The 144179-nt window shown below is 41.8% G+C and overlaps 4 protein-coding genes across 8 annotated transcripts; 2 read left to right on the forward strand and 2 right to left on the reverse strand.

Annotated features, from left to right (window-relative positions):
* The first annotated feature begins 213 nt into the window (after positions 1–213).
* On the forward strand, positions 214–31035 carry LOC139387276 (protein crumbs homolog 1-like). The gene is given in 8 exon segments (XM_071133391.1): positions 214–325; positions 2736–3758; positions 5097–5650; positions 18551–18716; positions 25513–26434; positions 26651–26692; positions 26885–27007; positions 30602–31035. Coding segments are annotated over 8 exon segments (3231 nt in total). The 3' UTR covers positions 30891–31035.
* A 9587-nt stretch (positions 31036–40622) lies between these two features.
* On the reverse strand, positions 40623–47342 carry LOC139386642 (profilin-2-like). Of its 3 annotated transcripts, XM_071132393.1 has the most exons (4): positions 46990–47292; positions 44546–44738; positions 42682–42737; positions 40623–42413 (listed from the first exon to the last, which is right to left on the reverse strand). In XM_071132393.1, exons 1-4 carry the CDS (start codon positions 47116–47118, stop codon positions 42408–42410), a joined length of 384 nt encoding a protein of 127 aa, XP_070988494.1. In that variant the 5' UTR covers positions 47119–47292; the 3' UTR covers positions 40623–42407. The 3 variants fall into 3 exon arrangements, with proteins under 3 accessions (XP_070988494.1, XP_070988492.1, XP_070988493.1); XM_071132391.1 differs by lacking the exon at positions 42682–42737 and having other exon boundaries at positions 46990–47342; XM_071132392.1 differs by having other exon boundaries at positions 42402–42737; positions 46990–47289.
* Positions 47343–62358: 15016 nt separating this feature from the next.
* Positions 62359–103029, forward strand: LOC139387361 (TSC22 domain family protein 2-like). 2 transcript variants are annotated; one of them, XM_071133493.1, is made up of 4 exons: positions 62359–65201; positions 90703–90768; positions 101676–101727; positions 102017–103029. In XM_071133493.1, the coding sequence occupies exons 1-4, from the start codon at positions 63376–63378 to the stop codon at positions 102440–102442; spliced, it is 2370 nt and encodes a 789-aa protein (XP_070989594.1). In that variant the 5' UTR covers positions 62359–63375; the 3' UTR covers positions 102443–103029. The 2 variants fall into 2 exon arrangements, with proteins under 2 accessions (XP_070989594.1, XP_070989595.1); XM_071133494.1 differs by lacking the exon at positions 90703–90768 and having other exon boundaries at positions 62718–65201.
* Positions 103030–107427: 4398 nt separating this feature from the next.
* On the reverse strand, positions 107428–114517 carry LOC139387197 (UAP56-interacting factor-like). 2 transcript variants are annotated; one of them, XM_071133263.1, is made up of 9 exons: positions 114303–114517; positions 113659–113796; positions 113313–113485; positions 112892–113106; positions 110952–111024; positions 110781–110845; positions 110142–110219; positions 109808–109940; positions 107428–109328 (listed from the first exon to the last, which is right to left on the reverse strand). In XM_071133263.1, the coding sequence occupies exons 1-9, from the start codon at positions 114373–114375 to the stop codon at positions 109227–109229; spliced, it is 1050 nt and encodes a 349-aa protein (XP_070989364.1). In that variant the 5' UTR covers positions 114376–114517; the 3' UTR covers positions 107428–109226. The 2 variants fall into 2 exon arrangements, with proteins under 2 accessions (XP_070989364.1, XP_070989365.1); XM_071133264.1 differs by having other exon boundaries at positions 107534–109325; positions 114303–114513.
* Positions 114518–144179: the final 29662 nt, after the last annotated feature.

The raw sequence follows: 144179 nt of genomic DNA on the forward strand, positions 1-144179 counted from the left end.
TGTTCACCATTGCTCAAATTAGTCCTGTAAACTCCTCCCTGGACAACACTCGATTTGTAAGACATTTTAAGTGCATTAACTTAATCCAGAATAGGCTATATGGCTTGTAGTGATCCCAGCATTAGACTGGACTGGGCAGCCATTTGTGTATGGGGGAAACACAAGGGAAGAAGCTGATTTCTGTTGTTATGGTTTCCAAACCACTTCTATGAAATGCAATGGAGTCATATGTCGATATTTCGATTTTCTTCTGATTAGGAGGACTTGGCAAGGACCATGTTGAGAATCAACGTGTGTGTTTGGATTTTGTGGTTGTGCTACACAGGTAATTTTGCTCTCTTGTTCATGCCCACTGGACACAGACGTCAGTTCTGATTTACATCTAGCTTTGATTTACATTTGGTTGAGTTGTCAACTAACGTGAATTCAAGGTTAAAAGTTGGGTGAAAAAAAGAAAAATCCCCTTACCTTGATGACTTTTAAAAAATCCAATCAGTTTTCCACATTTGATTCAGCATATTTTTTTAATGATATGGAAACAATGTTGACTCAATTAGTTGTTGCCCAGTGGATGTTGTTTGTTGTTTGTTCTGTGAGGTCCCATGCTATATAGTGTGCACTGAATGTTACAATGAGCATATACAATTGTGTCATCATGCTAATGTTTACATTTACAGTTGAAGTGGGAAGTTTACATACACTTAGGTTGGAGTCATTAAAACTCGTTTTTCAACCACTCCACAGATGTCTTGTTAACAAACTATAGTTTTGGCAAATAATATTTTTAGGACATCTACTTTGTGCATGACACAAGTCATTTTTTCTAACAATTGTTGACAGACAGATTTTTTCACTTATAATGCACTGTATCACAATTCCAGTGGGTCAGAAGTTTACATACACTAAGTTGACTGTGACTTTAAACAGCTTGGAAAATTCCAAAAAAATGATGTCATGGCTTTAGAAGCTTCTGATAGGCTAATTGACATCATTTGAGACAATTGGAGGTGTACATGTGGATGTATTTCAAGGCCTACCTTCAAACTCAGTGCCTCTTTGCTTGACATCATGGGAAAATCAAAAGAAAACAGCCAAGACCTCAGAAAAACAATTGTAGACCTCCACAAGTCTGGTTCATCTTTGGGAGCAATTTCCAAATGCCTGAAGGTACCAGGTTCATCTCTACAAACAATAGTACGCAAGTATAAACACCATGGGACCACACAGCCATCATACTGCTCAGGAAGGAGACGCGTTCTGTCTCTATGAGATGAACGTACTTTGGTGTGAAAAGTGCAAATCAATCCCAGAACAACAGAAAATGACGTTGTGAAGATGCTGGAGGAAACGGGTACAAAAGTATCTATATCCACAGTGAAACAAGTCCTATATCGACATAACCTGAAAGGCCACTTGGCAAGGAAGAAGCCACTGCTCCAAAACCGCCATAAAAAAGCCAGACTACGGTTTGCAACTGCACATGGGGACAAAGATCATACTTTTGGAGGAATGTTCTCTGGTCTGATGAAACAAAAATGGAACTGTTTGGCCATAATGACCATTGTTATGTTTGGAGGAAAAAGGGGGAGGCTTGCAAGCCGAAGAACACCATCCCAACCGTGGCGGCATCATGTTGTGCGGGTGCTTTGCTGCAGGAGGGACTGGTGTACTTCACAAAATTAGAAGGCATGAGGAAGTAAAAGGGGAAAGAAAAGTATGTAAAAGTCTTCCTTCATGAGGAAGTAAAAGTATGTGTATATATTGAAGCAACATCGCAAAACATCAGGAAGTTAAAGCTTGGTCGCAAATGGGTCTTAAGGACAACAAAGTCAAGGTATTGGAGTGGCCATCACAAAGCCCTGACCTCAATCCTATAGAACATTTGTGGGTAGAACTGAAAAAGCGTGTGCGAGCAAGGAGGCCTACAAACCTGACTCAGTTACACCAGCTCTGTCAGTAGGAATGGGCCAAAATTCACAAAATGTATTGTGGGAAGCTTGTGGAAGGCTACCCGAAATGTTTGATCCAAGTTAAAAAATTTAAAGGCAAAGCTACCAAATACTAATTGAGCGTATGTAAACTTCTGACCCACAGGGAATGTGATGAAAGAAATAAAATATGACATAAATCATTCTCTCTACTATTATTCTGACATTTCACATTCTTAAGACGGTGAATTTTTACAAGGATGTATTTGGCTATTTTTACAATGTATTTGGCTAAGGTGTGTGTGTGTAAACTTCCGACTTCAACTGTACCTTTTTAACCTAATGATGTATTTTCTATCATGTTGAAACTAAATGTAACAAAATAAATTACAAGTATCTATTTCCAGAATTAAAGTTATATTTATTGTTTGATATCGAACAAGTAATGAACGTGTGCAAGTACGTGAACATGTTTTACCAACCAATAGTGTCATACTTCCCTAGATAAAGTAATTAACTAGTTAAGTGTGAATATTGATATAATATATGGATATATTATGAATGAATATGGATATATTGGACAATAATGATGGATGAAGATTTGTTTAAAACAAACTAGTAATCACTGGCATGTCATGGGCCAAACCTTTGGATTAATGTTTCTTAGTATGGCCAAATTCACATGCAAAAAAATATATAGAATTTGTCCATTTCCAATATAATATGAATGACATATCAATTCCAAATAGATGCAAAATGAATTGCCAACTGGTTATGTTATCTGATTATGTTTACCTATCTACACAGGTGGTCTCTGTGAGGAGGACACTTATGCATGTGAACTGCAACCGTGTCAGAATGGTGGCGTCTGCGAAAGCCAACATGGTGGCTACAGGTGCCTCTGCTCTCAACAGAGCCAAGATGGCTTACTGTACGGAGGCGAGAATTGCACAGTTGCCCTCCTGGGCTGTGACGGCAACCGCTGCAAGAATGGTGGCATCTGCTCTCCCTTCTTCCTGAACTACCGCCACACCTACACCTGCGCCTGCCGCGCAGGCTTCACCGGCTCCACGTGTCAGACGTCAACCATCTTCTCCTTCGAGTCCAGCGGCTACATGTATGTGGAGACCCAGATATCGGACCCTGAAGTCCCTCTCAACGTCACCTTTAGCTTCAAGACGGACCGGCCTGTCGGCACCCTCCTCCAGCGCCGGGTCGACGACCTGCTGCTCACCATCGAGCTGGTAGACAGCCGCTTACGCCTCAGAATGCTAAGAGCTCGAGGGACAAGAACCCCAGTATTTCTGGAGCTACCGCCAAGTGTGGCGGACAGTCAGTGGCACACGGTGGAGGCTTGGCTGGGCTGTGAGGAGGAGGGGAGCAGTGTGAGGCTGCTTTACTCCCCCTGCTCTGAGGTGGGCTGCACCAGGGAGTTCCCCGCCACCGAGACACCCCTGCTGGAGCAAGGCTCCGGCCTACGAGAGCCCAGCTCGGTTCGCCACAGCCTCTCTCTAGGAGGGGTGGGACTGGGCTGGGGCTTCGGTGGGGTGGTAGGGGAAAGGGATGCTGAGGCTGCAGACGCGCCTGATCCACCTGGTCCAGCTGCTTACTTCCTGGGCTGTTTCCGGGACGTGTTTGTGGAGTCACGGCTGGTAGTGCCCGCTGTCGCCAACTCACCGGCTCAGGTCAACGTCACAGCCGGGTGCAACGACAGGGACAAGTGTGACGACAGCCCGTGTCAGAACCGGGGGCATTGCATAAACCAGGGATGGAGGAGCTATGTGTGCGAGTGCTACAGACCGTACGAGGGGACAACGGACTGCACTGAGGGTAAGGCCTGAGGGATGTGGTGTTGCGCTTGCATGTCTGAAAACACTGTAAATGTAGCAGCAAAACACTTGAAAAGTGCAACATATGAAAACAATGGGCATAACGAAGCAGTAAAATGATACAATATGAGATCTATTCCATTTCAATGCAATAATCTCACATATCCTATTAGAGCCAATGTGCTTATCATGGAGCTCTGATAAATGTAGCTTACGACAAAACGTTCAAACTCAGAAAGTAGTGATCATTTTGGACTTCACTAAAGACTCTGGTATGAGTTTCATAAACTAATCACCTGAGGTAAACAGTTCAGCCTCAATAGAATCACTCCAAAATCTAAATGGCTGACATCCTCCTGTGGCACATAAGAGGTGGATAAAAGTAGCCTGTGGTAGACTGCAAAGGAGCTTAGAGAACTAGCTAAAATAGCATGTAGAATACACACACACACACAACCATGTAAACACACACTTACACACACGTACACCTGACTCTTGGATTAAGGAAATGTTTAGGGATTAAGGACCGCCTTCACCTGACGTAAAACAGGGTTTCCCAAGGACTCTCGCAACAATCCTCTAACGCAGGGGTGTCAAACTCATTCCATGGAAGGCCTAGGTTTTTATTTTTTATTTTCAATTAAGACATAGACAACCAGGTGAGGGGAGTTCCTTACTAATTACTGAATTTATTTCATCAATCAAGTACAAGGGAGGAGCGAAAACCCGCAGACACTCGGCCCTCCGTGGAATGAGTTTGTCACGTGCTCTAACATGATAGGTGGAAATAACTGTTCTGCGTACCGGTCCGCTTCACCTAGAATCAGGGATGGGCGACTGCTCGGGACCGGATTGCCCCAGCTAACACAACTGACTCTAATAATCAACTAATCATGGTCTTAAGTTTAGAATGCAATTGGTTTAATCAGGTGTGTTGGTTAGGTAAAAAGTGATACCAATCTGGCCCTTGAGGACTGGAATTGCCCATCCCTGTGACTTGAAGGAGTGATATAAACATCTCAGGGTGATACCAAGTCAAAGTTTGGGGCAATTTAATTTAAATTCATGATTTGAAAACTTTGAATTCACTTCTTGATTTGACTCAGTTGAAATGGAATTGGCACCAACTCTTTTACCCAGGCCAGTAAACAAAACCAAAAAAAGGCACTAGCACACAGTAGTTCACCCGGAGATCGAAAGGTAGTGGAAATCATGCTATTGTATTTTGACACTCTCTCTCTCTCTCTGTTAGTTCTTCATCTATCCATTTAGTAATTGGTAGGATGGTGTATGGAACTTTATTAATTGTTAAACTCTCTCTCTTTCTGTACCAACACAGAGTATAACCCGGCCAGGTTCGGCAACGAGGATGCGGCGAGCTATGCCGTCTTCTCCTTGGATGACCCCCCGGGTTCAGGCACCATCACCATATCCATGTTTGTGCGCACGCGGCGCTCGAACGGCCTCCTCCTGGTCCTGGCCAACAGCACCAGCCAGTACCTCCACCTGTGGCTGGACGATGGCCGGGTAAAATTTCAGGTGAACAACTTAGAGAGCCTGTCGGGTCGAGTCGTGGTCAGCGACGGCCACTTTCACTTGGTGACGGTGCAGCTGGAGGGTGACTTTGTGACCCTGTTCCAGTCAGCCCATAGCCAGGGAACCATCCCCGTCCGGCCCGTGGTGGCTCAGCCAGGGGACCTGGTCTACGTCGGGGGCCTGGCCGACCAAAGAGCCTCGGCCTCCTTTGGGGGTTACCTGAAAGGCTGTGTCCAGGACTTGAGGATTAACAGTAAACGGTTGCAGTTTTTCCCCATACCAACCCCAGTGGCCTCGTACGGCCTGGTGGAGCTGGTCAATGTCACACAGGGATGTACCAGTGACAACGCCTGTAGCGTGAGTAGCTGAATATACAGTATACTATACACATACAGGTATTTTGCCACAACATAGTTGCGCCATGAAAATACGCGTTTTTAAACCCAGAGTTCCAAGTGGCCAATATTTCCGGGGATGCCCGCAAAGCAGACCAAACAGAACAGACTGGGATTTGGGAAGCCAAAGGGAGCGTGAAAAATAACTTCCTTAGTGTGAAGGCCACATCTAGTCATACAGCTAAATGTCCCTATGCTTTTTTTGTGGGAGGGGGTTGTATCAATGTCAATCAAACAAGAGATAGCGGTCACATGATTTGCACAGAAACAAAACATGAGCATGAAGAGGGGATTGACAAGCAGTTCAAGATACAACAATTGAGAGATAATATTACATGAGGGGTACCTAACAAATGTCTTTGATTTAACCTGCCCACTAGAGTTGTAGCCGTGCCATGCAGTTTAGCTGTGGATTTCTCTAGAATAAGTATGTCCAAAATGTACATTTTCCAGGAAGATTTCAAATAAGTATTTGGGTCAACAACAAAAACATGTATTGCCTTTTTGGCAGCAGTTAGGGCACACATTAACACTTTCAATTTCATCTAATCCAATAGAATGTCAAATATTTCCTAGTAGAAACAAACCAGGCGACATAGGTACATTTACCTTTATCAAGGTGCGAAGAAGGTATTTATCGTACTGTATGTCCAGAGGTCAGAGACCACTGGGCATTCCCGAAGCGTATGTACATAGCTCCGGACTGAACTAAGAGTGCAACCGTTGCAGAGATTATTGCCAGAGAGTTTAATCTGTTAAACTAATCCAATCATTTAGTTAGAATTTTTGCACCCGTTATTGAAATGGTTGTTTCAGTTTAAATGGCTTCGGTAGACTGTTCCTAACCCGAGCAATCATTATGAATGCAGGTTACAGGTGAATACAAATTTCAACTGTTGGATAACCTAATTCTGGCTGTGTTCCAATATGAACTACATATTGCTTTACAATCTAGCATAATGTGACATGCAGGTAGGGTTGCAAAATTCTTTAAAATCTCCCAGGTTTTCCAGAAATCCCGATTGGAAGATTGGAAATCCTTCAACCTAGAATTTTTGAAAGATTGGGAAAGTTACCGGAATTTTGCAACCCTACTTGCAGGGCTGATGTGGCCTGTTACTTTGAGTTTCAGGCCACTGTATTAGGGTAAAGCTAGGCTTCAAAATTAGGTCTTATGAGATATATAATAATAATGATAATATTCACCTGGGAACTCACTTGGTGAAGGCCAAAGGATTGAAAATGAACAAATTCAACAACCATGACTGTCACTATCAAATACAGTCATGGGTGGTACTACAATTCACTCAAGGTGTGGCTTAGTGGGGGCGTTAGATTTTTTTTTCACGCTGATACAACTCAAACCCTACAGGATCACAGTGGGCATGTTTACATGCTCAGTAATCATTTGGTATTAAACTGATTATGGAAGTAGGCAGATTATGCAATAGTCATTTAAACAGCTTACTCTGCTTAACTTAATTGGTGTAAAGGCAAAATCGAAGTAAGCATACACTGATTAAAACATCTAGTTTTCCAAGCAATTTTTTAAAATTATTAGGACAGGTGGGGAACTCCAGTATAGTTGGTGGCGTTAATGCACAATAAGATTGGATGCCAGCTGCCCATAAACTCCACAAAATGAAGGGGCGAGGGCGACAATGGTAGCTAGCTAGCCGTACACCAGTAGACAGTGTCCTTTGTCCCCACCTGTCGGGCACTGTTTTCCAGCAGTTCTGTTTACGATGGCGAGGGAAGGTGTTCATCAGGCAGGAGTGAAGAACACTGTGTACTAACTTAGCCAGCTAGTCCAGTACACAGAAGGTGGGTGCGAGTTAGTTAGCTAACTAACATGCTAGCTAGCTAGCTAGCTAGCTAGCAAGCACACAGTATAGCAAGCTAGCTAGTTAGCTACCACACTGTCGCCTCAGCGTCCCACCTGCTGTGCTAGCGGGAGGCAGGGGCGGCCGGTAGTGTCCTTTGCCCCCCCGGCTGTCGGGCACTGTTTTCCCTCAGTTCTGTTAATGATGGTGAGAGCAGGTGTTCGGCAGGTGGGAGCGAAGGACGCTGTCTACCGCTTTCGCTCCTACTAGTTAGCAAGGGGGACTCCAGAGACGAGAGCAAAATAACTTAGATAATACTTTTATTTCCCTTTTGACCTACAGTACCAGTCAAAAGTTTGGACACACTTACTCATTCAAGGGTTTTTCTTTATTTGACTATTTTCTACTATGTAGAAGACATCAAAACTATGAAATAACACATATGGAATCATGTTGTCACCAAAAACGTGTTAAACAAATAGATTTTTTATTTTAAATGTGATTCTTCAAAGTAGCCACCCCTTTGCCTTGATTTGTTTAACACTGTTTTGGTTACTACATGATTCCATATGTGTTATTTCATAGTTTTGATGTGTTCACTATTATTCTACAGTGTAGAAAATAGGAAAAATAAAGAAAAACACTTGAATGAGAAGTTGTCCAAACTTTCGACTGGTACTGTACATTCAAAAGTGTCACAAGCATGAAGACATTGTGCGTATACCCACATGCAGGAACGCCCCGAATTGCGGGCTGCGGTTGCACACTATTCATTTGATCTGTGCTTGTGCTAGCACTAGCCGAGCGAGCCTACCTCTTTAGCTTGAGTGAAGTGAGTTCAAAACAACTGAATGTATGTGTCTTAGAAGTAGTTTTCACATACAAACTTTACATGTTTGAACTTAGAATCAAATATGCTTCCCAAAAATAACATGGTCGCTGTGGTAGAACGTTTATTTTGATTGCCAATTTTCTGCATTGAATAGAGTGCCATCAGGTAGCCTGATTTCATGTGTCCATGTAACAGGATTATAAGGGAAATCGTTCTTCTTGCAAAGCACGTAAACATTTTAATCAAACTATTATATTAATCTAACTATTCACAATAATCACATTATTGTGTGCATGTAACAATACTCAGTAGCTACTATTGGTTTGAGTAATGACTAAAAAAAATCACTTTATGTAACTGTACTCAGATATATTTAGTGAAACAGGTTTCTTAAATGGTTTTGAGTAATGACAGGGCCGATAACTACTACACGTGTGTCTCAGGTCTCAACCGCTCTCTTTGAGCTCTAGGCTAAAGTCAACACAGAGGAAGACAGAATGCTTCTGAATTTTTGCTTTGAGTGTAGTTAACTGTTTTGCATTTACTGATTTATATTTGAGTTAAGGCTAATTGATACAATTGAGGTAATCCCTTTCCTACATTTAAAGTGAAGTTAGTCATTTCTATATTGGATAAACAGTTCTCGATCATGTAAGATTTTTACTTCACTCACCAAGAAAGTGTATTTGTTACATCTCAATGACTAATGTTAATATATTGAGTCTGAACACCAAAGGCCTTTCAAGAGATTATGGTAACAGTTGCGCATGATGACAGGTAGCCTGGGAGGGGGAGCGGGAGTAGGCGTGACAATTACATCCCGTTTGACCGCTTCAATTTACTTCCAATCATTCCTAAAGGAGCTCAACATTGTTGACACGTGGCGACTAAAAAAAAATCTGCAAAGATTACACCTTCTCTGCAAAGCACAATACCTGCTCTCGCATGGATTACATCTTTATTTACATACATTTTTTTCAAATAGAATTACAGAATTTCTAGACCTAAACTCTGAAACAATGAATAATCCTCATAGCCTTTGGGGAGTCACTAAATGTTTCAGGTGCTTGTACTTCATTTTCCAATTTCAATAGACACTGTTATTCTGAAATTGCTTGTTTGGAGAAAGAAATAGCACATCTAGAACCACTACAAAAATCACAATTCCAAATAGACAGAACTAAACAACTAGCCTCTCTAAAACCAGAATATGAAACATTCCCAAATGCTAAATGTGAATTCTTATACTTACAAACTAGACAATCAAATAATGAAAATGCAGATAGACCTAGCAGGCTCTTGGAGCTAAAACAATCTGAATGTCTAGCCTCTATCGACGCCATCAAAGACTCTAATACTCTTCACCCTCCCAAATTAATCAGGTGTTAATCTCTACACATCCAAATCTTCTTAAGATCCTGATTTACTAACCTCATCTGAACTACTTGAGATTTCCATCTCGTTACAACAAGCGGAAGAAGATGAATGTCCCATTTCAATCCATGAACTGAAATTGGCCACCTTAACTATGCAGAAAAATAATAAACCCCAGGCCTGGAGGTATACCTCTAAAACTCCTGTTAGCACTTTGGTATTTAAATAGCCCATTATTTTTAAATTCAATAAACTACTCTTTACAAATGGGTTCTTTCCACTGGGACCAAAAAACAGCTCTAATTTCCCTATGTCTTAAGAAGGATAAGGACCCTATTGAATGCTCAAGCTATAGGTAGGCCTATTGCACTTTTGAACAGCGATTTTAAAATCTATTCTAAGGTGCTGACAAAGAGATTGGAGAAGCTGGTGCATGGTTTGATCCATTTTGATCACATTTTTTGAGAGGCAGACTCGTCTGAGATAATATCCAATGTCACTTTCATGTTATCGACTCAGCTCCTGTGCATAATCTTCCTGTGCAGTGCTGTTCCTCGGTGCTGTCCCTTGACTGCTTAGAATGGACATACTTATGGGTTGTGTTAAAGTGTTTTGGGTTGGGATCCTCTATCATTCACAGGACTCTCTACAACGAGCCTTTTGCTCGAGTTCTCACCGGTTGATCCACTTCTCCGCAGTTTAGGGTGCAAAGAGGCTCAAGACCAGGTTGTCCATTATCCCCAATTTTATTTGCCTTGTCTCTTGAGCCTCTTGCCCAGGCTGTGCGAAAAAGTCCAGAGACCTATTATTATTAAAGGTACTGTCCAGCATATTTCCTTGTATGCAGATGATCTAGTTTTCTTATCAGATATTTCTAACTCCATGTCATTCTCTTAAAATGGCAATCAGCAGTTGAAACAACAGAGCGCCCCTGTTTCTGTAAAAAGCTGAGGGATGGGGCTAAGAAATGTAAGCACTCTCATATTCATAGACGGAGCTATGGATGCAAAGACTGGCCATCCCTGTTATCAAAATTATAGTTTTAACCATGTTTTTATAGTGTTTGTTTACATTTACGTTGCTTACAAACATTGGAGTAAAATATATTTTTGGTTCTGATGGGCTTTGACAGTTGAACTAAGCTCATGAGGCAATTATGAATTATATTCTTCAAGAATCAATGGGTGGGTGCACATTGTTAATTCACAAGTCCAAAAATGGCTGGAGCAATTGCAGATTGCACCTTTAAATTATTTGAACCTTTTGGTTTCTTTTCAGGATATAATATAAATTGGTCCATTTTATAGCCCCTAAATCCTGCAGCTGAGGAGTATTCTCTCCCCACAACACACACTCTCCAATTAAATCCAATAGGTTTCACCTATCTGGGGATCAAATTCTAGCCCACTTTCCAACTAATGGTACAAGACAATTACTCAGCTACTATTGGGAAAATTAAAGAGGACTTGGCCCACTTGTCTCCCTTACATATTACACTTCAGGGTAAAATTTCAGTGATTAAGATGAACATTCTTCCTTGCTTTAATTTTGTATTTTCTATGCTTCCCAATTCACCCCTCTTCAATATTTCAAAGAATTGTATATATTGTGCAGGAATTTCATCTGGAAAGACAAACGACCCAGAATACCCTGCAGCGCCCCAAACCGTTTGGTGGACTGGCTCTACCTAACTTTAAAGAATTACTTTTCTTTCCACTTGAGATTTCTGAAAATCTGTCTAGATCCCACTAATCAAGCCACATTGGGACCCAATGAAGAGGCTTTAATAAAACCTATTAGACTACAAGTATTCTCTGGCTGTAAACAAAAATCTACATGTCTCAGAATGGGTCCAATAATTGCTAATGCAGATAAAGTGTGGCGACAGGCCAATGCCCATCTTATGATCTCATTCCATGTTCACAGTCCTTTTCACTTATGAAACAATAACATAATCTTATCAGGCTTAAAACCATTTGATTTTCCTCAATGCTCTAGTAGAAATATTTTAACCCTCAGTGACATCTTTAACAATTCAGGTCTTCAAACTTTTTAAGACCTCAAAGAATCATATCATCTTCTCCGAAGGCTTTTAGAGCCGAGCAGAGCCTGGGATTCTCTGATTCTGGTTAAGACTTTTGAATATTCCCAAATCTATTGGCCTGGTCTCCACTCTCTACTCCAAATGTAACTCTACCGAAAAGAGTGCAACTGCGGTCACTTCCATCTGGAACAGAGAACTTCTAGGTTGTTCTGAGAACATTTGAACTGAAAGGTGATATGGAACAATGATTTCTCATCAGAATAATTATCTCACCAGTTAATTCATTTAAAATGTATTCACAAATATTATATACCATATCGCCGCTTCCAGATTGATCCGTTTAAAAACATATATACACTGCTCAAAAAATAAAGGGAACACTTAAACAACACAATGTAACTCCAAGTCAATCACACTTCTGTGAAATCAAACTGTCCACTTAGGAAGCAACACTGATTGACAATAAATGTCACATGCTGTTGTGCAAATGGAATAGACAACAGGTGGAAATGATAGGCAATTAGCAAGACACCCCCAATAAAGGAGTGGTTCTGCAGGTGGTAACCACAGACCACTTCTCAGTTCCTATGCTTCCTGGCTGATGTTTTGGTCACTATTGAATGCTGGCGGTGCTTTCACTCTAGTGGTAGCATGAGACGGAGTCTACAACCCACACAAGTGGCTGAGGTAGTGCAGCTCATCCAGGATGGCACATCAATGCGAGCTGTTGCAAGAAGGTTTGCTGTGTCTGTTAGCGTAGTGTCCAGAGCATGGAGACGCTACCAGGAGACAGGCCAGTACATCAGGAGACGTGGAGGAGGCCGTAGGAGGGCAACAACCCAGCAGCAGGACAGCTACCTCCGCCTTTGTGCAAGGAGGAGCAGGATGAGCACTGCCAGAGCCCTGCAAAATGACCTCCAACAGGCCACAAATGTGCATGTGTCTGCTCAAACGGTCAGAAACAGACTCCATGAGGGTGGTATGAGGGCCCGACGTCCACAGGTGGGGGTTGTGCTTACAGGACGTTTGGCATTTGCCAGAGAACACCAAGATTGGCAAATTCGCCACTGGCGCCCTGTGCTCTTCACAGATGAAAGCAGGTTCACACTGAGCACGTGACAGACGTGACAGAGTCTGGAGACGCCGTGGAGAACGTTCTGCTGCCTGCAACATCCTCCAGCATGACCGGTTTGGCGGTGGGTCAGTCATGGTGTGGGGTGGCATTTCTTTGGGGGGCCGCACAGCCCTCCATGTGCTCGCCAGAGGTAGCCTGACTGCCATTAGGTACCGAGATGAGATCCTCAGACCCCTTGTGAGACCATATGCTGGTGCGGTTGGCCCTGGGTTCCTCCTAATGCAAGACAATGCTAGACCTCATGTGGCTGGAGTGTGTCAGCAGTTCCTGCAAGAGGAAGGCATTGATGCTATGGACTGGCCCGCCCGTTCCCCAGACCTGAATCCAATTGAGCACATCTGGGACATCATGTCTCGCTCCATCCACCAACGCCACGTTGCACCACAGACTGTCCAGGAGTTGGCGGATGCTTTAGTCTAGGTCTGGGAGGAGATCCCTCAGGAGACCATCCGCCACCTCATCAGGAGCATGCCCAGGCGTTGTAGGGAGGTCATACAGGCACGTGGAGGCCACACACACTACTGAGCCTCATTTTGACTTGTTTTAAGGACATTACATTAAAGTTGGATCAGCCTGTAGTGTGGTTTTCCACTTTAATTTTGAGTGTCACTCCAAATCCAGACCTCCATGGGTTGATAAATTTGATTTCCATTGATAATTTTTGTGTGATTTTTTTGTCAGCACATTCAACTATGTAAAGAAAAAAGTATTTCATAAGAATATTTCATTCATTCAAATCGAGGATGTGTTATTTTAGTGTTCCCTTTATTTTTTGGAGCAGTGTATATATAATTTATCTTTGTTTAGCATAAGATTGATTGATTAATCACTCAATGTACATGCAAAAAAAAAAAATCTACCTGCAGTAGAGCATGCTGGGAAAAATACTTTAAAAAGAGAGTTGGTGTAACTTCTCATTTAGTTTTGAGTCAGTACCACAAACATTTTAAGTAATAATGTATTTTCATTGATTTGGGTTCAACTTACTAGAAGTATTTGTATAAAAAATGCCTTGGAGTTTACAGTGGCATAATACAAATATTCATTGACATTTTGGAGAGTTGCAATTTAATAAGAAAAAAATATTACACGGGTTTGAGTGAGAGGTCTAAGTGGTGTTTCCTAGTGGTCACACACCTCTCCAAACTGTGCACAGTTCAGGCTAATAATTTCAATGCACTTTTATGACCTAAGGAAAGAGCCTCAACTATAAGGTGCATTTTTTGCCATCTAGGAACTGAAGCAAGCACCCTTGTAGTTTTTTGTTTGGAACACAGCCCTGCCACTGGGCACTAAAGTCAATTCAACATCTATTCCACGTTGGTTTAACGTCATGTCATTGAAATGACTTGGAAACAATGTTGATTCAACCAGTGTGTGCCCAGTGTGATGCGTCACCACTATCACACAATTACTGTTGTTGTTTACGCAATCCAAAAATGTTCCATTATTAAATGTTCCAACATGACTAGCTAAGTTATAAAATACAATCTTACAGTTTTTGTCTTTCAAAAGGCACCTCAGACAGACAGATTGTAATGTTGGTGTGCATAGAAAGGAGTCATGAGTGCATTCAAGTGCGTGTTCCGTGACAAATTTTCTTCACAACATGACAAACAGGCTCATTGTGTTCAGGACAACCCAGGGTATAACGCATGTTATCCTTGCAACTGTGTATCAAACATGGTGATCATAAATGTTGATAACGACAATGACATGAGTTTTCAAATATTGGAAATGTGAAGTGCACATTTGGACTCATGGGTGTGTGGATTGCTTGTATGACATCAAAGTGGTATTCATTATAATCCTCAACCTCTCATCTTTCAGAACACATTTCCCTCACTCAGACAACAAATGTGCAAATGTAGCGGGAGGGATAGGGGGCATATTCTTGTGGCGCACGATGCTGAAGTTTATAGCGGCTGTCAGTCAAAACCCATACAGCGCTGTGAAGCAGAGCCCTGACTTCATGTATAGCATGTTACTGTAAAGCTACTACGTTTCAAGTCAGGCGCTTATCAATGACCAAATCTGACACTTTAAACCCGTATGTATACAGGATGACTGGCTGAGAGTGGAAAGGGCTACACAATCAAAACAAATGTACCAACTTTTCCGAAAATGGATATAGCGCATTTCGTAATGAAACTCTTCATTTGTTACATCCTCGCAGCTCTTTTTTGGTGTGGTGCCATGTCTGCAGCATGTTTGCCAGGTTTTCTTGTTAGAGGGCGTGTCCCTCATTGTCACTTCCTATTATCCTGAATCAAGGGGTGTCGGGTGATACCACCTCCATCCAGCATGTAGGGGAAATGGATTTCCCCATCTCAAAATATGCTAGAATGTACTATTTAAAATGGATGTAATTAAAACAAATCGTGTTAATGATAATGCATAACTAAAATCATATTTATGGTAAAAATGTTAAAAGATTAGATCCTTGGATGAATTGTGTGTGTATCTTCACAGCCTACCCGCCTCATATTTTTGGAACTGTCCGAAAGGCTTTCGTTAAACCCTTCATTTGAGTTGCTCCTGGTCTGCTATTTGTATCTGTATTTATTATGGATCCCTATTAGCAGCAGCTACTCTTCCTGAGGTCCGGCAAAATTAAGGAAGTTATACAACTTTAAAAACATTACAATACATTCATTCATTACAGAATTCACATCACACTAAGTGTGTGCCCTCAGGCCCATACTCCACTACCACATACCTACAACACAAAATCCATGTGTGTGTGTGTATGCATGTGTCTGTGCCTATGTTTGTGTTGCTTCACAGTCCCTGCTGTTCCATAAGGTGTATTTTTATCATTTTTTTAGAATCTGATTCTACTGTTTGTGGAATAGAGCTCCATGTAGTTATGGCTCTATGTAGTACTGTGTGCCTCCCGTAGTCTGGTCTGGACTTGGGGACTGCAAAGAGACCTCTGGTGGCATGTCTTATGGGGTATGCAATGATGTCAGAGCTGTGTGCTAGTTGTTTAAACAGACAGCTTGGTGATGAAGTCAATATCTCCTCTACTTTGAGCCAGGAGAGATTGACATGCATATTATTAATGATTGATCTCTGTGGCTGGCCTTGTTCTGAGCCAATTGAACATAAGTCCCTCTTTGTGGCACCTGACCACACGACTGAACAGTAATTCCAGGTGCAACAAAACTAGAGCCTGTAGGACCTGCCTTGTTGATAGTGCTGTTAAGAAGGTAGAGCAGTGCTTTATTATGGACAGACTTCTCTCCATCTTAGCTACTGTTATATCAATATGTTTTGACCATGACGGTTTACAATCCAGGGTTACTCAAAGCAGTTTAGTCACCTCAACTTGCTCAATTTCCACATTATTTATTACAAGATTTAGTTGAGGTTTAGGGTTTAGTGAATTATTTGTCCCAAATACAATGCTTTTAGTTTTTGAAATATTTAGGACTAACTTATTCCTTGCCATCCACTCTGAAACTAACTGCAGCTCTTTGTTAAGTGTTGCAGTCATTTCAGTTGCTGTAGTAGCTGACATGTATAGTGTTGAGTCATCCGCATACATACACACCGGCTTTACTCAAAGGCAGTGTCGTTAGTGAAGATTGAAAAGAGTAAGGGGCCTAGACAGCTGCCCTGGGGAATTCCTGATTGTACCTGGATTATGTTGGAGGCTTCCATTAAAGAACACCCTCTGTGTTCTGTTAGACAGGTAACTCTTTATCTACAATATAGCAGGGGTGTAAAGCCAAAACACAAGTTTTTCCAGCAGCGGACCATGATTGATAATGTCAAAAGTCTAACAAAACAGCCCCCCAATCTTTTTATCATCAATTTCTCTGAGCCAATCATCAGTCATTTGTGTAAGTGCTGTGCTTGTTGAATGTCCCTCCTTATAAGTGTGATGAAAGTCTGTTGTTAATTTGTTTAATGTAAAATAGCTTTGTATCTGGTCAAACATAGTTTTTTGGTAACAAAAGGGTTGGTAACAGGATGATTGGTCGGCTATTTGAGCCAGTAAAGGGGGCTTTACTATTCTCAGGTAGCGGAATGACTTTTGCTATGTAAACCTCAGTTAAGCTTAAGATCAGTTCACTTGTATTTATTTACAGACATTATACTGTATGTATTCTATTTTATGCACATTATGGTTTTGATTATCTTACTTTGTAAATGCACTATATACAAAAAAGTATGTGGACACCCCTTCAAATTAGTGAATTCAGCTATTTCAGCACACCCATTGCTGATAAGTGTATAAAATTGAGCACACCATCATGCAATCTCCATAAACAAACATTGGCAGTAGAATAACCTTACTGAAGAAATCAGTGACTTTCAACATGGCACAATCATAGCATGCCACCTTTCCAACAAGTCAGTTTGTCAAATGTCTAAACTGCTATAGCTGCACCGGTCAACTGTAAATGCTGTTATTGTGAAGTGGAAACGTCTAGTAGCAGCAAAGGCTCAGCCGCAAAGTGGTAGGCCACACAAGCTCACAGAATGGGACCACCGAGTGCTGAAGCGCACAGCTCGTAAAAATTGTCTGTCCTTGGTTGCAACACTCACTGCTGAGTTCCAAACTGCCTCTGGAAGCAACATCAGCACAATAACTCTTTGTGGGGCGCTTCATGAAAAATGGGTTTCCATGGCCGATCAGCCTAAGATCCCGATGCGCAATGCCAAGAGTAGTCTGGAGTGGAGTAAAGCTTGCCTTCATTGGTCTCTGGAGCAGTGGAAACGTTCTCCGGAGTGATGAATCACTCTTCACCATCTGGCAGTCCGACAGATGAATCTGGGTTTGGCGGATGCCAGGAGAACACTACCTGCCCAAATGCATAGTGCCAACTGTAAAGTTTGGTGGAGGAGGAATAATGGCCTGGGGCCGTTTTTCATGGTTCAGTCTAGGCCCCTTAGTTCCAGTGAAGGGAAATCTTAATGCTACAGCATACAATGACATTCTAGATTATTCTAGAATGTCACTTTCCAACTTTGTGGCAAGTTTTGGGAAGGCCCTTTCCTGTTTTAGCATGACAATGCCCCCTGCTCAAAGCGAGGTCCATACAGAAATGGTTTGTTGAGATCGGTGTGGAAGAACTTGACTGGCCAGCACAGAGCCCTGACCTCAGCCCCATCGAACACCTGAATGGGATGAATTGAAATGCCGACTTCACTAATACTCTTGTGGCTGAATGGAAGCAAGTCACCGCAGCACTTTTCCAACAACTAGTGGAAAGCCTTTCCAGAAGAGTGAAGGCTGTTATAGAAGCAAAGGGGGGGACCAACTCCATATTAATGCACACAATTTTGTAATAAGATTTGTTCAACGAGCAGGTGTCTACATACTTTTGGTCATGTAGAGTAATTTAAGGGTTAGGAAAATAAACCCTCTAATATTTCTACCATACTCAGTTCAGTCTTTCGTTGCCTGCTTGGTCTGTCCCTTTTCTCTCATTTCTGAGCATGAGCTTAGCTTGCTAATGACATCGCTTATAAGTGTGATTTAAGGATGTCTATTGGAGAAGCAGATCCTGGAACTCTTCATTCATATTCTCTTTGACAACATATTTGCCCCATGACACAGCACAGTTGCCCCATGACCCAACACAGTTGCCCCGCCATGACAAAGTCAACTGCTTGACAGAGTTATTGTTTGTCTCCTACAGAAAAACCCGTGTCTGAACAGCGGAGCGTGCTACTCCATGTGGGACGACTTCATCTGCAATTGTCCTCCCAACACTGGAGGGCGTTGCTGTGAGGAGGTCAAGTGGTGTGAGCGGTCTCCGTGCCCCTCGACTGCAGCCTGCCAGTCCCTCTCCCAGGGCTTTGAGTGTGAGTTGTTAGTTCGAGAATCCCTTCCTGAACAGATTATAAAGAGATTATCAATCAAATTCCATTCTGCAGAATTCACTATTACTTACAGCAATGTTTCCAAAACTTCTCCTTGAATACCTCCAGAGAGTTCAAACTAATTGACCTAATCCAGTATCATCACACGTGATTCAATTACCGGTAGCTCACTAATCATCAACCCCTTTATTAGCTGAATGCGGTCTGCTTGATTAGTTGAATTAGGTCTGCTTAATTAGTTGGATCAAGTGTGCTGTACATGAATAGATCAAATACGTGAAACTGTCTGGGGGTTCTCAAAGACGGGTTAGGAAATACAGACATAAAGCAATTGCTTCTCTGTATTTGGCATATTGTATATAGAGTAGGCTATTATGTCGGCCTATTCATACTGTCAGTGTGTATCCATTGAATGGACTGTTGGCTATTCTGCCTTTATAGACTTATTTGATGGAGTGATTGTGAGACCCAAACATTTTTGCAAATGCGTTTTTCCAACACTGACAAAATACATCTAGCTCTGGCTCTGTTTCTCTGTTTCTTTTTGTCTACATAATCACTACAACACAAGCAAATGGAGGATACGTCTAGGTTTAAGGAGAATAACTATGTAGTGCATGGATCAACTAGATTCAGCCGGGGGCCGATTTTCTTCTTGAGCAGATGGTCAGGGGGACAAATTGACTGCAGAGGCCCAAACAGATATAATACTTGACTCAAACAGTTGAGTTCAGGTCCATCCTGTTTCCATTCATCATCCTTGAGATGTTTCCACAGCTTGATTGGAGTCCACCTGTGGTAAATTCAATTCATTGAACATGATCTGGAAAAGCACACACCTGTCTAAATAAGGTCCCACAGTTGACAGTGCATGTTAGAGCAAAAACCAAGCCATGAGGTTGTAGATTTGTCCGTAGAGCTCCGAGACAGGATTGTGTCGAGACACAGATCTGGGGAAGGGTATCAAAACATTTCTTCAGCATTGAAGGTCCCCGAGAACACAGTTTGGCCAAACTGGCCGCCAGGCCAAACTGAGCAATCGGGGGAGAAGGACCTTGGTCAGGGAGGTGACCAATAACCCGATGGTCACTCTGACAAAGCTCCAGAGTTCCTCTGTGGAGATTGGAGAACTTTCCAGAAGGACAACCATCTCTTCAGAACTCCACCAATCAGTCCTTTATGGTAGAGTGGCCAGACGGAAGCCACTCCTCAGTAAAAGGCACATGTTAGCCCGCTTGTAGTTTGCCAAAAGGCACCAAAAGGAATCTGACCATGAGAAACAAGATTATCTGGTCTGATTAAACCAAGATTGAACTCTTTGGCCTGAATGCCAAGCGTCTTGTCTGGAGAAAACATGGCACCATCCCTATGGTGAAACATGGTGGTGGCAGAATCATGCTGTGGGGATGTTTTTCAGCGGCAGGGAATGGGAGACTAGTCAGGATCGAGGGAAAGATGAACGAAGCAAACTACAGAGATCCTCGATGAAAACCTGCTCCAGAGCACTTAGGACCTCAGACTGGGGTGAAGATTCACCTTCCAACAGGACAACAACCTTAAGCACACAGCAAAGACAATGCATGTATGGCTTCAGGTGTTCTTGAGTGTCCAGAGCCCGGACTTAAACCCAATCTCTGGAGAGACCTGAAAATAGCTGTGCAGTGACGCCCCCCTCATCCAACCTGAAAGAACTTGAGAGGATCTGCAGAGAAGAATGGGAGAAACTCTCCAAATACAGATGTGCCAAGCTTGTAGCGTCATACCCAAGAAGACTGGAGGCTGTAGTCGCTGCCAAAGGTGCTTCTACAAAGTACTGAGTGAAGGGTCTGAATACTTATGTAAATGTGATATTTCAGTTTTGTGATTATGGTGTATTGTGCATAGATTAATTTTATTTTAGAAAAAGGCTGTAACGTAACAAAATGAGGAAAAAGTCAAGGGCTCTGAATACTTTCCGAAGGCAGCGTATATGGTTCCTTACCCTGAAAGTAGTCTATGGACCAGGAGAGACTGTAATCCATGGCTCTGATTTCTTTAAACAGACACTAACAACTTCAGACAACTTTAGCTAAGACTAACCAAAAAAATCAGTTGGAGAGATGCAACAACCATTCAATGTTCAAAATGTCATAGTCCTAACTGAAAGGTGATTTGGCCCAGTTGTTGAACATTGCACTTGCACCCATCTCTCTCGTAGATTTTTGGTTAGCAGTGGCTAAAATTAGCTGAATAGAATGTTAATAGAATCCATTATAATGAATTCAAACCATGGTTTACAGTCTTTCCTGGCAGATACATCTACTGACTAAGGTCTAAAATAGAGAACTTATCCTTTAATTCCCAATTAAACAACCTGTCTCAATCTGGAAGTACTGCAACCTTTGCACCTGGTACAACCACTTAGTAAATCCAGACCATATGGATGGATAACGCTGATAACGTGTCATGTAAGGTTCCCCCCATCCAGTAGAGCTTACTGATGTGTACTGTAACATACAGTGTATATAGGTGCAATCTGTAATTTGATTTCCAGTCAACAGCCCACTTGTTGTGTCTTAACAAATTGTTTGCAATTTCAACCTGTTCTATTTTCAAATCCTAGTGCCAAGAGTGGTAATTTACCTGTCATATGAGCTTGCTTGCACAGAGGTTGGGGGGGTAGCAATATTTGAGTTGTGTCCTTAAAAACGTGTGCCAATTTCAGTATGTGCTGGTGAGGATATTTAAGACCAACCAAAAGCTGATTTTAGCAGTTGGCTATGGCATGGATTTTGACAGCGGAAGCGCAGCCTATCCAGCCGTGACGCACAGTGCCCATATGCACAGGGAACAAGAGAGATGTGCCTTTAATTGTTTAATTTGATTAAAAACCAAGCATAGCCTCTCAATGAAGGCATTTGATTTTGTCCTGCCCAAAGCATTCACCAAAGCTTTATTAAAATATCAAGTTTGGGAGCAGCAAAACAATTGTTGTACATTATTTTAGCCAGCTCCTGTTATTATTTTGGATGTTTGTCAAATGGAAGAAGAGATGGATAATAAAATAATCCAGTGACACTCCTATTTAGAAACATTTAAGTTATTTTCCTGTAACAATTGCTTGTTTTACGTTTAGTTTGATGCCTCTGGTGTCTTTCTTATCCTGACCATAAATTAGGCAAGTAGCCTATCCATTAAAGGTTTCTAAAGGGTCTACTCAAGGCTCTTGCCATCATGCTTTTGCATTATTCACATAGGCAGTGGCAATTTTTAGCATGTAAATCTTGGTGGGGCAAACAAACAAAAAAATGTGGGATGCATGCCAGCAAAACAACAAAACACTTAACAATACATTAATTGCACTATAACGGTGACAAACGGTGCCCACAAACTGTTAGGGCCTACATAAAGCTGTCCCAACAGCAGTCCCCACATCTTACGACTACTACACCTGACTATCAGAGGAGCCTTGTCTGGCAGCGAAACAGTTAATTCAGGCTCAATTACTTTAAAATAATATATATAGCTGATATGCCTGACTTGCTTTAAACAAATGTGGTTTCTACTGACAATTGAGATTTACAAACTATGGCATAAGGAGACGACAAGCGGATAGAGCAATCCGTAATTTCAATTAAGACATTCATGAGCGAGCTAGGACGGACGTAGTCAATATAGCTATTTGGTTAGCACTTTTGAAATGTCCAGCGACATAAATCAGAACATGGGCCATTCTTACAGTGTTCTCCCTGTACACCAAGTCAGAACCGTAGGATAAATAAAGGGGGCATATAAGCAGACAATGAGAACTCTTACAATATTTGATTACATTTCTCAAAAATAGGTTATAGGCTACATGTGCACCACCAGGTCAGAACAGTAGACGAAATTAAGAGGGATAAATAGACCAAATTATTAGGGTGAGGCACATGGGCTACTAACATCTTACTACACAATATACATTTAATGTTAGTTTCTTAGCTACAGAATACATATCTCCCTGGCATATTACATCATTGATGCAGCAGCATACAATACATTTTTGGACTCACCTTGCTGTGCTGTGCTCACATGAACAGGAAGGTGTCGCAGCGGTACTTCGTGGGCAAATTCTGTGATCAAAGTCTGGCATTCTTTAGATTTATGGTGCTTTCAAAACTGGGAACTTTGAAAAAAACAAGGCTGAATCATGATGACGTCATTGCTCTTCGGGTCGTAGCTCTAGAAAGAGGCTGGATTTACAATTCCGATTTGGATGACCGTTCAAAATGTATTTTCCCAGTCGGAGCTCGTTTATTCCCGACTTCCCAGTTGTCTTGAACTCACTGAAGTCAAGTTTTCGAGGTCCGAGTTAATATGTTTTGAGAGCGACACGAATCATGCTTCATTGACAGCATGGCCAATGTTGAATGTTTATCATTTTAAACTTGGAAAAGAGTCCCTTAATCCCAAATTTGAGACCACACAGCCACTGTCACGGATTCCTTCCAAACCACTCATTGTTAAATTTGATATTTCCAACTTCTGTAATGTTTATGGCCAATGAGCAACGATACATTTTATCTATAATTTCTCGTCATTATTTATCTTCATATAAAAAGGATTAAAAAGGATTGCTAGCTAATATATTTGATTTAACCAGCTAGGCAAGTTGAGAACAAGTTCTCATTTACAATTGCGACCTGGCCAAGATAAAGCAAAGCAGTTCGACACATACAACAACAGAGTTACACATGGAGTAAAACAAACACAGTCAATAATACATTAGAAAAATAGGTCTATATACAATGTGAGCAAGTGAGGTGAGATAAGGGAGGTAAAGGCAAAAAAGGCCATGGTGGCGAAGTAAATACAATATAGCAAGTAAAACACTGGAATGGTTGATTTGCAGTGGAAGAATGTGCAAAGTAGAGAGGAATAATGGGGTGCAAAGGAGCAAAAATAAATAAATACAGTAGGGAAAGAGGTAGTTGTTTGGGCTAAATTATAGATGGGCTATGTACAGGTGCAGTAATCTGTGAGCTGCTCTGACAGCTGGTGCTTAAAGCTAGTGAGGGAGATAAGTGTTTCCAGTTTCAGAGATTTTTGTAGTTCATTCCAGTCATTGGCAGCAGAGAACTGGAAGGAAAGGCGGCCAAAGGAATAATTGGTTTTGGGGGTGACCAGAGATATACCTGCTGGAGCGCGTGCTACAGGTGCGTGCTGCTATGGTGACCAGCGAGCTGAGATAAGGGGGACTTTACCTAGCAGGGTCTTGTAGATGACCTGGAGCCAGTGGGTTTGGCGACGAGTATGAAGCGAGGGCCAGCCAACGAGAGCGTACAGGTCGCAGTGGTGGGTAGTATATGGGGCTTTGGTGACAAAACGGGTGGCACTGTGATAGACTGCATCCAATTTATTGAGTAGGGTATTGGAGGCTATTTTGTAAATGACATCGCCGAAGTCGAGGATTGGTAGGATGGTCAGTTTTACAAGGGTATGTTTGGCAGCATGAGTGAAGGATGCTTTGTTGTGAAATAGGAAGCCAATTCTAGATTTAACTTTGGATTGGAGATGTTTGATGTGAGTCTGGAAGGAGAGTTTACAGTCTAACCAGACACCTAGGTATTTGTAGTTGTTCACATATTCTAAGTCAGAGCCGTCCAGAGTAGTGATGTTGGACAGGCGGGCAGGTGCAGGCAGCGATCGGTAATGTTGACATGATCAGGCCAATCAAACTACTGTACATATAACGTGATTTGATGTCATTTTAGCTGTGGCCAATGACCTTGAGCCTTCTTGAATGGCCACTTCTGATGTAACTCGTAGCACCCAAGGGGCTAGAATTTTCGAAGTCTACCCTTAGACTTTGCAGTGACGTAGTGTCCCCATGAGTGACCCACCACCACAGAAAGCATTGAGCTAGGCTGAAACACCTACATTTTAGAGCTGCCTTTCTCAAGAAAACAAACAAGAGACCATGTTTGTGTGCGGCTTTATTAACTGAATGAAATATATAATTTGTTTACATTGTTTGCCAACTGATATGTGACGTATTAATGCCAAAATAACATGCAAAACAGGCATTTTTTGCTGAAAATGTGAGTCTACCACACCTGCCCTGAATGACCAGTCACCACTGCACATAGGACAGTGCATACTCCATTCGGCTTGTATCCATACCCATTTCCAAAGAGTGCGTCTTATCCAGTTACCAAAGACGCACTCCTCCAAACATATTCAAATTTTTTAGTCAAAAAACATCATTAACGGTAGGCTTAGGCTATGTCTTGCTTACTGAGAATGTGCCTCATACATACTGGAGCCTAGTATTTTTTATTTGAGGAGAAACCTCGTTGAAGCCAATTACAACAATGTTGATTGTCAACACTCCAAACATATTGATCAAATGCTGGATGTTGCCATCACTCATTACTGTAACCTATGCTCTTTAATACATCTTAGTATAAATCCACAATGGACTAGGACAAGAATATTCCGTGTCCCCGGCCGAATTAGAGTTGATAACGGCGCAAAACCGTCAATAACTTACACAACCTGAGATTAATGCATGCAGTATGAAGCCAAGGAATGCCTTGATTGGCAAACCCTCATCATACCTACAACTTGTTTATTCATCAAAACCCAGCCATTTCATGCCACCGCCAGCTATTGCGCTCATAATTCCGGCTGTGAAAATATAACAATTATTTCTGATACACCCGGGGCCTATAGCGCTACCGGCAGCACTAGGTTTATGTTAAGTTTGTTAAAATAGAACCCTATGTCTTAATTAAACCTCTGCTGTTTTGCATTCCAGGTGTGTCCAACGTGACCCTCTGGAATGACAGCATACTGTCCTACAGAGGCAATGAGAAGATCAGCCGCCACCTCAGCAGCATCCTCCTCAGTGTGCGAACCAGGCAAACGGACACCACGCTACTACATGCCGAGAAAGGCTCTGAGTTCCTCACAATCTCCCTCCAAGACTCTCGCCTGGTGCTGGAGCTACAGGCAGGCAGTGGCGAGGCCTCCCCCAAGCTGACTGTCCAGAGCCAAGGCCTTCTCAGCAACGGCCAGTGGCACACAGTGGAGATGTCCATGGAAGCTCCGGATCTACAGACCTCCAGGTGGATCATGGTCCTGGACGGGGGAAGAGAGGGAGGAGAGAAGGAGGTGTCTGAAGCCACCTCTGGGAGCCTGGACTTCCTCAGGGAGGGAGTGGACATCCTCTTGGGGGGTTTGGGGCCTGAGGCTGGGGGGAACCTGGCTGGATGTTTGGGCCCTGTCCAGATCGGTGGGCTCCCGCTGCCCTACTATGGTGACACCGACCTGAACCTTCCCAGGCCCCAAGAGGAGCAGTTTGTGAGGACCCCCGGTGTCGCCATCCCACAATATGGCTGCTGGGGAGCCAGTGTGTGCTCGCCCAACCCCTGTCTGAACCAGGGGGTATGTGAGGACCTCTTTGACCTCTCTCTCTGCAGGTGCCCGTCTGAGTGGATTGGGCCACAATGCCAGAATGATGCGAACACCTGCGCTGTCAAGCCCTGCGTACATGGAAACTGCACTGTCCTAGGGGAGGGTTACGTATGTGCATGTGAGCCAGGGTACGAGGGGGCCAGGTGTGATAAAGATGTGGATACGTGTGAGAACAACAAGTGCGGCCCAGGGGCCACCTGTCTCAGGGGCCTCCAAAACAACACCTGCCTCTGCCCCAGGAACATGACCGGGCCCCTCTGCAAGTGAGTCTCAAACACTCCCCATTTTGCCCTTAAACCCTAACCTATCTACAATCCCCACTACGCTAACATAAGGCTAAACGCTAAGAGAACATGTCCAGAGACAAATATGCAAAGCACAACAAAACCATCCAAAGCTATGATTCAATTGTGTGTGTGACATATTACATAAAAGGGTGATGTGAACACAAAATGACCCTTAAAATCATTATCTTTCAGTGAGAAGGTTCCAGAAGTCCCGTGGTACATTGAAAAGATACCGTAAGAAATGTTAAGTTCTTTCAAGTCATTTGTAAAAAATAATCTTGTCTCAAGCCAATACAGGTTCACGCAGAGTGACTAGACACATCAACTGAGTCAACTAGCTAACAATCCTGTTTGAACCATGATGCCAGCTATCAGACTCTTAACTGTCATATCTCATTCTTATACGTTTGTGTCGCTCTACTCTAGATACCCCAACCTGCCCGTATCCATGTGTCCTGGCCACAGATGGAACTACAGCTGCTTCAACGGGGGGAATTGCTCTAAACTGGACAACACCTGTGATTGTCTGCCAGGTTTTATAGGGCAATGGTAAGCCATGGCTTTAAACAATAGTACATCTGTAGTAAACGCTTGCATCAATGAATCTTAATGAAGCCGAAGTGTAATTTAAATGTAATTCAAGCATTCTTGAAGATAAAGACAATCCTTGTCCTGAGCAGAGGATCCCAATTTCAATCTCCAAAACTCCCCCCAAAAACTGTAACTGGCAAAAAAATACGAAAACGTTTTTTATATAGTTCATTGCACTAACCCCCTGTGACTTTAAACTGTGACTCCTTAAAGATGTGTCCCGTGGTTTGGTCAATGATTTTTCTTAAAATCCTAAATGACTGAGGAATGAACAGGGTCAACTATATCATGAGGACCCCATCTTCATTTCCTGATTGCATATAGTGTAACAAGACGAGACCTCATAGGGTCAGATAAGTTCTCTACTTGTGATAGATTTAAACAAACCATATTGATATCACCATGGTCAAAACCATAACCTGTCAACTCCATCTCCCTTGAAGATTAAGATAAAATATGAATTATCAACAGAATTAGCACTGGAGCATTATATAGTGGTATAAGTCAAACAAAAATAAGTTTGGAGATTTGCATTGCATACATTTGTATGACATATTTGGATAATCTAATATTAGAATTAAACAATCAAGGCCTTTAAACACATTTATTGTTGGACAATAAATGTGAAAATGAAATGCCTTTTATGGTGTCTGAAAGAGTTGACATAAATCCAGGTAGGTGCATTTTATAAAAACATTTTAATTGGGAGATTGTTACCTTACACAGTGGGATAGCTGATACTTCTGGTCTAATTGGTCTATTGCACCAATGTATATTAATAATAATAATCTTATTATTAAAATATAAAATAACTATAAAGTAATAGAGTTATATTTCATGAAATCCCCCGTCTGCAACAGGTGTGAGGTAGACTTTGATGAGTGTGCGTCGTGTCCCTGTGAATACGGAGGCTACTGCCACAACCTCGTCAACAACTTCCGCTGTGATTGTGAGATCAACTTTACAGGTGACCAGTGCCAGATCGATGTCAATGATTTCTACCTGTATCTGGCCCTGCTGCTGTGGCAATACATGTTCCAGCTCACATCCTACCTCCTCTTGCACCTCGACGATGCCCCCGAGATTGATTGGGTACACCAGCTGATGGACGGCAACTAAGGGCCCATTGGGAGCCAACATGTGCTACGAAGAGTTGATTGAGTTTTCTGGGTAGATGTTACCCCCACCTCCTAGACACAGTTCTAGGATCAGTATACCCTTCCCAAATCCTTACCTTCACCATTAAGGGGTACATAGAAATCCTATCCTCAGTATTTCCTGGGCATCCCACTCCCAATTAGCTAATCTGGACAATTTAGAGGTGAAGTGATACTGTACATATTTCTGTACTGTATGGTGTATCAACATGGCTTGCGTTAAACAAGTCAGCCAAAGAAGGTGACGTGATTAGAACAGATTAAAGTTAACGCTTCTAATTAAGTGACCTGCAGCTCTTCCTATTACCATAGAGTATGCTCATTTTAATGTCTATATCCATCCAGATCTGACTTTCATACTGAAAGCCCATCATGGTAGAAGGCTGTTTTTCTGTGCCTTACAACAAGAAAATATTTGTGGGAACAATGTTTTTTCTAAAGGTATTTATGTTTTCTAATTTAAGAAGATGAATGTTAATAGAACCCCATTTGTTTGTTTATTTGTTTGTTTGTTTGTATGTATGCATGTATGTATGTATGTATGTATGTATGCATGCATGCATGCATGTATGCATGCATGTATGTATGTATGTATGTATGCATGCATGCATGCATGCATGGATGTATAACTTGTGTATATATTTTGTACATACTGTACCTATTCTTTTGAGTTGCGCGCCGGTAAAACAGTGAGAACATCTATAGTTGTGAAATGTTGTTACTAGCAGGTCATTTATAATAAGAAACTGAATATTTAACACAAAAGCAGAAAGCTATAATCCCAATATGTACTGTACATACATAATATGTAAAGGTGAAAATATGCATAATAATAATAAATAAATAAATCATAATAATAATAATTTTAAAAAATGAAACCATATCATGACCAATACTTGGCATCTATAAGGTCTTATTTATGCATACATGTAAGCAATGACATGAGAAATATATATATTAGCACTGAGTGAATCTAAATCAAACTTATATGTTTATGTTACTTAATAATATTACTCTGTACATACTTTCCATTTGTATTATTTATTTATTCAGGAAAACCCCATTGAGACTATGGTTTCATTCCAGAGGGTGCCCTGATCACAGTAACCAGTACAATGTATAAATAAAAACACCAATCAATACAAAATACCACGTTTATGAAAAACAGCTACAGTCCTCAGCTACTACTTTCTCAATTAACACCATAAACTGTCTGAGCAGCACCAGAAAATCTAACTGTAATGAGTTTTGCAAATTGTTCCTGCAGTGAGGCTAAAAACGGATTTGCCTAAATCGGTGGAGACCCGAGGAACCTCAAATGTTAACCAACCCTGTGAACGGGTTTGGCAACTCATGTTTTTATACTTCTTCAACAAAGTTAGGAAAGCCATAGGCTTGTGTAGTAGAGCTTTGTAAACAAAAAGGGAATAGTGACAATGGAAAATTACTTTGTAAACATTTTCGGGTTACTTCCTTGCAATTCCGATAAAAAAAATGTAATCGAGTTATTAAAGAACAAATCTCAGGAATTGCTGTGATTCATTTCTATTAATTGCAAATCCTGAATTTGAACAAATTTGCACACAAGTTTTCATACAAAAACAAAACAATATTGACATCCTGATTTTGTCTAAAGTAATGGTTAGCAAAATTAGGTCAATTGAGAAAGCACACTTTCTTTAACCTCAATATAAACTTGTTTTTACATTGGATTGTTGTTTTTATCTGTGTAGATTATGTATTGTGGATGTTTTCAGTGTATTTTAAAAGGCTTTCAGACAATGTGATTAATTACGATAAAAATAAAACGAGTGGACTAAAATTACAAAAAGTTAACTGAACTCTGACAGCCCTGATAATAACATATTCCATTTAGCAGTCACTTTTATCCAAAGCAATTTACAGTCAGTCATGTGTGCATACATTTCCTAATGGGTGACCTCAGAGGGAATCAATCGCACGATCCTGGCATTGCAAGCGCCAAGCTCTACCTCTATCAACTGAGCCACACAGAACCACATATTGTGATACCTTAACCAGCCTTCTCCTCAAGAATTCATATGTCAGGTGTTTAAATCACATTTTTTGATTTGATGTCTCCTAAAATAAATCATTTAAATTTGTATATTGACTTGTTTCAACAAGGAAAGTGGTCTGAGGCGGTCATAGAATTCAAGAACAAATTTCTGATGAGAAAGAATGATGAATGCCAAAATGTTTTGTCAATTTATTTTACGGCCACTACAAGCACCAATCTGTCTGTTTTGTAATATCGTACCAATGTATATGCATAATAATATTATTGACATTATAATATTAAATTAATTCATATTTAATGTTCTTATTTAATTAATAAAATGACAATGTATTTAATTAAATTCCCTGTCTGTAACAGGTGTGAGGTAGACTTCGACGAGTGTTTGTTAAACCCCTGTGATAACGGAGGCTACTGCCAAAACCTCCCCAATGGCTTCCACTGTGAGTGTGGGATCAACTTCTCAGGCGACCAGTGCACGGTTGATTGCAACGACTTCTACTTGTACCTGGGCCTGGTGCAGTTGCAATTCATGCTCCAGCTCATTTCCTACCTCATCCTGCACATTGATGATGGCCCAGAGATAGACTGGGAACACCAGCAGATGGACAATGACGAGGAGCTCATTGGGGCCAACATGGATGACTAAGGGGCTAATGGAGCCAACATGGATGACTAGGGGCCATTGGGAGTCAACATGGACATCTAGGGGCCATTGAGAACCAACATGGATGACTAGGGCCATTGAGCGCAAACATGGACAGACTGAGGGGCTAATGGAACCAACATGGATGACTAAGGCCAATTGGCAGTCAACATGGACAACTAAGGGCCATTGAGAACCAACATGGATGACTAGGGGCCATTGGGTGTCAACATGTGCTATGACGAGTTGATTGAAAGTTTTGCGTAGATGTTGCTCACACCTCTTAGACACAGGTCTAGGATCAGTATACCCTCCCCATATCCTTACCTTCACCATTAGGGGGTGGAATGGAAAAACAGACCTCAGATCACATCTAGGGGCATTCCATCCCCTTTTAAAAATGTCACCTAAAATGACATACCCAAATCTAACTGCCTGTAGCTCAGGCCCTGGAGCAAGGATATGCATATTCTTGGTACCATTTGAAAAGGACACACTTTGAAGTTTGTGGAAATGTGAAAGGCATGTAGCAGAATATAACACATTAGATCTGGTAAAAGATAATACAAAGACAAAAACTGTACTTTTGTCATCTTTGAAACGCAAGAGAAAGGCCATAATGTATTATGATTTTGGCCACTAGGTGGCAGCCGAGTGTGTGCGCGCAAGGTTTTAGACTGATCCAATGAACCATTGCATTTCTGTTCAAACTGTTGTATTAAGACTGCCCAAATGTGCCTAATTTGTTTATTAATAACATTTAATGTTCAAAATTGTGCACTCTCCTCAAACAATAGCATGGTATTATTTCACTGTAATAGCTACTGTAAATTGGACAAGAATTTAAGCTTTCTGCCAATATCAGATATGTCTATGTCCTGAGAAATGTTCTTGTTATTTATAAACTCATGCTAATCGTATTAGCCTACATTGGCTCAACCGTCCCGTGGAAGGGACACCGATCCCGAATAAGTTTAAGTTAATGTGGACGATTAAGAGTAAAGGGACACAGTACATATTTCAGTACTATGTATATTAGAGTCAGCCAAGGAAGGCCAAGTTAACTTTCATCTGTTCTAAATAGAATGACATGCAGCTCTTCCTACTACAATACAGTATTACAAGAGAAAGATCAGTATTTTGACAATGAGTTGTAAATGTTGTAGTTGTTAATGAGAACTTGTTCTCAACTGGCCTACCTGGTTAAATAAAGGTGAAATACATTTTTTTTTTTAAATGTACAACTTAATGTTAGATTGTTCCTCACCCTGAAAGTGACCATAAATTACAGTTTCTCCTGGCCCATAAACTACTTTCAGGGTGAGGAACCATCTAACATTAAGTTGTAAAATACTGAACTTCCCCTTTATTGTCTATAGCCATATAGACCAGATTTTCATACTGAAACTCCCACATGGTAGAAGGCTGTTTTTGTGCCTTACAATCTGAATACATTTTCACTTAACTTTTTCCAAAGGTATTGCATGTTTTTTGTTGTTGTAATGAAGCAGAATGTTGATATAAACCCCATTTGATATTTATGTATAGCTTGTGCATTTATTGTGTATATACTAGGGGTGTCAAACGATAATTGTATCAATTAGAATTAATTGCACAATTTACTGTAATTATTAGCGATTAATTGCTCATTCTGAATTTGCATAAATTAAGCTGTAATTTCAGATTTTTCATACAAAGAAATACTACGAGAATATTGATGTCTTGATTTTACTTCAAAGTTAGCAAAATCAGGTAAATTGAGAAAGCGCACTTTCGTAAAGGCCCAGTGCAGTCAAAAATTAGATTAACTCCACCACTACCACATATCTACAGTACTAGATCCATGGGTATCTATAGTGTGTATGTTATTGTGTGTGTGTGTTTATGCATGTCTGTGCCAATGTTTGTGTTGCTTCACAGTCCCCACTGTTCCATAAGGTGTTTTTTTAAATGTTTTTTAAATCTGACTTTCCTGCTTGCATCAGTTACTTGATATGGAATAGAGTTCCATGTAGTCATGGCTCTATGTAGTACTGTGTGCCTCCCATAGTCTGTTCTGGACTTGGAGACTGTGAAGAGACCTCTTGTGTTATGTCTTGTGGGGTATGCATGGGTGTCCGAGCTGTGTGCCAATAGTTTAGACAGACAGCTCAGTGCATTCAACATGTCAATACCTCTCATAAATAAAAGTAATGAAGTCAATCTCTCCTCCACTTTCAGCCAAGAGAGATTGACATTCATATTATTAATATTAGCTCTCTGTGTACATCTAAGGGCCAGCCGTGCTGCCCTGTTCTGAGCAATTGCATTTTCTGTGGCACCTGACCACACGACTGAACAGTAGTCAAGGTGCGACAAAACTATGGCATGTAGGACCTGCCCTGTTGATAGTGTTGTTAAGGCAGAGCATCGCTTTATTGAAAATTGAAAAAAGCAAGGGGCCTAAACAGCTACTCTGGGGAATTCCTGATTCAACTGGATTATATTTGAGAGGCAAGACCATTCATTGCATTTAGAAAGTATTTTTCTATATTTTCTTATGTTACAGCCCTATTCTAAAATTGGTTAAATAAAAAATGTTCCCTAATCAATCTACACATAATAACAAAGTGAAAACAGGTTTAGAAATGTTTGCTAATTTATTAAAAACAAATAACAGAAATACCTTATTCACATAAGAACTCAGAACCTTTGCTATGAGACTTGAAATTTAGATCAGATGCATCCTGTTTCCATTGACCATCCTTGAGATGTTTCTACAACTTGACTAGAGTCCACCTGTAGTAAATTCAATTGATTGGACATGATTTGGAAAGGCACACACCTGTCGGTCTATATAAGGTCCCACAGTTGACAGTGCACATCAGAGCAAAAACCAAGACATGAGGCTGAAGGAATTGTCTGTAGAGCTCTGAGACAGGATTGTCTCAAGGCACAGATCTGGGGAAGGGTACCAACAAATGTCTGCAGCATTGAAGGTCCCCAAGAACACAGTGGCCTCTATCATTCTTAAATAGAAGAAGTTTGGAACCACCAAGACTCTTCCTAGAGATGGGCTCCCGGACAAACTGAGCAATCGGTGTAGAAGGGCCTTGGTCAGGGAGGTGACCAAGAACCCAACGGTCACTGATAGAGCTCCAGAGTTCCTCTGTGGAGATGGGAGAACCTTCCAGAAGGACAACCATCTCTGCAGCACTCCACCAATAAGGCCACTCTTCAGTAAAAGGCACATGACAGCCCACTTGGAGTTTGCCAAAAGGCACCTAAAGACTCTCGGAACATGAGAAACAAGATTCTCTGATATGATGAAACCAAGATTAAACTCTTTGGCCTGAATGCCAGAGGTCATGTCTGGAGCAGACCTGGCACCATTCCTACACTGAAGCATGGTGGTGGCAGCAGCATCATGCTGTGGGGAGGTTTTTTAGTGGCAGGGAATGGGAGACTAGTCAGGACGAACGGAGCAAAGTACAGAGAGATCCTTCATAAAAACCTAGAACAGGAAAATGATCCTAAGCACACAACCAAGACAAAGCAGGAATGGCTTCGGGACAAGTCTCTGAATGTCCTTGAGTGGCCAACCCAGAGCCCGGACTTGAACCCAATCGAACATCTCTGGAGATACCTGAAAATAGCTTTGCAGTGACACTCCCCAATCAACCTGACAGAGCTTGAGAGGATCTGCAGAGAAGAATGGGAGAAACTCCCCAAATACAGGTGTGCCAAGCTTGTAGCATCATACCCAAGACTCGTGGCTCTAATCGCTGCCAAAGGTTCAACAAACTACTGAGTAAAAGGTCTGAATACTTATGTAAATGTGATATTTCCAGTTTTTTTTTATAGAAATTTGCAAATATTTCTTGAATTGTCATTATGGGATATTGTGTGTCGATTGATGGGGGAGGGGGAACGACGTAGCGTAACAAAATGTGGAAAGAAGTGGTCTGAATACTTTCCGAATGCACTGTATATTGTGTTCCTTAAAGTTATTGAAAAGAGCAGAAACTCTGAACTATAGTAAATAGATGCCAATACTAACTACTTACAGGTTATTGAAAATGTGCTGTTTTAGTATTTCTCCAGTATGTTTCATCAAAGAAAAAGCCTCCACTTCTATCTCAAAGATAATAAAACACAATAGTAAATTATTAAGGTCCGCAAAAACACTACAGTAAATAATACAGTATACCATAATCTGTACTATAAACATGATTTATACTATAGTTAACTGTAAATACAACAGTATACTACAGTAAATACTACAGTATTAAAGTCCACAAAAAGCTACAGTGAATACTACAGTGAAGTCCACAAAAACACTACAGTGAATGCTATAGTATACTACAATCATGTCCGTAAAAACCTAGCAAGATTCTTGCTTGAGAAATTACCCTTTGCTAAGAAGCCATTTTGTCTCTCTATGATAATTGTAATTGAAAACAATTACAGTAAGGTACTTAAAGTGTTACCCAGAAATGATTTGATATTGCGATTAAAAATGGCTGCATTGGACCTTTAAACTCAAAGTCAACTTGTTTTTACATTGCATTGCTGGTTTTAGCTGTATATATTATGTATTTGGGTGCACTAAAATTACAGAAACCCTACTGATTAACTCTGATAGCCCTAGTATATACACATAATTTTTTATCAAAGATGGTACAAAAAAAGAGCTTGTTTTTATTCTTTGTATTATCTTTTACCAGATCTAAAATGTTATATTCTGCAACATTGATTTAACATTTACACAAACTTCAAAGTGTTTCCTTTCAAATGGTATCAAGAATATGCACATCCTTGCTTCAGGTCCTGAGCTACAGGCAGTTAGATTTGGATATGTTATTTTAGGTGAAAAATTGAAAAAAAGGGGTGGATACTTAAGAGGTTTTAAGACATGTTTTTACTAGCAGATACTATATAATACTGTATATTCTACAGAATCCATTATCACACCATAAAATATGCACAATAAACTAAATCGATAATTTTTCAATTAATGTTTATGCTACTCTAATATTATTGTGTACGTATACGTAATAAATACAATACAGGAACTGGAAAATAACTTTTATTGGATTGCTTAAAGTAATGTGCCAAATACAACAAATGTATAAAATATTTGTTTTAATTACTGGAGAAATCCTTAAATCAATCAAGATAAGCGCAACATCAGCTGTTGAGAAGAACGCAACAGCATGTCAATATTTAGAAATGTTTTATCATATCATTATGATTATAAACTGGCTGGTTCGTGCCCTGAATGCTGATTGGCTGACAGCTGTGGTATATCAGACCGTAAACCACAGGTTTGACTTCTCAGGTTTTTACTTCTCTAATTACGTTGGTAAACAGTTTATAATAGCAATAAGGCACCTCTGGTGTTTGTGATATATGGCCAATATACCATGGCTAAGGGCTGTGTCCAGGCAATCAACATTGTGTTGTGTATAACAGCCCTCAGCCGTGGTATATTGGCCATATACCACACCCCCGCGGACCTTATTGCTACCATAACTATCCCTCTCCTAAATGAAGATTTGAGCTCATTTTTATTTGTAAATTGACTCATACTCAAAAACACAAATTGGAAATATACAAAATGTTGGTCAATTTACGCTCACCTCACAATATAATCACAAATCTGTGCATTCGCATGTTTAGTAAACGACAGCCAATATCTGTGTCTTGTAATATTGTACCAAAGTATTTGAATAACAAAATGTATTTATTTATATAAAATATTGATATTATTTACTTCATGAAATACTATACTTTAAAAAAATCCCCCTTCTGTACAGGTGTGAGTTAGACTTCGATGAGTGCTCATCAGGCCCCTGTGATAACAGAGGCTACTGCCATAACCTCCCCAATGGCTTCCACTGTGACTGTGAGAGCAACTTCTCAGGCAACCAATGCACAGTCGACTGCAGCGAGTTCTACTTGTACCTGGCCCTGGTGCTGTGGCAATACATGTTCCAGTTCATTTCCTACATAATCCTGCGCCTTGATGATGATGGCCAGGAGATCGACCAGGAACACCAGCAGATAGGGGCCAACATGGACGATTAGGGTCTATTGGAGCCAACATGTATGACAAGAGGCAATAACAAAATTAAAATAAATAATATACCTATATACAGTACCAGTCAAAAGTTTGTACACACCTACCCATTCAAGGGCTTTTATTTTTACTATTTTCTACATTGCAGAATAATAGTGAAGACATAACACATACGGAATCAAAAATGTATTTTTTATTTGAGATTCTTCAAAGTAGCCACCCTTTGCATTGATGACAGCTTTGAACACTCTTGGCATTCTCTCAACCAGCTTCATTAGGTAGTTACATGGAATGCATTTCAATTAACAGGTGTGCCATGTTAAAAGTTAATTTGTGGATTTGGTGTACTTCACAAAATAGATGGCATCATGAGGCAGCAGAATTATGTGGATATATTGAAGCAACATCTCAAGACATCAATCGGGAAGTTAAAGCTTGGTCGCAAATGGGTCTTCCAAATGGACAATGACCCCAAGCATACTTCCAAAGTTGTGGCAAAATGGCTTAAGGACAACAAAGTCAAGGTATTGGAGTGGCCATCACAAAGCCCTGACCTCAATTCTATAGAAAATGTGTGGGCAGAACTGAAAAAGCGTGTCTGAGCAAGGATGCCTACAAACCTGGCTCAGTTACACCAGCTCTGTCAGGAGGAATGGTACAAAATTCACCCAACTTATTGTGGCAAGCTTGTGGAAGGCTACCCGTAACGTTTGACCCAAGTTAAACAATTGAAAGGCAATGCTACCAAATAAGAATTGAGTGCATGTAAACTTCGGACCCACTGGGAATGTGATGACAGAAATAAGATCTGAAATAAATCATTCTCTCTACTATTATTCTGACATTTCACATTCTTAAAATAAAGTGGTGATCTTAACTGACCTAAGACAGGGAATTTTTACTAGGATTACATTTCAGGAGTTGTGAAAAACTGAGTTTAAATGTATTCGGTTAAGGTGTACATCTTCAACTGTACTACCCTGTCTTGTCACAACACAACTGATTGGCAGTAAGGAGGAAAACCGACTTCAACTGTATATTCAGTTCTCTCATCAATAGCTATTGAACCAAGCATGGCATGAAAATGGTACATTCTGAATCAGGGGAGGATGGAGAACAATCAAAAAGTCCCTCCCAAAAAAGTGTGGATTGTTCTCCATCCTCACCTAACTCCGTTTAATTTACCCTTACAGGACAATCTGGGAATTCAGGCACATGTTCACCAGCATATGACCTCAACTGGCATTCAATACTCTTCCCATCTGCATACACTTGCCACATGACCAAATATTTTGCAATTATTACACTGAGGGGATTTGGGCACGAAGGATCTCATAAAGCAGAACGTTACATGAGAAGGTAGAGACTCTTCATCAAAGTCTGGATGAAGTGAATTTCCCCAACCACTCCTCCCACTTTTTCAGGTATTTCGGTCTCTTTCTGTGACCAAGTTTACATGCACACCGTATTCCAGATAGTAGCTCATACACCGTTTAAGGTCTTATTCGGGATACGCTTTTCACATGCACCTTTGATATTCCACTCACGATTATCTCCCTGTACCATGAATAAACAGAATATTCCTAATTTAAATTCATATGGGTTAAATGGAATAGTAACTGAAATAGACACTGACTGTAGGCCTATAACTTCTCACATGTAGCCTAATATAATATTAAATGCTGCAGAATTATGCATTTCTTGAAGTTCAATTATACAACAAATGTTCATTTTGTCTAGGGACCAGGAAATTATGACTTATTTTTTTTCATCTCTTGAGAAAATGCAAATGTGCATGTAATGTGTTATCTTTGACACTTATGCAAGCAGACAGTATTTCAACCACAAAATATGCACCCAAGACAAACTGAAGTCTTAACAGAAACGTGTTTAATCGTTTTATCAGATTTTCATTTCTTTAAAACCTGTCAAATTTGATGACATTTGGACATTTTGCACAGGAACAATCTTTCCACTGTTTTGGAGTTATTCAGTTTTCTCCCCAGTCCCTAAACGAAACAGACAACTTTACCAACGTTAACTAGATTATGAATGCATTAATTCTACCGATGTAAGACATACTTGTGAGCACTACTTTACTTAGTTTTCTAGGCCAGGGCAACAGGTTATGACAGAAGAGAAGCTGCATGTATAGAACTATAGTTGACAAACAAATGGCCTAACAAATGTCGGAAATTAAAAGCAGAAACATATCTAAATTAGGGGTGAAAGTAGCCTAAGCCAGTTGGCTATAAGGTCCAATACAGTGTATAGGCAAAATAAGTTATGGAATTACTATGGTGGCTCGAAATGTGCAGGTATATCCTACTTTTTAACGTGATTGGTTTGAGATTCCGATGAAAACACCATCACGTGAAACTGATTATGCGCAGACTGCAAAAAACAACAGTAAACAGGATAAGGTGTTGACATGCAACAGTATACCATTTAAGATCAGCCTATCACAGGCATCTTATCCGGGTTTATCATAACCGGGATACAAGCTTTTTAGGGTCATTGTAAACGGGATAGGATGTTTATATGCGTCAACTCAAAAACAGAATACTTGAGTATCCCGAATAATAACAGGACATTGGTGTGCATGTAAAGGTGGTCACTGTCACCAGATTCTGGGTTTATACAGCTATAAGGTTACTTGTGGGCTGAAGATAATTACCGACCCGACTTCAGAACTCCCATTCACAGGTGTCTCTAATCAAATGACCTGTGTCACATTCAGGAGGGTAAATTTGTTGTATATAGCTAAAAGTCCCTATTCTACATGAGGCATGTCTTATCTACATTACAACCTATATTTCTATCCATGTGAAAGCAACTGATAATATGCACCTATGATGAATTAGTGGTATTTCTTTGATGTACATGCTTAGAATATTTTCCATCAAGGTAACTTTGGTCAACTGAGGGGGAAGGTGTTCGTGCATTGACAAGCACACCAAAGACGGCATTAACGTTAATCAATAAAGACAGCACCTCAACAAGCCTATTTTATACCATAGCCCGCAGAATTTGCAAGATAACTTTTATTTCGTTTTTGATCTCAGCACAAAGTAAAAATGTGGCACAGACTCGCCTGTTGATTGATGTTTCAGCATTGCCTCAATGAAGAGTTCAGCGTTTGACTTGACACGTACTAAATGCATGCGCAGTTACAAGCCTGCTACTTAGCGGCAGGCGGACAAGCAATTCACACATCCACCATCGTAGCGCAGATGAACCCTGAGCTGGAATGTGAAGCTAACGGAAGTTGGCTATTAATTTTTTTTTTTAAAACGAGTAGATTTAGCTTCAATCATAATATACCCCTCAGCTCTGAAAAATACCTGATGTGTAAAGATCGGTGATTGGTTGAAAGACTGAATTAGGCATGCATGAAAGGCATAAGCAATATTGCTTTCACACGAAATCCTCTCAGGCTGTTTACACAGGCAACCCAATTCTGAACGCCTGTCCAATTATTGTCAAAATAGCTTTTGGTCAAAATACCAATTAGTGTAATAAGATCAGAATTGGCTGCCTGTGTAAATAACATAGAAATTGTAAAGTGTCTTGCCTGTTTCCCCACATTTCTATTTGAGCACTTTCACCATAAAGATGGATTAAAACCTAAACAGAACTTTATCAGGAAATAAAGCACAAACACAGGTTGACAGTTCTGGTTGGAATAACTTTTATTTGATCTGTCTGTAAACAAGGTGATTTATCAATTTATGGCATTTTCCCCCAAACATGTATCAAAATGCAAATTTAATAACTGACTGAATCCAAATGCATAGGGGAAAGAAAAATCACTAATCAGTGTGAAATGTGTAGTTCTGGACATATTCCACAAAGCCTTTACAGGAGGAAAGAGCCATAGTCCTTGCTGGGGCAGAAGTTCAAAATCTAACTCGCAGTAGCAACAGATCAGATCTACGTTATGGCACAGGATAGTTTTCTTTGAAAGTTTTCACAAGACAACTCACTAGTGTTCTTATTCCAACCAACACCATTTTCCACCAATTTAGTGTAAACACTTTCAATGTTGTTTTTAATATACTGTTAAGTAGTGTGCTGACAGTTGCTGATACATCTTTGATGAGTAGAGCACAAGGCAACTCATTCAAAGAGTTTTGCCCAGCAGAGCTTGGGTTTACGGTCATTCACTAAGAATACACTCATTACCAGTTGTCCAATGAGACTGCAATTTCACCCGTTAACAAATTAGCAGTAAATCAATTTGTTTCTAAGTAATCTAAAGAAGCAGTAAGTGTTTTAAAGCCATCTGAAGTATAGTGTCTAATGACTGACAAAATGAGGGCAACAATCTTTCACAATGGTTTGAAGCTATTCTGAAAATCACCCTGACAGACAATTGGTCCTATGGAAAATAACTTGCCAAAACATGGTTTGTAGGGACGATACACTGCGCAATGTCAGCAGCGTGAAATAAAATTGCAGGAGCTGGCATATCCTAGATATGTGCCTGAGCTATTGCAAAGATGGAATGTCCATGAGGACTTTAAGACGTATTGAAGGTTCATGGGAGGAATATATATATATTTTTTTAACTCAGCAATGCTGATCTTATCTGCCATTACTTTCAAACAATATTCCAACACCACATCAATGACTTGTAAGACCACATTCAAGTTACAACAGCAAAAGCAGTTGATGGAAGATAATGCAACCTAAAGAAAATAAAATCGAAATAGTGGGCTGACTCAGCTGAGGGGGTTCAAAGTATGTTTAGAGGACTATGCTGGAGGAAATCTTTACCTTAATGATGTATGTATCAAATGACAATGCAAGAAGGACTGCATTAAAATAACATTTCTGGATGGAATATAAAGGTTTGGGAAAGGCGACTAAAAGATATGCATGCAACTTTCAAACCCTGACATGCTGAGGAAAGAGACCACACCAGACGGTCATCGCGTCAAAATTCTGAAAATACATTTTCCTATGCGAAACTGTCTGCACCATCGAATGACGCAGCCAATTAAGGTATGCTTCCTCCTGTCATTTTCCAATTACTAAGTATTTGTTTATACAAGCCAAGTCCAAATTTGGTACACAATTTAATTATTTTTTATGAATTTCTTTGCACATTTCTCTTTTGGTAAATATACATTTCAACCATTTCTGATGAACATGCTCTTACTTTAGTGTCAGAAATAGGGTACATAGTGTTAATGCTCTGAGAAAGAATGGTGAGGAAAAGGGACAAAAAAAACATGAATGAACAAAAAATAAAACAAATACATAAAAATGGAAATTGGGGAAGAGTACCAATGTGTCTGCTAACTAATTCTCAAAGTACTGTCAACACAATGGAGGTGAGAAAGATGATGGGTAGAGGCTGCTTCAATATCCAGACTTCCTCAGGTGCTCAGCCATGGTAAATGCTTGCTTGTTGAGCTGTCCGCCATGGACCCCTTCCTTTCCCATGACTAAAACTAATGCTGGAGCACACAAGGAAACAAAAAGAAAAATGAACAAAACTGAAAATAGTCTTTTTCCCCACTAAGAGTGGGGATAAAAGTGACATAGGATGTTCCCACCACGACCATTACTCTTCATTGCTATTAAAGTTTCCACGACATTTGCCTGTTTGCAGAAGAAATCTTAAAAGCAATATTTATTCTCTTCTTTTTGTCCCTCAATTTTAACTAAGCAAGCTTGGTGACACTAGAACCCCGAATCCCTCAAGTATTTTGCCATTGAGTATGCCTTCTTATTCAATCCGCCTCCGTGGACCCCTTCTTTGCCCATTACAAGAACCAAGACTGAAAGAGAAGAAAGGAAAAGGGAAAAGTTTAGAGTATTAAGAGGTTAAAGAAAAGGCAGTCACGTGAAGGAAAGGTTAGTAACAAAATGGAGGTGTACAGTTGGCACAACTGAAGATAAAGTTATGGCTACTTGTTTTGCATTTGTATTACAGGGAAGAGCATGCTTGCAGGGAAATACCCATAAAGCCTTTGTCAGTGGTCAAAACACCTACAATACTACAGCCAACTATTATGGTATGATTTATCCTTTTTGTAGGAGCAAATAAAGTATAGACTATAAGCTCTAAAGCTTTACATTAAACCAAGTAGACACAGTAACTCCAGAGAAAAATCTATCCTTCACAAGTTCACTGAATACAAGTTCAATGCACACTTGCAAATGTGGAGGACAAATGTTTTTAGAAACTGGTCAACTGTACAGACACAAGGTAAAAGCCAAATTGACTCTAAAAAAGGCAAGTCAAAAAGATTTCTGCCCCATAGGAGTGTATACAGGCCAGGCTCGTATAATCTCTGGTTTATTAGGCTACTTTTATCAGGGTCATCATAACCACTACAGACCACCTGGTTTACCACACACACACAACCTTCCATCTGAAGAGTAATGTGAGGGATGTGTGTGGTGTTTTTAGAGCCACTTCTTTACTGGCACCCGAGTCAGGATTATTAATGATGTTAGAGGCAAAGTTTCACAGGGTGATTGGACAGTCACCTACCATTTCTCTTCATCCGCCTTGCCCAAAAACATTTGAGCCAGAATATTATTAACTCATGTAGCATTTCAAAACGTGACAGACTGACTTGAAAACAGAAGTCAATGGACTGCTAGTTTATCCAAAATTAAGCCGGCTATAAACCCATACTGCTTGCAATCAAGTCTTCAACATGTGAAGAGACATTGTAGGCTACTGTCCAGAGTGACAAGATGGCTAGGAATAATATAGGCATTAAACAGACTACCCAAAGCATGCAGCTAAAATGTTAGTTAGGTTGACAACCACCCAATAGTTAAGGAGCAGCTTAAGAAAATAATCAAAGGTAAAGACCCTCAGAGTTGTTGATTAGACTCAGGTGATGACAGACGATCAGAGTAAAGGGCTCAGACACACCAATAGAGTTAGCTGACCAAGAGCACTTAGCGCCTCAAAGTAATTTGTGAGCCCGAGTACACACTGATTTCACATGTAGCATCTGTGAAAAATGTCAGGAGCCAGAAATCTACAGCACATTGAACGATCGGCATACGAACTCTAGATCAACATTCTGTGCGATGTGCGCAAGCCTCAAGGACCACAAAGGCAAATTGACTTAGTAGGTAAACCTGGGCTTCTTGTTTCTTTTCTCATGTCATTTCTGAACCTCAACACACTAAATAGAATGAAGCCTAATGCACCATTAGCATTTCTCAAACAAAGTATGGATCCAAGGAAGTAACATGAACTTTGCGACAATGGACATCTTGCCGACCAGTGAGAATTTAACAGTTCTCCAATTTCTGTCTGCTGTGGCTTACAATGTCATACCTTAAATTGTACCCCTTGTCTAAATTGATGGAACAAATACACACTTCCCTCTGCAATATTTCATGCTCAGACTAACAATATATTCTGCTTTTTTATTTATTTTTTAAACTACATATACTAATATGAGAACAGAGAGCATTAGAGAATAAATAACCACCAACAATCTGCAAGATGCTTGCTTTGATTAAGGACAACACTTGAGTATGTTATAGCCACAGATACATCCTAGAATGTTGCAATACCTGACTTTGTTTACCACTATAAAAAGTGGTCACCCTTTACCTTTGCCAGCTTTGCCTACAGTAATGTTGTACGTTGGCTCTCCTCCTTGACTCTTTGTCCTGATGTCCATTGTCCAGTCCCCTTCACTATGGAGGCTGTCTCTGATGACCGAGCACTTCTTTGAACCCAAGGCCATGCCGTTGGTGAAGAAGCTAGTCCTGTCCTTTCCAATGAGGACATCAATTTCTTGAGGCTGAAAAACAGTGGTAGTACACAGAAAGTTCATGCAGACATGTTACCTTTAGAAATGACATGGGCCACTAAAAGCTTCTATGGAATGGGGTGCTCATCTGGGTTTAAGTCATATTTTAAAGGGCGACGGTATCTCCCGAAAAAGAGCACAAGAAGTATTCTAATGCACAGGTGATCTTTTATTAATTTAAGAAAACTGCAAACCTCAACCTGTCTTAGTCAAATCTTGATTTTATTGGTGGTTGTGGTACCACTTATTAATAAAACCACCCATTAGCTTTTTTTACACCACCCTGGTCCTTTCATAACACACAGCTGTAGTAATCACAGGTGTATTCATGTTTGACAAAATTGATTGTTAATTTATACAGTTTGAAGGGGAGTATGAATGTTACTTTTGAACCAGTGGTGGTCAGTGACGTTTAAGACGAGGGAGGAAGATTTGTTTTTCTTCACGAGCATGTCCATATTTCATGGCTCTCAGTCATATTCTAGTCATTCAGTTCAATGTTACATCAACATTTACAACGAAGCTGAACACAGGTTGAAAGAAAAATTTGACGTGACAGACAGTGACACATTCAATATCCGCCTTGCACTCTTGCCTGCGTCTAGCTAATCCAGGGTGTAATCAGTCCAACAACTGCAAACGAGTTTCTGTCGGGCAAATTTCAGAATATTTATCTCCATTTGCTACCATTTAAGACCCCCCCCCCCCCCACCACCAGAATGACTACACCCCTGATCACATGTAAATAAAGATCACTTTCATAGCAAAATATTGCTCTCTTGCTTCTCCTTCATGTAAGATATTAATTGGTTCAAAACTGTTCAACTATTATCTTTCTCTCTCTGAGTCAACTACTCACCACATGTTATGCACTGTGCAGTGCTACGTGTAGCTAGATTCATTATCTGATCCTTTGATTGGGTAGACAACATGTCAGTTCATGCTACAAGAGCGTTGACTGGTTGGAGGACGTCCTACGGAAGTGGTCATAATTACTGTGTATTTCTATTAAAGGGGTAAGAACCATGAGCCTCCTAGGTTTTGTATTGAAGTCAATGTAACCAGAGGACAGAAGCTAGCTGTCCTCCAGCTACACCATGGTGCTACCCTACAGAGCGCTGTTGAGGCTACTGTAGACATTCATTGCAAAACAGTGTTTTAATTATTTGGTGACGTGAATATATTTTGTATAGTTTTAACTTTATATGTTTTACTCTTTGAAATTCACTGATGGTCCTCCCCTTCTTGCTCTAGGGAGCCTCTGTTTTTAACACATGACGAATTACCAGTTGGTTTGATTACACCTGGGGAATAATGTTCAAGTAGTACAGCATTTAGCTAATCTGATGTCAAAATGCAATAACTGGTTGCAAATTTATCTAGGTAGTTAGCAAGTTTACCCATTGTGGATGACATGGGGAGCAGCCATCTTGGTCCTGATTTGAGCAAACCGTTTAAGCATTCTTTCAGCTAGTTAGCTAAGAAAATAACTAGCTACCAATTACATTTACTTATCCAGACAGTTAGATATGATAAAAAGTCGAAATGTATGCACAAATATTGGCTAGCGTCTCCATTTCGAAACATTAGGTAGCCAACTTGGCTATTAGCCAAATAACTTTACTACTAGCAGTAAGCAACTAACGTTAGCTAGCGGCCTCAACTGTTTATTCGTGTATACTAACGTTAGCTAACGTTGGCAAGACAAGTCTTAATTTACTTACCTAGCCAACTAACGATAGTTGGCTATTGGCTAAGCTAGCCTAGTAACGTTAGTGGGTCGAATATATGGCTCTGACGTTAGCTAGCTTCAGACAACGACACTCATTCATTGTCTAACGTCGGCAAGCAGACTGCTAGTACATAACGCTACCTAACATTGATAGCAGCCAGCAAATATTGCATAATTGGCATTCGAGTAGTTGTTTGGTTATATTCACATCAGTTCAATATTATTGGCCAACAAATCACAGTGTACCAATTTGACGTTAGCAATAGCAAACAAGCTTGCTGACTTATCGACTTTGCTGGCCAAAAGGGGATATGCGGTGAAGCTAGCTAACCGTAGCTAGCTACTGTACTAGTTAACTGGCTAACATTAGGTAGCAAGCGCATTCTTTGCTAGGTCCGGCGAGGTTGTGATTATCCCAGGCAGCATTCATTCTGATTGACAAATATCCACTAGTGGCATTCATTCATTCATTATTTATTTATAAAAATTGGTTTCCCTTTCATTTCTTACCGTTATGTTGCTAAAAGTACCACCGGCATGTGCTGCCCAAACGTATTTGGCGTCCGTATACCCAACAATGGCGGAATCCTGACAGCTGCCGTCGGCCATCAGGTTATCCACGTAGCTTTGCCAAGACATTTTTGAATTTGTTAAAAATATACAGCTTCCTATTCACTCAAATATGTCGTTTCTAGGACAAGACCTTCACAGCCAATGTTGCACTGCTTACGGGTCAATTTAGTGTCTCCAACTATAGCTAACCCCACTTCAACGTTAACACACGTCTTGGCTCGAGCAGGAAAGAAAGCCAATGTAATCATGCAGCGCCTGAGCGTAGTCAGTATCAGATCCCTCCGCACAATGTGCTCACTGGCACTATATACTTAAAGGGGCAAAATAATTTTAAAACATGTCCTCACGGGTTTGCAACGCTTTGGATTATAGTACTTATGTGATTTGTGTAATATTCTTCTCGAAACTATATTGTGAGATAAATTGAGGAATGAATAGACAGGGTGAGTGTCTGTAGAACATTGCTGCAGTAAAGCAACATCTTTCATGATTTGAGGACCTCTGTATCTAGCCTTTTGGGGGCTCGTAGAAATATGTTTTTAATTTCCTGCAATTCTACAAATTTTGCCATGGGCATATAGAACATTTTGCAATTTTAAAGCAAGTTTTCTGCAATTGTACACATTTTACCATGGGGAGGAGATAACAATTTGAGTTACAGCTAATTTCCTGCAATCATACCCATTTTGGAATGACTTAAGGAGGAGAAAGGAGAAAGAGACAGAAGAGGTATCATAGATGGAGATCAGGGTGCCTTGTGAGGATCCGCTGACGAGTGGCTAATCTGCCTTTGCCATCGGTCCTATTGGCCAATGTGCAACCGCTGGACAATAAATTGGATGAACTAAAAGCACGTATATCCTACCTACGGGACATTAAAAACTGTAATATCTTATGTTTCACCGAGTCATGGCTGAACGAAGACATGAATAACATACAGCTGGTGGGTTATTCACTGTATCGGCAGAATCGAACAGCAGCCTCTGGTAAGACAAAGGGTGGGGGTCTATGTATATTTGTAAACAACAGCTGGTGCATGATATCTAAGGAAGTCTCTAGGTTTTGCTTGCCTGAGGTAGAGTATCTCCCGAGTGGTGCAGCGGTCTAAGGCATTGCATGTCACTACAGTCCCTGGTTCGAATCCAGACTGTATCACATGCAGCCGTGATTGGGAGTCCCATAGCGTGGCGCACAATTGGCCCAGCGTGGCCCGGGAAGGCCGTCATTGTAAATAAGAATTTGTTCTGAACTGACTTGCCTGGTTACATTTTTAAAAATCATCCCATGATAAACTGTAGACAAAACTATATACTTTTTCTTAAAACTGCATTGTTGGTTAAGGACTTGAAAGTAAACATTTCACTGTAAGCTCTACACGTGTTGTATCCGGCGCATGTGACAAGTAACATTTGATTTGATTTAATATGATATCTGAGTGAAAATGACTAATACAGCCAATGTTGGCCCCCTGGAGGTAAGGGACCCTGCATCCCAGGTCGGGATTTGTCCATGCCCATGATTAATACAAGTTTAGATGGCTGGCTAGACTAACTACTTGTCACACCCTGATCTGTTTCACCTGTCTTTGTGATTGTCTCTACCCTCCTCCAGGTGTCGCCCATCTTCCCCATTATTCCCTGTGTATTTATACCATTGTCTCTTGCCAGTTTGTCATGTCAACCAGAGTTTTTTGTCTCAGCACCTGCTTTTCCCAGTCTCTCTTTTTTTGACTCTTGCCTGTTCTGACTCTGAACCTGCCTACCTGCCCCTGAGCCTGCCTGCACCTTTGCCCCACATCTGGATTAATGACCTCTGCCTACTCTGAGCCTGTCTGCCATCCAGTACCATTCCCCCACCTCTGGTTTACTGACCCCTGCCTGATTTGACCTGTCTAGTGCCTGCCCCTGTTGGACTATTAAACCATTGTTATACTTAAGTTCTGGGTCTTACCTGCATACCTGAATAAATCACTGACAGTGTCACCAGCAAAGCACCATCACACCTCCTCCTCCATGCTTCATGGTGGGAGCCATGCATGCGCAGATCACCTACTCTGCGTTTCACTAAAACATGGCGGTTGGAACCTAAAATCTCACATTTTAACTCATCAGACCAAAGGGCAGATTTCCAACAGTCTAATGTCCATTGCTCGTGTTTCTTGGCCCAAGCAAGTCTCTTTTTATTATTGGTGTCCTTTAGTAGTGGTTTCTTTGCAGCAATTCAACCATGAAGGCCTGATTCACGCAGTCTCCTCTGAACAGTTGATGTTGAGATGTGTTTGTGACTTGAACTCTGTGAAGCATTTGTTTGGGCTGCAATTTCTGAGGTGCAGTTCACTCCTCTCCAACAGAGGTAACTCTGGGTCTTCCTTTTCTATGGTGGTCCTCATGAGAGCCAGTTTCATTATATTGCTTGATGGTTTTTGCAATTGCACTTGATGAAACTTTCAAAGTTCTTGAAATGTTCTGGATCGACTGACCTTTATGTATTAAAGTAGTTATGGGCTGTCGTTTCTCTTTGCTAATTTGAGCTGTTCTTACCATGATGTGGACTTGGTCTTTTACCAAATAGGGCTATCTTCTGTATACCACCCCATACCTTGTTACAACACAACTGATTGACTCAAACACATTAAGAAGTGAAGAAGTTCCACAAATGAACTTTTAACAAGGCACACCTGTTAATTGAAATGCATTCCAGATGACTACCTCATGAAGCTGGTTGAGAGAATGCCAAGAGTGTGCAAAGCTGTCATCAAAGGCAAAGGGTGACTGCTTTCAAAAATCTCAAATATAAAATATATTTTGATTTGTTTAAAAGAATCCACCCCTTTTTTTCAATTTTCGCCTAAAATGACATATCCAAATCTAACTGCCTGTGGCTTAGGCCCTGAAGCAATTATATGCATATTATTGTTACAATTTGAAAGAAAACACTTTGAAGTTTGTGGAAATGTGAACAGAATGTAGGAGAATATAACATTAATGTAGGAGATCTGGTAAAGGATAATACAAAAAACAACAGTTTTCTTGTATTTTTTGTACCATCATCTTTGAAATGCAAAAGAAAGGCCATAATGTATTATTCCAGCCCAGGTGCAATTTCGATGTTGTCCATTAGATGGCAGCACTGTATGTGCAACGTTTTAGACTGATCCAATGAATCATTGTATTTCTTTTCAAAATATTTTATCATGACTGCCCAAATGTTCCTAACACTTTTTTTTTTTTTTTTGGTTACTACATGATTCCATTTGTGTTATTTCATAGTTTTGATGTCTTCACTATTATTCTACAATGTAGAAAATAGTACAAATATAGAAAAATCCTGGAATGAGTATGCATGTCCAAACTTCTGACTGGTAATGTATGTACAGTATAGAGAGATTACATTTTTGGGGGGGCAAATAATGTCCCCATGCCAAATAGTGTCCCCTTCTACATCACAGTGGGATTCAATAAATTATTAGCGTCTGTTGCTATATGAACGGTGTGATGACCTAATGTTGGATGTCATTAAAGCCTAAATTCCATTATTTTCATCATCGCTATGCAAACAAGGCTGATTTCCAATTTCGCTGTTTAAGCATGTCACATTGGTATGAATGATTCGGGAGACAGGCACAGGAATGCGTAATAAGGTATTTTATTAAGCCCAAATTACGGCGTGCCGTGTAAAGGCATGGGGACGAAGACCAAACAAACACGTAACAAAACACAGGGTATAAACCCAAAACAAAACAGCGAGGAGTACCTCAAATAAATAATACACCTCCACAATGATTAACCCACGGTACGAGACCTACAAACCTGACTCAGTTACACCAGCTCTGTCAGGAGGAATGGGCCAAAATTCACAGAACTTATTGTGGTAAGCTTGTGGAAGGCTTCCCAAAACATTTGACCCAAGTTAAACAATTGAAAGGCAATGCTACCAATTTCTAATTTAGTGTATATAAACTTCTCACCCACTAGGAATGTGATGAAATAAATAAAAGCTGAAATAAATCATTCTCTCTACTATTATTCTGACATTTCATGTTTTTAAAATAAAGTGGTGATCCTATTTTACCTAAGGCAGGGAATGTTTACGAGGATTAAATGTCAGGAATTGTGAAAAACTGAGTTTAAATGTATTTGGCTAAGGTGTATGTAAACGTCCGACTTCAACTGTATTTACAAATAGTAATCAGTGGGAATAGGGGACAGGTGTGCACAATGAAAATGTCAGAGGGATCCATGACCAGGCAAACGCTTATGCCTGGAACCGACCCTGCCTATATGGTCCATTGCACAGTTGCTTTTTGCTACATTGTGTCACAATCAGATGGCAGACCTGTAAGATCTATAGAGAGGTGTGTACACATGTCACAAGGAACTTTAGCTTTTGATTGTTGAACCAGATAACATGATTTAACCAAATATGTTTGGTATCCATTAGTGGGAGTTAGAGGTTAGTTACAGAACCTTTTCGACCCATCTTACCTTGGCGATACTATCTTCGTTCTCGATTCTGCCAGACATGTGTTTTCTAAAATGTCTGTGTCCAGTTTCAGGTGGTGCGTTTGAATTTATAAATTAATCTGTTATTAAGATGTTTTTTTTTTTTGCTCCATGAAGTAATCCAACAATGTGTACGCCGCCATCTTGTCTATTGTCTATTTCTTCTCTCATTGATTAAGACAGGTGGGTCTACCCCATAGTGCCCCATGTTATGATGAAATACCTTTCTCGATCAATGAGAGAAGATTTGAAGTAGACAAGATGGTGGTGTACACATTGTTGGATTACATGGAACAAAACATTTATTTTAATAACAGAGCATTTTCTAATTTCAAATGCACCACTGTGATTTGGTGTATTCTGTTTCTTTTTATATAAAAAAAACTCCCTAGTCCTTGCTGATGACAAGCATACCCATAACATTATGCAGTCATAAACATGCTTGAAAATATGAGTGGTACTCAGGGATGTGTTGTGTCGAATGTGCCCCAAACATAACGCTTTATATACATTTTTTGCAGTATTACTTAAGTGCCTTGTTGCAAATAGGATAAATGTTTTGGAGTATTTGTATTCTGTACATGCTTCCTTCCTTTCACTCTGTCATTTAGGTGAGTATTGAAGAGTAACTACTATGTTGTTGATCCATCCTCAGTTTTCTCATTTCACAACCATTCAACGCTGTAACTGTTTTGAAATCACCATTGGCCTCATGGTGAAATATCTGAGCAGTTTCGTTCCTCTGCGGCAACTGAGTTAAGAAGGATGCCTGTATCTTTGTAGTGACTGGGTGTATTGATAAACCATCCAAAGTCTAATTAATAACTTCACCATGCTCAAAGGGATATTCAGCATCAACATTTTATTTTACCAATTTGTGTCCTTCTTTGCAAGGCATTGAAAAACCTCCCTGGTCTTTATGGTTGAATCTGTGCTTGAAATAGACAATTGTATGTGTGGGGTACAGATATGGGTAGTCACAAAAAAAATAATGTTAACCACTATTATTGAACACAGAATGAGTCCATGCAACTTATTATGTGATTTGTTAAGCACATTTTTATTCCTGAATTTATTTAGGCTTGCCATGACAAAGGAGTTGAAAACGTATAGACTTTTCAGTATTAATTTTTTTAAATATATATATTTTACCCAACTTATTGACATTTCAGTATTTACATTTTTTTTAATATACATTTTACCCACTTTTTCTCCCCAATTTCGATCTTGTCTCATTGCTGCAACTCCCCAACGGGCTCGGGAGACGAAGGTCATGTCATGCGTCCTCCTTAACACCTGCCCACTTAACCCGGAAGCCAGCCAACACCAATGTGTCAGAGGAAACACCGTTCAACTGACGACTGAGGTCAGCCTACAGGCGCCCGGCCGCCACAAGGAGACGCTAGAGCGTGATGATCCAAGTAAAGCACCCCGACTAAACCCTCCCCTAACCTGCCAATTGTGCGCCGGCTCTGTAGTGACGCCTCTAGACTTTGACCGCTGCGCCACTTGGGAGGCCCAGACATTTCAGCAATTTTAAATTGAGGCTGTAACACAACAAAATGTGGAAAAGTTAAGGGGTGTGAATACTTTTTGAAGGCACTGTAGTCCTTAGTGATATCGATAACGTGGAACTTGAAGCTCTCAACCTGCGGGGGTGTTCAGTCCCTGGGTCCTTAGATTATTGATGCGCTTGGAGGGCACTATGGTGTTGAGCGCTGAGCTTTAGTCAATGAACATCATTCTCACATAGGTATTCCTTTTATCCAGGTGGGAAAGGGCAGTGTGGAGTGTAATAGAGATTGCATCATCTGTGGATCTGTTTGGGTGGTTTGCTAATTGGAGTGGGTCCAGGGTGTCTGGGAAGATGGTGTTGATGTGAGCCATGACCAGCCTTTCAAAGCATTTCATGGCTACAGATGTGAGTGCTACAGTACATGGCGATAGTAATTTAGACAGGTTACCTTAGCGTTCTTGGGCACAGGAACTATGGTGGTTGAACATGATTGAACATGTCAGTGAAGACTGGTCAGCGCATGCTCAAAGTACGCGTCCTGGCAATCTGTCTGGCCCTGCGGCCTTGTGAATGTTAATCTGTTTAAAGGTGTTACTCACATCGGCTGTGGAGATCGTGATCACACAGTCATCCGGAACAGCTGGTGCTCTCATGCATGGTTCAGCATTGCTTGCCTCGAAGCAACCATAGTACACATTTGGCTCATCTGGTAGGCTTGCGTCAATGGGCAGTTCATGGCTGGTTTTCCCTTTGTATTCCGTGATCGTTTGCAAGACCTGCCACATCTGACGAGTATCAGAGCCGGTGTAGTAGGATTTGATCTTAGTTCTGTATGAACGCTTTGCCTGTTTGATGGCTCGTCGGAGGGCATAGCGGGAGTTCTTATAAGCGTCCGGATTAGTGTCCTGATCCTTGAATGCGGCAGCTCCAGTTTTTAGTGCAGATTTTCCTTGTAATCCATGGCTTCTGGTTGGGATATGTATGTACGGTAACTGTGGGGATGAATTCGTCGATGCACTTATTAATGAAGCCGGTGACTGATGTGGTAAACTCCTCAATGCCATTGGAAGAATCACTGAATATATTTCAGTCTGTGCTTGCAAAACGGTCCTGTAATTTAGCATCCGCTTCATCAAACCACTTCCATATTGAGTAGGGTACTTCCAAGTTTTTCTTGTAACCAGGAATCAGGAGGATAGAGTTATGGTCAAATTTGCCAAATGGAGGGCAAGGGAGAGCTTTGTATGCGTCTCTGTCTATGGAATAAAGGTGATTTAGAGTTTTTTGCCTGTTGTGTTTGGTTTTAGTGCCAGCATCGGTTTGTGGTGGTAAGTAAACAGCTACGAAAAATACAGATGAAAACTCTCTTGGTAAATAGTATTGTCTACAGTTTATCATGAGGTATTGTAACTCAGGTGAGCAGAACCTAGAGACATCCTTAATATTAGAGATTGTGCACCAGATGTTGTTATTAACATAGAGACACACAACACACCCCTAACTTTGCCTGATGCTGCCATGCTGTCCTGCCGATGTATAGAAAAAAAGCTAGATTTATATTTTCCATGTCCTTGTTCAGCCACGGCTCAGAGAAACATAGGATATATACAGTTCTTCAGATCTAGTTGATAGGATAGTCATGAATGGAGCTCGTCCATTTTATTCTCAAGTGATTGCACGTTCGCCAATAGAACCAAGGGTGGTAGATGTGCGTTATCAACTCGCCGACTTAGTTTCGTCAGTTATTCTGCACCCTCTATAACACTGCCTCTTTCTTCTTCAAGTGTTGCGGATTTGGGCCTGGTCCAGGATGAGCAGAATGTCAATCGACTCAGACTCATTGAAGTAGAAATCCTCATCCAAATTGAGATTAGTGATCACTGTTCTGATGTCCAGAAGTTATTTTCAGTTATAGGAATGATGGAGGAAACATTATGTACAAGAACAGTTAAGATCAGCGCAAAAAAAACACAAAATAGCGAGAAAAAAAACACAAAATAGCACAATTGGTCAGCAACCCATAAAACGGCTGCTATTCCCTCCAGCGCCATTATATTATTATGTTTTGACTTTGTGGCTGTGTTATTTAATGTAAATGGGGTCAAGTGGCCAATGTAGATATCGTAATTTCCTGGTTGCTTAAATTCTACATGCTTTATGTGAGAAAACAATCACTGAATAGTGTAGAGAATCATTGTACAATCTAAATCGCTATGAAATATATTTTTAATAACAAAAATATATTTTTTACAGCTGTTTGAAGCTGGTGGACCTAAACCGAAGGTAAAAGGCTCAGCGAGTCTCCAAATGTTATATGGAAATAGGATGCAGGGAGGGGGAGATTTGTTATGAATGCATCCTAGTGCTGTTGCAATTCCTTTAAATGCCACTTATTTCAAGTTGCGTCATTGAAAGATATGGTTTCTCAAGGCCTTCCCACACTGTTCATCAGATTATTAACAATTATTACATGACACACTGGTATGACCAAATGAACATATACATATATATATATATATATATATATATATATATTTTAAATATGATATCCAATTGGTAGTTGTCCCATCGCTGCAACTCCTGTACGAACTCGGGAGAGGTGAAGGTCAAGAGTTATGCGTCCCCTGAAACACGATCCTGCCAAGCCGCACTGCTTCTTGACACACTGCTTGCTTAACCCAGAAGCCATTCCCACCAATTTGTCAAACTCCATCCAACTGGCAATCGAAGTCATTTTGCAGGCGCCCAGCCCGGCACAAGGAGTTGCTAGAGCGCGATGGGACAAGGAAATCCCGGCTGACCAAACCCTCTCCTGGCCAAACCCTCTCCTATAATTGGCTGGGCCAATTTTGCGCCGCCTCATGGGTCTTCCGGTCATGGCCGGCTGTGACACAGCCTGGGATCGAACCCAGGACTGTAGTGACTCCTCGATGCAGTGGCTTACACTGCTGCACCACTCGGGAAGCCCGCAAATTAAAATCTTGATTGTTTACGATTTGCTTCAATTCTGTCTGTGTAACTGGTGTGAAATGGCTAGCTAGTTAGCTGTGCGCGCTAGTATCATTTCATTCGGGGGTGTCACTCACTCTGAGCCCTTGAAGTAGTTGTTTCCCTTGCTCTGCAAAGGCTATGACTTTTGTGGAGCGATAGGTAACGATCAAGAGGCTTCGTGGGAGGCAGTTGTTGATGTGTTCAGAGGGTCCCTGGTTTGAGCCCAGGTTGGACAAAGATAGGGATAGAAGTAACACTGTTACATTGATGCTGTTGCCCAGGATCACTCAGTTGGGCTCTGCCCAGCTGCTGGGGTTGCTGCGGAGAAGGAGGTCAAAGGGGGGTGAGTGTAACTGGTGTGAAATGGCTAGCTAGTTAGCTGTGTGCGCTGACATCATTGCTCTGAGACCTTGAAGTAGTTGTTACCCTTGCTCTGCAAGGGTTCCAGCTTTTGTGGAGCGATAAGTAACAATGCTTCGTGGGAGGCAGTTGTTGATGTGTGCAGAGGGTCCCTGGTTCAAACCCAGGTTGGGGCAAGGAGAAGGATGGAAGCAAAACTGTTACATCGGCACATTCTGCTTTTGACTTGCAAGGCTACATCAACTGGACATATCAAGCATGGCATCGAAAGAACAACAACATGCTGTTGCTGTGATGTTGGCGGTGTTTTGTCTCCAGAAACCAGCATGTCGTCATTGCCGGCCATGTTCCTATTGGTCAGTCACTGGGATAAGCTCGTAACACCAGCCACACTACACGATAAAGGATAAATAGAAGTTTGTCAGAGCCTACGACCACACGTAGTGGTACTCGTCAGACCTAGACCCTGTCACACTGACCGAGCCAAGACTTCCGACAATCGTATACGACCTAAGAATTCGCCCACGACGTGGAAATTTTATCTGGGACGGCAAAATCGTGGCTTAAGACGTCTAAAATCGTAGTCTGTGTGGGCCTTTAAGTGTGAACTGTAATTTTTATTTAGCCTATACCAAAATTGAATACAAAACTGTACGCCCCAATGAAAAGCATACACCTTTTTTAAATTTCTTCTGTATTATACAAAATAATAGTCCCTCTTCCCTTTTTCAAGTGAACTGGAGAGACGCTTCCTGCATTCCTTTTGGTGTGGTGGTAAAGGTCTGCAGTGAGACCTCTGTCTAACCACACCACATTACTTTGCAAGATACCATATGGAAATGCAAGACAAACACAATGAGGAGAAGGAGGAGCATAAAACAAATAATTTTCATAGTATGTTTTATGGACCGGCATATAATTATTTGGTGGGTATAGTAGTTCTGCATTTTGTTTGTCAAATGGTCCAATTTAGGTACCTTAGCAGTCGCCTCACTATAAAATATGTCAGAGACCAGGACAGAAATGAGAATGACAATCTGTCTTATAACGAACAGGTTTGGGGGTCAATTCTGAATTGAGTTGCGAATTACTCTTAAATTCCAATTAAATTCTTGAATTTCAATTGAATTTCAATTAAATGAAGTAGAATTGAATTTAATGAAATTCAAATGGGTTAATTATTCTACACATCACAATATAAATATTTATTTTGACATCATTAGAGCTTCAAAGCTACCGGTAATTTACAAAAAGTTACAAGAATCTTTGGTAATTAACATGTAATCTATGGCAATCTATTGTATCTTTGGTAATTTATACCTGAATAACTTTCATATATAGTATTAATTACATATGTGTCCACAATGTCCATGAGTTTCTAGTGGATAGACGATATGGATAAAGAGAAAATAGCCTAATTAATTGAAAAAGCATAGAATCAACAATGGCATTATTTTCAATTAACTCTGCAACTCTTCCGACTATTGACTTTTTTTCAAAACTGCCACCAGTTTAGGGCCAAAACATTTGCAACAAGACATATTGACATAGTAAAATAAATAAAAGTGTGTAAAAAAAAAGAAAAAAAAGAAGATATTTCATACTAAAACCCTCATATTAAACACCAATGGTATTCAAGTTTATTGTTTATATTTAGGATAATGTTTTACAGCTTTGTCATTAAATTTTGTATTTAAAAACTATTGTATTTGTTTATTTTATATGATAATCTAAAGTCCCCCCCAAAATTTGAACGTTACCAAAATTCTGGTAGTTTCCTGGCAAACTTCGAAAGTTTCCAGTAATATACCCTCACTTTGCAACCCTTTTACCAATACCATGTAGCATAAGGTTGAAAAAAATGATTTTAAATAATTACAAACAACCCATGTTGTGGGTTGTTTATAGTAATTAATAATTATCTTAATGTTTTTTCATGTCCGAAATAAATAAATAAATAAAATCCCAGAATGCATCAGATCAAACACTGCAGCATTGAGATCCTTTTAAATGACTTATTGTAATTCCTAATTCTATGCACTTCCGTATGGAAAGGAACAGCAAACAAAGACATGACAAAGAAAAAGACTGTTTGACAGATGAGTTATAATCAAAGTAATATGTGTAATGTTACAGTGCCTTCAGAAAGTATTCACACCCCTTAACTTATCACTTAACTTGATTAAATTGAGATTTTTCCCCCACTGACCTAGTCACAATAACCCATAATGTGAAAGTGGAATTATGTTTTTAGACATTTTTACAAATTGTAAAAAAATGTAAAGCTGAAATGTCTTGAGTCAATAAGTATTTAACCCCTTTGTTATAGCAAGCCTACATTCAGGGGTAGACATGTGATTATAAGGTCACATAATAACTTGCATGGACTTACTGTGTGCAATAATAGTGTTTAACATGATTTTTGACTACCCCGTCCCTGTACCCCAGCCATACAATTATCTGTAAGGTACCTCTGTCGAGCAGTGAATGTCAAACACACATTCAACCACAAAGACCAGGGAGGTTTTCCAATGCCTCGCAAAGAAGGGTACCTATTGGTAAATGGGTAAAAAATATAAAAAAGCAGACAATGAATATCCCTTTGAGCAAGGTGATGGTATTTATTACACTTTGGAGGGTGTATCAATACATCCAGTCACTACAAAGATACAGGCATCCTTCCTAACTCAGTTGGTGGAGAGAAAGGAAACCGCTCAGAGATTTCACCATGAGGCCAATGGTTACTTTATAACAGTTATAGAGTTGAATGGCTTTGATAGGAGAAAACTGTGGATGGATCAACAACATTGTAGCTACTCCACAATACTAACCTAATTGACAGAGGGAAAAGAAGGAAACCTGTACAGAATAAAAGTATTCCAAAACATGCATCCTGTTTGCAACAAGGCACTAAAGTAATACTGCAAGAAAATGTGGCAAAGCAATTATATTTTTGTCCTGAATAGAAAGTGTTATGTTTGGGGCAAATTCAATACAACACACTACACACCTACCTGCAAGTTCCCGGGCATTTCTGGGGAGAATGGCCCTAGCCCTCACCCTCCGATCCAACAGGTCCCAGACGTGCTCAATGGGATTGAGATCCGGGCTCTTCGCTGGCCATGGCAGAACACTAACATTCCTGTCTTGCAGGGAATCACGCACAGAACGAGCAGTATGGCTGGTGGCATTGTCATGCTGGAGGGTCATGTCAGGATGAGCCTGCAGGAAGTGTACCACATGAGGGAGGAGGATGTCTTCCCTGTAACGCACAGCGTTGAGATTGCTTGTAATGACAACAAACTCAGTCTGATGATGCTGTGACACACCACCCCAGACTATGACGGACCCTCCACCTCCAAATCGATCCTGCTCCAGAGTACAGGCCTCGACGCTCATTCCTTCGACAATAAACGCGAATCCGACCATCACCCCTGGTGAGACAACCGCTACTCGTCAGTGAAGAGCACTTTTTGCCAGTCATGTCTGGTCCAGCAACAGTCGGTTGGTGCCCATAGGCGACGTTGTTGCCGGTGATGTCTGGCGAGGACCTGCCTTACAACAGGCCTACAAGCCCTCGGTCCAGCCTCTCTCAGCCTATTTTGGACAGTCTGGGCACTGATGGAGGGATTGTGTGTTCCTGGTGTAACTCGGGCAGTTGTTGTTGCCATCCTGTACCTGTCACGCAGGTGTTATGTTCGGATGTACAGATCCTGTGCAGGTGTTGTTACATGTGGTATGCCACTGCAAGGACGATCAGCTGTCCGTCCTGTCTCCCTGTAGCGCTGTCTTAGGCATCTCACAGTACGAACATTGCAATATATTTCCCTGGACACATCTGCAGTCCTCATGCCTCCTTGCATCATGCCTAAGGCCCGTTCATGCAGATGAGCAGGGACCCTGGGCATCTTTCTTTTGGTGTTTTTCAGAGTCAGTAGAAAGGCCTCTTTAGTGTCCTAAGTTTTCATAACTGTGACCTTAATTGCCTACCATCTGTAAGCTGTTCGTGTCTTAACGACCGTTCCACAGGTGCATGTTCATTAATTGTTTATGGTTCATTGAACAAGCATGGGAAACAGTGTTTAAACCCTTTACAATGAAGATCTGTGACGTTATTTGGATTTTTACGAATGATTTTGAAAGACAAGGTCCTGAAAAAGGGACTTTTCTTTTTTGGCTGAGTTTATGTAAAATGTATGCAAAGTTTTACCTTTAAAATGCCCAAGTATACAAAACATGACAAGTTTCTAGGAAATTTGTAAAGAACATTCCCTTTGTGCTATATGGATGTAAATTGGATTTGTGTATATAACTAAACTGCTAAGTCCATCATATACATATTCTAAACCACATATTCCCTTTGATATGTAATGCTTTTATGTTCCTCTGGTGACAAAGAACACATTATCTATCTATGTAACTACCCAATGCAACACCAGAAATATGTCAGCGATGTTACGCAGACTATGCAGGGTTACGCAGTGTTTTCTTTTTCAAATATGAGAACTGAATCACGAGTTTTTCAGTGGAGGCTGTTCATTAAGTGCCTAAAATGCTTTGATATAGCACTATGACCAATTTGTAAAGGATACGAGTACAACCAAGTCTGGTGATCAGAGAATTGTAGTCATAAGACGTTGCATATTGCTGCTATGGCCCAAAGCAAAGAACGTTACCATGAGCTAATTCAGCAAATAAGCATCTACAGATATACAATATTACAGCCCACCTGGAAAATTAGATCTCATGCTGACATTAGAGCAGAAATAAATGAAAGTACATAATTTTGAAGAAGCTGGATAGGACCAATCCAATAATCTCAAACTACTAAAAGAAAAATCATCCTGATGTGCTTTGAATGCCCCTCTATATTAAGGCACTAATACTATGAACAATGTCAAACCTAAATATATTTAGGCACAGGTTCTTACTTGCTAGATCCTAATGCAAACTACACTACATTACCAAAAGTATGTGGACACCTGCTCATTGAACATCTCATTACAAAATCATGGGCATTAATATGGAGTTGGTCCCCCCTTTGCTGCTTTAACAGTGTAACTAAGGAGCCTAGCCCAAAACACACAAAAAAGCCCCATTAAAAACAACCATTATTACTCCTCCACCAAACTTCACACATGGCACAATGCATTCGGGCAGGTAGTGTTCTCCTGGCATCTGCCAAACCCATATTAGTCCGTCGGACTGCCAGATGGTAAAGCGTGATTCATCACGCCAGAGAACGATTTTCCTTTGCTCCAGATTCCAATGGCGGCTAGCTATACATCATTCCAGCCTACATTTGGCATTGCGCATGGTGATCTTAGGCTTTTGTGCACTTGCAGTTGACCGGGGCAGCTCTAGCAGGGCAGAGATTTGATGGACTGACTTGTTGGAAAGGTAGCATTCTATGACGGTGCCATGTTGAAAGTCACTGAGCTCTTCAGTAAGGGCATTCTACTGTCAATGTTTGTCTATGGAGATTGCATGGCTGTTTTCTCAATTTTATACACCTGTCCGCAACGGTGTGGCTGAATTAGCCGAATCCACTAATTTGAAGGGGTGTCCACATACTTTTGCATATATAGTGTGTTTTCGAGGGATTCACAGCCATCTATAGTTCATTGAACTGACTGAATACGTTAAGATTTGTATACATTGGCCACCAGGGGTCCAAAGATACAAAGACCACCAGGGGTCCATGGCAGAGTTTTAGTTTGGATTGTTCCTGCTCCCTTCAATAGTGTTCTTCACCAATCCCTTGAGGGGAACGGATAGTAAAGGGGTGCAGTCTCCCTTTCAAATAATAAAAGTGGTCGAAAAAAAGTCTAAAAGTGTAGTAAATATATATATCGAGAGAGAGAAAAATTAAATTCTCAATCATTATGTACGTAAATATGGTTGCGTTCGCTTCCCACGATGCAGTGCAATTGTACGTAACCAAATATTTTCTATTATATTGACAAGACAGTCGAGTGACTGCTCTAACAATGGAAATACATGTCCATGAAGATGGAAGGCAGGCGAAAAGAGAGATATCTTGTGGGACCATTCTAGCTAATAAGAGGGCAAATACGCGTGTGAACAACAGTCACAACTCCGATATAAAGTTGTTTTTTCTAAGTTGCTGAAATCCCATGTGCGTCTACTTATATCAGTGCGTTCGTGACAATCAAACAATTGACCAAATTCGACACTTGTCATTGACTTCCTTACAACAATTTCTCATTGGTTGTCTTATTTTCGTGGACAGATTTTGGGCGGAGTAAACCCTCTCGCTTTGCCTCTTCCTCTCTGATATAACTGGCTAGCCATCTTCTTGACAAGAGTAAGGTATGCGCTGTTTGGAATGTCAGTTCCATGAAGTGGGAAATAGTGACAGTGTATTCTTGGAAATGTGTTTCAATTACCTTTTAAACAAGTGTTAGTATTGAATAATTTTAAATTCGCAAGTCAAGAGGGGAGAGTAGACTTGATCCGCATGATGTCTTACGTACTTGTCCCAACGTAGAGGAGTGTTGCAGCTAGCAAGCTAGCCAGCCAACGTTAGCACTTTGAGTGGAGTGGAGGGGTACGGGCCCGCCTCAGACTAAAGTAGCTCCTGCAGCTGGGGAGCTCTCTCTGCGACAGCGGCCATCTGACAACTACGGAGTCGGGACATTACTTACTGGGCAGGCCGGTTCTGACGGATCAAAGCTTTGGATCAGTTATTTAATTGCTAGCTAATTCTATTGGCAAACGCCGCATTGCTTGAAGTGAGAGGGTCGGTCTTCAATGTTAAGAACTCGTAAAATGCAACAGGAGAGGAGGTAGGATGACATACTCGTCTTGATAATAGAATAACTGAAATCGATGCAAATACGCTGTTTCACATAGCCATTTGTCAGCTGATACTAGCCCACTCGCGTTTGACGCAGGATATTTAGACTGGAGTTGTAAACTCAGGCTCTCAAAATGTCTAAAATGCCGGCTAAAAAGAAGAGCTGTTTTCAGATCACAAGTGTGACACAGGCTCAGGTGGCGGCCAGCAGTGCCACGGATGATACAGAGAGCCTGGACGACCCAGACGAATCACGGACTGAAGACGTGTCTTCGGAAATATTCGACATGTCCCGGGCTGACTACGAGCCGGAGGTATGTGATCGAAGTTCATCTGAGGAAACCCTAAACCATGTAGGGGAGCAAGAGGCACCTGGAGTAATACCTCAAGTTGGGCAGCTATCTGCAATGTTGGGTCCCCCAAATGAGGGTTTTGCTATTCGAAAGGTGGGAGGGGCAGGCTCTCATGTTAGCCAGCAAACTCTGGGAACTGGTTCCTCAAGTGGTCTCCCTACTATCGCTCAGTCCAGGCTCGTGCAACAGCCTGCACCAGTGACCAGTGGGGTGGCTACCAACGTGTCAGTGAGCACATCCCAGCCAGTAGTGACTAGTTCAACTCCTACTTCTACGACGTCGACAACAAGTTGCAGTTCACGCTTCAGGGTCATCAAACTTGATCATGGTACTGGAGAGCCCTTCAGAAGAGGCCGATGGACTTGCACAGAGTTCTATGAGAAAGACTCGGAGGGTAACACAGTGGTTAACAGGACTGCGGATAACATTAGGCATGCCAATGCGTTGGACCCCAGCGCCGACAGGGACAGCGGGCTGGGGTTGACAGGTGGTTCGGTGGTCGCACCGGCGACTCTCTCAGGCCAGGGCCTAGACTCTATAGTGGATGCTGCTGCTCTTAGTGCCTCGCACATTCACCCAGTGGACACACTGCTACAGCAGCAGCAGCTCCACCACCAAAACTACAACAAGGGGCAGCCTGGAACAGACACAGCCAACGCTTTCCCCACCAACAAACCCGTGGCTGTCTCAGTTCAGCAGCCAGCGCTGGGCACTATCCAACCCGCTGCCCCCCAGAACCTCCTTGTGGGGTTCAACGGTCTGCCTCAAGCTGGCATCCACATACAGAAATCTCATAGCGTGCCCCCGGCAGCCCAGACCCAGCCGCTGGCTTACCCTCTCCAGCAGCAGCAACCCATTCTACAGCATCTTCCACTGGGACACCATCTATCTAACCAACCCCCAGGCCTGCCCCAGAACCAGGCGGACTACTACCTACACCACCAACCTGTCATGGAGGCCAGCCTCTCTGTGGGACAACCTATGGGTCAGGGCCCATCGCCGGTCATGACTCCCGCCGCCGGGGTGCCGATGCAGGGCCAGGTAGGGGAGTTGGCAGCAGCGGAGGGAGGAGTCCCTTTACCCCTTAGTCAGCCAGCTCCAGGCTTGATGGGTGCAGGTATTGGAGGTGTTGGGGCCTCCATGCTGCTGGGCAGAGCCTCTACTCTGCAGCAGCCTGTGTGTCAGTATGCCCCCACAGGGATGCCTCAGCTCCTCGGGCTCCACTCCATGCCCCCCAGTGCTCAAAACGTGCCTACCGCCGTCGTAGCCGTGACCACCAGCATCGCCGGCATGCCCACCACTGCGCCCAGTGCCTCCAACACTGCTGCAGCCGTCCCTGCCACCATGTCAAACCTGACCGCCTTCTTGTTGCCCGGGCAACAGGCCCCCACGGCCCGCAATGACGGGAGGGTGCAGGACCTCTTGGCTGCCGGGTTTGACCAGGTGGAGGAGGGCAGTAGGAAGGTGGAGGGCCTCGTGGCGGCCCAGCCTCCTGTCATCGCTGAGAAAAACCTGATGAAGACCCCAGAGGGCCTGCATCAGGCTGACAACCCCTCTGTGAACAGCCTGTTTGGAATACCTATACAAATGGACTGGGACGAGGACAGGTAAGGCCCCACCACCATCGTTCACTCTGTTACAGTTCACCATAGAATGGAATAGCCTAGCTAGAAAGTCAACTAAATGCTGTCAGGCCACATACTATGGACTCTCAGGGGCAGAGCCATTCAGATACATGACTTTGGCCTAGCCTAGAATTGCGAAAGACTCCAGTCACCCAAACCATAGACTGTTCACTCGTTTACCATCCGGCAAATGGACCAACAGGCTTTGAGACAGCTTCTACCCCCAAGCCATAAGACTGCTAAATAGTCAATTAATGGTACCCAAACTATCTGTACTGACTCTCCATCTTGCAATGCCTTTATGGACACTCACTAGACTATGTATACACACTCACACACACTACATTGACACTCCCACACAAAACCCGCACGCATTCAAATACACTACATACACCCACACACTCATACCGACAACACAAAGGCACACATTACACACACGCACGCACTTTCATTTGCTGCTGCTACTCTGTTCTTTATTTTAGTCTTATCTATCCTGATGCCTAGTCACTTTACCTTGCCTTCATATCTGTCTCTAATACTTTACCTATGCACATTGATCTGGTACTGGTACTCCCTTTATACATATCCATTCTTGTGCATTGAATTGTATTCCTCGTGTCACTTTTATTTTAATTATTTTTAAACCGCGTCGCTGGGAAGGGCTCGTAGGCAAGCATTTGTACTACACCTGTTGTATTTATGTTAAAAATAAAATGTGATTTTATTAGCTATAGCAAAACAATAGCTCAATCTCCTTGGTTGAGGTATAAATAATTTTGGTACCGTTTCTCTCTGTATGCAGTACAATTGGCAGGTTTTTATATCAGTGTTGAATAACAATATTGCAGCTGTGGAGTGGTTTTATAAAGTGCAGGGGAACTTTAAGTGTGTGTGTTCACATGGGGGAGGGTCTGTTTGAAATTATGTGGCAGCCAGCTCCCTGGACACACTGTGCATTCGGAAAGTATTTGACCTTTGACTTTTTCCACATTTTGTTACTTTACAGCCTTATTCAAAAATGTATTATAATTTTTTCCCTCCTCAATCAACACACAATACCCCATAATGACAAAGCGAAAAAATAGTTTTTTTTACCTAAGTATTCAGACCTTTTACTTTGTTGATCACCTTTGGCAGTGATTACAGCCTCTAGTCTACTTGAGCATGACACTACAAGCTTGGTACACCTGTATTTGGGGAGTTTCTCCCATTCTTCTCTGCAGATCTTCTCAAGTTCTGTCAGGTTGGATGGGGACCTTCGCTGCACAGCTATCTTCAGGTTTCTCCAAAGATCAAGTCTGGGCTCTGGCTGAGCCACTCAAGGACTTTCAGAGACTTGTCCCGAATCCCCTCCTGCGTTGTCTTGGCTGTGTGCTTAGGTTCATTGTCCTGTTGGAAGGTGAACCTTCGCACAAGTCTGAGGTCCTGAACTCTCTGGAGCAGGTTTTCAGCAAGGGTCTCTCAGGACTTTGCTCCGTTCATCTTTCCCTCGGTCCAGACTAGTCTCCCTGCTGCTGAAAAACATTCCCACAGCATGATGTTGCCACCACCATGCTTCACCGTAGGGATGGTGCCATGTTTTTTTCGCAGACATGACACTTGGCTTTAAGGCCAAAGAGTTCCATCTTGGTTTCATCAGACCAGAGAGTGTTGTTTCTCATGGTTTGAGAGTCCTTTGGGGGTCTTTTGGCAAACCCCAAGTGAGCTGTCATGTGCCTTTTACTGAGGAGTGGCTTCCATCTGGCCACTCTACCATAAAGGCCTGATGGGTGGAGGGCTGCAGAGATGGTTGTTCTTCTGGAAGGTTCTCCCATCTCCACAGAGGAACTCTTGAGCTCTGTCAGTGACCATCGGGTTCTTGGTCACCTCCCTGACCAAGACCCTTCTCCCTCAATTGCTCTCTAGCTACAATGGTATCTTCAACCTAGCATCTATTTTAGCTAGCTAGCTAGCTAGCTGCTCTGCAGTGCAAGCTAGGTTGACTTGCTATAAAGTTTGAGAAACAAGTTGAGGAAAAAGTAATTAAACAACGTTTTTATTATCACCTGAAACTGTATTTGGCATGAATGAGAAGTTCTTATTTTCTAATCTCCCAAAATACATGCGATCTCTGACGAGAGACCGGCTCTCCTTCCATCTTGCATTACAAACACTTGTCCGTTTAGTAGTGGGACAAGACTCCATGAAGATGACGTAAGGCATAATGAAATACAGTGCCTTGCGAAAGTATTCGGCCCCCTTGAACTTTGCGACCTTTTGCCACATTTCAGGCTTCAAACATAAAGATATAAAACTGTATTTTTTTGTGAAGAATCAACAACAAGTGGGACACAATCATGAAGTAGAACGACATTTATTGGATATTTCAAACTTTTTTAACAAATCAAAAACTGAAAAATTGGGCGTGCAAAATTATTCAGCCCCCTTAAGTTAATACTTTGTAGCGCCACCTTTTGCTGCGATTACAGCTGTAAGTCGCTTGGGGTATGTCTCTATCAGTTTTGCACATCGAGAGACTGACATTTTTTCCCATTCCTCCTTGCAAAACAGCTCGAGCTCAGTGAGGTTGGATGGAGAGCATTTGTGAACAGCAGTTTTCAGTTCTTTCCACAGATTCTCGATTGGATTCAGGTCTGGACTTTGACTTGGCCATTCTAACACCTGGATATGTTTTTTTTTAACCATTCCATTGTAGATTTTGCTTTATGTTTTGGATCATTGTCTTGTTGGAAGACAAATCTCCGTCCCAGTCTCAGGTCTTTTGCAGACTCCATCAGGTTTGGTCCTGTATTTGGCTCCATCCATCTTCCCATCAATTTTAACCATCTTCCCTGTCCCTGCTGAAGAAAAGCAGGCCCAAACCATGATGCTGCCACCACCATGTTTGACAGTGGGGATGGTTGTTCAGGGTGGTGAGCTGTGTTGCTTTTACGCCAAACATAACGTTTTGCATTGTTGCCAAAAAGTTCAATTTTGGTTTCATCTGACCAGAGCACCTTCTTCCACATGTTTGGTGTGTCTCCCAGGTGGCTTGTGGCAAACTTTAAACGACACTTTTTATGGATATCTTTAAGAAATGGCTTTCTTCTTGCCACTCTTCCATAAAGGCCAGATTTGTGCAATATACGACTGATTGTTGTCCTATGGACAGAGTCTCCCACCTCTGCTGTAGATCTCTGCAGTTCATCCAGAGTGATCATTGGCCTCTTGGCTGCATCTCTGATCAGTCTTCTCCTTGTATGAGCTGAAAGTTTAGAGGGACGGCCAGGTCTTGGTAGATTTGCAGTGGTCTGATACTCCTTCCATTTCAATATTATTGCTTGCACAGTGCTCCTTGGGATGTTTAAAGCTTGGGAAATCTTTTTGTATCCAAATCCGGCTTTAAACTTCTTCACAACAGTATCTCGGACCTGCCTGGTGTGTTCCTTGTTCTTCATGATGCTCTCTGCGCTTTTAACGTACCTCTGAGACTATCACAGTGCAGGTGCATTTATACGGAGACTTGATTACACACAGGTGGATTGTATTTATCATCATTAGTCATTTAGGTCAACATTGGATCATTCAGAGATCCTCACTGAACTTCTGGAGAGAGTTTGCTGCACTGAAAGTAAAGGGGCTGAATAATTTTGCACGCCCAATTTTTCAGTTTTTGATTTGTTAAAAAAGTTTGAAATATCCAATAAATGTCGTTCCACTTCATGATTGTGTCCCACTTGTTGTTGATTCTTCACAAAAAAATACAGTTTTATATATTTATGTTTGAAGCCTGAAATGTGGCAAAAGGTCGCAAAGTTCAAGGGGGCCGAATACTTTCGCAAGGCACTGTATGTCACGATGTACATGGGTCAATTTTAGAGTTAAGAAATCAGCATTTTCAAAGCGCAGACCATCAAATCTGCATTTTTAATTCCTTTTTGACCTGAATTTTTACATTGAAAGTAAAGAGTGATTTTTATTTTTTTTTGTCTGATCAGGGGCCTGCAACTAGGACTGACCCCTGACCCCCCACCTTTTTTTTTTTTTTTTTTTTTTTTTTTTTACCGACTGGTCAATTGTGTAGTCGATAGGCTGTTGGTCGACCTAGATTTCGCTAGTTGAGCAGTCACAAAAACAATCACGGTGCACACGATTCGCACCTGTCTGAGTAGACTAATCCATTGCGGAGGCTGTGGGGATGTCACTTTTGTGCTACTGAAATTGTATATGTTTATATTATGTAAGAACAATGGTGCAACTAATAAAAATATAATTTTATATCGTGTTTTCTCCTGCCTTTAGAGCGGTCGCTGTCCATGGTTCTGAAACGCCAGTGCGCTGTTGAATTGGTACCTTTTCCCCCACACCACCAACCAAAAATCTTACATTTTTGGTTGGTGGTGTGTCTAATGTCCATTGCTTGTGTTTCATGGACAAGCAAGTCTCTTCTTCTTGGTGTCCTGTAGTAGTGGTTTCTTTGCAATTTGAACATGAAGGCCTGATTCACGCAGTCTCTGAACAGTTGATGTTGAGATGTGTCTGTTAATTGAGCTCTGTGAAGCATTTATTTGGGCTGCAATTTCTGAAGCTGGTAACTTTTTAATGAACTTATCCTCTGCAGCAGAAGTAACTCTGGGTCTTCCTTTCCTGTGGCGGTCCTCATGAGAGTCAGTTTCATCATAGCGCTTGATGGTTTTTGCGACTGCACTTTAAGAAACTTTCAGAATTGACTGCCCTTCATGTCGTGAAGTAATGATGGACTTTTAACAAGGCACACCTGTAAATTGAAATGCATTCGAGGTGACTACCTCATGAAGCTGGTTGAGAGAATGCCAAGAGTGTGCAAAGCTGTTATCAAGGGAAAGGGTGGCTACTTTGAAGAATCTCAAATATTATCATATCATTATATTAAAAATGTCGTTAGTAGGGTTAGTATAGTAGCCTTGTATAACCACCACCGAGCTGTAGGCCTTAAGAGTGCATTCTGTTTAGTCTTAATACTGTAACTTACTTAGGCCTAAATGTCTAATATATATATTAGGCTACTGTATCAATATTATCACACAATACAAGTCATTCATGGTTTGAAATGTAGTAAAGCATTTTACTTTTAAAATGAAATTATGAAGGGACCCTTGAATAATTATCATGTTGGCAATTGCATTAACATATGCATGCTACTGTTTTTAGGCTGTAATAAAGGCTTTACAACGCAAATTGTTCAACTCTGGTCGTTTTACATTGTTCCAAACGGTCCCCAATTTTTTAATTTTTTTTAAATAAAATTGTGTAATCTAACCTGTTTTGCACACAGCACTTGCTCCTTACCTTCCTCCTTTTTCTTTATCTCCAGTAGTTTCCACAACTAAATCAAATGTATTCCACACATCTGACTTCCCATTTCCCTCCTGCACCCAGTAAATATTTCCCCGTTTTACCGAGTTTATTTTTCACGTCCTCCGCATCCATTTTGCTGTCATGTGATGGGAGAGCAAGGGTTGAGGGAATAGGGAATGTTATTTTCTAAACAATATGAGGGATTTTGGTAACAACACCTCAGTCAGAAATGGCTTTAATTAAGTTGCAGCTTCAGCAACACGGACTGCACGATAAACACTGTTCTGTGGTGGTTGCTGCAGCAGGGATGAGAGAGCGAGACAACCGGTGCACACGGGTTTAAAAAAATAAATAATTCACAGCGCAGGAAGTCCGATGCCGGCCAGACACAATCAAATCAATTGTGGTCAGACTCCCTCTAGTTATTTGTCTTAAATATTTAATCTAACAGTGCGCTTAAAGCATCAGACAAGCTCAGTCCATCTAGTGGATTTTATTTAAACATGTAGGGTGTGTCTACATATAGAAAAATGTGTTTGAAAAATGTTGGCCAATCAATTGGTTGAAAAACAGACGACTTTTGGTCACCAATATTTATTTATTTTGGTCGGACAGCTTACATGCACCGACCGTATTCCTTCACAGAAAATGCATTAGTGCACCACATTCGGCAGAAAATAGCTTCATTTTCATCAGATGACAACAGAAGTGCAACGCTATTTGGCTGGTCTTTTTATTTCTGTTGTTTTGCTTGAAGTTAAACTGGTGTTTTACCTGAGAAACGTAGCTGCTACACAGTCAGTGCTGTCTACTTATAAAAATGAATTCTCATCCGAGTGTAGAAGTGCAACTGAGCAGAAAATTAGTCTGATGCCAAGCAGAAATTACAATAAGAAGCATTTTAGATCTGCATTGACAAAACTCAGCAAGATATTTCTTAAGCATTTTGTAATCAATTTTTTTTTGTGGAATTCTGCATTAATGCGACCCTTGGCTTGTATATTGCCACATTTCATGTCATCAGAATTTGTATTTATTGTGGATCACCATTAGCTTCAGTTAGATATACACTACATGAGCAGAAATGTGTGGACACCTGCTTGCTGAACATCTCGTTTGAAAATCATGGCCATTTTAATATAGAGTTGGTCCCCCTTTGCTGCTATAACAGCCTCCACTCTTCTGGTAAGGCTTTCCACTAGATGTTGGAATGTTGCTGAAGGGACTTGCTTCCATTCAGCTATGAGCATTAGTGAGGTCAGGCACTGATGTTAGGTGATTAGGCCTGGCTCGCAGTCGGCACTCCAATTCATCCTAAAGGTGTTCGATGGGATTGAGGTCAGGGCTCTGTGCAGGCCAGTCAAGTTCTTCCACACTGATCTCGACAAACCATTTATGTATGGACCTTGTTTTGTGCATGGGGGCATGCTGAAACATGAAAGGGTGTTCCTCAAACTGTTGCCACAAAGTTGGAAGCACAGAATCGTTTAGAATGTCATTGTATGCTGTAGGATTTCCCATTACTGGAACTAAGAGCCATAGCTCGAACCATGAAAAACAGCCACAGACCATTATACCTCATCCACCAAACTTTACAGTCTACTGCCAGATGGTGAAGCGTGATTCATCACTCCAGAGAACGCATTTCCACTGCGCCGATGGCGGCGAGCTTTACACCACTCCAGCAGACGCTTGTCATTGCGCATGGGGATCTTAGGCTTGTGTGCGGCTGCTCGGCCATGGAAACCCATTTCATGAAGCTGCCGACACAGTTCTTGTGCTGACGTTGCTTCCAGAGGCAGTTTGGAACTCGGTAGTGAGTGTTGCAACCGAGGACTTTGTGGCTGAGCCGTTGTTGCTCCTAGACATTTCCACTTCACAATAACGGTGATAACAGTTGACCAGTGCAGATCTAGCAGGGGAAAAATGTACAAATTTGGCTGTGCTCGATTTTATACACCCTTCAGCAACGGGTGTGGCTGAAATAGCCGAATCCACTAATTTGAATGGGTGTCCACTTTCATACGAAACAAAAATATAAACACAACTTGATGTGTTGGTCTCATATTTCATGAGCTGAAATAAAAGATCCCAGACATTTTCCATATGCACAAAAAGCTTATTTCTCTCATGTGCACAAATTTGTTTATCCCTGTTGGTGAGCATTTCTCCATTGCCAAGATAATCCATCCACCTGGCAGTTGTGGGCAAGTCAAGAAGCTGATTTAACAGCATGATCATTACACAGGTCACCTTGTGCTGGGAACAATCAAAGGCCATTCTAAAATGTGCAGTTTTGTCACACAACACCATGCCAGAGATGTCTCAAGTTCTGAGGGAGCGTGCAATTGGCATGCTGACTGCAGAAATGTCCACCAGAGCTGTAGCTAGATAAGTCAATTTCTCTACCATAAGCAGCCTCCAATGTTGTTTTTAGATAATTTGGCAGTGCTGCCAACCGGCCTCAACCGCAGACCACATGTTTGGAATCGTGTGGTCGAGCACTTTGCTGATGTTAACATTGTGAACAGAGTGCCCCATGGTGGCGGTGGGGTTATGATTTGGGCAGGCATAAGCCATGGACGATGAACACAATTGCCTTTTATTGATGGCAATTTGAATGCATAGAGATACCGTGATGAGATTCTGAGGCCCATTGTCGTGTCATTCGTCCGCCGCCATCACCTCATTTCAGCATGATAATGCACGGCCACATGTCGCAATTCCTGGAAGCTGAAAATGTCCCAGTTCTTCCATGACCTGCATACTCACCAGACATGTCATCTGTTGAGCATGTTTGGGATGCTCTGGATCATACCTGCTCTGGTATGACCTTGTGTTCCACTTCCCGCCAATATCCAGCAACTTCACACAGCCATTGAAAAGGAGTGGGATGACATTCCACAGGCCACATTCAATAGCCTGATCAACTCTATGCTAAGGAGGTGTCATGCTGCATGAGGCAAATGGTTAGATAATCATTAGATAATTTGTTTTAGTACTGTCCATATGAAGATTGTTTTTGGTCGTAGGTCCAGGAATGGCTGAAGAATTGCAACATTTACGTGGCTCTAACTCTGCAGTTGGCACTGCTGGGTGATTTTGAAAAGTCATAGTCAATCGATCAATAACATTTTGCTAAAAGTATTATATTTTCTTTCATTTACAATCTATAGAAACTTAGAATTGGAACGGTTCAGAACTTTTGTGAAACATCACAACACAGTTAAACTGGATGGTCTTTAGAAATGGATGGGAGGGGTAGAGGAAGGATAGGAGTAAAAACAAACAAAAGATTGTTCGTAAAATGTATTTAGTAAGTATAAGCTAGAGGTAAAAGCCTAAGTGCTGCTGTTCATCAGTTTACTCCAATTAGGGGAGGGGTGGTAGGGTTAGTGGAAAATAAAGGAAAATATATCTTAAAAAGATTGTGTATAGTGCCTTCGGAAAGTATTCAGACCCCTTGACTTTTTCCACATTTTGTTACGTTACAGCCTTATTCTAAAATGGTTTAAATACAAATCCTCAGCAATCTACACACAATACCACACAATGACAAAGTGAAACTAGGTTTTTAGAAACTTTTGCAAATTGATAAAAAAAAGATTTACCTTACCTTGCTAAGTATTCAGACCCTTTGCTATGCGTCCTGTTTCCATTGATCATCCTTGATGTTTCTACAACTGGATTGGAGTCCACCTGTGATAAATGCATAACCCAAAATGATGTTCCAAAAACAGGTTTTAGGCATTTTTGCAAATTTGTATTAAATGAAGAACTATAACATTTATATAAGTATTCAGACCCATTACTCAGTACTTTGTTAAAGCACCTTTTGGCAGAGATTACAGCCTTGAGTTGTCTTGTGTATGACGCTACAAGCTTAGCACAACTGTTTTTGAGGAGTTCCTCCGGTTTTTCTCTGCAGTACCTCTCAAGCTTTATCAGGTTGGATGGAGAGTGTCACTGCACAGCTTTTTTCAGGTATCTCCAGAGATGTTCAAACCCAGGCTCTGGCTCGGCCACTCAAGGACATTCAGAGACTTGTCCCGAAGCCACTCCTGCCTTGTCTTGGCTGTTTTTATTAGGGTCGTTGTCCTGTTGCAAGGTGAACCCCGGTTTGAGGTCCTGAGCAGTCTGGAGCAGATTTCCATGGTTTCTAAACCTGTTTTTGCTTTGTCATTATGGGGTATTGTGTGTAGATAAACATTTATTGAATACATTTTAGAGTAACGTAACAAAGTGAAAAAAGGGAAGAGGTCTAAATACTGTGTATGTTTTGATGGAGGCTACAATCCATCTGTAATATTAAAGCTGATCAACTCCGGGACTGTGAAGAGGCCTGGTGGCATGTCTTGTGGGGTATGCATGTGTTTTTGAGCTGTGGGCTAATAGTTTAAACAGACAGCTCGGTACATTCACCATGTCAATACTTCTCACAAATAAGTGATGAAATCAATCTCATGTACTTTGAGCCAGGAAAGAGAAACATATTATTGTTAGCTCATGTACATTTAAGGGCCAGCCATGCAGCCCTTTTCTGGGCCAATTGCAATTTTCCTAAGTCCCGCTTGGTGGCATCTGATAACACGACAGGACAGTAGTCCAGGTGCGACAACTAGAGCAGGTAGGAAAGCAGAGCAGCACTTTATTATGGACAGACCTTTCCCCATCTTAGCTACTGTTGCATCAATATGTTTGACCATGACAGTTTACAATCCAAGGAGTTCAGTCTCTTCAACTTGCACAATTTCTACATTATTCATTACAATATTTACAGTAGATACAGGTTTTACTCAGAGCCAGTGGTAGGTCATTAGTAAAGATTTTAAAAAAGGGGCCTAGACTGCTTCCCTGGGGAATGGCTGACTCTAACTTGATTATTTTGGAGAGGATTCCATTATTTCCTGTGGTAGGTTGACTGATAACCCTAGTAGGTTGACTGATAACGTTACAGTTTTAAAGCTTTTTCCTGAGTGGGCAGCTTGATGAAAGCCAGTTAATATTTGGTCACCTTTTGATATCAAGCATTTCACACACATTATCCTGATACTGACTGTTGGCACTTGGTCTATAGCAGCTTCCCACAAGAATGGGCTTTAGGTGGGGCAGGTGAACCTGTAGCCATATTACTTCAACAGCATTTTGCATGAAATCCTCAAAGCATAACAGGAATATGACTCTGAACATAAACAGCAACTCCTCCACCATTGGTATTCCTGTTTCTTCTGAAGATGTTGAAACCATGTATTGCTACCACTGTATCATCAAAGGTATTATCTAAGTGAGTTTCAGAGAGAGTCAGTATATGAACGTTATCTTCTACCAAGTTATCGATTTCATGAACCTTGTTTCCTAGGCTACATGTCAATGTGGGCTATTTTTAGCACTTGTTTTTATTGCTTTACTGGGAGGCTTATCAGAAGTAGACATGACACTGATATTTATGTTTGAGCTGATAGTGTAGGGTGAACTGCACCTAGTGGACTTCCAACTAGGTCAAACAGCCTCAGTGGTAATAGTATAACTCACGCTCATGATTACTGCATACAATAGCTGTAGGATGGCCCGAGGCATTCAGGGGAGTTGGAGGGACATAAATGAGGTTATTTACATTATGACTGCCAACACCCCTGGGACAATGTCACTGATAAGTCATTGTCTCAATGCAGCCTTTAAATGCTAGGACAGGAACCAACATGATTTGGATGGACTCTGTCATTCCTGTAAAGCATCTTCTGTTTCCAAAAGGTGTCAAAGTTAACTTTTATAGATATGCCAACAGAGCTACAGTAGTCTTTTAGCTAGATGTGTAATGCCAGTAGCCTGCTGAGTCTTTCACAGCCGCGTCCCAGCGATGGTGCCGGGCCTGAAATAATTGATCACTTTTTTTTTGGACAGCCTTGTATTGTCCTGTACTCATGCTCCAGTATAGCAAAGGAAAATGTTCTGGGAAGATGGGCCAGGAGTTGGTGCAATGCTTCTAGAAGTGGTTGCTGCTGGGTGTTTTCTCCCTGTCCAGAGAAATTAGACATTGAAGTTATTAGGTCCAATCCTACATCCTGATATTACAATTACAAAGAGTTCCCCCAAAATACAAAATTACATATGGGTTTCCTTACCCTGTAAACAGTCTATGGACAAGATATGACAGCAATCCATGTGTTGGTTTTGTTGTCCACTGTTTCATTTGTGGCACAAATTAAACGCAAGTCGATGGTACCTACAGTATGTTGGCATTTTCACGCTTCATGTCCAAATCATCCTGAAGTATCACATTTATTGTGTAACTCGATGTTTCTTCTAGCTGTGGATATGACGCTCAAATGCTAATTATAGGTACCATTGACTTGCATTGAATTTGTGCCACAAATTCTAAAAAGTTAGCATTTGAAACAGTGGCCAGGTAAACAACCAAAGCATAGGTTGGAGTTATACCTTGTTCATAAACTGCTTACATGTCATGGGAGGGGGAGAATTGATACTGTATAGTCATTGTTAGGATGGGATTGGCGTAGGGTGGGGGAGGGTGAGTCTCTTGGATTCCTCATGTCTTATTGTTAGAAAAAAAGTTGTATGTTCGGTACTACATTTATTGAATATTATAAGAATCCTATGAATTAAAATGTCCATTTTTTTGGGTGGGTGCAATCAATTAGCTTAATTTCTCAGAGATCAAATTGTTTCAACAAAATAATGTTGTAGGAATGCTAATCTTATCGGTTTCTAACTACAGAAACGCTTTCAGAACCATCTGAGATGGTGGGTGTCATGGCTTCCTGAAATGACATGGAACAACTCTAGTCTGACATAAGTTACAGATACTAAACCTTGACTGAAAACGGTCCTTTAGTGTAGATATGCAGTTTAGACTAACGTTACACAGAATCTTAGTGCATATGTTAATCTACAGATTTGGTTGAGAGGTGTCGCTCACACTTCCTTTTCATACGCTAAAACTTTCAGTTCCTGAGCTGAGCGCTTGCCTGAGTTGGCAAGCGTGAGAGGAAATGGTAAAATGGCTTGAATCTGTTGGTAATTTCCATATACAGGTTTTATAGACAAATATAGACCCGGCATCCTATGCAGCAGCGCAGGCATTTTGCGTTCGGTCACATATGGCCTAGAGGCCTAGTTTAGCCCTTTTGTTTTACAAGCATACTTTTTTAAAGTTATTTTTATTTCACCTTTTATTTAACCAGGTAGGCCAGTTGAGAATAACTTCTCATTTACAACTGCGACCTGGACAAGATAAAGCGAAGCAGTGCGACCAAAAACAACACTGAGTTCCACAAACAAACGTACAGTCAATAATACAATCGAAAAATGTATGTATGTGTGCAAATGTAGAAGAGTAGGGAGGTTAGGCAATAAAATAGGCCCTAGAGGTGAAATAATTACAATTTAGCACTAACACTGGAGTGATAGATGTGCAGATGATGTGCAAGTCGAGATACTGGGGTGCAAGAGGGTAAGTAATAATATGGGGATGAGGTAGTTGGGTGTGCTATTTACAGATTGGCTGTGACTTGCCTTATAAGCTTTTTCAGAAAGTTGTTTAGTGTGTTTTTGCAGCACATCCTTTTGCCGTTTGAAGGCTCTGGTTCTGCCCTTTGTTGATTCATGAGCTTAACTTGCTTTTTAAAGTTATTTAGTAGTGCGTTTGAATCGGCCACTTATTTAGTAGTGCGTTTGAATATAGGCCACTCAGTTTTTCAGTTTTGCGATTTTCTAGGTTGCTGTGTTTAAAACGGCAATGATTCACGCCTTGCAACAAAGTGACGGCCTATCTTCTTTTAGCTGTTGTGAGTGAAGCAAGCAGCTGTTTGTCCCAGGCTCGTGAGAATTAAAACTCTCTCTCTAAATGATTTGAGTTACGGTCTCATGATAGGGCTGCTGCTATCAGGCAGCGAAGTGGTCTATCCACCGTCCCGCCATTCTACAGATAAGGCCCCGTCAACGTGGTGTGTCGGACGTCAGTCACTACACTATATCTGCCATATATTTCTCTCTCACTCTCACTCGCTCTCTCAATATCTGCCTGAAACATCATCGAAATTCGTCATTGTCACCCACCTCCCCTTGTCCGGAATCAAAACCGTACTGGCTGTCGAGACCTGCCTAACTTTGCGTCTGTTCCACCTCTGTGTCTTTCAAGCTATTGAAAACGTCCTCTGTTGCAGTGTCTAGAGCCAGGCCCCATGACTGACTGCCCGGCATAGAGAGGCAAGGCAAACTGGCAGTTGTGACTGAGGTATTCCCAGAACTCTAGGAAGCCACAGAGTGAGTGGAGATCCACGGAGTCATATTTGATATAATGGTCCCAGATGAGTGTGTAGGGTAGTGATAGGCCTAGTACATAGCTCGTATCTCCCTTGGTAACATTCGGGACTATAACATCCAGGCCTAACCCGTTGTAGGTTTCCCATTCTCACAATATAGTTAGCAAATGTCATCAACGGTGTTGGTAAAATTAGGTGTCTGACTTGTTGCTGTCGCAGTGACTACATCTGTTAATGCCTTACACAGAACCCAAACCGGGGGGTAGTAGTAGAAGTGAAGGAGTGATTGACACTGAAATGTGCCAGTATGTGTTGGTGGACAAGGAGGTGGGGGAAGATGGGGGTGGGGATTCACTTTTTGAATACAACAGTCGTGTTAAGGGAAGTCTTATGTATTTCCTGTGTGTCTCTGTGACGACAATCGGCCTAGGGTATCCTGCTGTTTCCTGTTTTGCTCACCAGAGAGTGAGAAGAGGGGTATGATCACGGTCTTGACCATGGTTTCCGTTATGTAAATGACTGGACATTTGAGAAATTTACTGGACCTGTATGCTTTGCGTGCGTAACTTGATTTGGGTGTCTACTCACAGTGCTCAGAATAACAAATCACACAGAGTTTATGGTAATTCTTCTTAACAGTACATTGTAACTCGAGGATGCAACAACGTGTGTCCTCTCCGAATTACTTTGCAAACTGTGAAGATGTTAGATCAACTGTTCACATTTTACTTTTCCTCAGCCAACAAGAAGATTAACGAACAGCAAAATCACTAGCCTATGTGTTATAGGTTGGACACTATATAAACTATGTCAATCTACTATATCCCCCATAGTAGAAAAGTTCACCTATTCTATTGGTCAGTTGGTTGAGAAAAATGGCCTATTCCAAACGGACTCTGGGACAGTTGTGGGACAATAGATCCCAAATTCATACAAGCAGTATGCCTAGGCTACGTATATTTAAAACATTTTTAAAGGCAATGATGCTGATGCAACAGATCAGAACATTTAGCTTACAATTTTGATGCTTTACAAAAATATACACTGAACAAGAAACCATTTCAAAGATTTTACAGAGGTTCAGATAAGGGAATCAGTCAATTGAAGTGAATTCATTATGCTGCTATCTATGGATTTCACATTACTGCTTCCACGAAGCTGAAAATCTTTGATGGCCGTGCATTATCATGCTGAAACATGAGGCGATGGCGGCGGATGAATAGCACGACAATGGGCATCACGATCTTGTCACGGGATGTCTCTGCATTTATATTGCCATCGATTTAAAATTTATATTGTTTGTTTTTCGTAACTTATGCCTGCCCGTAACAGCCCCACCATGGGGCACTCTGTTCGCAACATTGACATCAGCAAACCGCATGCCCATACAACGTCATACATACTGTCTGCCATATACCCGATACAGTTGAAACAGGGATTCATCCATGAAGCGCACACCTCTCCAGCATGCCAGTGGCCATTGAAGGTGAGCATTTGCCCACTGAAGATGGTAATGACACCGAACTGCAGTCCGGTCATAACCCTGGTGAGGAGGACGAACACGCAGATACGCTTCCCTGAGACGGTTTCTGTCAGTTTCTGCAGAAATTCTTTGGTTGTTCAAGCCCACAGTTGCATCAGCTGTCCGGGTGGCTGGTCTCGGACGATCCCGCAGGTGAAGAAGCGTGGAAGTCCTGGCCTGGAGTGTTTGTTCATGGTCTGCGGTTTTGGTTTGAAGTACTGCCAAATTCTCTAAAATGACATTGGAGGTGGTTTATAGTAGAGAAATACAAATGTGATTCTCTGGCAACAGCTCTGGGTACATTCCTGTAAATGAGTAGCAATGTACAGGTAACTGACAAAATATAGGAAACAGTTAGGTAAATGATGGATACTAAGTATATTGAAAGCAGGTGCTTCCACACAGGTGTGACTCCTGAGTTTAATTAAGCAATTAACATCCCATCGTGCAGAAGGCCATGAATAAAAAAACCCAGTTGCCCTTTTATTTTTGCTACCATGGCTAGAAGAAGAGATCTCAGTGACTTAAAAAAAAAGGAGGGTCTCAGGAGCATATGGGGTTTAAAGTGTGTGTGTGCGTGTCTGTCACCAGATCCTCAACCCAGTTAAACACTTATGGGAGATTCTGGAGCGGTGCCTGGGACAGCGTTTTCCACCACCAAAAAAAACAAACACCAAATGATGGAATTTCTCCAGACACTTGTAGAATCTTGCCTGTCTCGGCGCACTGACGCTGTTCTGGCAGCTTGTAGTGGCCCAACGCCCTATCAAGAAACTTTATGTAGGCGTTTCCTTTATTTTGGCAGTTACCTGTACATGAAGGCAAAAGTCTACATCCAGCCCCATACACTTTACTTTGTTACCATTCAGCAGGCAAGGGGGCTCTTTTGGCTAAAACAGGTGAACAGAATTAGCCTACCACCGGTAATCTTTTGCACTGCTTTGAACTCCCTTTAACTGCTTGTGGTTTGTGTTTTAAGTCCCATCTGCCTTTTTTAAATGCTATTCTAAAGAAAGGTGTATTGTTCTCCGCGGACCCACTCTGCCTGTCCCCGTCTTTAGGTTCTTCCTCAGTCATCAACTCTGCTCCAGGTACAGAGGCCCTCCATTGTTTGGAGAGGAAGGCATGTCAGCGCTTCGCTACCAATAATAGACTGGTTAAACAGTTCCTTCATGGGGAAGTACTGTTACTGTACGAAGTATTGTTACTGTACGTCACAAAGGGCTATTTATGCACAGCATTTAGGTGAGCAGTGTTTAAGTGATCGGGTAACTGCCGACATAATGGAAACACTTGAGTAAATGAGGAACACAAAGTACAGTTGAAGTCGGAAGTTTACATACACCTTAGCCAAATACATTTAAACTCAGTTTTTCACAATTCCTGACATTTAATCCTAGAAAAAAATTCCCTGTCTTAGGTCAGTTAGGATCATCACTTTATTTTGAGAATGTGAAATATCCGAATAATACGAGAGAGAATGATTTATTTCAGCTTTTATTTCTTTTATCACATTCCCAGTGGGTCAGAAGTTTACATACACTCAGTAAGTATTTGTTAGCATTGCCTTTAAATTGTTTAACTTGGGTCAAACATTTCAGGTAGCCTTCCACAAGCTTCACAGAATAAGTTGGGTGAATTTATGCCCATTCCTCCTGACAGAGCTGGTGTAACTGAGTCAGGTTTGTAGGCCTCCTTGCTCGCACATGCTTTTTCTGTTCTGCCCACACATTTTCTATAGGAATGAGGTCAGGGCTTTGTAATGGGACTCCAATACCTTGACTTTGTTGTCCTTAAGCCATTTTGCTGCAACTTTGGAAGTATGATTGGGGTCATTGTCCATTTGGAAGACCCATTTGCGACCAAGCTTTAACTTCCTGACTGATGTCTTGAGATGTTGCTTCAATATATCCACATCATTTTCCAGCCTCATGATGCCATCTATTTTGGGGCGTGCACCAGTCCCTCCTGCAGCAAATATGATGCTGCCACCCCCATGCTTCACAGTTGGGGTGGTGTTCTTCGGCTTGCAAGCTTCATCAGACCAGAGGACATTTCTCCAAAAAGTACTATCTTTGTCCCCATGTGCAGTTGCAAAGCGTAGTCTGGCTTTTTTTATGGCGGTTTTGGAGCAGTGGCTTCTTCCTTGCTGAGCGGCTTTTCAGGTTATGTCGATATAGGACTCGTTTTACTGTGGATATTAAACACTTTTGTATCGGTTTCCTCCAGCACCTTCACAAGGTCTTTTGCTGCTGTTCTGGGATTGATATGCACTTTTCGCACCAAAGTATGTTCATCTCTAGGAGACCGAACATGTCTCCTTCTTGAGTGGTATGACGGCTATTGGTCTCATGGTGTTTATACTTGTGTATTATTGTTTGTACAGATGGACGTGGTACCTTCAGCGTTTGGAAATTGCTCCCAAGGATGAACCAAACTTGTGGAGGTCTATAATTTATTTCTTAGGTCTTGGCTGATTTATTTTGATTTTCCCATGATGTCAAGCAGAGGCACTGAGTTTGAAGGTAGGCCTTGAAATACATCCACAGGTCCACGTCCAATTGACTCAAATGATGTCAATTAGCCTATTAGAAGCTTCTAAAGCCATGACATAATTTTCTTGAATTTTTCAAGCTGTTTAAAGGCACAGTCAACCTAGTGTATGTAAACTTCTGACCCACTGGAATTGTGATACAGTGAATTATAAGTTAAATAATCCCTGTAAACAATTGTTGGAAAAATCACTTGTCATGCACAAAGTAGATGTCCTAACCGACTTTCAAAACTATAGTTTTGTTGACAAGACATTTTTTATTTATTTATTTTACCTTTATTTAACCAGGTAGGCAAGTTGAATTTGCGGAGTGGTTGAAAAATGAGTTTTAATGACTCCAACCTAAGTGTATGCAAACGTCCGACTTCAACTGTAGTGTGTTTGTGTGGCCATATGTAGTGGGGGTGTCAGTGTAAGTACTGTATGTGTGTGTGCGCAGAGTCCAGTGCAAAATGAGGCCAACGCGGGTAGCCATTTGATTTGCTATTTAGCAGTCATGTTTTGCATTCTTATGGCTTGGGGGTAGAAGCTGTTCAGGGTGCTGTTGGTTCCAGTCTTGCTGTACCGCTTGCTGTGCTGTAGCAGAGAGAACAGTCTATGGCTTGGGTGGCTGGAGTCTTCTAAAAATGTTGTGGGCAGTCCTCTGATACCGCCTGGTATAGTCACAATATCAAAGGTAGACAGGATTATCCACACATACTTAGCAGCTCATGTTGTAGACGGAAGCATGCCATTTTTCTGTGGCTGAATCAACTAGGCTTATTTAAAAAATAATTTTTACAGATGGCTTACAAGTTTGTCATTAATGAAGCCAATGACTGTGGTAAACTCTTCAATGTTATCGGATAAATCCTGGAAAATATTCCTATCTGTGCTAGCGAAACAGTCCTGTAGATTAGCATCCGCTTCATCGGACCACTTCCGTATTGAGCGTCACTGGTACTTCCTGTTTGAGTTTTTGTTTGGAAGCAGGATGCAAAAGGGAGGGTGCGGGAGGGCCTTGTATGCCTTTCTGTGTGCGGAGTAAAAGTGATAGCGTTTTGTCGCCTCTAGTTGCACAGGTGAGAAGTTGTTTAAAATTAGGTAAAACAGGTTTCCGTTTCCCTGCGTTAAAATCACCAACCACGAGAAACGCTGCCTCTGGATGTGCATTTTCTTGTTTGCTTATGGCCTATACAGCTCTTTGATTGCGGTCTTAGTGCCAGCATCAGTTTGTGGTGGTAAATAGAAAGCAAGGTATGACTAACTTTTTTCCCCCCCCACTTGTCCTTTGGACCTTGTTGTTGAAGGCCCGGATGGCAGTAGACAAGAAGGATATAATTCATATTGATGTTAATGATTCATTTTGAGAGTCATGGTTATTGACTCTCTCTCTCTGACAAACAACCAAAGAGATCTCTAACAAACACAAACTACTAGGTCATCATTTGGGTCCACAACAAATGAAATTGTCATGAAGACCCAAATGTCTTTAAATCACACAAAGGGGCTCTTTCCTTTTTCAAACTACTCTCTCTCTCCTAACATTAACGTGTTAGCTTCTAAACTTGTTTTGTGGGTTACATGGAAAATACCATGGCTGGTCAGTGAAACATTTAGGCTAACGTTAGCTATAGCAGCACTCCAACAACACTGGCTACAGCCTACCTTGAACAATGCAAAGAAGATGCAGGTAGTGAAGGCCTGATCGTTTATAAAGTTTAGCTAATGCATTGTGTTTAAGTAGCTTCCCTTTAGGGAACTCCTTGTGCCCCCCTAGCCCCAACAGGTTACTTCTTATGGGCAGGTGGGACGGCCGCCAACCGGTGAAATTGCAGCGCACGAAATTAGAAAATACCAAATTAAAATATTTAACATTCTTGAAAATACGTGTTATACATCAAAATAAGAAGAGCCACACACACAGGGTATTATACCCTGATGAAGACAGCTTGGCTGTCGAAACGTTGGACATTACATTTTTGCATCTGAGCTCCTAGAGTGTGTGGCTCTCCTTTATTTTCAAATTTGCCACTCCGCTAGCCAGCACCTCGCCTAATAGGTGTGCGTTTCTTTTTCTTCTAGATACATCAAAATAAAGCTTAACTTGTTAATCCAGCCGCTATGTCAGATTTCAAAAAGGCTTTACGGCGAAAGCAAACCATGCGGTTCTTTGAGGACAGCGCCCCGCATACAAACAAATGAAAATCATATTTCAACCAGGCAGGTGCGCCACAAAAGTCAGAAATAGCTAAAAATGAATGCCTTACCTTTGAAGATCTTCTTCTGTTGGCACTCCAAAATGTCCCAGAAACATCACAAATGGTCCTTTTGTTCGATAATGTCCCAAAAATGTGAATTTATTTGGCGTGTTTGATTCAGAAATACACCGGTTTCAACTCCCCCAACATGCCTACAAAGTATCTAATAAGTTACCTGTAAACCTGGTCCAAACATTTCAAACAACGTTCCTAATCCAACCTCAGGTACCCTAAAACGTAAATAATAGCTAAAATTTAAGACAAAATAAATTGTTTATAATAACGGATAAAAAAACTACGTGAAGCGCGCTCCGGTTCACGCGCACCAAATCAGTAGAGTCCACCTGGAGTGACACTTACAATGAATAGGACTACTTCTTCATTTCCCAAAAGAAAAACATTGAACAATTTCTAAAGACATGTTGACATCTAGTGGAAGCCATAGGAACTGCGACCAGGTTCCTAATAATAAGGGTATCCCATAGAAAACATTTGGAAAATACTATGACCCCAAAAATAATTTCCCTGGATGGTTTGTCCTCAGGGTTTCGCCTGCCATATCAGTCATGTTATACTCAGACATTATTTTAACAGTTTTAGAAACTTTTTGTGTTTTCTATCCAAATCTACCAATTGTATGCATATCTTAGCTTCTGGGCCTGAGAAACAGGCAGTTTACTTTGGGCATGCATTTCATCCGGAGGTGAAAATACTGCCCCCTTCCCAAGAGATGTTAACTTACCATGCTTGCCCCTTGTTGAAGATTCATCTTTCCATCCATGATCTGATTTAACAAACAATCCCGTTGGGACCACTCGTATAATACTTGATTACCGGTAATTCTGAGCCTAGTGGCAGCTTTGCTCAAAGTATTGTTTGTTTTATGTATCGTCTTTTTAAGCACATGACCAAATTAGTTTCTCACTGGTGGGCTGATAAAGTTAACCTGAATCTCTGAATCTGACTAATGACAACCAACTAGCTAAAATCAAACAAGCAACATCGCTATTTATCTGAGAAGTCGGCTTCAATGATTGTTGACTACCCCCCCCCCCAAAGATTAAAAGCAGTGTATTGGTACTGACAAAGATCCATTTCAGATCTAAACATAGTCAATAAAGTGGTGAATTGAGCTTCAACAGTGTGCACGCCTTCTTTGTTAGCCCAGAACCTACAGTGCATTCAGAAAGTATTCAGACCCCTTTACTTTTTCCACATTTTGTTACGTTACAGCCTTAATCTAAATGGATTCAATAATTTTTCCCCCTCATCAATCTACACACAATACCCCATAATGACAAAGCAAAAATGGGGTTTTTAGAAATGTATGCATATTTATAAAAAATGTAAATTGACTTCACATTTCCATAAGTATTCTGACCCTTAACTCAGTACTTTGAAGCACCTTTGGCAGCGATTACAGCCTCGAGTTTGACGCTACAAGCTTGGCACACCTGTATTTGGGGAGTTTGTCTCATTCTTTTCGGCCTATCCTCTCAAGCTCTGTCAGGTTGGATGGGAGCTTCGCTGCACAGCTATTTTCAGGTCTCTCCAGAGATGTTCAAGTCCAGGCTCTGGCTGGGCCACTCAAGAACATTCAGAGACTTGTCCCGAATCCACTCTTGCTTTGTCTTGGCTGTGTGCTTAGGATCGTTGTCCTGTTGGAAGGTGAATCTTCGCCCCAATCTGAAGTCCTGAGCGCTCTGGAGCAGGTTTTCATGAAGGATCTCTCTGTACTTTGCTTCGTTCATCTTTGCCTTGATTGTGACTAGTCTCCCAGTCTCTGCCGCTGAAAAAAATCCCAACAGCATGATGCTGCCACCACCATGCTTCATCGTAAGGAAGGAGTGACTTCCGTTTGGCCTCTCTACCATAAAGGCCTGCTTGGTGGAGTGCTGCAGAGATAGATGGTTGTCCTTCTGGAAGATTCTCCCATCTCCACAGAGGAACTCGAACTCTGGTGCACTCTGAGTGACCATCAGGTTCTTGGTCACCTCCCTGACCATGGCCCTTCTCCCTCGATTGCTCTGTAAAGAATTTTGGTGGTTCCAAACTTCTATTTAAGAATGATGAAGGCCAATGTTCTTGGGGACCTTCAATGCTGCAGACATTTTTTGGTACCCTTCCCCACGTCTGTGCCTCGACACAATCCTGTCTCGGAGCTCTACAGACAATTAATTTGAAATAATGGCTAGGTTTTTGCTCTGACATGCACAGTCAATTGTGGGACCTTATATAGACAGGTGTGTGCCTTTTTCCAAATCATATTCAATCGCTTTCGCTTTGTCATTATGGGGTATTGTGTGTAAATTGCGGAAAACAACATTTTGATTGATTCAATTTTAGAATAAGGCTGTAGCATAACGAATTGTGGAAAAAAGGAAGTGGTCTGAATACTTTCCAAATGCACTGTATGTTTTTAAGGATGTGCGTATGACCACTTATGTAGACTGTATTGGTAGACCATCTACACCTGCCCAATGCTTTTACATCTTTAACAGGAGTTAAGGCCAAAGGCCAGAGCTAGCAAGAAATGGGATGCTGCTCAATAACTTTTTTTTTCACCTTTTATTTAACCAGGTAAGCTAGTTGAGAACAAGTTCTCATTTACAACTGCGACCTGGCTAACCAATGACCGCAAGATGACTCTCGCTTCCAACAAGTTTAGGATAGGATATCGATTGCTTTGCTTTATAAAATCCAAGTAATTCTGAACTGCTAAAATCACTTCAATACTGTTAATATATTTTGATCACTTTTCATGTCATTTTGCCCAGCTAATAGGCCTACCCACTGATCAAGCAACATCGGAAGTAGTGTGAACCTCTTATGAGCAGTACTCGTTAGCTCCGGCGTACAGTTACTTATACACAAAATCCGCCCCACTTGTATTCATAACTACATTGTTGATTGTAAATTACAACTTTGATAATTCTACATTACTAACTAGCTTCGTTATTTATTCTGTGTCTAAACCTGCCTGATTTAATTGATCTGTAGCATGTTATCTTGAAGGGGCGAAGTCTGTTGCGACATTCTTAGGTCAGGAAAGTTGGAGCTAGCGTTTTTGGCAAGCTAGCTATTGTCAAAAAGCCTTGGAAACTATTTCCTTAAGAAATAATACGATGATCTTTACAATAAAGAGTTTTAAAGTCTAGGCTGCTTCATTTGTCACACGACCTTCATTTAGCATATTTATGTAATTAAAAGTCAAAATAAAGTTTGGCTACATTTTTACTGGCGCCTCGTGTCCGCATCGGTTTGGACATAAGGCTGTAGACAATATGCATATCACCTGTACTTTGACATGTAGGCTTTTTTTTAAATGTATGTGCATGAAAAATGTATTTGAATATTATATTACCTCTGATCCAATTATGATATGAATAATTGTTTGATATTGTGATTTTTGTGATATATACAGTACCAGTCAAATGTTTGGACACCTACTCATTCAAGTTTTTATAACATTGTTACTATTTTCTACATTGAAGAATAATAGTGAAAACATTAAACTATGAAATAACACCTATGGAATCATGTCGTAACCAAGACAGTGTTAAACAAATCTAAATATATTTGAAATTCTTCAAAGTAGCCACCCGTTGTCTTGTTGACAGCTCTGCACACTTGGCATTTTCTCAACCAGCTTCATGAGGTAGTCACCTGGAATACATTTCAATTAGCAGGTGTGCCTTAAATTAATTGGTGGAATTTCTTTCCTTAATGCATTTGAGCCAATAGGTTGGGGTGGTATACAGAAGATAGCCCTATTTGGTAAAAGACCAAGTCCATATTATGGCAATAACAGCTCAAATAAGCAAAGAAATACGACAGTTCATCATTACTTTAAGACAAGGTCGTCAGTCAATCTGGAAAATTTCAAGAACTTTGGAAGTTTCTTGAAGTGCAATCGCAAAAACCATCACGGGCTGTGATGAAACTGGCTCTCATGAGGACCACCACAGGAAATGAAGACCCAGAGTTACTTCTGCTGCAGAGGATAAGTTCATTAGAATTACCAGTCTCAAAAAGCAGTCCAAATAAATGCTTCACAGAGTTCAAGTAACAGACACATCTCAACATCAACTGTTCAGAGGAGACTGCGTGAATCAGGCCTTCATGGTCGAATTGCTGTGAAGAAACCACTACTAAAGGACACCAATAAGAAGAAAAGACTTGCTTGGGCCAAGAAACACAAGCAATGGACATTAGACCGGTGGATTTCAGTCCTTTGGTCAGATGAGTCCAAATTTGAGATTTTTAGTTCCAACCTCTGCATTTTCCCACCGTGAAGCATGGAGGAGGTGGCGTGACGATGTGGGGTGCTTTGCTGGTGACACTGTCAGTGATTTTTATTTCGAATTTAAGGCATACTTAACCAGCATGGCTACCACAGCGATCTGCAGAGATACGCCATCCCATCTGGTTTGTGCTTAGTCGGACTAAAATGTGTTTTTCTAAAGGCCTCCACAATCGCCCAAACTCTTGAGGTGGTTTGGGATGAGTTGGACCGCAGAGTGAAGGAAAAGCAGCCAGAGTACCCAGCATATGTTGGAACTCCTTCCAAGACTGTTTTAAAAAGCATTCCAGGTTAAGCTGGTTGAGAGCATGCCAAGAGTGCAAAGCTGTCAAGACAAAGGGTGGCTACTTTGAAGAATCTAAAATATAAATACAGGCCTATCTTAAGCTAAATATGGAGCACACAATTAAAAATGCTTATCAAACTTGATTTAGCCAACAAATGTTTTAACAGAATAAGACAAACACGTTTTGAATATTTAAAGAATTGGTTTAAATAGGCCTACAGTAATAATGATATACAATAATAATAATAATAATAATAATAATAGTAATGATGATAAAACAAATGTTTCAAAATATTAAAAAATAAATCCATGCAAGTTGCGCACAGCCTGCATTTGGCCGAACCACCGTTCTTATCATAGTCCTCTGTGCCTATAAGTTTTAATATTAAAACTTATAGGCACAGTCTCTTACTTTCATTTGACCTCAATTTTCGCAATCAACAGTAGCTTGGGGGTGGGCCATTTCCCTTCTCCTCATATGTCTCTCATCATTAAACAGTGTACTTGTGGCCTCAAAGGCCCCATAGTCAGGACATAAGCAGTAATGTTAACCATCTGAGCTCACAGCGGTTGGCAAAATATAATTTTCTTACTCTGTAGACCTCAACACTTAAATTGTTTTTACAGTTTTAGCCTCCGTTGCCTGAACTGCTTTCAAAATATTTAAAGTAGGGGTTAAGCAAGTACAGTGTGTTTCGCTCTACAGGCACTTTGTTCTTTGAAACTCCCCAAAAGCGAGTTTTTTTTCAATTTTATTTGAATATTTGTGAATTGCATACTGTTCTGTTTGCTACCTTGAACTCAATTTAGTGAAAGGCTTTTAGGCATACATTAGTCTCTATCCTCCTAACTAGTTAGCTTTGCACACAGGGTATTCTACCTCCAAGACATTTTGCAATACTTGCTTTCTCTTGTCTGTCTTCTCTGATTCAATCCCTCACTCTCTTTTTCTCCCTGTTTTCTGACTTTTGTTGGCACAGGAACCCCTCCATTGCGTTCTACCAGGCCTTCCAGTCTGGCAGCAGGCTGCGGGCCCACAGTGATAGGTACTGGACTGGATGGGACAGGCCTGCCTGTGTGTGGTTATGGTGCAGTGCGTTTGCAGCTCAGCAGCAGTAGTGAGCTTTCCTTTGTGGATGTGCATGGCTGGAAACAGAGCATGGCAGCAGAGATGTGTTGGCCAGCCAAACCTCTCACACTCCGCCAATAGGCCTACATTAATAGCTGCCTTCTCAGTAACACGAAGGCCCACTAAAGCCCATAAACAAACAGTTGTTCCCTGAACCTCCCTTCAACTGACTCACGCTGGTCAGTGTATGACATGGAACAGAGGGGTGCTATAAAGGGCAAGACACTTTTAGTCATAATATGAAGTCATCGATAGGAATAGTCGGGTGATTTTACATTGAACATGCCAAATCCAATACCTTTCCCTAACACTCCCACTTACAAAGCAGATGATTTGCCAGTCTATTATGACCTCTCACATACCCCTTTCTGAGTGCTAGATTGAGTGTGCATTCAGGAGGCGGGACGTTCTTGAGAAGCCTCTATACAAATGAAAAGGGAACCATATAAAACTATATCTGACAGGAGAGCACCAGACGGGAAATGAAAGCGCGTTGTTAAAGCAACTCCTTGCTGACAGACACCGCGGAGGAGAACTGTACACACAGGCAGTAATTTCATACATCCGACCACCTCCAGCCAATTACACTGTGTGCCTGAAACCCACTCGCACTAAAGCATCGATTGATTGACCGACTGACTGACTGGCTGACTTCGAGAGCACTGACTGAGTGCTTTCTAACTGGGAAGCTGCAGTAACAGCATGTACTTCTTCTGCCTGGAATAGTACATGCAGATTTCAGTTGTGCTGTGTTGTTTGGAGACTTTACTGTTACTGCAAGCACCTGGAATGTACTGCATATCTCTAGTTGGTTTTCATCACCAGCACCACCGCGGGATGGCAGGGGCATTGTGCTTCACTTCCTGTTTTTGAGGTGCTGAATGTAAGGGTGTTCCGTGGGTACACACTTCCACGAGTGCCTGTTTCCATGGCAGAAAGGCAAACAGGCCAGGCTTGTGCGCAAGTCATCTGTGGATCTCAATGTTGCCCCTGGTGCTCTGAGTTTGTATTTCATGTCAGTTATTCGACCTCATTTGGTAACCAATTGGGCTCTCTCGACATGATACCATAGAGATTGTTCAGATGTCTCTCAACATCATGCTCCACTGTTTCCCACTGATGTTGTTGCACTGTAACAACGAGATGGATATCCAAATAGCCCGTTCTCTTGCATGAAGAAATGCTAGTGTGTTTGTGTATCCTTTTGCATTCCGTCAAACTCCTTCTAGTTACGAAATTAATCTGCTTGTAGTCACGCATGTTTGTGAATTGTCTTTCATGGTAGAAGCAGGTAGGTACATTCAAAGGTGTCACGGCAGTCAAGCCCACCTGCAGATACTGAACATGTGGACTGGCTTCGCTTTTGAGCTGTTTTTATCATATGCCAAGCTGAGCCAGAGGCCCCAACTGGGCTTCCCTCTCACTGAAGTTACTGATCCCAGTGATGGCATGAGGCAACAGTGGCCAGGGGCAAGGTATGACAACTCCCAGGTTCCTACTCCGTTGCTCCCGCCTCAGTCCCTGTCAATGTAGGAGCACTTTGTGACTGTCCACTCTTTGGTGGCTAATGCATCTTTTGATTCACATTCCTCTCTTGAACCCTTGAGTTTCGGGAATCGTCTCGGTCATTCTGTTTGTAACAACAAACCCTAATTCAAGCTCCATTAACTTCTTAAGGTATAGGGGGCAGCATTTTCACTTTTGGATAAATAGCGTGCCCAATTTCAACTTCCTGCTACTCATGCCAAGAATATAAGATATGCATATTATTAGTAGATTTGGATAGAAAACACTCTGACGTTTCTAAAACTGTTTGAATCATGTCTGTGAGTATAACATAACTTATGTAGCAGGCAAAACCCAGAGGACTAACCATTCAGAATTTATTTTTTAGGTCTGTCTGTTCTCATTGGGAAACGATATTTCTTAGGAACTTGTTTTCAGTTCCTACCGCTTCCACTGGATGTCACCAGTCTTTGGAATTTGGTTGAGGTTATTCATTTGTGCAATGAAGAAGTACAGCCATCTAGGAACTGCGTAACACTGTTGAGAGTTGCGCAATACTTGAAAAGTAGCTTGGTTTGTTGTCTTCCTGTATTGAACACAGATAGACCAGTCTTCAATTTGATCGATTATTAACGTTTAAAAATACCTAAAGTTGTATTACAAAAGTAGTTTGAAATGTTTTGGCAAAGTTTACAGGCAACTTTTGAAATATTTTGTAGTGACGTTGCGCAATTTGGAAGCTGTTTTTTTTCTGGATCAAACGCGCCAAATAAATTGACATTTTGGATATATATGGACGGAATTAATCGAACAAAAAGGACCAATTGTGATGTTCATGTGACATATTGGAGTGCCAACAAAAGAAGCTCGTCAAAGGTAAGGCATGTTTTATATTTTATTTCTGCGTTTTGTGTAGCGCCTGCAGGGTTGAAATATGCTACCGTCTTTGTTTACTGTTGTGCTATCGTCAGATAATAGCTTCTTATGCTTTCGCTGAAAAGCCTTTTTAAAATCTGACATGTTGGCTGGATTCACAACGAGTGTAGCTTTAATTTAGTATCTTACATGTGTGATTTAATGAAAGTTAGATTTTTATATCATTTTATTTGAATTTGCCGCGCTGCATTTTCCCTGACGCAAGCGTCCCCTATACCATAAGAAGTTAAGCTCGGTCCAGTGATTGTACAAGCTAAACTTTATAGAGTTGCGCAAAATGGACAATTGCAGCTTTTTGTTTGATCTCAACCCAACCCTGAGCCCTGTGTGGGCTCTGACGAACAGAGGCGGTTTTACACCGCTTACCTTTACCCAGGTAGAGCCGGAGAAGTACCTTTTACACTACGTACTGTACGTGTTTGAAGCCAGAAGCTTTAGCAAAGAGTTAGGCCTACGTGGCTTTAACGAGAAGTCAGTGGCTAAGAGAAGGTCACATGTTCAAAAGGGCTTGGGATAACTGAAGCTTGTTACACCACCTGGCCACACATTGTGTTGCCTTCAACCAAAAGATTCACAACTCTCAGGAGTCATTTAGTTTGTTTGACAATTTGCGTACAACTTTTAGACACTCATGCTGCCATTCTGGGTTTGGTAGCTAGTTCTGTTATTTTTCTTGGTCTGTTGAGGACTGCAAGGATTATGCAATTGGTAGGATTTCACCAAACACAAATTCTTAAAGTAGCTTAATTTGAGTGGGCAGTAGGCACTGCCCAGAATGATCTATGATCAGCTGGTTTGTGGCAGCTCTTACCTGTGCTGAATACCAACTGTTCTGGTCCAGCACCAGCTATTTTTGCCCCCCCCCCACACATGTCCTTTACACTGAATAGCACAGTCTCTTCTATTTACTGTGCCTATTGGCCAGAACTGACCGAGGTGTCACTGTCCTCATGGTCACACGTCTAGTGTAAATTCAACTCTGCCACAGCTGTGTAGTTAGACTCTACCATCCTCCCCAAAATGGTGGGGGTTCCCCCATAGCCCTGCCAGTGGCTGGCTTTATCCAAACTCTTCTTTATCGAACATGGAAAAACGACACTAATGTACTCCATTCTATTGTTTTCCTGTAAACCAGGCCCGTGTTCTCTAGTGTTGGTCTTTTTCAAGCCGTCTTTAATTAAAATGAATAAACACACTCCACTTCGGTCTGTCCCAGTGTCTGAATCCGGAACGCTGGTATTAAGGTTTACGCCCCCGAGTTAGGCAGTTTTAGTGTACAGTAGCTCGCTAGAGAGCCCTATGTTTTATTACTGGTTGTTTTTTGACATTATTAATGCACTACTAGCCTAGTTGTCTAAGATTTTCTTGTCATTAAAGTGCAATAGGACCAGTGACCAAGTGTTTTGGTTTAGGAAAATGACTAGGCCTACTTCAAATGATTTAGGCTAGCCCATGCATTTGATTTGAATAATTTGAACTGATTTATTGTTTTGGTCTCATACTGACACAGGACTAGTCTGGAGGTATTTGGGCTTGGGGCCCACCACAAGATCTGTGCTTTTACAGAGGGAGAGAGCCGTTGGGTCAGACCCATTTGAAAACTCACAGCAGGCAGGAAACCTAATAGGAGGGACTGTGTGCACGCTAGGAACTGACCTAATTGAAACCAATTTGAGCAGTGTAGGGTGAGGTTTGTTTTTTGGCCACTTTCTCTAAGGTTTTTCTGGGTATACATAACTCTTTGGCTGTTAGGATCTATTACTATTTGAAATCTTTTAAATACTTAGAGCGTTCACTTTAGCCTGCCTGAAGGGCCGGGGGGGGGGGGGGGGGGGTTATACTTTTCAAGACTTTTCAATTGCAACAGGCAAGCTCAATCAACCACAGATATAGTATTTGAAAATATTTAAAGTAGTATTTGAATCCAGGTCTCGTGTAGTGAGTGTGCGCTGAGCTTGCCTCTTGCTTGTGTGTACATTGTGTTTTTATACGTTTTGGGGAAGTGTGCCTACATGTGAAATCTTTTGTCTCACTCAGCCTTTGTTATCCATCACCCTCTTGTCAGCGAGACCAAAGTGTAGGTTTGTGGTACAAAGTCACTGTACTGGCTGAAGGGCTGGGAGAACGTTCCTCCCTGGAGGAGCCTGTTGATGGTAATCTGCTTGATCAAGAGGAGCGGAAGCACAAGTACATTTGGATGGTGAAAGAACATAATGTCTTGTGCTTCGCCGTGTTCATCAACACTTATTTTGAGGGAACCTCGGAGCGTGTGTGTGAGCATTAGAGCCCGAGTAAACAAAAAAGAAGCCGCTGTCCTGCACATCCTTCTGTGTTAAGTGTTAATCATGACATGGTGCAATTAGTTGACACACTGATTAGAATGGCACCAAATGTCAACCCATGCAATCGGTCTTCGCTGATAAAGGTAACCACATCCATATCTGGTGGTGAATACACATACACTTAGGTTGGAGTCATTAAAACTTGTTTTTTAACCACTCCACAAATGTATTGTTAACCAACTATAGTTTTGGCAGGTCGGTTAGGACATCTACTTTGTGCATGTCATTTTTCCAGCAATTGTTTACATACAGATTGTTTCACTTATAATTCTCTGTATTACAATTTCAGTTGGTGAGAAGATTACATACGCTAAGGTGACACGGCCTGGAAAATTCCAGAAAATTATGTCCTGGTTTTAGAAGCTTCTGATAGGCCAATTGACATCATTTGAGTCAATTGGAGGTGTACCTGTGGATGTATTTCAAGGCCTGCCTTCAAACTCAGTGCCTCTTTGCTTGACATCATGGGAAAATCAAAAGAAATCAGCCAAGACCTCAGAAAATACACTGCTCAAAAAAATAAAGGGAACACTTAAACAACACAATGTAACTCCAAGTCAATCACACTTCTGTGAAATCAAACTGTCCACTTAGGAAGCAACACTGATTGACAATAAATTTCACATGCTGTTGTGCAAATGGAATAGACAACAGGTGGAAATTATAGGCAATTAGCAAGACACCCCCAATAAAGGAGTGGTTCAGCAGGTGGTGACCACAGACCACTTCTCAGTTCCTATGCTTCCTGGCTGATGTTTTGGTCACTTTTGAATGCTGGCGGTGCTTTCACTCTAGTGGTAGCATGAAACGGAGTCTACAACCCACACAAGTGGCTCAGGTAGTGCAGCTCATCCAGGATGGCACATCAATGTGAGCTGTGGCAGGAAGATTTGCTGTGTCTGTCAGCGTAGTGTCCAGAGCATGGAAGCGCTACCAGGAGACAGGCCAGTACATCAGGAGATGTGGAGGAGGCCGTAGGAGGGCAACAACCCAGCAGCAGGACCGCTACCTCCGCCTTTGTGCAAGGAGGAGCACTGCCAGAGCTCTGCAAAATGACCTCCAGTAGGCCACAAATGTGCATGTGTCTGCTCAAACGGTCAGAAACAGACTCCATGAGGGTGGTATGAGGGCCCGACGTCCACAGGTGGGGGTTGTGCTTGCTGCCCAACACCGTGCAGGACGTTTGGCATTTGCCAGAGAACACCAAGATTGGCAAATTCGCCACTGGCGCCCTGTGCTCTTCACAGATGAAAGCAGGTTCACACTGAGCACATGTGACAGACGTGACAGAGTCTGGAGACGCCGTGGAGAACGTTCTGCTGCCTGCAACATCCTCCAGCATGACCGGTTTGGCGGTGGGTCAGTCATGGTGTGGGGTGGCATTTCTTTGGGGGGCCGCACAGCATGTGCTCGCCAGAGGTAGCCTGACTGCCATTAGTTACCAAGATGAGATCCTCAGACCCTTTGTGAGACCATATGCTGGTGCGATTGGCCCTGGGTTCCTCCTAATGCAAGACAATGCTAGACCTCATGTGGCTGGAGTGTGTCAGCAGTTCCTGCAAGAGGAAGGCATTGATGCTATGGAGTGGCCCGCCCGTTCCCCAGACCTGAATCCAGTAGAGCACATCTGGGACATGTCTCGCTCCATCCACCAATTGTCCAGGAGTTGGCGGAGTTGGCGGATGCTTTAGTCCAGGTCTGGGAGGAGATCCCTCAGGAGACCATCCGCCACCTCATCAGGAGCATGCCCAGGCGTTGTAGGGAGGTCATACAGGCACGTGGAGGCCACACACACTACTGAGTCTCATTTTGACTTGTTTTAAGGACATTACATCAAAGTTCAATCAGCCTGTAGTGTGGTTTTCCACTTTAATTTTGAGTGTGACTCCAAATCCAGATTTTTGTGTGATTTTTGTTGTCAGCACATTCAACTATGTAAAGAAAAAAGTATTTAAGAATATTTCATTCATTCAGATCGAGGATGTGTTATTTTAGTGTTACCTTTATTTTTTTGAGCTGTGTGTGTGTGTGTGTGTGTGTGATGTATTTGATACCATTCCACTCCATTACCACGAGCCCGTTCTCCCCAATTAAGGTTCCACCAACCTCCTGATTTTTATATATATATATATATACACTACCGTTCAATGGTTTGGGGACAAGAGGACAAGTACATTGATGTCTAGTTTGAGAAACAGACGCCTCACAAGTCCTCAACTGTCAGCTTCATTAAATAGTACCCGCAAACCACCAGTCTCAACGTCAACAGTCAAGAGGTGACTCCGGGATGCTGGCCTTCTAGACAGAGTTGCAAAGAAAAAGCAGTATCTCAGACTGGCCAATAAAAAGAAAAGCTTAAGATGGGCAAAAGAACACACAGCATCCCGGAGTCGCCTCTTCACTGTTGAGACTGGTGTTTTGCGGGTACTATTTAATGAAGCTGCCAGTTGAGGACATCTGTTTCTCAATCTAAACAATGTAGTAAGAAAGTCGAATTACCGACCGGGGTGGGGCCCATTTGATAATCAGTTATTATATTAAAAACGGCCTCCACCCTATGGCAAAATGTGTAGAATTGCTGGAAATTTGTTATAAACTTGCAGAATCGTCTTTCCACCTTATGTCAAAATGTGTAGAATTGCAGCAAACTTGCTTTAAAACAGCAACATTTTCTCTATGCCCCATGGCAAAATGTGCAGAATTACAGGAAATTAACTTTAGAGTTTAAAAAATTATCTTTGCTGTCAGGTGGGCCGCTAGAATATTTTGCTCACAAGGGGGTGTGTATATGGATTTATAGATATTAGATGTACATCATGACCTGCATGCCACTTCCCACAACAAGCCCTGCCCCCTGTCACTCAACGAGAGCAGTTATTGGTGTTGCTCAATCAGAGTCATGAGTACTACACTAGCTGTTTGCTCAGTCTACATGGTCAGACGCAAGAAGATGTTGGTGACAACGATGCTGCTTTTAAAGTGTTCTATAATTACTCTATTAGTTTGTGTAGCTTACTATCTGCAAACAGCTAGTTTTGTCTTAACAAGTGAAAATAAATTGTTAGCTGCTAATGCTAATCGCTAGTTAGAGGGCTAGCTAGCTAAATGTAATCAGTCAGAGCAAACCTAGCTAACTAATACAGCCTGATATCAGTGCTGGTGTAGGTCTGGATCCGTATGTTTGTACAACGGTATCTTCTAAATCTGAGAGGAATAGTCGAAGCATAAATATGTTAGCTAGCTACACAAAGAAGTATCCTCTGGGAAATGCAGACCAACACTTTGGTTCCTACCCTGTCACATTTAATTCCTCCCCCGTCACAATAATTCCTCCCTGGCTTATTCATTTATCATGTCAAACAACTGTATTCAAAGTGCTGCCCACTATATTCCAACTATTGAATTACAGTAAACATATTTCCATGATTCCAACAGTACACCAATAAACTAGGCCTATATCATGCAGCCCTGCTTGGCACAGTGTGGGAAATTCAGAAATGGATGTAAATGCTAGAAATGTATTTTTGGGTTGAATTGAACTGTATAGAACAGGGCTGTCCAACCCTGTTCCTGGAGAGCTACCCTCATGTAGGTTTTCCTTTCATCCCCAGTTGTAACTAACCTGATTTCAGCTTATCAACCAGTTAATTATTAGAATCAGGTGCGCTAGATTAAGGTTGGAGAGAGAGCCTACAGGATGGTAGCTCTCCAGGAACAGGGTTAGACAGCCCTGGTATAAAACGATCAGAATGGAGAAAGACCCATTTTAAATCACTTAATTGTTGCCACCCTAGAGCATATTTTGAACTTTTATTATATATATATTTAACATAATGCCATCATACTGTCAAGAATTTAGTAAAATAGTATGACATTTTGGCCATATCGCCCAGCCCTAGTGTGAAGTGCAATTGCGATTGCGTCATCTGTGGATCTATTAGGGTGGTATGTTAATTGGAGTGGGTCTTGGATGATGGTGTTGATGTGTGCCATGACCAGCTTTTAAAGCGTTTCATGATTACAGCTGTGAGTTACGGGGCAATAGACGATTAAAGGTCACATTGCAGAATTATTACACCTGTTGAATGAATGAATGAATGAATGAATGAATGAATGAATGCATTTGACAGATTTTTAAAATGCATGCTTGCGTCAAACAATGCAATACAAAAAGTTGAGACTTGTTTCCATTCTGGTCCTCATAACTTCGATGGACAGGGTCACACGATGTGTTCGCTGTAGTTTTGTCATTTTCCGTTGCACATTCAACTTGTGAAAAGCACCGTATATACAGTGGGGTCTGGAATTATTGGATCCCTTTTATAAAGATTAGCAAAAAATAGAAATACTGTTAAATACGTTTTACAAATAATTTATACTAATACAATTGCTCAGAGAAAAATGTTTAACAAATAATCTAAAAAAATACTGTTATTGGATCCCCGGTTTTCAATAGGCTACTCTATAGCACCCTCCCCTTGTGAGGCTAACGAGATTATTTGGAGAACACATTGGTGTGCGTGGCCAAAGACCTCTATTTTTGTCATATGACCATAATAATAAATAAAAGACAAAGACGGCTGCACAGTACAATCGACCTGGCCAAGGCTTTTGACTCTGTCAATCACCGTATTCTTATCGACAGACTCAACAGCCTTGGTTTCTCAAATGACTGCCTCGCCTGGTTCACCAACTACTTCTCAGAGTTAAGTGTGTCAAATCGGAGGGCCTGTTGTCCGGACCTCTGGCAGTCTCTATGGGGGTACCACAGGGTTCAATTCTCCGGCCAACTCTTTTCTCTGTATATATCAACGATGTCGCTCTTGATTCCCTGATTCCCTGATCCACCTCTACGCAGACGACACCATTCTGTATACATCTGGCCCTTCTTTGGACACTGATAACTAACCTCCAGACGAGCTTCAATGCCATACAACACTCCTTCCGTGGCCTCCAACTGCTCTTAAACGCTAGTAAAACCAAATGCATGCTTTTCAACCGTTCGCTGCCCGCACCCGCCCGCCCGGCTAGCATCACTACTCTGGGCGGTTCTGACTTAGAATATGTGGACAACTACAAATACCTAGGTGTCTGGCTAGACTGTAAACTCTCCTTCCAGACTCATATTAAACATCTCCAATCCAAAATTAAATCTAGAATTGGCTTCCTATTTCACAACAAAACCTCCTTCACTCACGCCGCCAAACATACCCTCGTAAAACTGACTATCCTACCGATCCTCGACTTCAGCGGTGTCATTTACAAAATAGCTTCCAATACTCTACTCAGACTGCATCCAGTTTGCTATCACAGTGCCATCCGTTTTGTCACCAAAGTCCCTTATACCACCCACCACTGCGACCTGTATGCTCTAGTCGGCTGGCCCTCGCTACATATTCATCGCCAGACCCACTTGCGCCAGGTCACCTATAAGTCTATGCTAGGTAAAGCTCCGCCTTATCTCAGCTCACTGGCCATGATAACAACACCACCCGTAGCACGCGCTCCAGCAGGTATATCTCACTGGTCATCCCCAATGCCAACACCTCCTTTGGCCGCCTTTCCTTCCAGTTCTCTGCTGCCTATGACTGGAACAAATTGCAAAAATCGCTGAAGCTGGAGACTTATATTTCCCTCACTAACTTTAAACATCAGCTATTTGAGCAGCTAACCAATCGCTGCAGCTGTACATAGCCCATCTGTAAAACGCCCACCCAATCTACCTACCTCATCCCCATATTGTTTTTATTTACATTTCTGCTCTTTTGCACACCAGTATTTCTACTTGAACACCACCATCTGCTCATCTATCACTCCAGTGTTAATTTGCTAAATTGTAATTACTTTGCTACTATGGCCTATTTATTGCCTTACCACCTCATGCCATTTTCACACACCTGTATATAGACTTTCTTTTTTTTTCTATTTCAACTAGCTTACCTGGTTAAATCAAGGTGAAATAAAATTCTAAAATAATAATTGGTTAAATAATTCACCTGTGATTTGTCTTCATTCTAATATTCTCCTCTTCCTTTTATAGTGCCTCTGGAGCCAGTGTTGTTGCCATTGATAATAAAATAGAACAAGCCATGGTAAGGGTTTTTATTGAATCATAATCATTTTTATAGTATCATATTTTGCTCTCATTTTGGTTTTTAACAGTGTTGATGAAATGGAACTACTGTATTGGTAAGGAATGAAGCTCAACTAATTTGCTCAGGTGCCACTAATTCAAATAAGTTGCCATCTTAGCGAGAGAAAGGGGGGCACCTAGTTTTCCTGCTCTGAGCTGGTCACTGTGTTGATGACGAGGACTAGTTGTTTTCTGTTCTGTCCTCTTGTAATGACTGTTAGCATGTCCCTTGTTTTCTATCTCCTCAGGACCTGGTGAAAAGCCATCTGATGTATGCAGTGCGTGAGGAGGTGGAGGTGCTGAAGGAGCAGATCAAGGAGCTGTTTGAGAGGAACTCTATGCTGGAGCGGGAGAACGCCGTTCTGAAATCCCTGGCCAACAGCGATCAGCTGTCTCAGCTCTCTGTCCGGCCGGCCGACACAAACTCCTCTTGCAGCACGACTCCACAGCAAGGGGTGGGCCAAGACCAGCCGCAACTACAGGCTCCACCACAAGCCCAGCTTCAAACACAGCCTCCGCTCCAGGCCCAGTCCCAGCAACTTCAAACCCAGCCTCAAGTGCTGCTTCAGCTCCAGTCCCAGCAACTACAGCCTTTGTCTCAACCCCAGCTCCAGCTTGACACCAGCCAGCCCCCGCCTTCGCAGCAACCGCAGCCCAACTTCAACTCCGCTTGAAGTGCACCCTCCCTCCCTATCGCTCTCCGTGACAGGAGAGGGGGGAGAAAAAAAAGTAGAAAACATCCTCCAATTCTAAATTGGCATACGAAGCAAAAAACAATATTGTCTTGTTCGCCACCAGCTTGACCACCACAACCAAGAGCAGTGCTTCAGTGTGTCTGTGTGTGTACTGTATGCCGGCTGTTTGGCCTTCCCAGTGTTAATGCAATCATCGTGAGAGTATGAGCGAGAGAAAGGGGGGCATTTCTTGTGGGGCGCCATGCTAGAGCTTTGACTGACCCCCCCCCCACCCAGGGGCAACACACAGAGGAGAGGGGATACTCACGAGGACAAATCATCGTGTCCCAGATTATTTTTATTTTTTTTTCAGAGAGTCGGGAAGGGGTTTATTTTTAGCCTTGCAGTTTCATATTGTAAGTAAGTGGGAGAGATCTATTTTCGGAGCCGCGCCACCATTTCTTCTTCGACACAAGTCCAATCCATGCATCAGTCTCTAAAGTTCTACTGTTAATGTTTATTTATTACTGGGCTGCTATTTTCAGAAAGGAACAATGTCTCACAAAAAAAAAAAAATGTAAAAAAAATATATATATATATATATATATATATATATATAAAAATAAACATTGAGCCTTTTTTTGTTTTAATTACTTTTTTTTGTCATTAGTGTTAAAAATAACTGGCCCTACATCCAATGGGCAGTTTATTGCATTAATCAGTTGAATATGTAGGCAATAATAAAGAAACTCTGACACGTCTAACACTAAATGGGCTGTTTTACGATGAAATTGTTTATCCGCATCAGTCAAGATCTAGTTTGAATGTACATTTTGTATAGAGTGTAAAGTATTATGTGCATAGCAAAGTTTGTACAGGTGAACACCAACTCGTGTGACAGGAAATCTGAACATGAATCTGCGGTAGGCTATTTTGACGACAACTTCCAATCCAATTGCTAGTTTCTTTGTCTCAAATTGACAGTTTATTGCCATACTTCCCCGCCCCTACCCTAATATCGTCTTGTGCATTTGATTCCGGGATGGGGGCAAAAAAATGCTGTGAAATCGTTCAAAACTTACTTTGTAACCAAAGATGCAAAGCTGTGTAATTCTATTATTTTTGCACATGTATTTTGTTACTTTTTACTCCTTCACAACAAAATATTTTTGTTGCTGTTTAGCATGTTCTGCATGATCTGTAATCTTCAAACCACTTTCTTACCTCATTTTTATTCAGCACTCTTATTGTAAGATCTGTGAACAATGTAAATGGGGGGAAAAAGACATGGAGACAGAGCTAGGGTTTTGGTTGAGCAACACAAACTAGTGTTAGACACTAGCTGCAAAGAAATGAAGTGAGCCATGTTTTCATTTAAATGGTGTTTGAATTTCATATGCCAATAGTTTTGTTACATTGCAAATTTGTATCTATTTAAATAAATGCAATCTTCCGATTCAAATTTTGTGAAAACCTGAGTACTTTTTTGTGAAATGACTACCCATTAGGAACCACAGGAGACTTGAAGTATTTTAAATGGTCACACTGTGTGTTTTAAAGTCTTTCCATAAATGCCTAAAGGATGTACCATTCTAATTAGTTTGCTTCTAGAAAATGTCACACACTTAACCAGAGAAGAGTAATGGGTCCAATCCCAAATCCTCCCCTAAATCCTGCAACTAGGAGGAATTGACAGGTGTAATCTAACTGGTAATAGGTCCATCTTGCCCTCTGATAGGCTAGGTGAGAGTTTCACCATATTGCTTATACCAATCAAATCATCTATGTGGCTGGAAGGTGTGTTTATGATTCAGAACGGTCAGATGGCTAACAACAATGACAAGAATCTGCCATGCTGGGAATCGTAGGTTGCTTGTATCTTGATACCATGTTTTGACTGTTGTTTATGCTAAAATTAGCTAACTAGCTGACTGTAAAGATGAATTTAAAGGATATGTGTTCATTGTGCAATTGTATTGGTTTTAAAACTTTTAGTAACTAAATATAGAATGCATATTAATAGTCTAAGCCAATCCTGTCTGTTTTGCCCTGTAGTTGTGCACTTGTCAGTTTAGGGCGCAGGGTTTACAGGAGGATTTGGAATTGGCCTAAAAAGTATTTCCTACAAGACTGGTTTGCCAGCCTGTCGAGAGCAACTCATTCCTTACTGAACGATTTGGTCTGAAAATATGCCCAATCCCAAATCAGCCCCTGGCTCCTCTGAAATTACCTGTGACCTGTACAGAACAAACCCTCAGTTGGAATTTTTGTAAGTGTTCTCAAATTAGTTTATTTTGCTGAAAATGTTTATCCTCTCACTTCATGACTTGACTATTAGCCATGTCATAGCAGTTGGACTCTCCACACGGCTGACATTGGACCCTACTTATTAACATTTTATGAAGAGCTTGAATACTTATAATAACCCAACCTGAATTTTCAATTAATTTGTGTAATATTTTTAAATTCATCAAGTGTAGAGAACCTGTTTATAACGTAGCCTATCAAGAAAACACAAGTATACATTTCCACATTTTTATTTTTTTTAAAGTAATAACTTTTTTCAGGGAGTCCAGGTAGGGGAAGCAGCATCCCCTGGTCAAATCTTTATCTGCGTCTTTGTCCGTCGTCCTCTTGCTGCATCTCAGTTTTCTTGGCACGGGTCTTCGTCCTCTTGAAGTAATCTCGCAGCCTCTTCCAGAAGGACTTCTTGGCAAGTTTAGGTGCAGCGTCCTCAGCCAGCTCAGCTCTAACCTCCTGGAGTCTCCTCGGGCACGGCCTGGGTGATGTGTTGGACCAGGATAGGGGCATCCTCTGGGATGCTGGCGAGGGTCTGCTCCTGGCCCGGCACTTACCGGACACCTTTCTCACCATCTCAAGCGATGGTACCCTCTCGTGGTGGATAACAATGTCCTCGCACCATGGGTAGACCGAGAAGGGCCAGGACTCAACGGTGCTGGTACTGGAGCATAGGCTGGTGCGGCTGCATTGTGATCCGTCCCTGCTGGTCATCCAAGCGGCTTTTGGGGTGGATGGGATGTCTATGGTTCTCTGCAGATGAGAGCCGAGGTATTGGGCTATGACAATACATGATCACAAGCAAGTGGCAAGATGTAGTAGTAGGCTAACAACAGGTTGTCCAGAAAATCATAAAACAGGTGTTTGAGTTATAAACAGCTGTTCGGACCTTTTCTAGCCTACCCCATGATGACCACATGATATGCCATGGTGATGCAATAAGCCATGCTGAGCCAAAGTAACAACAGGGCTATGGTCAAAAGTAGTGCACTATACAGGAAATAGGGTGCCATTTGGGACATACCGTCTTGTGTTTTTGCCATTTCTGTTACATTCAAGACCAAAGAAACAACTGCTACAGAATTTAAAAAAGAATATGGATGGGAGCCAACCAACCAATGCCCCCCTCTCTCTCTCTTTGAGCCCGACCAAACTTTTGGAGGCATACTGCTCTCCTAAAATAAACTGGGTAGCAAATGTTAGGTGGCTAGCCTAGCACAACAGCATCCGTGAAGGTACTGACAGGATGGTGTTTTCCTAAGGAATATATTTTCTATTTTAAACACTGGGCATGCTCTGTAGCAGTGGTGTAGTGGAGGGTAAACGCCTACCGGGATTAAGTACATTCATTTCGGATGTATTCAACTGAATAATGACTTTGTAGTTAGTATTGAGCGATGCCTAATCATAAATAAAAAAAAATGGACTTATTGCAAATAAAAGGCTGTGTGATGACATAGTGTAAATAAAAATAATGCCGACAAAACAAAGTACACTAGAGAAGGTGGCATCTTTTTGTATCGGTTAAATGAATTATGCAAGAAATAGAAGTGGAAACGGCTGTGCTAATATTGATATAACAATCATATTGAAGTAAAAAGTTGTGATGATATGATGTATAGTCCTCACACTCAGGGCTGGATTATGGGGGGCGACAGATCAATGGTAAAATGTGTAGAATTGTAAGGAGGCATGAGGACTGCAGATGTGGCCGGGGCAATAAATTGTAATGTCCGTACTGTGAGACGCCTAAGACAGCACTACAGGGAGACAGGACGGACAGCTGATCGTCCTCGCAGTGGCAGACCACATGTAACAACACCTACACAGGATCGGTACATCACATCTGCGGGACAGGTACTGGATGTTAACTGCCTGAGTTACACCAGGAACACACAATCCCTCCATCAGTGCTCAGACTGTCCAAAACAGGCTGAGAGAGGCTGGACTCAGGGCTTGTAGGCCTGTTGTAAGGCAGGTCCTCACCAGACATCACCGGCAACAACGTCGCCTATGGGTACAAACTCACCGTCGCTGGACCAGACAAGACTGGCAAAAAGTGCTCTTCGTTGACGAGTTGCGGTTTTGTCTCACCAGGGGTGATGGTCGGATTCGCGTTTATCGTCGAAGGAATGAGCGTTACACCGAGGCCTGTACTGTGGAGAAGGATCGATTTGGAGGTGGAGGGTCCGTCTTGGTCTGGGGATGTGTGTCAGCATCATCGGACTGAGCTCGTTGTCATTGCAGGCAATCTCAACGCTGTGCATTACAGGGAAGACATCCTCCTCCCTCATGTGGTACCCTTCCTGCAGGCTCATCCTGACATGACCCTCCAGAATGACAATGTCACCAGCCATACTGCTCGTTCTGTTCTTGATTTCCTGCAAGACAGGAATGTCAGTGTTCTGCCATGGCCAGCGAAGAGCCGTGATCTCAATCCCATTGAGCACGTCTGAGACCTGTTGGATCGGAGGGTGAGGGCTAGGACCATTCCCCCCCAGAAAATCTCCGGGAACTTGCAGGTGCCTTGGTGGAAGTGGGGTAATATCTCACAGCAAGAACTGCCAAATCTGGTGCAGTCCATGAGGAGAGAACTTGTTCAGTTTATGTCTGTTGTTGAATCTCGTTTTGTTCATACAAATATTTACACAAAGTTTGCTGAAAATAAACGCAGTTGACAGAGGATGTTTTTTTGTTGTTGCAGCGTTTATAAAAGGTTGGAAGAAAACCTGGTTACAGTTCTCTACTTGGGTATGAAAAGGTAGCAAAAAAATATGCCAGAGATACACCGAATAGCATTTCCTATAGGACAGCAGCCCACATTTATCAGAACCAAAATAAATACACATTTTTACCACATTTATGTTACATAAATTCCATTATTTTATACCTGTGATGGGTGTTAAAGGTGAAGTGAACTGTGGTTAAGGATTGTATTGGGCAAAAATACTTTAGCACTTCATTTTTCAACATAAAAACTGTGGCTGGAAATGTAGTATATGCAAGTAAGGGTGTCAAAACTATCAGTAGAGTTGAAAATGAGATGGAAACAATGAACTTCAGATTTTTATTCGGTACATGAAAACTTAAAAGTAAATTGTCTACACTTCATCATCACACACCCCTGATTTTTATCTGCAAAAGTCTGTTTGGTGGAAAAACTCCACAGGTGGGAAAATGTGTATTTTCTTTATGTAGATTTTAGAATATTAGCATGAAAAATCAGTCGTGAATTCGATGGAAATCTAGCTAGAGAGGGAAACAAAGTCCCACATTTCTTTATTTGAAACAAAACAAATAGTATTTAAAAAAATGTCCCATCAATAAAAAAAGAATTTAATAAAAGACACTAAACAAAACCCTTTCCTTCTGGCACAAAGCAACATCCGTATTGAAAAACATTCTTCCAATGTCCTTCAGTACAACGCCCACAGCTGCACTCCTTGTGAGAAAAGGGATTTTCCTTTACGTCCAGACAAATGTTGAAGCTCCTGAAGACAACAGCTAAGTACACTGAACAAAAATACAAACGCAACCTGTAAAGCATTGGTCACGTTTCATGAGCTGAAATAAGATCCCAGAAATGCTCCATTTTCACAAAATATTTCTCAAATTTTGTGCACAAATTTGTTTACATCCATGTTAGTGAGCATTTCTCCTTTGCCAAGATAATCCATCCTCCTGACAGGTGTGACATATCAAGAATCTGATTAAACAGCATGATCATTACAAAGGTGCACCTTGTGCTGGGGACATTAAAAAATGAAATAAAAATTGCAGTCACAGAACACGCCAAAAGATGTCTCAGGTTGAGTGTCATCCAGAGCTGTTGCCAGAGAACATAATGTTAATTTCGCTACCATAAGCCGCCTCCAACGTAGTTTTAGAGAATTTGGCAGGACCTCCAATCGGCCTTACAACGTGTAACCAAGCCAGCTCAGGACCTCCACATCTGGCTTCTTCACCTGCTGGATTGTCCAAGACCAGCCACCCGGACAGCTGGAGAAGCTGAGGAGTATTTGTCTGTAATAAAGCCATTTTGTGGGGAAAAACCTCATTCTGATTGGTTGGGCCTGGCTCCCCAGACTGCACCCCTGCCCAGTCATGTGAAATCAATATATTAGGGCCTAATTTACTTATTTAAATTGACCGATTTTCTTATATGAACTGTAACTCAGTAAAATCTTTGAAATTGTTGCGTTTATATTTTTGTTCAGTATACATTGTTATGAATAATGATAGTGTCCTATCATGGTACAAAAAAAATATATATTCCACAATAACTGCACCTGTATATAGTTCTCACATTTGAGGAGTAGTGCACTTTGTCTATCTCATTCTGCTGCTCCATGAGGAAAGTCACTCAGGAGAATCAGCTTAAGATCAGTGCAGGGACCTTTTGAATGGTTCCAGCAAATTAGATAAGTGTGGGTCAGAGTGCGTGTCTGTCTGAGTGGAACACAAAGGTTTCCTTCGTATCGTTGAATTAACCCACGGTGACGAATCGGCTGCCTTTGCTGGTTTGCGCAGTGGCGATGCGCTGGTCTTTCAGGATGCGGAATCGCTCATTCAAAGTCAGCGCCGTCTGCTGTGACAACAGTTTGGATAGAGAAAGATTGTCAGAAAACCAATAATTCACGTCACACATCTGGGTCATGTTGACTAGGCACAAAATGTATGCAATCTGAACATTTCAAATAACAAACACTTGTCTACCTTTGCATTGCATGTTTTAAAACAGTTTCACATTTTGATAGAGCATGCCCTAATGAATAGGACCCTGTACTCACTAATTCACAGGGTGAAACCTTGATTTTGAACCACCTGGGGGAGTTATACTCTTGACTATTTAGTTCAAACACAGTTCTTAAAATGTATATGCTCATCAGGACAAGATCCGAGCCACTTGGGCTGCATTTACACAGGCAGGCTAATTTTGATGTTTTTCCACTAATCTGTCTTTTGACCAATCAGATCGACTCATCAATAATTGGGCAAAAACTCAGAAATGGGCTGCCTGTGTAAACACAGCCACTGTGTGATTGTGCACTTTTATCTTATTTTCACCTGTTTCCCCACGCTATTGATGTCAAACTGCAGGGGGACTCCTTTAGGTGGTACTGGTTTCTTCTCCTCCTCCACCTTGACTGGGGACGGGCTGATGGGTGCCGAGGGGTGCAGGGACCAAGCACTGGGAGGCCTGGGGGAACAGAGAAGAAAATACATGGTGAGTGGTTGTTTATCTCAGCCCAGGAGTATTTCTTGACTATGTGAATTGTCCAGGCAAAACTCTGGCCCTTCATTATGATCAGGTCATATGTTAAGGAAAAACTACTGGTCCTGTGTACTCAGTCAGCCTCTGTTCTGAAAGTGGTCTGTGTGAGCTCATAATGGGACTCACTCAGGCTGCGTCATGGTGGCAGTTGGGTTGTCGATGGAAACGGTCAGGATCCCACTGCTGTTTGTTGACGTGCGCCACCTGGTGGACAGACAGGCAAACAGACAAACATAGCGTAAGACAACCTGTGGATAACGACAAGCAAAGGTAACATTTGTGGTATTCAAGAATGATGGGGTGCACCAAATTATACAGAGGAATGTGGTCTGTCAAGAGGTGACAGTCAGTGTGTTCATTCTCTCACACACAAACACACCCATCCACATTAGGGTTGCACAATATGGTCAAAAATAAATAAAAAAATCAGAGATTTCTGTACCAAATATTGTGATTTTACTTGCGATTGTAGACCAGAGATACTTAGATACTTGCGACAAAGATTTTAGAATATTCTTCACTTTATCCTCTCTGATTAAGAACAAGCTGTTACACTCCACCACTGGTACCAGTCTATTTGAGCATTAGGAACTGCCTGCTTGAGTGACAGGGGGCGGGGCTTGGTGTGTGTGGGATTAAGCAATAAACAAAACCTTTTTTATAAAATGGCCATTACAGATAGCTAAGTGGCATTTCAAAAATAATCGCAGCCTCTTGCAATATGGATATTCACAGCCCTAATCAACACACAGGTCAAATACTCACTGGCGAGATCTAACTGGAATAGGGGGTAGAGATGTTGGAGCTGGCTTCTGCACCTGGGCGTGAACCTGCAGTATGGACGAATGTACAAGTGAGACAACTTTTCATGCACTGGGTCTGTTCTAAAAAAAAGCTGCCTACTATCAGACACCTACAGACAAATAGAGAGCATACCTTGAGGCCCCTGTGGAAGAGAAACGTGGCCTGGCGAGCTTCTCTCTGGGTTTGATGGACAGGGGGCAGAGGCCTACAAGGAGAACACAAGATGGAAGGTTGGTTGAGACAGGAACAGAGATAAAAAAAAAAATCCATGACACCCTTCGTTTGTGGAATGACATTGGAGAGCACTTGAAATACTTAAAGTTAACCCTTCGATGTTTGCAGATTTTACAGGCCTGGATACGTATACGGTGTGTATACAGTATGGCGCAGGTTTTCCGTTAACCAGTAATAGCCAACTTTTGACCCCAACAAAAATAATAGAAGACGATAAAGGAAATTGGCACCGGCCAACATAAAGAAGAAAAAATCCCATTGAGAATTAATGCTTTTTAGCCTAATCACTGATGGAAATATCAGTCTATGCACATTCATTTGACTGGTCATTTTTATTAGTTGATAGCTTAATTTGCATAATCTATTTATCACTTGTAGGACCTACAGCATACAGAGCCTTTGAGTGGAAAATCTGTCAGACAGCGCAAGAGCTGCTGCATCTTGTGGCGCTTTTAAGACAACTAGGAACTCGGGGGGGGAATAGGTCAAATCATGACATTAGTGATCTTCTTCCCGAGTTGGATGACCGATCAAACCGATTTTGCCCAGTTGGTCATGAGTCAGAGCTCAGAGTTGTTTTGAACGCAGCCTCAAACGGAAACAAAAGGCAGGGAGGCTTCATCAGCTTGGCACACACCACTTTGCAATGAACTGGAGGCAGTATGCATTTTGAAAACATATACTTAATTGTTTGAAACTTGAATGTTTTGATACATACTATGAGGCAATATCTTACCCTGCTTCAAAATGTAATCTCTGTGACATGAAACTGCTCACATCTGCAGTTCCCTTTTGAAAACAGTGTTCTCACTAATTGCATTATGGAACAAACATTTGCACGTAGCCTACTGCCTTGTGCGCATTGTCAGACTGATTGCTTTTTAAAGTTTATTTTTTAACGCTTTTTTTTTAGCCTAGGGCAAAAAAATTGTATGAATTTCAGATCTATCGTCCCCCAACTGTCCATAGTCTGAGAAAGAAATAGCCTATTCCAAACAATAAGCTGTTAATCGTCTTGTTGGCTGAGGAAAAGTAAATGTGGACAGTTATTCCTGACATGATGACTCCTTGCTGTCCCCAGTCCACCTGACTGTGCTGCTGCTCCAGTTTCAACTGTTCTGCCTTATTATTATTATTCGACCATGCTGGTCATTTATGAACATTTTAACATCTTGACCATGTTCTGTTATAATCTCCACCCGGCACAGCCAGAAGAGGACTGGCCACCCCACATAGCCTGGTTCCTCTCTAGGTTTCTTCCTAGGTTTTGGCCTTTCTAGGGAGTTTTTCCTAGCCACCGTACTTCTACACCTGCATTGCTTGCTGTTTGGGGTTTTAGGCTGGGTTTCTGTACAGCACTTTGAGATTACAGCTGATGTACGAAGGGCTATATAAATACATTTGATTTGATTTGATTTATTCTAACATGTTTAAATCAGAATTCGGTAAGAAGGACTGCACATTGTTGCATTCTCGACTTGCACGTTCTGTTAATATGAATTACCTTATTCTAAATATGATTTCTGTCATTCTGAGCACAGCGGCTGGACGCTGCAATCAAGTTACGCACCCAATGCACATGGGTCTGGTACATTTCTAAAATGTTAGGTAAATTCAAATGTTACCGGTCAAATGTCCGACGCCACATTTTTCGAATGGAAAACCTGATATGGCACTTCCACCACATTACTGAAATGATACAGATCTGCAAACATTGAAGGGTTAAGGTCAAGGAGAAGGGGTAAATAGCGAATTTGTACCGACTGACAGTGTGACGTGGTTATATTCCATGGAGGGGACTATTCCAGGAGTAAATTCTGCAATTGTAATTTTGTTACCGTCCCCGCAGCTGAACGGGTCTTGTATGTGTCATCGTGTTGGGGCCTCTCTGTACGTCTGTCTGTCTGTACGGCCTCCTCTGGCCTTGCATCTGTCTGAATTGGGCTGATTGGATAAAAGGCCACGATTGGTTGTTGAAGGGCCGCGGTTGGTTGTTGAAGGGCCGCGGTTGGTTGTTGAAGGGCCGCGGTTGGTTGTTGAAGGGCCGTGACTTCTAAGAGGGAAAACGTAAATAGAGATGGTGAGCAGAGGAGCGAGGGCTCCTTTGGAAACTAACTCACTCCTCCTCCTCCTCCTCCTCCTCCTCGATCCCAACAAGGGTTGTTTGTGTTCATTAGGCATGAAACAGGAAAACGGTCCAAAACTGAGTGCAACATTTTGCCCTAATGAACATGTCCCAGATGTACGAGCCCTTAGTACCTGGTTGACAGTCGGTCGGTTGAGTGGACTGATTCCTTTCTGTACGGCTGCCGTCTTCCGGGCCGCCAGTCCAGTGATAACCCCTTGACCTCGGCTTTGACCAACCAGAGGGGGAATCTTCCGACCTCTTCCAACACCCACTCTCGTTACCCCCCTTCTTGCTACACCACCTCCTGGAAATGACATGTGGACAATCCAAATGTGATGTCTCGAACAGGTTCATTGGTATTATAAGTGGAGCTAAAGTCTGCCATTTCAAATATCACAGGAATGACTGTATGAAGTTATACAACAATAGAAAACCATCTGCATTAATGAGCACCACAAACAAAGCTACTGTACACACCTCTTTGGGTCTGTCCTCCAGCTCTCGCTCCAACTGGTTTCCCTTGTACAAAGCCCTTTCCTTTCTGTAATGGCCTGCGGTTCCCCGGGCCTGGCCTCCGTGCTTGTTGCTCTTTCTTGTTCAGACGAATGATATCATCTAGGGAAGTAACAATATTATAAATTGACTCGTCAGTGAGCTCTTTTTCTAGTCAATGTAAAATCTAAATGCCAAGCATATGAATGAAAGTTTGTCTGACTCCTGGAAGTCTGAGCTGACTTTGTACATTATAGCTAACTGTAGCTACATTCATTACTCACACTGACGTTTGGATGGGCCTAATATATACATATAGCTTAATGTTCAACTCATAAGACCTACAAAATAGTAACTAGTTAACGTTACTGTAGCTAACGTTAGCTGGCTTGGTCGCATTGAATGAACGCAGCTAGCTAACATGTTGCCAGAGTAGTAAGAGCTTTCAGACTTTGAAATAGACAGTGGAATGTATATACATATATTTAGTTATATAACAATGTATATTATGACCTTATAACCGATTAGCTGGCTAGCTACTTTACATGCGAACATTAGCTATGGCTAGTTGCAACAACCAAACCCGAGCTACTGGTAACCACCACATCAAGTGTCGCGAGCGGCCTTACCTAAAGACATGTCAACCTTATCAGGTCCCTCAGAAGTGCTCCCCCGTACAGCCGAAAAACCAACGTTACTCATACTGTAAAAATCTGGAGAATGTTATGGATAAAATTACAAACTGCGCTTCAACTGCAAACTATAGCAAGCTAGCTAGCCTAGCTATCTACGTGAAATTAAACTCCCTCTGCAAACGTCTAATACACGCGCACTAGACACGAATGGCATTTTGGGATGTGTAGTTTAGATGCCAGTAGACCCAATAAACCCTCTGTTACAGAACAGAAAGAACACACAATGCATATATATATATATAGTGGTGTAAAATACTTAAGTAAAACAAACTTGAAAGTAAGTCAAAAGTCAATTTTGGGGGTATCTGTACTTAACAATTTATATTTCTGACAACTTTTACTTTTACTCCACTACATTCCTAAAGAAAATAATGTACATACATTTTCCCTGACACCCAAAAGTACACGTTACATTTTGAATGCTTGGCAGGACAGGCAAATTGTCTAATTCACGCACTTCAAGACAAAATCCCTGGTCAACCCTACTGCATCTGATCTGGCGGACTCACTAAACACAAATGCCCCTTGCTAGCCGTAAATAAAATAAAAAACAAGAACATTATTCTATCTGGTTTGCTTGATATAAGGAATTTCTAATTATTTATAATTTTACTTTTGATACTTAAGTATATTTTAGCAATTACATTTACTTTTGATACTTAAGTATATTTAAAACCAGGATTTTACTGGGTGACTTTCACTAAGTATGAAAATGGGTACTTTTTCCACCACTGTGTATATATATATATATACAGTTGAAGTCGGAAGTTTACATACACCTTAGCCAAATACATTTAAACTCAGTTTTTCACAATTCCTGACATTTAAATACCAGTAAATATTCCCTGTTTTAGGTCAATTAACAGGTGTGCCTTGCTAAATGTTAATTTGTTGAATTTCTTTCCTTCTTAATGCGTTTGAGCCAATCAGTTGTGTTTTGACAAAGTAGAGGTGGTATACAGAAGATAGCCCTATTTGGTAAAATACTAAGTCCACACCATGGCAAGAACAGCTCAAATAAGCAAAGAAAAACGACAGTTCATCATTACTTTAAGACAAGGTCAGTCAATTTTGAAAAATTAAAGAACTTTTCTTCACACATTTCTTCAAGTGCTGTCGCAAAAAACATGAAGACCGCCACAGGAAAGGAAGACCCAGAGTTGCCTCTGCTGCATGGAAATGTGAAAGGAATGTATGGAAGTGTGAAAGGAATGTAGTAGAATATAACACAATAGATCTGGTAAAAGTTAATACAAAGAAAAAAAACAGATGTTCTTTTGTATTTTTTTTGAACCATCATCTTTGAAATGCAAGAGAAAGGCCATAATGTATTATTCCAACCCAGGTGCAATTTAGATTTTGGCCAATAGATGGCATCAGTGTATGTGCAACGTTTTAGACTGTTCCAATGAACAATTTCATTTATTTTCAACATTTTGCCTCAATACTGCCCAAATGTGCCTAATTTGTTTATTAATAACTTTTCATGTTCAAAATTGTGCACTCTCCTCAAACAGTAGCATGGTATTTTTTCACTGTAATAGCTACTGTAAATTGGACAGTGCAGTTAGATTAACAAGAATTTAAGCTTTCTGACAATATCAGATATGTCCTGGGAAATGTTCTTGTTACTTACAACCTCATGCTAATCGCATTAGCCTACTTTAACTCAACCGTCCCGTGGAAGGGACACCGATCCCGAAGACGTTTTAAAGCACAGCTTTTGATGATCCTTGGTTGGGGCCTAAACAGATTATTTGTACCAATTGCAAACGTAAAAAATTGGTCGTCCGATAGTCCAGGATTATGAGGAAAAACATTAAGTTCCACAATATTTATTCCAGCTAGGTCCAAAGTGTGACTGTGGCAGTGAGTAGGTCCGGAGACATGTTGGACAAAGCCCACTGAGTCAATGATGGCTCCGAAAGAGTTTTGAAATGGGTCTGTGGACTTTACTATGTGAATATTAAAGTCACCAAAAATGTGTATATTATCTGCCATGAATTCAATGTCCGTCAGGAATTCAGGGAACTCAGTGAGGAACACTGTATACGGCCCAAGATGCCTGTAAACAGTAGCTATAAAAAGTGATTGAGTAGGCTGCATAGATTTCATGACTAGAAGCTCAAAAGACGAAAACGCAGTCATTTTATTTTTTTGTAAATTGAAATTTGATTAGTTAATTGACGATAACTGCCTTGGAAGTGAGGGATCTAACATTAAGTAGTTCTATTTTGAGATGTGAGATATCACAATCTCTTTCAAAAATGATAGCAATGGAGGATGTCTGTATTCCAGTGAGATTGCTAAGGCGAACACCGCCATATTTAGTTTTGCCAACCTAGATCGTGGCACAGACACGGTCTCAATGGGGATAGCTGAGCTGACTACACTGACTGTGCTAGTGGCAGACTCCACTAAGCTGGCAGGCTGGCTAACAGCATTCTGCCTGGCCTGCACCCTATCTCATCGTGGAGCTAGAGGAGTTAGAGCCCTGTCTACGTTCACTTTACACCATCTCTCTCTCACACACACACAAATTATTATTATTATTATTATAACACTAATAGTGAGATAAAGACTATTACATGCAGGGCTCCGGAAGTGCCTCCAGCTTCTGCAGTTTCTCCAGTTCAGCTGTGGTTGGCATGGTGATGTAAGTTCTGTTGGGCCAGAGCATCTCTCAGGGGTTGTTGGTTTCTGTGGACATGCTTTACCATTTCCAGAGTGGAATGTCATCTTGTTGTGACATCTTGTGCGAGTCACTTATTCTTTAGCCCATTTGCAACTTTCTGTTGTCCTAGATTTGCAGCTTGTTGAACCCGCTGTTCTGTAGGGACACTGATGGACCTTTGGAGACTGTGCGGGGTACAAGACAGGTGTTCAAAACGCAGACGTCTCGCAGCTGTAATCATGTTCCGTGCACTGTCTGTGCATACTGTGGTAACTTCGTTTTCAACATTCCACTGCTTTGCTAGATCCATGAAATACTCAGCGCACGTTTCAGCATAGTGCCTCTACTGTCTTCATTATGGGTAGAGTGTGTGAATGCAGTTTCCAGTTTTCATTAATGTGGTGGACAGTAACCAGTGGTGTAAAGTAAAATGAATTGAAAGTACTACTTAAGTATTTTTGGGGGGGTATCTGTAATTTTACTTCACTACATTCCTAAAGAAAATTATGTATTTTTTACTCCATACATTTTCCCTGACACCCAAGAGTACTTGTTACATTTTGAATGCTTAGCAGGACTGGAAAATTGCCTAATTCAAACTCTTAATTCACACATCAAGAGAACATCCCTGGTCATCACTATTGCCCCTGATCTGGCGACTCACTAAACACATGCTTCGTAGGTTAATGATGTCTGAGTGCTGGAACATGCCCCTGGCTAGCCGTAAAAAAAAAAAAAGACAGTTATGCTGTCTGGTTTGCTTTATATAAGGAATTTGAAATGATTTACACTTTTACTATTGATACTTAAGTATTTTTAAAACCCAAAAACTTTTACTCCAGTAATATTTTACTGGGGGACTCACTTTTACTTGAGTAAATTTCTGTTAAGGTATCTTTACTTTTACTCGAGTATGACAATTGGGTACTTTTTCCACCACTGGTAGTAACCCCAATGTAGTTGTTGTTACTGACCTAAGTCCAGTGGTCTCTGGTGAGAGCAACAGCCAGTTAGTTGTATGTTTCAATTCCTCTGCTTTCATAGCCTTCTCACTTTCATACAGCTCGTGTATTCTTGTAACGACTGTGACACGTGAACATAACTCATACTTTGAGTCATTCGATGCTATCCGAATGATATCCCTCAAGCCTTCGTCCTCCAAAATGCAGACAGGCCTCCAAGCTGTAGCTATCCGCTTGGCTGTTGCTTGTGTTAGCTTGCTGCTAGTCAACTTGTCCATAGGCCTCCTGCGCGCACCCTAGCCTGCCTCCATTACTACTAGTAAAGTTACTAGTATTGCCAGTGTCAACAGTATGTTTGTGTAAGACCCAATGCTGGAGAAGAGAAGCAGGTACGGGGAGTCAACATTTAATTGTAACAGACACGGAAACAAGACAATAACAGTGTCAGAACCGGGTAATACACAGATGTCAGTCAATTAATGCAGCAGCGGGGAACAGAGCCGGGGAATTGACAAATATAGGGGAGGTAATAAACAGGTGATTGAGTCCAGGTGAGTCCAATAAATTGCTGATGCGCGTGACGAGGGAAGGCAGGTGTGTGCAATGATGGTGGCAGGAGTGGGTAATGCAGAGCAGCCCGACGCCCTCGAGTGCCAGGGGGGAAGAGCGGGAGCAGGCGTGATAGTTTCGCTTGTAAATGATAACAAAGACTTGATGTACTTCGGTGATAAACAAATGAAGCCTTGCAGTGGATGCAAATTACTTTGGTTTTATCCAGAGAGCCATCTATGAGTGATTTGAAATTGAATTTGCCTTACTAGCATTCTCCATCATTCAGTCATACAAGTTGCTATCTAGTAAAGTGGCTGTCAAACTAGCGCATTGGCTGCCAGACTTGAATTTGAACTATGGATGGTTCAGGGGGTCAAGCTAAAAAGAAAATGCATTAATTAAAACCTGTTATGGATGATGCGAATTTTCGCTGCTTTTTGTAAAAAATCGCGCAACATTTCAAAGTCCTGCTACTCATGCCAAGAATATAGTATATGCATATGATATGTATGTGTGTATAGAAAACACTCTGAAGTCTCTAAAACTGGTTAAATCGGGTCTGTGGCTATAACAGAACGTGTTTAGGAGTAAAAATCCCTGGTAAAACTGTTTACCAAAAACACAAAAAAAATATTCGTCCGCCATTCAATGAATTGTTTAAGGCGACCTAAAATAAATGAAATAAATAAACGCCTACAGCTTCCACACGATGTCGCCATTGCTGTCAATTTCTGACTCATTTATCCTTGGTTACAACACGAATAAACCCCTCCTTTCTTGAGGCGCACCACAGTATGTTGTGAAACTGAAAAAATGGACGATGATTTCCAGACTTGCTGCTATCGAATACAGATCGCCCCGTGATCAATTTGATACATCATTAACGTTTAGTAATACCTAAAGTTGGTTTAGAAAAGTCGTTTGAAGTGATTTGTAAAAGTTTATAGGCGACTTTTGTAATTTTAAAAAGTGACGTTGCGTCTTGTAAATGGCTTTTTGCAGCATCAGACTGGCCTTCAGCAAATGACATTTTGGGTATACAATGACGGATTTAATCGGGAAAAAGACCCAATTGTGATGTTTATGGGACATATAGGAGTGCCAACAAAGAAGCTCGTCCAAGGTAATGAATGTTTTATATTTTATTTCTGCGTTTTGGGTAGCGTCGGCTACCGCAAAATCTGTTGTTTACGTGTCGTGCTGGTATTTTGGGGGGGTGCATGCTATCAGATAATAGCTTCTCATGCTTTCGCCGAAAAGCATTTTACAAATCTGATTCACAAATCTAGATTCACAACGAGTGTAGCTTTAATTCAGTACCTTGCATGTGTATTTTTATGAAAGTTTGAGATTTATCGAGTACTATACTCGAGTACTATAGGTGGCGCTCTGAAATTTCCGCTGAGCTGTCCCTGTGCAGGGACCACCTCTGTAACAAGATAAATTCCCGGACCTAAATTTAACCTTGCGTAATACCCTAGATGCAGTCGCACCCCTAAAAACAAAAACATTTGTCATAAGAAACTAGCTCCCTGGTATACAGAAAATACCCGAGCAAGCTTCCAGAGAAATGTGTACCAAATTCACTAAAAGTGGCAGTCATAAAGCCTCTCTTGAAAAAGCCAAACCTTGGCCAAGAAAATATAACTCTGGGCCCATATCGAATCTCCCATTCCTCAACATTTTTTGAAAAAGCTGTTGCGTAGCAACTCACTGCCTTCCTGAAGACAAACAATGTATACGAAATGTTTCTGACTGGTTTTAGACCCCATTATAGCACTGAGACTGCACTCATATTTTAATGGTGTCAGACCAAGACTCTGCATCTGTCCTTGTGCTCCTAAACCTTAGTGCTGCTTTTGACACCATCGATCATGGCATTCTTTTGGAGTGATTGGAAATACACATTGGTCTACACGGCCTGATTTAGATCTTATCTGTCGGAAAGATATGTTTGTCTCCGTGGATGGTTTGTCCTCTGACAAATCATCTATAAGTTTCTGTGTTCCTCAAGGTTCTGTTTTAGGACCACTATTGTTTTCACACATTTTTACCTCTTGGTGTGTTTCCGAATGACATCAATGTTAACTTTCACTGCTATGCGGACCATACACAACTGTACATTTTGATGAAACATGGTGAAGCCCCAAATTCGTCCTCCCTGGAAGCCTATGTTTCAGACAGAAGTGGATGGCTTTTAAACTGTGACAAAACAGAGAAGAAACAAAGAGATCTTCTGTTGGATCTGACAATTAATCTTGATGGTTGTACAGTCGTCTCAAATTAAACTGTGAAGGACCGTGGTGCTACTCTGGACCCTGATCTCTATTTTGACGAACATATCAATACTATTTCAAGGACAGCTTTTTTCCATCTTTGTATTTGCAAAAATCAGAAACGTTCTGTCCAAAAATGATGCAGAAAAGTTAATCCATGCTTTTGTCACTTCTAGATTAGACTACTGCAATGCTCTACTTTCCGGCTACCTGGATAAAGCACTAAATAAACTTCAGTTAGTGCTAAACATGGCTGGAGGATCTTGACTAGAACCAAAACATTTCATCAAATTACTCCAGTGCTAGCCTCTCTACACTGGCTTCCTGTAAAGGCTAGGGCTGATTACTGCTAACCTACAAAGCATTACATGGGCTTGTTCCTACCTATCTTTCCGATTTGGTCCTGCCGTACATACCTACATGTACGCTACAGTCACAAGACGCAGGCCTCCTTATTGTCCCTAGAATTACTAAGCAAACAGCTGGAGGCAGGGCTTTCTCCTATAGAGCAATATTTTTATGGAACGGTCTGCCTATGTGACCCAGACTCAGTCTCAACCTTTGAGTCTTTATTGGAGACTCATCTCTTCAGTAGGTCCTATGATTGACTGTACTCTGGCCCAGAGGTGTGAAGGTGAGCAGAAGGGCACTGGAGCAACGAACTGTCTTTGCCTGGCCATTTCCCCTCTCTCCACCGGGATTCTCTGCCTCTAACCCTATTACGGGGGCTGAGTTACTGGTGCTCTTCCGTGCCGTCCCTAGGAGGGGTGCGTCACTTGAGTGGGTTGAGTCACTGATGTGATCTTCATCGGGTTTGTGCCGTGGGGGAGATCTTCGTGGGCTAAACTCAGCCTTGTCTCAGGGTAGTAAATTGGTGGTTTGAAGATATCCCTCTAGTGTTGTGTGGGATTATATGCTGCCTTGTTGGCCCTGTCCGGGGTTATTGTTGGACGGGGCCACAGTGTCTCCCGACCCCTCCTGTCTCAGTCTCCTGTTTTTATGCTGCAATAGTTTGTGTATGGGGGCTCAGGTCAGTCTTATGTCTGGAGTATTTCTCCTGTTTTATCCGGTTTCTGTGTGAATTTAGGTATTCTCCCTCAAATTCTCTCTCTTTCTCTCTCCCTCCCAGAGGATCTGAGCCCTGGGACCATGCCTCAGGACTACATGGCCTGATGACTCCTTGCAGTCCTGCTGCTGCTCCAGTTTCAACTCTTCTGCCTGCGGCTATGGAACCCTGACCTGTTCACCGGACGTGCTACCCTGTCCTGGACCTGCTGTTTTCGACTCTCTCTCTCTACTGCACCTGCTGTCTCTAACTCTAGCTGCTCAGCTAACTGACATTTGGCTAACAGCCAGCTAACAGCCATTTGGCTAACAGCTCAGTCCTCCTTTTCATTTGGTCCACAATCATCTCCTTTGTCTTGATCACGTTGTAGGAGAGGTTGTAATCCTGGCACCACACGGTCAAGTCTCTGACCTTCTCCATTTAAGCTGTCTCATCGTTGTTGGTGATCAGTCCTACTGTTGTGTCATCTACAAACTTAATGACGATGTTTGAGTATGCCTGGCCATGCAGTCATGGGTGAACAGGGAGTACAGGAGGGGACTGAGCACGCACCCCTTATGGGCTCCCGTGTTGAGAATAAGCATGGCAGGTGTGTTGTTAACTACCTTTACCACCTGGGGGCGGCCCGTCAGGAAGTCCAGGATCCAGTTGCAGAGGGAGGTGTTTAGTCCCAGGGTCCTGAGCTTAGTGATGAGCTTTGAGGGCACTATGGTGTTGAACGCTGAGCTGTAGTCAATGAATAGCATTCTCACATAGGTGTTCCTTTTGTCCAGGTAGGAAATGGCAATGTGGAGTGCAAAAGAGATTGCATCATCTGTGGACCTGTTGGGGTGGTATGCAAATTAGAGTGGGTCTATGGCTTCTGGGATAAAGCCATCACCAGCCTTTCAAAGCACTTCATGGCTACAGATGTGAGTGCTATGGGTCAGTAGTCATTTAGGCAGGTTACCTTTGTGTTCTTGGGCACAGGGACTATGATGGTCTGCTTGAAACGTGTTTGTACTACAGACTCAGTCAGGGACAGGTTGAAAATGTCAGTGAAGACACTTGCCAGTTGGTCAGCGCGTGCTCAGAATACACGTCCTGGTAGTCCCTCTGGCCCTGCAACCTTGTGAATGTTGATCTGTTTTTTCACATCAGAGGGAGCATATTCACATCACCTTTTATTTATTTTATTTTACCTTTATTTTACTAGGAAAGTCAGTTAAGAACAAATTCTTATTTTCAATGATGGCCTAGGAACAGTGGGTTAACTGCCTGTTCAGGGGCAGAACGACAGATTTGTACCTTGTCAGCTCGGGGATTCGAACTTGCAACCTAGCGTGATCATACAGTCATCAGGAACAGCTGATGCTCTCATGCATGCGTCAGTGTTGCTTGCCTAGAAGCAAGCATAGAAGTAATTTAGCTCGTCTGGTAGGCTCGTGTCACTGGGCAGCTCGCGGCTGTGCTTTCCTTTGTAGTCTGTAATCATTCGCAAGCCCTGCCACATCCGACGAGCGTTGGAGCCGGTGTAGTACAATTCGATCTTAATATTGTATTGATGCTTTGCTTGTTTGATGGTTCATTGGTGAGCATAGCGGGATTTCTTTTAAGTGTTCGGGTTAGACTCTCGCTCCTTGAAAGCGCTACCCTTTAGCTCAGTGCGGATGTTTCCTGTAATCCATGGCTTCTGGTTGGAGTATGTACGTACGGTCAGTGTTGGGACAGTGTCATTGATGCACTTATTGATGAAGCCAGTGACTGATGTGATGTACTCCTCAATGCCATTGGAAGAATCCTGGAACATATTCCAGTCTGTGCTAGCAAAACAGTCTTCTATCTTAGCATTTGTGTCATCTGACCACTTCTTTATTGCCCGAGTCTCTGGTGCTTCCTGCTTTAGTTTTTGCTTGTAAGCAGGAATCAGGAGGATCGAATTATTGTCAGATTTGACAAATGGCGGGCGAGGGAGAGCTTTGTACACATCTCTGTGTGTGGAGTAAAGGTGGTCTAGTTTTAATTTCTCTGGTTGCACATTTAATTTTCCCTGCATTAAAGTCCCCGGCCACTGAGTGCCGCTTCTGGATGAGTGTTTTCCTGTTTGCTTATGGCCTTATACAGCTCATAGTGTGGTCTACAGCTTAACATGAGATACCCTACCTCAGGTGAGAAAAGCCTTGGGACTTCCTTAATATTAGATTTCATGCACCAGCTGTTGTTTACAAATATACACAGACCGCCACCCCTTGTCTAACTGTAGACAGCTGTTCTATCTTGCCAATGCATCGTAAACCACGCCAGCTGGATGTTATCCGTGTAGTCTTTCAGCCACAACTCGGTGAAACATAAGATATTACAGTTTTTAATGTCCCGTTGGTAGGATATTTGTGATTGTAGCTCGTCTGTTTTGTTATCCAATGATTGTACGTTGGCTAATAGGACTGATGGTAGAGGCACTCGTCGTTGGATCCTTACAAGGCACCCGACCTACGTCCCCGACATCTCTGTCTCTTTCTCATGCAAATGACTGGGATTTGGACATTGTTGGGTGTCTGTAAATCCTTCGCGTCCAACTTGTTAATTAACTAAAAAAAATCTTCGTCCAGGACACAGTGAGTAATCGCTGTCCTGATATCCAGAAGCTCTTTTTGGTCATAAGAGACGGTGGCAGAAACATTATGTAAAAATAAGTTAGAAATAACCCGAAAAAAAAACACACAATTTCACCGTTGGTTAGGAGTCCGTAAATCGGATGCCATCCCACACAAGTGGCTCAGGTAGTGCAGCTCATCCAGGATGGCACATCAATGCGAGCTATGGCAAGAAGGTTAGGGAATAGTTTGCTGCGCATCAAAGGATAACAATGGAGTTCCTTCCACTATACTCCCCATTCCTGAATCCAATAGAAGAGTTTTGTTCAGGATGGAGGTGGAAAGAATATAACTATCGGGCATAAGATCAGATGTCTCTGTTAGATGCCACGAATGCTGCTTGTGAGGACATCACAGGCGATCATTGCAGGGGATGGATGCGCCATGCAAGAAGATTTTTCCCCCCTGGTGCATCGCATGGGAAAACATCAGATGTAACGTTGACGAAAATCTCTGGCCAGACCTACAAGAGCGACCGGTTGTCCACCAAGAAGATGGGAACTTGTAGTGTTACGTACTGTGAGGAGGTATAATTTATTGTTATTTTACAGAACTACAGCAGGTGTTTTCATTGTTGCGTTTTTTATAAAAGAAATGTTGCAATTTACGACGTTTGGAATGAGACTAACGTGAGGTAAAATAAATAAATCATTAATCAGAAGACTATTGATCAGATATGAAAATATCTGAAAGGTTATATTGGGAAATTATAACTTTATAATCTGAATACTTTCCTTTTCCTTCCTAGTTAATTACAGTTACATGATTATTCAGTTTCATCGAGTAACTAATTACAGAGAATCTTTAATAAAAACGAAGTCTTCGGTTTACTGATAGTAGACACGACACGTGAAACACATTGCTACAAAAATAAATGTACTGTATACATATAAATGTGCATATCCTTCTGTTTACTACAGTATTGACTTTTCCCAGTAAACTTTTACCTACTGTTGAAGTCGGTATCTAAAAAGCTCAGTGTGATACACAATAGCATTCAGCTAGACAAAACTGACATTCTGGTATAGTACAGTAAGCAGTCAGTGTCAACAAAAAAGTAGAACAAAACTCAAATGTGTATATAACAAACATTTCCAGGGTTGACTGCCATGGTGGAAAAAAACATCTAAACATTTTGACCAGTACGACTCACACGATGACAAAAAAAACATTGAAGGATATTGAATGCTATCTGAATTTACTCAAAAGTAACATAAGTAGGCCTACAGTATCATAGCGAGGTCAAATAAGTGTTTGCTAGTCAGATTATCCAGTGTCCACAGCGACACTATTGATTATTCTCTACCCCCAGTGCATGTGGTGAGCTATGGTCTTAGCCATGCTCTCGCTAGCCCTAATCTTTTCTCTTTCTCTATCTCCCTTTCCGGAAGGCCTGAGGCTCTTGGACAGAGACTGAGGACACCCTGGCTTGACACCTGGATGTGCCTGGCCCAATCCTGGCCCCGCTTTACCTACTTCCTGACTGTTGCTGCCCCCACTGTTTCTTTCTCCCCCTCAAGTTGCTGACTCCCCACACACCCAGAAATTTGGATTCCATTACTTACCATGACATCTTTGTGAAAAGCCATCTGACGATAGGGTCTTGAAGTGTTAGAACTTCCTCTATAGTCATTATGGATATTGTCTGAGCTTGCTGGACATTAATATTGGTATTGCTTTTCCTTATTGAAATTGTGAATAAAGGAAGACTGCTTTCATTTTCACTTCAGGCACAATGAATACATTGTTGGATTGAATGTATGCATTTATACGGTCTGTATCTCTGTACTACAGCAGTTCAAATAAGGATTTGTGCAAACTGGAAGTGTCTTCTCTCCCCAATGATTTCATAAGGCTGAGGAAATATGTCAGTTATCCCATACCAAGGCTAGATGAAGCTGAATGACCACTAATTCATCTAATTGGTACATGACTGTTCAGTCTGTTGAATATTCCATCAAAACGTGCATTTTTGGGGGGCTAAATTAAGGTTTTACTAAACCTTCAAACCTTCAAAAGGGACACACATACACAATGAAGTTGATCAAATAAAGTAATTGACAGGAAAGGTAATTTATTACATCAAGTATAGTCACAGCCTCTCCCCTTCATTTGCTTAACTGTGTGAATGGGATGGAGAAATGGTTTACAATAGGCAGGGTGGATCCAAAGCTGTGTAGATGGGTTACCTGATAACATCACAAAAACAATACACACGCTTCAATGGGGCAGAAGTCTGTGAGTTGTTGTGATTCTGCATGGCCGTATAGCTACCAACAATGGCAATCCTAAGTGACTTATTTCAGGTTGTTTCTTCTTGTTCTTGATACCATGTCTTGTTTTGAGGTGTTTTGATTGATTTCATGTCAATGCTAATATGGCAAAAATTCTCTAGCTAGCTAACCAACAACTGTAACAATGTATTTCAGAGACAACAAGTGCTCATTGTGCAAAGGCTTAACTAGTATCGAATGTCATTCAACTGTTCTGTGTTTTGTAACAGTCCCTTTCCATTCATCAATTAGCCGCTGCACAGTTTGGATTGATTAATTGATTGATTGATTTTATTTGTCAGTTAAAAAAATACATACACTATATATCCAAAAGTCAAATTAGTGGATTCGGCTATTTCAGCCACACCCGTTGCTGACAGGTGTATAAAATCGAGCACACAGCCATGCAATCTCCATAGACAAACATTGGTAGTAGGATGGCCTTACTGAAGAGCTTAGTGACTTTCAACGTGGCACCGTCATAGGATGCCACCTTTCCAACAAGTCACTTTGTCAAATTTCTGCCCTTTTAGAGCTGCCCCGGACAACTGTAAGTGTGGTTATTGTGAAGTGGAAACGTCTAGGAGCAGCCGCATAGTGGTAAGTCACACAAGTTTACAGAGCGGGACTGCCGAGTGCTGAAGCACGTAACGTGCAAAAATTGTCTGTCCTCTGTTGCAACACTCACTACCGAGTTCCAAACTGCCTCTGGAAGCAACGTCAGCAACGTCAACTCTTTGTCGGGAGCTTCATGAAATGGGTTTCTATGGCTGAGCAGCCACACACAAGCCTAAGATCACCATGCGCAATGCCAAGCATCTGATGGAGTGGTGTAAAGCTTGCAGCCATTGGACTCTGGAGCAGTGGAAACTCGTTCTCTGGAGTGATGAATCACGCTTCACCATCTGGCAGTCCGCCGGAAAAATCTGGGTTTGACAGATGCCAGGAAAATGCTCCCTGCCCCAATGCATAGTGCCAACTGTAAAGTTTGGTGGAGGAAGAATAATGGTTTGGGGATGTTTTTCATGGTTCGGGCTAGGCCCCTTAGTTCCAATAAAGTGAAATCTTAACTGTACAGCATAAAATTACATTCTAAACAATTCTGTGCTTCCTACTTGATTGCAACAGTTTGGGGAAGGCCCTTTCCTGTTTCAGCATGACAATGCCCCCGTGCACAAAGCAAGGTCCATACAGAAATGCTATGTCGAGATCGGTGTGGAAGAACTTGACTGGCATGCACAGGACCCTGACTTCAATCCCATCGAACACCTTTGGGATTAATTGGAATGCCGACTGCGAGCCAGGTCTAATCGCCCAACATCAGTGCCCAACCTCACTAATGCTCTTAGCTGAACTGAAGCAAGTCCCTGCAGCAATGTTCCAACATCTAGTGGAAAGACTTCCCAGAAGTGCACAGGTTGTTATAACAGAAAAAAGAGGACCAACTCTGTATTAATTCACATTATTTTGGAATGGTATGTTCGAAGAGCAGGTGTCTACATACTGAAATAAGTCAAGGACTTATTTCCATTGTCGTACCTATTTTCTTTTTACAGAAATACAGTTCCAGTCAACAGTTTGGACACACCAACTCATTCAAGGGTTTTTCTTTATTTTTACTATTTTCTACATTGTAGAAAAGGGAATCATGTAGTATCCAAAAACGTGTTAAACAAGTCAAAATATATTTGAGATTTGAGGTTCTTCAAAGTAGCCTCTCTTTGCCTTGATGACAGCTTTGCACACTCTTGGTATTCTCTCAACCAGCTTCATGTCACCTGGAATGCATTTCAATTAACAGGTGTGCCTTGTTAAAAGTTAATTTTGTGGAATTTCTTTCCTTCTAAATGTGTTTGAGCCAATGACTTGTGTTGTGACGAAGTAGAGGTGGTATACAGAAGATAGCCATATTTGGTAAAAGACCAAGTCCATGTTATGGCAAGAACAGCTCAAATAAGCAAAGAGAAACGACAGTCCATCATTACCTTAAGACATGAAGGTCAGGCAATTTGGAAAATTGGAACGTTTCTTCAAGTGCAGTCGCAAAAACCATCAAGCGCTATGATGAAACTGGCTCTCATGAGAACCGCCACAGGAAAGGAAGACCCAGAGTTACCTCTGCTGCAGAGGATAAGTTCATTAGAGTTACCAGCCTCAGAAATTGCAGCCCAAATAAATGCTTCACAGAGTTCAAGTAGCAGACACATCTCAACATCAACTGTTCAGAGGAGACTGCATGAATCAGGCCTTCATGGTCGAATTACTGCAAAGAAACCACTACTAAAGGACACCTGCTGTTGAAATGATTACACAGAGACACTCAAAGTCAATCTTAAAGGAATCATTGTTTATTTGTCAGCGCGCTGGAGAGGTTCCAACAAACTTAATGCACCATAGTGAACGTCTGTCAGAAGCTATACTGGTACAGTCGCAGCAGTTGTCTTATACGGCTTATACACAGACAAGTTATATTTGCATGATTTAGCATAATTAATTAATCATTACCATTTTGTTTCATTCATGTGACCAACCAATACCTCACAAGGCTTCTTCTGTCACACCCTGATCTGTCTCACCTGTCCTTGTTATTGTCTCCACCCCCTCCAGGTGTCGCTTGTTTTCCCCAGTGTATTTATCCCTGTGTTTCCTGTCTCTCTGTGCCAGTTCGTTCGTTCCAAGTCAACCAGCGTGTTTTTCCTGTGCGCCTGCCTTGTTAATGATCTTTTTGCTAGGCCTCCCGGTTTTGACCCTTACATGTTTCTGGACTCTGTACCTGCCTGCCTGACCATTCTGCATACCTTGACCTCGAGCCTGCCTGCCACTCTGTACCTCCTGGACTCTGAACTGTTTTTGACCTTTTGCCTGTCTGTCATCATTCTCTTGCCTAACCCTTTTTGGATCAAAAAACATCTAAGACTCCAACCATCTGCCTCCCGTGTCTGCATCTGGGTCTCGCCTTGTGCCCTGATATCTTCTCTCTAAACTGAGACCTTGAAACTGAGATATCGTTCGTTCTCAAAACAAGGTCTGCGCGTACTGCTAAATTGTAGATACTGATAAGTGAGAATTCCTTCAATCAGTCACTTGCATGAACACAGAAAAAAACCAGACACTTCATTTCAAACCCTTCATACTGGGTTGTACAATCCAATTAATATGGTAATACTATAATTATAAAGGTTATACTTCTATTAATGGGAGTGAGTATCAAAAATACACACACATACACAAGGGATCTGTAGATTCAGAGGTTAATGCATCTCTCAATGGTAATCGTTGTTTCCAAATCGTACCACAATGGGGTTGGATTGACCCATGTTTTTCACTTACTGTCCCTGGGACATCAACTTAGTCAAAATATAAAACCTTATTCTTTAATAATTATTGTTGAATGAAAGCAACCTTCAATCATTTCTCATCGTCCGTATCTACAGGGGAAAATGAGAGCTCATCTAGAGTTGACAGCTCATTAGTTTCAACATTATAGCTGCTGAAATCTTATCAACCAGAGAGGCATAGCATGCTAATAACATTTCACAGGGAAGAGAGAGAGAACACATGTTTTAACAGTTTCACACCAGCTTGGCTAAAAATGAGATTTAGGAAAGGTCAGCCCAAGCTACAATCTAGTGGCTCTCCTCACATTTTAGGGCACAGCTCTGTCTCTAGAAGCCTCACCTTTCCAAATCATAATTATTGATAAATTATTGATAAAACTATTGATAAATTATCCAACCCAAATTTAGAATGACAGTCCTTAGTGCTTCACGTTGGTTCTATCTCTTTAATTTAAGACCCTAACATTTCTCATCACTTGTGGTAATGACAGATTGGCACCTCAAAGCATTCTTTAGTCTAAATTACTATATATTTTGCAGTGTGCAGACCTTCACAATCAACCTGATACCCCAAATAAACAACTTTGGATGAGCCTAAATAATTTACGGGCACGGTTGCCCCCCCCCCCCCCCCCCCCCTCCCTTAACGGCACTCATTCTTCCTTTCCTGTCGTTTCTTCATGTTCTTCTTCAGATAGTGTTTCAGTTCGTCTTACCAATGGCACATGTTCAGAGTGGATGGCCCTTGATAATGTCTCTCACCTGAGCCGCCACTGTCCTTTATAGTCCATTATGTCGTTGTCCATTTTCCTACCAGTACGTACACCAGCAAGTTTGGACGGGATCTCTCTACATGCTCACTCCACGTGGAGCCATGTCACACTCCTGACAGAAAAAAGTACGAGAGAAAAGGCAGTTTATAGCTTCGACTGGATGCTGTGTACAGGTTGCTGGCTCGGACTCAGGTTCCACAGTAGAAGTGGTGAAGTACCATGTTGAACGCCATTGTTGCCATTACTTCAGCCTGTTAGAGGGGGTGTTGAGGTGCACACTGTTCTTGGTCAAATTATCCCTTCCATGCATCTAGACGCCATCTGTGGTCACCTTCGCCATTACCTCTAGAGAGGACAGACGAGAACAACAGTTTGGTTTAGGGCATTTCTAATTCAGGAAATCCAGACAAATGATTTATTGTATGACAAATTATTACTACTACCTGATTCAGGAAATCGAGAAAAATTATTTACTGTATGACAAATTATTGTGACCTGATTCAGGAAATCCAGACTTCTTAAACAAATGTCAAAGAGAATAACAACACACCGTTGAAACCATTTTTTCCACCCAAATTGGCTTATACTCCCCAATCATCATGGCGATCTCACTGCAGAGTTACAGGTCAGGTAGTCAGAGAGCTAATTGTTAGGGAGAAATCCCGACCAACCAGCAGAGCCAATCTGGTGAGATTTGTTATTGAAGCAAAGCAAAGAAAAGAAAACAACAACAGCATCACACATATATGACTCAAGGTGGGGAAAACGTCAATCCATTTGGAGTAACTGTCAAGCCTGACCAACATATATTTCCTTTCACTGGCAGGCATGTGAAGAAAATCAATTTGCATATTTACCAAAGGGCCCCAGGGGACTGGTAAATCCATTTTGGACACATGACTCACATTGTGATTCATGTGTCCAAAAAAAACAACAACACTACCTCCCACAGAAAATGGCGCAGACAGAGAGGGCTGCTCTGCTTCAAGCTCTTAGGAAACTTTGCAGTATTTCGTTTTTATATGTACTATTTCTTACATTATTAGCCCAGATTTGGTTGTGTTATTACATACAGCCAGGAATAACTATTGGATATCTGAGAGGCGGTAACTCAGCAGTATTACCAGCATTACGACCAGGAATACGACTTTCCCGAATCGGATCCTTTGTTCTCACCCCCCAGGGCAATTGAACAGATTCCAGAGGCCGACCCAAAACAATGCCGGCGGAGGAGAGGTACTCAGAGTGGTCTTCTAGTCCGACTTAGGAGGCACGCACACCACCCACCACTTACGAGGATACTGCTCGCTAATGTTCAGTCTCTCGATAATAAAGTTGACGAGCTTAGGGCAAGGATTTCTTTCCAGAGAGACATCAGGGATTGTAACACACTGAGTTTCACGGAAACATGGCTCTATCAGCATATACTGTCTGAGTATGTCCAGCCAGTTGGGTTCTCAGGTCATTGTGCAGACAGGAATACATCTCTCTGGGAAGAAGAAGGGCAGGGGTGTATGTTTCATGATTAACGACTCATGGTGTGATTGTGATAACATACAAGAACTCAAGTCCTTTCGATCACCTAAGCTAGAATACCTCACAATCAAATGCAAACTGGAAACCACATATCCTCAGGCCGCATTTATTGGAGCTGGGGATTTTAACAAACAAATTTGAGAAAAAAGGCTGCCGAATTTCTATCAACACATTGACTGTAGTACTCGCGCTGCTACTCCAACTTCAGGGATGCCTACAAGGCCCTCCCCGCCCCCTTTTCGGCAAATCTGACCACTACTCCATTTTGCTCCTTCCTTCCTGTAGGAAGAAACTCAAACAGAAAGTACCCGTGCTAAGGACTATTCATCACTGGTTTGACCAATCGGAATCCACGCTTCAAGATTATTTTGATCACGCGAACAGGGAAATATTCCGGGTAGCCTCCGATAGTAACATTAACAATTATACTGATACGGTGACTTTATCAGGAACTGTATAGGAGATGTTGTACCCATTGTGACTATTAAAACCTACCTTAACCAGAAACCATTAATAGATGGCAGCATTCGCGTAAAACTAAAAGAGCGAACCACCGCATTTAACCATGGCAAGGTGACTGGGAATATGGCAAGAATATAAACAATGTAGTTATTCCCTCCACAAGGCAATCAAACAGGCGAAACGTCAGTTTGGAAACAAAGTGGAGTTGCAATTCAATGGCTCAGACACAAGACATATGTGGCAGGGTCTACAAACAATCACAAACCACAAAAGGAAAACCAGCCATGTTGTGGACACCGACCGTCTTGCTTTCGGACAAGCTAAACATATTCTTCGCCTGCTTTAAGGATAACACAGTACCACCGACACGGCCCGCTACCAAGGACTGTGGTTTCTCCTTCTACATGGCCGACGTGAGTAAGACATTTAAGCGTGTTAACCCTCACAAGGCTGCCGGCCCAGACAGCATCCCTAGCCGCGTCCTCAGAGCATGCGCAGACCAGCTGGCTGGTGTGTTTACAGACATATTCAATCTCTCCCTATCATAGTCTGCTGTCCCCACATGCTTCAAGATGGCCACCATTGTTCCTGTACCCAAGAAGGCAAAGGTAACTGAACTAAATTACTATTGTCACGTAGCACTCACTTCTGCCATCATGAAGTGCTTTGAGAGACTAGTCAAGGATCATATCACCTCCACCTTACCTGTCACCTGTAGTGGAAATGTCCTGTATTTACCAAATCATGAGAGTAAACCACCACACAAGTCAGAGTTATCATAAAGTCCATCTTTAGTTATTATGAGCTCCATCACAACCCTGTGACTCTCAGATCAATTCAGTGTCTATAAATGAATTCTCTGAGAGTGCTTACACATTGCAACTGAGATCATTTATAGCAAAGACACACATAGCCAGACAGCATTGGCTATAAATTATCGTTCAGCTTTGTCTTCTAAACTATGTTCTTATCTCGCTCTTGGTACCACTCAGGACCAAAAACAAAACCTCATCCACTAGCATATATCAAATGCACCCCTCATGGACAAGATCACAGAGACACAGTGACTGGCACACAGACATTGTGGAGCCAAGAGATAATTGGTTCCCCCTCAATCACCCCTTCAAATGGTTTAAAAGATATGTTTACATATGAAGACAAGCTTGACCTCTCCCCTTTCTGTGGCCCAAGTAACTGAACCCTGACAGAGAACAGATAACTGCAACCGGCCAACAGTATTATCCAAAAATAGACATTCTAATGACAAATATCTCACATAAGCATGCAATAAAATGAATAAAACATTTTATTTATAAATGTTACCTAAAGAATTCTGATTCTGCTATGACACACCCAATTTACATACCGCCCCAATAGATCCACAGATGATGCAATTGCCATCACAATGCACACTGCCCTATCCCATCTGAACAAGAGGAACACATATGTAAGAATGCTGTTCATTGACTATGGCTCAGCATTCAACACCCTAGTACCCTCCAAGTTCATCATTAAGCTCGAGGCCCTGGGTCTGAACCCCGCCCTGTGCAACTGGGTCCTGGACTTCCTGACGGGCCGCCCCCAGGTGGTGAAGGTAGGAAACAACACCTTCACTTCGCTGATCCTCCGTCAATGGGGCCCCACAAGGGTATGCGCTCAGCCCCCTCCTGTACTCCTTGATCACCCATGACTGTGTGGCCACGCACGCCTCCAACTCAATCATCAAGTTTGCAGACGACACTACAGTAGTTGGCTTGAGACAGCCTATAGGGAAGGGGTGAGAGCTCTGGGAGTGTGGTGCCATGAAAATAACCTCCCACTCAATGTCAACAAAACAAAGGAGATGATCGGGAGCTTCAGGAAACAGCAGAGGGAGCACCCCTCTATTTACATCGACGGGACAGAAGTGGAGAAGGTGGAAAACTTCAAGTTTCACGGTGTACACATCACTGACTACCTGAAATGGTCCATCTACACAAACAGTGTGGTGAAGAAGGCGCAACAGAGCCTCCTCAACCTCAGGAAGCTGAAGAAATTTGTCTTGGCTCCTAAAACCCTCACAAACATTTACAGTTGCACAATTGAGAGCATCCTTTCGGGCTGTATCACCGCCTGGTACGACAACTGCACCTCCCACAACCACAGGGCTCTCCAGAGGGTGGTGTGGTCTGCACAACGCATCACCGGGGACAAACTCCCTGCTCTCCTGGTGACCTACTGCACCCAATATCACAGGAAGGCCAAAAAGAAGATTCTCAAGGACAACAACCACATGAGCCACTGCCTGTTCACCCCGCTATCATCCATACGGTGAGGTCAGTACAGGTGCATCAAAGCTGGGACCGAGAGACTGAAAAACAGCTTCTATCTCAATACCAACAGACTGTTAAATAGCCATCACTAGCACATTAGAGGCCGCTGCCTATATACATAGACTTGAAATCATTGGCCACTTTAATAAATTAAACACTAGTCACTTTAATAATGTTTACATATTTTGCATAACTCATCTCGTGTGTATATACTGTATTCTGTTCTATTCTACTGTATCTTAGTCTGTGCCGATCTGACATTGCTCGTCCATATATTTATATTTTTTAAATTCCATTCCTTTGCTTAGATTTGTGTGTATTGGGTATATGTTGTGAAATTGTTAGATTTTACTTGTTAGATATTACTGCATTGTTGGAGCTAGAAACACAAGCATTTCACTACACCCGCAATAACATCTGCTAAACATGTGTATGTGACCAATAAAATTTGATTTGATTTTTTTTTTGTTAAATAAAAAATGAACAAATTAGAACAAATCAAATTAGAATTACAACTCTTGATAACTCCATAAGGAAATAATTGTATCCCTTAAGGTAACGCTAAAATAGACTAGAGACAGGTGTCCCTCATTCAACTCTTTCTCTCTGTCCTTCTCGTGGTCTGAATCACATATAGGATTATTGATAAATTATAAACTTCTTCTAATCTTCAGTGTTTACATAGACTATTTAAATCAAAGCCAATGTCTCCAGTCTTTCTAATGAGGGTTATCAGGTCTCACCAGGAAGTCAGAACAGAGGTCAGAGGTCAGTCAGCCCTTTTAAGTGTTTGTTTTCCTGTACCTCAGACTTTATTTAAAGATATTTCAAACATTTTGTGTATCAGGTTGACATTGGCTTTTTCAGTACATTTCGTATCATCAGAATTTACACGTGTAAAACCAAAACTCTGACAATAGAAACTTTAATTTATGTATAGCATCCTTTCTAACCCACAAAAAAAAACACTAAAACCAAATAAATAGACCCCACACTTCTAAACCTAACATAGTATTAACCACTAACACATATTCATTAACAGGTTGTGTGTGGGTGCTGGCATGTGTGTGCTAAAAAGAAGGCACAATGATGCTGAAATGTTGGTGATTTACCCAACAAATTACTGGGAGTTTATATATGGACTGTGCAACTGTCTTTATTCTTATAGTTTATAGTTTATTCGCCGTTAGTCAGCACCTCCACATATAACACTTTTTTCTGGGTGTGCGCCAGCTCATGTTTTTTATTCAAAAATGGAGCCCTATGAGCCAGGGCCCATAGGACTCTGGTCAAAAGTAGTGCATTTTACAGGGAAAAGTTGCAGGGAATAGGGTGCCCTTTGGGACTCATTCCACCTGTTGAGCCCCACCCGGCCTATTGTAAACCATTTCTCCATCCCATTCCCTCAGTTAAGCAAATTAAGGGGAGCGACTGTGACTATTAATAGATGTAATAAATTACTTTTCCTATCAATTACTTTATTTGATCAACTTCCTTTACCTTGTGTCACCTTTACCTTCCTTTACCTTGTGTCACCTTTACCTTCCTTTACCTTGTGTCACTTTTAAAGGTTTAATAAAACCTTCATTCAGCCAAGACATTTTCATTGATGGAATATTCAACAGAGTGAACAGTGAACAGTCAATGAGATTAATTAGTGGCCGTTCAGCCTTGGCGTGGGATAACTGATAACTGACAAAATAACTCATCCTTAGGAAATCATTGGGGAAACAAGTCACACTTCCAGTTTGCACAAATCTTTATTTGACTTGCTGTAAAACAGAGATGCAGACCACATAAAAGCATACATTGTTTGAATATGTCTTCATTGTGTCTTAATTGAAAATGAAAGCATAGTCTTCCTTTATTTACCATTCCAATAAGGAACAAGCAATACCAGTATTTGAATGGCCAACAGGCTCAGACAATACCCATAAGGACTATAGAGGAAGTTCTAACACTTCAAGACCCTATTGTCAGATGGCTTTTCACAAAGACGTCATGGTAAGTAATGGAATCCAAGTTCCTGGGTGTGTGGGGAGAAATGACCAGTGGAGGCAGCCACCGGCAGGTAGAGCGGGGCCAGGTGGGATTGGGCCAGGCACGTCCAGGTGTCAGGCCAGGGTGTCCTCAGTTGCGGTTTAAGAGCCTCAGGCCCTCCGGTAATATGAAGGGGAGACAGAGAAAGTACATACTGTATTAGGGTTAGCGAGAGCATGGCTAAGAGCATAGTACACCGCGTTCTCTGGGGGTAGAGAATAATCAGTAGTGTTGCTGTGGACACTGGACAATCTGACTAACAAACACCTGTTTGACCTCGCTATGATAAATTAGGCCTACTTAAGTTACTTTTCTGAGTCAATTCAGATAGAATTCAATGTCCTGCATTTGCATTAACCATGACAGCCAGCGTAAATAAATAGATGTTCTGTCCAGTGGAGGCTGCTGAGGGGAGGATGGTTCATAATAATGGCCGGAAGGAGCAAATTGAATGGGATACCATTCCACTAATTCCACTCCAGCCATTACCATGAGCCCGTCCTCCCCAATTAATGTCCCACCAACCTCCTGTGGTGCATAAAGATAATCAGCTTCTGAGTCTGTGAATCCTTTCCCCTTATGTATTGTTCATGTCAGCCAGGCCCATCTTTTCAAAGACACACCATTAATTTAAAATCAAATCAAATGTATTTGTCACATAACACATGGTTAGCAGATGTTAATGCGAGTGTAGCGAAATGCTTGTGCTTCTAGTTCCGACAATGCAGTAATAACCAACGAGTAATCTAACCTAACATTTCCAAAACTACTACCTTATACACACAAGTGTAAAGGGATAAATAATATGTACATAAAGATATATGAATGAGTGATGGTACAGAACGGCATAGGCAAGATGCAGTAGATGGTATCGAGTACAGTATATACATATACATACAGTGCCTTGCGAAAGTATTCGGCCCCCTTGAACTTTGCGACCTTTTGCCACATTTCAGGCTTCAAACATAAAGATATAAAACGGTAGTTTTTTGTGAAGAATCAACAACAAGTGGGACACAATCATGAAGTGGAACGACATTTATTGGATATTTCAAACTTTTTTAACAAATCAAAAACTGAAAAATTGGGCGTGCAAAATTATTCAGCCCCTTTACTTTCAGTGCAGCAAACTCTCTCCAGAAGTTCAATGAGGATCTCTGAATGATCCAATGTTGACCTAAATGACTAATGATGATAAATACAATCCACCTGTGTGTAATCAAGTCTCCGTATAAATGCACCTGCACTGTGATAGTCTCAGAGGTCCGTCAAAAGCGCAGAGAGCATCATGAAGAACAAGGAACACACCAGGCAGGTCCGAGATACTGTTGTGAAGAAGTTTAAAGCCGGATTTGGATACAAAAAGATTTCCCAAGCTTTAAACATCCCAAAGAGCAATGTGCAAGCGATAATATTGAAATGGAAGGAGTATCAGACCACTGCAAATCTACCAAGACCTGGCCGTCCCTCTAAACTTTCAGCTCATACAAGGAGAAGACTGATCAGAGATGCAGCCAAGAGGCCCATGATCACTCTGGATGAACTGCAGAGATCAGCTGAGGTGCAGCTGAGGTGGGAGACTCTGTCCATAGGACAACAATCAGTCGTATATTGCACAAATCTGGCCTTTATGGAAGAGTGGCAAGAAGAAAGCCATTTCTTAAAGATATCCATAAAAAGTGTCGTTTAAAGTTTGCCACAAGCCACCTGGGAGACACACCAAACATGTGGAAGAAGGTGCTCTGGTCAGATGAAACCAAAATGTAACTTTTTGGCAACAATGCAAAACGTTATGTTTGGCGTAAAAGCAACACAGCTGAACACACCATCCCCACTGTCAAACATGGTGGTGGCAGCATCATGGTTTGGGCCTGCTTTTCTTCAGCAGGGACAGGGTAGATGGTTAAAATTGATGGGAAGATGGATGGAGCCAAATACAGGACCATTCTGGAAGAAAACCAAATGGAGTCTGAAAAAGACCTGAGACTGGGACGGAGATTTGTCTTCCAACAAGACAATGATCCAAAACATAAAGCAAAATCTACAATGGAATGGTTCAAAAAAAACATATCCAGGTGTTAGAATGGCCAAGTCAAAGTCCAGACCTGAATCCAATCGAGAATCTGTGGAAAGAACTGAAAACTGCTGTTCACAAATGCTCTCCATCCAACCTCACTGAGCTCGAGCTGTTTTGCAAGGAGGAATGGGAAAAAAATTCAGTCTCTCGATGTGCAAAACTGATAGAGACATACCCCAAGCGACTTACAGCTGTAATCGCAGCAAAAGGTGGCGCTACAAAGTATTAACTTAAGGGGGCTGAATAATTTTGCACGCCCAATTTTTCAGTTTTTGATTTGTTAAAAAAGTTTGAAATATCCAATAAATGTCGTTCCACTTCATGATTGTGTCCCACTTGTTGTTGATTCTTCACAAAAAAATACAGTTTTATATCTTTATGTTTGAAGCCTGAAATGTTGTAAAAGGTCGCAAAGTTCAAGGGGGCCGAATACTTTCGCAAGGCACTGTATGAGATGAGTAATGTAGGGTATGTAAACACTATATTAAGTAGCATTGTTTAAAGTGGCTCGTGATATATTTGACATCAATTGCCATCAATTCCCATTATTAAAGTGGCTGGAGTTGAGTCAGTGTGTTGGCAGCAGCCACTCAATGTTAGTGGTGGCTGTTTAACAGTCTGATGGCCTTGAGATAGAAGCTGTTTTTCAGTCTCTCGGTCCCAGCTTTGATGCACCTGTACTGACCTCGCCTTCTGGATGATAGCGGGGTGAACAGGCAGTGGCTCGGATTTCAATCTCGAGTTAAGTAAAACAAAGGAGTCTATTGCGCCAGTCCTTGTTTTGTTTTCACTTATTGTTACCTGGTAAATAACCAACAGTCATGGATAGCCACAAGGATAATAAGGTGAGGAAACAGTCCATGTCAGCCAGGCCTATTTTTTTTTTTTAGAAGAAACACCTTATATTTCCATTTCTAATTGAGTAAAATCATTTATTTTGTTCTGTTCACAAGATAATTCAGAACGTTGCAGTAAACAGTGCCATACTCTGAATGTTCTATTCTCAGCCAGAAAACAATTGAATTCTCTCTCTCTCTCTCTTTGAGCAAAATAATTTGTTTTGTTGTGATCACAAGAAAATCCTAAGAACAGAGGGAAAGAGCGCCACAGTCACGCAGACAAGTTGGGATGTTCAATCATAAAGGGAGAACAATACATTTCCCTGACTGATATGGCTGCTACTTAGAAATACTAGAACAATACATTTCCCTGACTGATATGGCTGCTACTTAGAAATACTAGAACAATACATTTCCCTGACTGATATGGCTGCTACTTAGAAATACTAGAACAATACATTTCCCTGACTGATGTGGCTGCTACTTAGAAATACTAGAACAGTACATTTCCCTGACTGATATGGCTGCTACTTAGAAATACTAGAACAATACATTTCCCTGACTGATATGGCTGCTACTTAGAAATACTAGAACAATACATTTCCCTGACTGATATGGCTGCTACTTAGAAATACTAGAACAGTACATTTCCCTGACTGATATGGCTGCTACTTAGAAATACTAGAACAATACATTTCCCTGACTGATATGGCTGCTACTTAGAAATACTAGAACAATATATTTCCCTGACTGATATGGCTGCTACTTAGAAATACTAGAACAGTACATTTCCCTGACTGATATGGCTGCTACTTAGAAATACTAGAACAATACATTTCCCTGACTGATGTGGCTGCTACTTAGAAATACTAGAACAGTACATTTCCCTGACTGATATGGCTGCTACTTAGAAATACTAGAACAATACATTTCCCTGACTGATATGGCTGCTACTTAGAAATACTAGAACAATACATTTCCCTGACTGATATGGCTGCTACTTAGAAATACTAGAACAGTACATTTCCCTGACTGATATGGCTGCTACTTAGAAATACTAGAACAATACATTGATAGATGACATTCACTGCTATAAACCAGTCTCCCATGTAAATCGCATAGTTTACACAGACCCACCACGGTCGCTTCTACTGAGACGCCTGAACCTGTAGAGCCAGCTGAGGCGCGGGAACCAGTCGAACCGGCTGAGGCATGGGAGCCCGACGGGTCGGCTGAGGCATGGGAGCCCGACGAGTCGGCTGAGGCATGGGAGCCCGACGAGTCGGCTGAGGCATGGGAGCCCGACGAGTCGGCTGAGGCATGGGAGCCCGACGGGTCGGCTGAGGCATGGGAGCCCGACGGGTCGGCTGAGGCATGGGAGCCCGACGAGTCGGCTGAGGCATGGGAGCCCGACGGGTCGGCTGAGGCATGGGAGCCCGACGGGTCGGCTGAGGCATGGTAGCCCGACGAGCCGGCTGAGGCACGGAAGCCTGACGAGCTAACTGAGGCATCCCCTGTAACTTCGGCAATGAAAGCCTGATGAGCCAGCCAAGGCTTGAGAACCTGTCGAGCCAGCTGAGGCACGGAAGCCTGACGAGCTACCTGGAGCAGGAGTAGTAGACAATGATGCTGCTATATATAAGCCTTTTAGGCTTATATACAGGGATGCAAACTTGTCACTCTTCTGCGAAATTCGCAGTTTTGATCTTAAAATAGGTCATCCACGTGAATCGTGTCAATCCATTGTTTTTTTTAACGCTTTGGGTGGGGTGGGTCTGACAAACGTGTGCAGACGGAGAGCTAAAATACTTTCTCCCTGTGTGATCACTACCTTCTCTCTCGAAATGAATGACTGAGCACAGAATGCATCCCTACGCGTCCTACAAATAGAACATCAAAAGTTCAGAGCCGTGATATCAGATATGTCATATCAGAATGAGTGCTTCAGCCAATATTATGTGTGACAGCTGTGAGCAGCCAGCCGCATCCCCAAAGCAGCCCTACTCAGCTGCTTCTCTCCATCAGTTTTTAAATGTTTTTTAGCTGTGATTGTGAGCTGGGGTGTGCAGGCAGTGATGGGGTTTCTTTTGTTACATTTGTTTAATTATTGGAGCGGCTCGCAGCGTGATTGAAGTGGATTCATACAGTATCTTTTCATTCTCTCCTGTAAGAAGAAGCAGCCTCTGAGTGCCAATGCCATAGTCAGTATCTGGTGTGCCCACCAGCTGCATTAAGTACTGCAGTGCATCTCCTCCTCATGGCCTGCACCAGATTTGCCAGTTGCTGCTGTGAGATGTTACCCAACTCTTCCACCAAGGCACCTGCAAGTTCCCGGACATTTCTGAGTGGAATGGCCCTAGCCCTCATCCTCCGATCCAACAGGTCCCAGACATGCTCAATGGATTGAGATCCGGGCTCTTCACTGGCCATGGCAGAACACTGACATTCCTGTCTTGCAGGAAATCACGCACAGAACAAGCAGTATGGCTGGTGGCATTGTCATGCTGGAGGGTCATGTCAGGATGAGCCTGCAGGAAGTGTACCACATGAGGGAGGAGGATGTCTTCCGTGTAACGCACAGCGTTGAGATTGCCTACAATGACAGCAAGCTCAGTCCAATGATGCTGTGACACACACCCCCAGACCATGACGGACCCTCCACCTCCAAATCGATCCTGCTCCAGAGTACAGGCTTCGGTGTAACGCTCATTCCTTCGACGATAAACAAAAAAACATTACACATGGTCTGCCACTGCGAGGACTATGAGCTGTCCGTCCTGTCTCCCTGTAGCGCTGTCTTAGGCGTCTCACAGTACGAACATTGAAATGTATTTCCCTGGCCACATCTGAAGTCCTCATGCCTCCTTGCAGCATGCCTAAGGCACATTCACGCAGATGAGCAGGGACCCTGGGCATCTTTCTTTTGGTGTTTTTCAGAGTCAGTAGAAAGGCCTCTTTAGTGTGTGCGTGTGTGTGTGCGTGTGTGTGTGTGTGTGTTTGTGTGTGTGTGTGTGTGTGTGTGTGTGTGTGTGTGTGTGTGTGTGTTTGTGTGTGTGTGTGTGTGTGTGTGTGTGTGTGTGTGTGTGTGTGTGTGTGTGTGTGTGAGAGAGAGAGTGTGCGTGTGAGTGCGCTTGCTTAATATTTATGCAGGTGAAACCCAACAGGCACAAAACGTACTTGGCAGCAACTGAAGATGTGCTTATTATACATTTAAAATCTGACCTCCATTATAGCCAACAGAAAAAGGCTGATGGCTGAAAAACAGGTGGGGGTCCACCACCACCAGCACTAACAGAGGCTGAAGAAAAGGCCCTCAGTGAAAACAGTGGGCAACCTATTGCTGAAGGCATCTCTGGAGGAAGCTCATCTGACCCAACAACCCCCCAGGACACAAGGGAGGTCATAAGAGGTCAGTTATTCAAATTCATGATATATGTACATTCATTCTTTTGAAAGTGTTACCTCAGTGATGCCCACCCATCCATCTTAAACACAACTTGGCACATTGATTTTCTTGTAGCGGTACAATTCTTTGTAATTGACTGCTGTTACTTTTTCAGACTCTTAGTTGTCCTTCAGACATCATAATCTATTTTAAGGTGACTCAGAGTTATATATTTGAAAAATTGTGATGTGGCCTGCACACTGTTGTAAAAACAAAATTCAAATTAGGTGGGGCAAAGTTCTAATTCAACTGTCTAATCTTCTTCATCTTCTACCAGTTACTGATGGTGTAATCTGTCTGGTAGAACCTTCTACCATAACAGACCTCCATGCAGTTGTAAGTACTCTTAATACTCCACAGATTTGTCATAATGGGTTAGAGTAGAACACCACAATTGTTCATGTTCATTACAGGAGAAGGATGAAGACACCTTGTCAGCCGCCACAGAGAGGGAAGATACAGAGAGGTCTATTGAGGTTTACACCTTAAAAATAACCTCTAACAGTTGACGATAGTGTTGTACAATAACAAAATGTGCACCTTCTTTTTCTTT

This window comes from Oncorhynchus clarkii, chromosome 28, assembly GCF_045791955.1.
Source record: "Oncorhynchus clarkii lewisi isolate Uvic-CL-2024 chromosome 28, UVic_Ocla_1.0, whole genome shotgun sequence".
Classification (NCBI taxonomy): Eukaryota; Metazoa; Chordata; class Actinopteri; order Salmoniformes; family Salmonidae; genus Oncorhynchus; species Oncorhynchus clarkii.

Coding starts and splice junctions, on each gene's coding strand:
- LOC139387197 (XM_071133263.1), bottom strand. CDS start 114,375: ATGAGTAACGTTGGTTTTTCGGCTGTACGGGGGAGCACTTCTGAGGGA. Junction 110,846..110,951: donor TCTTCCACAGGGGCCTCAAG/GTATGCTCTCTA, acceptor TCCATACTGCAG/GTTCACGCCCAGGTGCAGAA. Junction 109,941..110,141: donor GCCACCATGACGCAGCCTGA/GTGAGTCCCATT, acceptor CTGTTCCCCCAG/GCCTCCCAGTGCTTGGTCCC.
- LOC139387361 (XM_071133493.1), top strand. CDS start 63,376: ATGTCTAAAATGCCGGCTAAAAAGAAGAGCTGTTTTCAGATCACAAGT. Junction 65,202..90,702: donor ATGGACTGGGACGAGGACAG/GTAAGGCCCCAC, acceptor TTGTTGGCACAG/GAACCCCTCCATTGCGTTCT. Junction 101,728..102,016: donor ATAAAATAGAACAAGCCATG/GTAAGGGTTTTT, acceptor CTATCTCCTCAG/GACCTGGTGAAAAGCCATCT.
- LOC139386642 (XM_071132391.1), bottom strand. CDS start 47,118: ATGTCTTGGCAAAGCTACGTGGATAACCTGATGGCCGACGGCAGCTGT. Junction 44,739..46,989: donor GTACTTTTAGCAACATAACG/GTAAGAAATGAA, acceptor ACTGTTTTTCAG/CCTCAAGAAATTGATGTCCT. Junction 42,414..44,545: donor TGTAGGCAAAGCTGGCAAAG/GTAAAGGGTGAC, acceptor TGTGTGCTCCAG/CATTAGTTTTAGTCATGGGA.